Raw genomic sequence first — 144179 nt, 5'->3', positions numbered from 1 at the left:
GCAGGGCTCCATGGCTACATCCGTCTGCCTAGACAAGACTGTTGGAGAACTCAGCTCCTCTGGAGGAACAGTGCACACTGCTCCATAGAGTACACAAGAAAAAACAGGCACTTGCTAGATAAGCTTAAGACTTCTTGAGCATACCCACTTTTTTTTTTGGGGGGGGGAGGGGAAAGAAAGGGGGAGGCAGACATAGCTGGATTAAATTAAATTTGTCATAAAAATGCATTTATATATAACAGGCAGTAGCAGTCTGGCCTATAGTTCAGTTTACTACATGTTCACTATTGAAACAAAACAAAAAACCTTTCATTGTAATTTTACCAGTGCTGCATTTTTAAACATCATAAGGTGTCTGGATGTGCCTGTTTACCTGGGTGATCTTACCACACCTACCATGCACTGCTCCCCCATTCCAGCACCCTGTTCAGAGCAAATAGGCCAGACAGTACTGAGCATTCAAACAAACAAAATCAGAAAGCCGAACACAAAGTTCAGACACCAAATATAATAACAGGAAGTATTTTGGGGGGCAGCGCATGTCAGCCATCTCAGTCAAACTATTAACACTGTCAGCAACCAGTAATTTTAGACAGAATCTAAGGAAAAAAATCACAATTATGCAGGATTTACAGTAAAACTGTTGCTAATTATACCAACTCATATCACGAAGACAATTAGTGCCTGTAAATCACAGAAAACTCACAATAAAAATCAACAACTCTCCATTTTCAGTAGCATTTAAATGTTGTGCGCTACTTAAGGCACCGCCCCATATCATTACTGTAACAAATAGAAACATATCAAAATGGTTATTTGGTCACTAAGCACCATTGCTCCCGCATACTGCACATTTGGCTTTTTCTATTTTAGTTTTTTTTCTCCACTACTTTAAGCAGGCCAAAAATTCAGACTCATAAGGGAACAAAATTAACGCTGTACAGCAAAAAAGCAATTCTGACATGTTCAGAATGCCTGGTTTTGACAATTCACTGCTTTTAATATATTTTAAAATAACACATTTACACTTCATTAGCCACATGAAATAACAGACTTATCTATGTTAATTATATAAATACTGTTAATTTCTAACATCCCAAAAATGTGCTAGTATTTAAATTCTGTAAAGCAAGCTTACAAAGCAAGCAACTATGATATGCAAGGATATATAATTTCACAAAAACAACTTAAAACGAAACGCTTAACATTTAAATTCATCCAGCAGTCTAATCAAGCTAAACATTTCATCCTCACATATGCAGACACCCTCCTTTTCATTCCTTAAATCTTCTTCATAAAATTTGTCCCAGAGCATTCTAGAAACATGTAACAAAAGATTGAGCATGACAGCACTTTGAACTACAAAAATGAAGTGCAAGAAACATTATTTGCTCCAACTTCAGATATTTCTACTTAACAGACTTCACACTCTCTAGATGTCAAAAGATATATTTTGTTCTAAATACACACAGTCCTAGCTTATGTTGTAAAAATTCTGCCTATTTAGTATGATTTCTGCTTAATTGCAAGGATCCCTAAGTCTCCCTCCAGAAGCAAGATGACTTCAGAGGTTACGTAAAAATTTGGAACAGGCTAATGAAAGCCAGAGTACCACTGGTACAGTGCATTTAAAAATTACTAGTGTCATGGTTGCTACAGGAGACATTAAATTTCTGTTCTTGTCAAACACTCAGCTGCTGACCTACAAAAGATACAAAGCCCCTTTGTTACCAGCTAATCTACACTTTATCAGGCCTTTTGCATTATTTTCTAACATGAGAATTTGTGACAGGGTCATATCCTTAACAACCTACTCCGTATTTTTTTAAGTAACTTGTCATTTTGTAGCATTACATATTAACACACACATCCCAAATCCAAAATTCACACAGCAGTCAAATGCACTCTTCTGATAGCACTACTTTGCAATGTAGGATGTGGGTCACATTATTATGAAGTGCTTTTCCACGTCAGTTTTTGGTACTAAGGAAAACAAACGCAAGTCCACACAAAAATCCATGGTAGTATGCCCAGACAAAACGACTGCTGCACAGTTGTCAGTCCTTCCAATCAGCTGAGAGAATGGCACAGCCAGTTCAAAGGAACATAAATAGGGCATAATAAACCACAAAGAGTGTCTAGAAATTGCAATCTCCTTACTCCAGCCTAATTCCAGGAACCTACTCAGATCATGAATCAACTGGATCAAGTAACAGGACTTCAGAACACGCCAATCTGATAACTGCAATTTGTAAGTAAATAAACTCAATAAAAATTAAAAGTTTATGCCAACTTCAAATGTGAGGTCTATACACAGCTGTTCAATAATAAGCTGAAAGTCACCCTTCTCCTGAACTCTTTCTTAAAGTTCAACAACCAAATTTTTTTGAGTTCAGATGCTCTATTTTAGAATCTTTTGTCATTAAAAACCCAAGAACAATGAGGAACACCACATATCCGTAATTTTTTTCTGGCATTTTTTCATATTCTCTCATAATGCAAACTGAGCCATAAACCATTTATGGCAGAATGCTTTTTTAATTACAATTACGTTGCAGATACAGAGAAAAGGAAACAAACTGAACTCAGCATTTAGGAGCACCAAATTCATGTAGTTCATGTTACTGAACTACAAAGGAGTCTGTGCACAGAAATTCTGCCCATGACACCATGTTCCTCAGTTCCTTCCAGCTCTATGGAGGACATTTCACAGAAACTCCTCCCTGCTAAGATAGGAAGAAGCACCATGCACTGTAATCCTACACCATACCAGGGTTTGAAAAAATTTGGAGGGAAGAGGCACGTCCCTGGGTTGGCAAATCCACACACAATACCAAACAAACAGGCCTGGTCAGACCGTGCAGTTACTCAGAAGAAACATTCCACGCTACCAAAACGTGTGTTATGGACAATACAGGACTCGTGCCACCATTTCAGAGGGAAAAACACAGCCCCATCTGTCATAGGGCCTGAAAGTCCAGTGCAGCTGCCACTGACACATGGTTAGGAAGTACATCTGGAAACAGTCACAAAAAAGAATGCAGCATGTGAAACCCCTCAATTATTTCTATTTGGGCAAACTACTACTTAATTTCCTCTTCCTCACCTTCCAAAAAAGGTTTTAAGAGCAAGTTAAACAATGTTTGGAACTCTGAGCTTTAATTTTCAGTAGAGAAAAACTTCAAAAGTAATGAGTATAAAAAATTCAACTGGAACAGCATTGTCTGAATGTGAACTTTTCGTGCACATAACAAGCTAGTCAACTACACAAGAGTGATTCATTTACCATTACAGAATATGTTCCAATAGCAAGATCATCAGTAAGGTACTTGGCCTGTACTACACAGGTCAAAATAATTTTACTGATAGTGGTCCATTCTGACTTTTCTGTTTAAGATGTTATTAAATTCAGACTTCCTTGATCCTTTTCATACAGCCACACTGTTGCATTTTCCAGCCTAAGACTGTCTCAAAGTGAAAACTTACTTTCCCTGTACGACAGAAATACCGGATTTGAACAGGTGTAAACACTTCATGAGTGAAAGCTGCCTGTCTAGTTTTCAGTAATCCAACTTCTGTATTAAAATCAAAATTAGAGACTCCTTGACATTGTAATTTGGGTAATTCCCTTTCAAAGTTTCCTTTGGCTCCTAACTGTAGAAGCCACGTAACAGTAAAACCGAACAGAAGTCTCTTCGGATTATACACTTGTGTTAGTGACTGACTGAAGCCCGCTGAAAACCTGATTTACTGCTCTCCTCTTTTCCACGGACCCACATTTCATAAGCATGCATCCATCTGTGGGAAGTGCAAAGGAAGACAAATGTCCTTATCGTTATTTCTCAAAATTACCTGATGTATATCATATACTATTTTTAATGATAATCTTTCCCCTACCTGACACAGACTTTGGCTTAGACAGCACAACTTCTTTAGTAGTTTTTATTAAGTTGTGGACTGGCTCTTGACTAGTATAATGTATATAATATATTTTCCATGTAGAAGCAGCTGCACAAGAAAAGGGTACAGTTGAAGGTATGGTTAGCAGACACAGTATAAATCCCTTCCTCCCATCCAGACTTAGCACTGATCACTTAGACATGACTTACATAACACAGTAAGCTGTCAGACTGTACAGAACAGTGCATCTGATCTGGTGTCCTCAGCAAGTGCTGGGGATCCCCGTATAACATCACATCTTGACTGTTAGCAAATATTAAGAGGAAGTGAAGGAAGGAGGATTAAACACCTTAGAAAACACCACAGGAGAAGAAAAAAAAATAAAAAAAAAAAAAAAGGAAGTTGGGCCTGAAGGCACTTTAAAACACACCAAAAAGTGTTTAAGTCCACTGCTTCCCCACCCCCCTCCAGCCCTGCCCCAGTTTAGCCAAGATGAGTAACTGCTGAAGAAGGCATGAGTGACTAGAAGTGTGCATACAGGGAGGAGTGCAGTCCTACCAGACCAGCTTACTCCCATACCTAAACTCCTATGTAACAACTTCTTTAAAGGAGTCACAAATGACCAGAAAACAGCTGCTCAAAGAAGGGAGAATTAACATTAACTTTTTGATCTCCAAATCCTAACCTATAACACATATAAGTCTGTTACTAATAAAGCAACTGGGACACAGAATCAAGATATGACACTGTTCAGACTTCACAACAGAACAGAATAATCCACGTATGCTCACAGAAAGTAAACCCTAAAACCACACAGAAAAAAACCCACACCTATGGATGTACTCAACATATAGGCTGAATAATTGTTAAGCAGAGAAGCAGAATGAGAGGAAGACTGAGTCTAGCACAGAATTAGTCTGGAATATATAACCTTCCCACTGTCACTTCACTATCTGTGGAAGCAGAGAGTAAGTGCGTATCACACACCCCAGTATTTCAGGAGCTGAAATGATGTTTACAAAGCATCTGCAGTTTAAGTTTTACCTTGATTTAACAGCTAGTTTGAAACCCCCCTTCCCAACCTGTTTGTGTTATGTCTACTGGGATCTGTAAAATTCCTGCACTTAAAGGACATCTTCCTAAATTCCTTACTCCCATTTTACTTCATAAAGCACTGGTAGTAAGAGCTTTGCGGGAGAAGAAACTCCTCTTTTAGGATGCGGAACTTCCACACACTAGAACAAGTGGATGTGGGCTCTTTACAACAGTAAATGAACCATATTCTCAGCACTAGTATATTAGCAGCTAATATAGACCACTGCTCAGGCAGCACCAGTCTCAGCTTTTTCTCTACTTAGGTAGAAAAAAAATTTTATCCTTGAAAGTAAACGAACAAAATCACTATCACTCTTTCTCCTTCCTCTCCCCCTCTATGATTGTGTATTTAGTTCCACATTTACAAATAAAACCCACAGGTATATATTTTTAATATGAGTTTGTTTAGTAGATTCTTTTTTTTTTTAGTGGAAGAAGGGACCAGAATCATTTAAACCAAGGTTCAACAGTAGTTAGCAAAAGCTAAAACATGATGAAGAGTTACTAAATCTAGGAACTCCCATAGTAAAACTAAACTGTAATTAAATAAGAACATGAAGGAACCCAAACAAGAACCAAACCACCACAGTTCCACCAAAGTATCTCACTGGAGAGAGAAATGATCATTAGAACTACAAACGCGATGATAGGACTCTTCAAAGCTTGTTCTACTCAACTGAACAGTTCTCAACCCTTTTTCTTAACAGTATCTATTTACTTCAAATACAGAGAGATGTATTCACCTACATAACAGTGACATGTATTTCAGGGTTACAGTGATCTGAATAAAGACCCATTCATGATAAAACTTTTAACTTATTAACTACATCAGATCAGTACACCCATACTGTAACAGAAAAATCAGACCATTAATTAAGGACTGTGCATTTACTCTAGCTCTCTTTATCGGATATTTAGGTAAATAATTTTCAACAGCCAAATCAGAAATCACTTTAAATTTTCTCTAAGAGAGTAGCACACCACTTTTCTTCAGTATCTAAAGTGCCTTCTCCTCATAAGACAGGACTGTAAACTCAATTTCAGCAACTGAGCGGTGGACCTCACTGTAAGACTGAGGCCTTGGATACCAAATTTCCCACAGATATGACCTGACGGCAATGTTATGCTCTTTGTGACATTATAATACTTTATAATAAAGGGGGGGGGGGGGGGAAATGTAAATTCAGAATATACAAATCAAAGAGCTTATCCTATTCAGTAAGCCTAAAGCACTTCACTTTATACTACATACCTCATTTTTATTTTTCAGTTTACCATCCTAACCTACAAAAATAACATCTACAGCTGATTATCAGAACTTGCATTATGCACATAAGGTATCGTTTCATAAGAACATACAAGTAGTTACCCTTAGAAAACAGAAAGGAGTCCAGGCAGGAAGATTCCAGGTTTTGCATAAAGTGTCCTCATCCAATAGTCTTGAACTATTCACGAGGCCAAGCCACCTACCGAGGCAGGATGATGTGACTTAAGGGGAAAAAGAAAAAAAAAAAAAAAAAACCAGTATTTCATTACCATGTGTTTTATTCTTTTTTTATCACAACTATTAAGCAAACTTTTTAAACAATTTGTGCTAAATCCTATTAAAACAGTTAAACTGTAAGAAAAACTGAAGTTCATGAATACACAGAAATAAGAGGACCTAACAGTTTCACCTATGAACACATAAAACCATGGAAATTACCTTTCATAAATGAATACTACAGAATAGAATGCTGATCCTCTAAGTGTTAGGCTTTAGGATAAGAACTTGCATTGATACTTCTTCAGGTTACTGAACACCCATTTACTGTTGGAGTCATCTCAGTAATCACATATCAGTAGAGACAATACCATGAACTGTAAAGAAATACATCTTAGAATTACCCCTAACATTTACAGGCTACAAAAGGAGTCCGATTTTTTCTTAAATTCCCTAATTTTTCTAGTTTCAGCACACATAAAGCTCATATAAGAAGATAACTGGCAGGATATTCTATGATTGCATATAATATTCAGTGTCACATAATTTTCACCAAAACCCTGATAAAGCAGCATCTGCAGTTTGGGTAGAAAGAAACTGCATGGATTAGATCAAGGCACTGGAAATGCTAGAAAATGTGAAAAGGCTGAAGTGACAGTGAACTATGGACTCAACTACAAGATGTGGAGGGAACTGCATGTTCCATGCTCTTGAGGTCTCAACTCCATCTAAAGAAGCAAAGATTTTTAATTCCAAGAATTAAACCCCTTATATAAACTAAGAGCCTACTGTCAGGACTGTATGTAAGGTTGGTTTGTGTACAATACACACACACACACACACAGAGACCCCTGCCCCTCAACTACCACAAACCAATTACTTCACCAATTTACCACAAGAGCAAGGATCATTACTTATCCAGATAAACACAGTCTTCGTGACCAAGGATTAGGAGATCGTAAGTTATTTTACAGATCTTAACATAATACACAGTGAAAGGCAGTCTTACATTTGAATTGACGGACAAGTAAACGAACACAGTTCATCTTACATAGCAACTCATAGACTGATGCTAGCAAAGGTTTCCTCCGCTTACAGAGTCTTGGAACTGTAAAGATGCAGTAAAGCAGCAGTAAAATGCCCATGACCTAAGAACACCATATCTAACCCACAGCAATAAACACAGTAATATCTCCCTCCTCCTAGAAGCTAACTTTTTTCCCATCATAAGGGGATCCATGCTACTTGTGAATGAAAAAATAAAACCAAATACACAAATGAAGATTCACAACCTATCTGCTTTGAAACAGCAGGACTTCAGAAAGTCACTACTAAGGTTTATTAAAGCGTACTTGTTAGGTCACAGGGGGGAGGCACACATTCACTGTGTTTTCTACGCAATGAACATGAAACATTAAATGTTTTAGAATGTTAAGTCTCTTTAGTAATAAAGAATCCTGGAGAAGCTAAGAAGCATTCTAATTGTGTTGATTGTATGTTAGAAGTCCAGTCTTTTGCTAGAAGTCCAAGAAGTTACCAAATTTAATTCCTTTATTACATACTTTAAAGGACTCTTGGCAAAATTAACTGTTGAGGTTATGATTTTTCCACTATGCTTTCATTCGTCCTGACATTAGGATGAGTGTCAGGAAGAGCTACAGATGCAAGGTTACAAGGTTTAGTTTTTACAATCTGATTAAAAAAACCCAAGCAAATCCAAACTACACAAGACACACGGTAGCTGCAAATCACTATAAATTGTATGTTCAGTAGATTCTTTTTTCTGTCTTTTTCTTTGACCATCTCCCCACAGAGTTTCCTACTACCTATTTATGGGTCACTTCAGAAATCTGATATTACAGCATTTATTTCAATGTTAACGCTATTTTCCACATTGCAGTTCACTGCCTGAACTAAAGAATATTAGCCAAATCAAAAACAAAACAGAAAACTACTGCACAGGGCTCTTACCTCTGTTTCTGGAAATGAACTGTTCCAACACAGTTTGAAAAATTCCAGGCCTATCTAGGGCAGACATTATTAACTGCATCTATTAGTGAGATGAATTTACGACATGCATAGAAGAGGAAAAGCTTAGGCACTTCCAGTCTTACTCACCTACTTGCAGGCCAGACTAACATATACCTTTACCGAGTCGAATAAAACCAGCTATTAAAAACCTAACTGCAGCGAACACACAAATCGTAGCTACCACAGAGGCAGCGGTCACGAGTGCCAAAATTAAAAAGGTGCGATCCGGGGAAAGCCTCCTTCCTGCCACCCTTCCTGCAGCCACTCCTGCGAGTGCACACGTACTAATGAAGCCCAAGGGAGCCTGCCACCATTTGGCCTTTGTGGAAGGAGACTAGTTGGTACTTCCTGCAGCGGCCGCCCGCGCCTCCCCCCCTCCCCGCAGCAGCGGGCAGCAGTAACCAGAGACAACCTTGGGCTTCCCGAGCTGCGAAAAGTTACACTCCTCCCCCTTCCTCCTCCCCGGCTTACCAGAGACCCCGGCCAAGCTAATTATAACGGCGCTAACAACTTCTACCGCAGTCCCCGCTCCTAACGTCCTGCTCCCCAGCCTCCCCAGCCCCAGCCGAACTCCCCCCACACTTCTCCCCCCGCCGTCCCTCCTCCTCCGGGCCCGCCGTGCCACACTCCCCCTCCCGCCGTCCCTCCCCACCTGTCTCCGTTCCCCGTCCCCGCGCTCCGCCGGGCCTGGGCCCCCGCCCGTGCCCTGCCCCCCCCCCCCCCCGGGCAGGGCCCCCTGCTCCCTCAGGGGGCTCCCGACGCCCCCCGCCCCGCCCGGCCCCGCGGTCCCTCCCCCGCACACCGTGCCGTCTCCCCGCACGCAGGCTCGCCGGCTCCACGGCCGCCGAGGGTAGGGGCTTCCCTCCCGCCCCCGGACCCTCACGGCACCTCCCCCGGAGCCACCGCCCGGCCCGGCCCGGCCCGGCCCAACCCGACCCGGCCCGGCACCCCCACCTGGGAGCGGTGGAGCCCCCGTTCCTCCGCAGCCCGCCGTGCCCTCCTCAGCCAACCGGCCAAGCTCCCTCCGGCGGGGCTGGGACTCCGACCGGAGGAGGCGGAGGCAGCGCCACCCCCGCCGGGCCCCGGCAGCGTCCGCTCCGCCCTTCCCTCCGCCCGCGGCACCCACAGCGCCGGCGGGGGGCAGGGGGCGCTGCGTGCACCGCGCTCGCCAGCTGGCCGCCTTCCTATTGGCCAGCGGCCCTTTCAACCTGCCCAGCAACCATTTTCTCACTGGCAGGCCAGCCGCGGAGGGGGGTTGAGGTCTGACCAGCCCGGCGGCACCGCCCAATGAGAAAGCCTGGAGAGCTAGGGCGGGCGGGGCCGCGCGCCGGCTTCGCCCAATCGGAAAGCGGGTACCGCCGCGGAGGTGCTCTTGCTCCGGGAGGGGCCCCCACCCGCGCGGCGGGGGATGGGAGGTGGTGTCCGCTGGAGCGGGGCCGCTGCGGGCGGCGGGGGCCCGGCCCCCCCCCACCGTGTCCTCGCTGTGGCTATGACTCAGGGTCGGTCTCCGACCGGAGCTGCCGGATTCCAAGCAGGGTGGCCGTGGAGCGCCATCCGTGCTGCTGCCGTGTGCAGGGCGTTCGGGAGACGGCGCACGCACACGCCTGCCGGCCGGCGCTGGCCCGCCTCAAACATTGCACAATCCTCCACGCTCACCAGAGCGCCTTTTCCGTTAAAGATGAGGCAGTTTGGGCCACGTTCAAACCTCCTGTGTTTGCTTTCCACGGGTATTTGCGTAAGCGAGTTACAGCGGCACAAGTGCTTGTGTAAACGGATTTCAAAATCTGACACGAACCGGTTGTAAAGATCGATTCCGAGCCTTCGCCGGGGCCTGCCGCGGGCAGCCTGGGGGGCCCCAAAACCCTGCGTGGCTCCCTGGGACGAGCTTAGATTAACCGGTAAAACAGTGAAAACAACACGGGGGCACGTCCTTCCTGCGCCTGATGTGAGCACAGGCCAAATGCACACACAGGTTGTACGCTGTTCTGGTCAGTACCACAGGAACACTTCAGTTCTTTGCTGGAGAGAAGCTGCGACTTCGATGAAATACCACTCTGAAACCCTTCAGGTTCAACGGATTTTAACCGTTGTGTTGTGGTAGGAGAGGCTTGTGAAGGGGTAGGAGTGTGCTCGGCCCAAGGGAAGGGGCGAAATGCAGAGGCGCAGAGAGCCGCAGCCGAGCCCGCAGGATCCATAGCTGAAGGAGAGGGGCCGGCGCTGTGGGGCCTCCTTTCTGCTGCAGTGTGCCGCCCGCCGCCGGTGCCCGACCACAGCTGGGCTCCGACCGCGCTGCCGGGGTCACAAAGCGCAGAAAGGGAGCGAGTGCTGCCGTAAGAATCATTAATGAATCCTTTTCGACGGGCTGCCGGGGATGTGCCTGCGGGAAGGATGCCTCCCGGCACGGCCGAAGGGTGACACCCCTATCCCCACGGTCCATCTGCTCACCAAATGTGAGCAGGGGACCGGTGGCAGCGCTATGGGGGAAGAGTGAATCGAATATCCCTGCCCTTGTACCCCTTCCCTTCCCACTTTGTACTGTAGTGCAAGTGGAAGAGTAACTCCAAGATGTTCAGGATTCTCTCTGCTCAAGCCAAGCAGGGCCAAACGGGAGGAATGCAATAGGACCAACCCCTGCCATATGCTAGGGATTATCTCCAAGGAATACACAGGAGAGGCATACAAAGGGAACTGGTGTTGAAGGGAGAGACCGGGAATGATTATGTCTAACGCAGTATATAAAGGAGTAATTTAACCAGCAGCACCAACAAAGTATTTTAATAACTTGAGCAAAAATTAGGTTTTCTAGAGTTGACCCCCGCTGGACAAAAGCACACAATTTCCAATCAACCCCCTAGTGCTGGTACAGGGGACAATTAGTTCCTCTGCACAGCCTCAGTGGGTTAATGCAGTACCAGAGACACCCTGCTGTACTCCCCCTGTTCAGCTGATCTCACAGAAAGACACCAACACCAGTCACCCTGCTTTCCCTGCTCTTCCTTAAGTTATTAACCTGACGTGGTCAGCTGTTCTGTAACCAATTTTCTGTTTGTTTAGTAGAAATCGGGTCTTTTGCCTTCTACAGCAGGCATTTCTAGAAATGTCAGTTCTATTTCTTAGATGCTCTGACAAGAGATATGGAAAAAATTAACACTCACTTGTTTAAATACATGCATCAAAACTTTGGATTTATGGCCTAAAATTTTGAGAAGTTAATAGAAGGTATACTGGTTATTTGCAAAGGTTTTTGTCACTTTTTTGCTCGTGTCAATGGTGGGATTCGTAGAATCATAGAATTGCGTAACTGACTAGGTTGAAAAAGACCTTAAAGATCAAGTCCAACCATTGCCCCAGCACTGCCAAGGCCACCACTAAACCATATTGCTTGAGGGCCTTGTCTACATGCTGGAGGGATGGACTGCCATCCAGAGGGACCTTGACATGCTTGTGAAGTGGGCTTATGCCAGCCTTATGAAGTTCAACCACGCTAAGCACAAGGTCCTACAGCTGGGTCGGAGCAATCCCAGGCACAGCTACAGATTGGGCAGAGAAGAGATTCAGAGCAGCCCTGTGGAGAAGGACCTGGGGGTGTTGGTAAATGAGAAAATGAACATGAGCTGGCAGCGTGCGCTCGCAGCCCAGAAAGCCAACCGTATCCTGGGCTGCATCAAAAGGAGCGTGACCAGCAGGTCAAAGGAGGTGATCCTGCCCCTCTACTCTGCTCTCGTGAGATCTCACCTGGAGTATTGTGTGCAGTTCTGGTGTCCTCAACATAAAAAGGACATGGAACTGTTGGAACAAGGCCAGAGGAGGGCCACGAGGATGATCAGGGGACTGGAGCACCTCCTGTATGAAGACAGGCTGAGAAAGTTGGGGCTGTTCAGCCTGGAGAAGAGGCGGCTGCGTGGAGACCTCATAGCAGCCTTCCAGTATCTGAAGGGGGCTATAAGGATGCTGGGGCAGGACTCTTCATCAGGGACTGTAGTGACAGGACAAGGGGTAACAGGTTAAAACTTAAACAGGGGCAGTTTAGATTGGATATAAGGAGGAAGTTCTTTACTGTGAGGGTGGTGAGGCACTGGAATGGGTTGCCCAGGGAAGTTGTGAATGCTCCATCTTTGGTGGTGTTCAAGGACATGGTTTAATGGAAAGTGTCCTTGCCCATGGCAGGGGGGTTGGAACTGGATGATCTTAAGGTCCTTTCCAACCCTAACTGTTCTATGATTCTACATGGTTTCTGAACACTTCCAGGGATGGTGATTCCACCACTTCCTTTGGAAACCTGTTCCAATGCCTGAGCACCCTCTCTGTGAAGAGAACTGGAATCTAGTTCTGTTAGCAATGTTTATGTCCCATGCAACTCGCATCTTAAGCTAGAGGAGCCACATTTTGTCTCACAGGCTTAATAACTCAGAGGTTTGAGCTCGCATATAAGGTCTTCCCTGAGAAAAAACTTGCTTTAAAAGGCCCTTACTTTCTCAAATGTGGTCATGTTCCAGGAGTCTTTCATGCTTTCTCATTTTGTCTGAAACTAACCTGGAGGCAAACAGCAGACTTGACAATACGATGTTTTTTTATGATTTAAACATGGTCTTTCAGTATGACAATACTTGCCACAGCAGGCCAGCATACCATTCTCATGAGCAGCATTTTTTGCTTTTGCGGCAAATTTCACATGAACCAGAAAAAAATGAACCCCAAACCAATCAGGGTCTCTATATAACTCATCTGAAAGGGTTACTGGAAGTCTCCTACTTCCACTTACCTTCATAGCAGGCATCTATTAAAAAACACAGTTCCAGGAACACAGGAACTAATGAAGACTGCTTTCCTATGGATTTATGCCTGTGATTAATTGCCTCTGTGTCTAAGGTACGAGCTCTAATTGAAGCTGGTCTCATGCCTGGAAACTTAAGAGATGTTTCTCTCTTATCTGGATTACTGGGTATCAGTACAGAATGCAGTTTTCTTCTGATCTCCACACTTAAACAAAAAAATAAATCTAAAAATGTAGTTGCTGTGAGATCTGCCAGATTTGGTTGAAATTAGCTACTCTGAAGCTGGATGACAGAACGATCATGTGTGCCATATTTTGACAGTGAAGTCAGAAAGGGTAGTGCCTGCTGCACTAAAGCCTGGTTAGTTTTTCCACCTCTTTCTGGTGGTGAAGCTTTTGTGAACTACTAACTAATCCTACATTTACTCAAGTTTAAAAAAAGCTATGACTCAAGATGGTAATTTGAAAAAAACCAAGCCCACATTACTGGATATTTGTCAGGACACTTTTGACTTTTGTCAGAAGAATCGCAATTTACAAGAAAAAGAACTTTTTCACTATACCTTTCAAGCAAACCAAATGTTACTAGGCTTCAATTAAATAACCATTCAGACATTTTATCTTCAGTGATCTCACAGGTCAGCAAAAATAAATGCCAACATCCAGTACTTTTTATATGCAGCATATCTCTTGGTGGCAATATCTGACACTGAAAAGCAACTTTGTTGTAAGTACTGTTTTTCTCCTCTGAGTATTAAAACTCTTTTGGGGTTTGGGGGGATTGTTTTGGGGGTTTTGGGGTTTTTTTTGTTTTGTTTGTTGGGTTTCTTTTGGCAACATACCTGCTTTTCCCTTCAGAAGTCCTGCTTTGGAAACTTTCACAACCTGAGGTTAAAGTTACATTACACTGTCTTGATCTCCAAAACTTATCTGTAATTGGCACAAGAAAAATACAATATACTGCTTCTTTGTTGTAGGATTTTACTATTGCAGTATGTACTTGCCACTTCCCACACACTCTTAGGGGACTTCCAAACACAGCACACATGTGGATACCATTTCTTTTTATTTCTGTTTTTGCAAGAAGTCATGTAATCACCTGCACCTTTAATTGTTCTTCTGTAAAAAGATAACCATTGAAACTACAGAATGTTCTCCCTGCAATGGAAAGTTGCCTCTACCTTTGTATTTTCCTGCTGACAATGCTGGTTGCACATCAACACAGTAATTCTTCAGGTCATAAACCACTAATTTTGGGGGAATCTTGGTTAAGCAAAGGAGTAATTGTCTTTTAAAAAAAATCTGCCATACAATATTATGAAAACCATGTCAGATAATGAAATTTTTAGTATTTTTCACTGGTTTAAAAAACCCCTCAAATCACTGCATCTGACGTAAATCTCTTTTCTGACAATTTAAATAATTCAGCAGGATTTCATCTGTGTCAGTTCCTTGAAGAAACAGGAAAATTTATCTTAACTGTCAACTTTGCAAGAGAAACCAAAGGAGTTTAGACAGTCCTTGTGAAAGCTTATAGCTGAATAAGCCAAATTAACAAAAATACATATGTTCCTAAAATGTGTATTTCATTTCTTTGGAACTCGGTGTTTTTGTACTTTTAGTATTAGTCACATAGTGTGAAATCACACTCATTTGAGTTGATGAGGAATCAAACTTTGTTATGATCAGTCATGATTTTTTTGCATAAGGGACTATACACTGTAGGCCTGAGACTTAATCATACTTTCACTTTGAACAGAAGTCACTTTTGAAAGCATTTTTATTTGTCTTGTCCTAGATGTCAGTAAATAAGTGGATTCTTTTTTTCATTCTAGCTTTTTACACAAGTTTGTTTAGTTAGATGGGAACATGTAATTAAATTGCATAACTGTAAAGCAGTCATACACTTAAATCAATAATCTGACACACATCTGTAGTAGCTGGATAATTACAATATAAAACTATACTATCAGTCAATTTGGAATAGTGTTTTTAAAAATGCTTACTAAAGAAGTCCAGACATACCTGAGACTTCAGAAACAGACTACAGCTTCGAAAACAGGTAATTCCTGGCTTGGGTGAAGGCTCACACATGAATCCCTAACCTGCTCAAGGCTGGACCCCCTCACTGCTGCACCTCTGAGGCAGTCTGGAGTGGAGCTTTTCATCCAGAGAAAGAACTCCCTCTTCTCATTTACCAAATGTGTCCTTTAAGCAAATAAGGCTACATTCATAGACACAGGCAACATCTGCTAGATAAACTCACAGAGCTATGGAAGAGAGGGGGGATTAAAAAAAGCCAACCAGCAAACACCAAAGAAACAGGGAAGCAATAAGCAGACAAGCTTTCATGTGCACAAGCGTTAATGCAGCCTGGTTCTCACAGTTTTCGCATTTGCAGAAAGCCCAAGCTTTAGAAGCTTGATGTGTTCTGCATATTCTGGCAAAGGAGAAGGAGAAATAAACCCACAGGCACAGAAGCAGAAGGGACAAATATTCAGGGTTACCTGAAAAGGAAGCAGATTTGATGTTAGCTGTTTGCTTGAAAGTACTTTCTTTTGTGCAAGTCTGCAGCTGAGTTACGTCATTCAGACCAACAGCCTTGTTTCAGACACAGTGCCAAGTGCCCTGCAAGTTTCATGATTCTTTTCCCTAGGAGCACATAAAAGAAAAAAGGATGCTCGAAGTGGTAGCAAAATCTGACAGAAGCCTTTCCTCATTTAACAGAGGTTAGATTATTGCCCATTTATATGTAGAAATTAATTATATCACCACCAGCAAGTATCATCTCTCACCATTTGTAGCAACAGTTCACAAAATAAGTAATTTAAAATTCACCATCTTACAGACATCCTATTATTTTTGATGTCTCTCAGCATCTTAGAGGAATAGATAGAGGGGAAGTACAGTATATTAACCTTTAAGTGATGCATATGTAACTAAGACCTCTTTGGACTAGCAAAAAAACCAACAATACAAGGTAGAAAAATAAAGTTGCTTTTTCTTAAAATAAAAGAAAATCCTACTCCCTCCTCCCCCCCCCCAAAAAAAAAAAACAGCAAAAAAAAAAAAACAACCAAAAAAAAAAAAAAACCAAAAAACCCCCAACCCCACACAAAGCACACACAAAACCCCAAACCAACACAGAAGTGCAGTTACCCAGCATGAGCAGCTGAATTAGACTGAAGCATGCCAAGAAAGCTGTAGGGAGACAAGCCAATTTTACACTGACCAGTCCTTGCAAAGTCAGCCCAGTTGCAGGCACACATCAGTTCTGAACAGTGACAGTGCAAGTTTCAGCAATACAAATTATTATACCTGCTGAAGGCCCGAGCCAAGATACCAGGCATGTGAAAGCACATGAGGTTTGGCATAAGTTTTAAGAACATAATAAAACAGGATATATATTTCTGGTTAAATGCTTAACTACATAAATGCATACTTACCTAATCCTTTTCCTGTTAAACCAAGTAGTCTCTACAAATTGCCCTAACCAGGCACAGCTTCCTCAGCAAAGACACGCATCTGGCTAGATGCTTCATACAGCAAGATACAAGATACGTACTTATACACACCCCCCCACATGAATTTCCCACATAATTTAAAAGTTATAAATTAAACAAATTCCTACCTTTAACATGAGATTAGTGCATGCGAAGAAAGCAGGGGAGAGCATCTTTTTAAATAACTTAACATGCAGTTGCTCATTGAATGAAAATGGAGAGTGAGGAGGGGCAGAGACCAACACCCACAGCTGTTCAGACCTGTGCGTTTTCAACCACAGTTCAGAGCAGATTTTGGGAACTTTCCCAGAGGGACAAGATATTTAGTTATTCAACTCAATACTAATGTTTCCCTTATAAACCTTGAAACTGCCTGGCTTTCTGCTTTACCTTAAGGCATCTGCTGCCCAAATCAATGGACCTATTCACACACAGAGAAGCATCAAGAAAAATATTTTGAAGGAATTATCTGTTGCTGCAACAAACACAGCCAAATAAAAACCTGTTATTTCACTGTGTGATATGACAGTTCACATTAATATTTGTGTCCTCCTGAAGCAGGATGCATGATTGCAGCACCTTTCAGTTATGAGTGGTATCTCTATTAATTAAAACATGTAATATAGTCTTGTTTCTTTGGTCCCTGCCACACCATATGGACTGAACTGGCAAGTGCCTATATGGTATTTCATCCTTTAAGATGAAGTTATTAATCAAGCTTTAATTGAGGAAGCAACATTCAACTACTACAGCAACTGTGGATGATCTGATACAACACAAGAAACATGTTCAAATTCACTGAAGGCTCACACCAGTTGTGTGGTGTCATTCGAGTCAGTGTGCATTCAACTAGCAAGTTTCAAACATTTAGCAAAGTGATACCATTTTTTTCCCAAACCAGATGCTTCTAGTTCTTGTTGAAACTGTAAGTTCAGCAGTCTCCTTTTGTGGAGGTGACAGTGAAATGCCAGAGTCATAGTATGGTCTGAGTTGGAAGGGACCTTAAGGTCACCTAGTTCCAACCCTCCATGTTCCATTAGACCAGGTTGCTCAAAGCTCTGTCCAACCTGGCCTTGAACACTGCCAGGGATGGAGCATTTACTTCTTTGGGCAGCACATTCCAGTGTCTCACCACCCTCACAATAAAGACTTTCTTTCTTATATCCAACCTAATCTACCCCTGTTTTTAAGTCTGAACCCATTACCCCATGTCTTATCACTACAGTCCCTGATAGAGTCCCTCTCCAGCATCCCTACAGCCCCGCTTCAGATACTGGAAGGCTGCTATGAGGTCTCCACGCAGCCGTCTCTTCTCCAGGCTGATCAGCCCCAGCTTTCTCAGCCTGTCTTCATATGGGAGGTGCTCCAGTGCCCAGTCATGCTTGTGGCCCTCCTCTGGACTTGCTCCAACAGCTCCATATCTTTCTTAGGTTGAGTACCTGACCCTCCTTTGGAGATGCTCCAACAGGTTTACATCCTTCTTATGGTGGGGCCCCCAAATGTCCTTAATGCCCCCTTGCCCCCACCCTCCCCTTTTTAGGGGTTTGAGAATCGGAAGAGGATCATGTGTAGGAGGTAAGGTCACTTGCGAGAAGGAAAAGCCTGTCAGATGCAGAAAGGTACTCTCCATATTCTACAACTTGCTTGGTTCAAGACTACAGAAAACAACTAAATTACTAGCAGTTGTCTTCCCCTGTGTCAGCACAGTGAACGCTAACGCATTCCAGAAAAAAAAAGAATCTTTTTCCCCCCTTCTTGTCTACCTCACTTTTATTTTGGGGCTCTTCCCCAGTACCAGTTTGCAAAGGTAAACATTTGTCGTTCTAGAACAAAACCATACACTGTGCATGACCTATCCCTTTCCCCTGAAAATGTCTCATAAGCTTTAGCTTAATTATATACACTTTACAATGAATGTGAGTACTTGAAGAACACCATCCCATTATGTATTATCTTTCATTATTAAAATAAGTCGAGAAAACCGTTGGTAAGAGTGAAGCATATTAATTATGACAAGACATCACAACGTATCAGTTGAGATCTAAAGGCCATTAGTAATACTTTTTGTAGTAAGTAGTGCAAGAGAGCTAACCCATATGAGCAAATATCTGATGGCAGACCTCAGTGATAAAACAATTCACTTGATGACATTTACATATAAATATACATAAATAAAAACCTATGTAATTTAGGTTTATAGTTAACAAAAAGTATGGTCTGAAGTGAATTAACTGTATCTAGCTGGATCAAAGCTTTTCTAATGATACTGACGTATATGGGATGTGAAAAGCATAATTGTACAATTCTCAATTTAGTAAAGTACTACTCTATAAAACAGAATAATGAAAACAGCTCTTACATTTTAATGTAAAGTATAAAATCATGTATTTACAGTTATATACACTTACTGAACTACATTGGGTAGCTCACAGTAAAAAAAAACATCCCTTTTTGAAAACCTTTCAAAAAATACATCAACTGCAGGTATGATCAAAAGTTACTAAGTTAGCAGCTGACATAACATCTGTAGTAAAAATATATTTTAGGAAAATACCTGAAAAATCTAACCACCAATAAACACTTTAAAACGATTTTTGAAGTAAAAATTGTAGCAAAAAACAGAATAAGATAGCTAGGATAACAGGAACTATTGCATACTGCTCTTTAAGAGCCATGTATCGACTTAGAACAGAAGCAGCAGATATGGTAGGAGTTTTGTGATATAACAAAGTGGAAACTGGCAGAAAGTAGGAAACCAGTTATCCAACTTGTCTCCATTTATTACCATTTTTACTGGATGAAGTGTAAGAAAAAGATGAGAGAATCCCTCTCACTGAGCATATCCTCCATCAGAGGCTAAAACCATCGGTAGAAGGTTCCCAATTTCAAGAGCCTCGGACCAAAAACTTAAAAACACATTTACCGTATGTACTTACAGTTCAATGGACAATAGATTGGCTTATTACACTACAAGTTGCAAGTTAACTTTAAGAGTTAACACTATTTTGCAATATGAAGTGCTTTTTAATATATGTATCTATATAATATATAGATATTTGTAAAATACACGTGCAGATTTGACACAACTGTGGAAACAGCTTTCAAGTCTTTTCTTCCCATTAACAGACCTTTATCTCCTAAATATGGAGTTTCAGGATTCAACAAGGATTTCCACAATATGATCAAGCTCATTAAGATCAGATTTACAATTAGAGTTAGAAGCCGTAGTTGTTGAAGAGGAAAATGTTTCCAGCCCATCACAGTGTCCCACTTTTGTGTTGCTCATCATGCCTGTTAACATAGTATCAAGATCATAGTAAGAGTTGTCAACTTCTGAAAACAGATCTTCAACAGAATTAGGACTTTTATTCTCCAGTGTCTCAAATATTTGATCTAATGATTTTTGAAAATTTCCTTTATTTTCTTGTGGGTTCTCCATTTCCCACACATTGCTCTGCAGGTTTCTTGGAGCTTGCACTGAAGAGACTGTTGACATAGTTTCTGAATTATCTTGTGGCTGATCACCCTCAAAGTCTTTACTGAAAGTACTATAGCCTGGAACATGCTTTCCCTCAGCTTGTTCCCTAGATGAACGACAAAGGATATCTGTTGAAACAAGACGATCCAGGGATGCCTGCCCTGTACTCTGTGTGTTTATCATCTGCCAAGTCCCATCTTGAGTCATTTCCTCTTGGATCTGCCGTACCGTGTTGGCTATAAGTACCGAACGACAAAGGTTAGGTTCAACCAGCATGTGACACAGCTGAAGTTTAACCAAGGACATATCTAAAAGTGACTGCCGCTGAAGATTATATGAAGGAATAGCCTTAATACCAGCCAGAGTTCCTTCAATGTCTTCTTCACCATCAAAACATTTTCTCTTTAATCCTCGCACAAACATTGTGTCCTGTTAAAAAAAAAAAAAAAAGACTTGTACAAAGCAAACAGCTCAAGGGGGGTAAGGAGGGACTGAAAAAACAAAACATAAAAATCTTATCTTAAACAGCAAATTTTTTTAAGATAGAAACATCAGAATTGTCATACCAGGTTACAGAATGGCCAGTGTGGTACAACAGGGGTCAGGACTGGGTCCCAAAGACGGCACTCGGGAACCAGGGGTGAGCAGGTCCACAAGTCATGGCATCGGAGAGTGGCAGGAGCTCCCAGCTCCTGGCTCCCATTAAGCACCACACTTGATGGAAGTCAGGAGCCACTGCTTCGTACAGAAGCAAACATCTCAACGGCTGTATTTCACTTATTGGAGAGGCAGCTTCTCCTTGCTCCTCCTGAGTTTCTACTGGCATGCTTAACCTCTAATTTTGGAAATAAAAATACAGCCTGGCAAACCATCTTCAAAAGATTTGACCTCTCCAGAACATCAACATGCCTAACAGAGGAACATGAAAAAAAACAGCATGTGCAGCATACTTGAAAAGGTTAGCTTATTTTCTCTACAGAGAGAGTAAGATCTAGAATTGTTCCATAGAACTTGAGACATTCAACCGAGGTGCCTAAAGCAGTCCTTCTGGTTCCCTTACTCAGGTGAGTAAACTAACTGTGTAATTCCGACATTAATAGTGCAAGTGCGTAGGGATAGGCACAGCCATCCTATGGGCTTCTGTACTTCTTTCACAGTCGACTATAATAAAGCAAAAATCCTGTATTCCTGGTTTTAAGTTCACCAGCTAGAAAGTGGGGTGCATGCAGGCTTCTCATTATTTACACCTCACCTAAAAATCACTTGCTGAATTTCCCAAGGTATGACTGTGAAGCACTAGCCTCCAGGTCTTGTTCTGATCTGCGCTAATTTTGACAACACTGTCCCATGCACATACAGCAGACGATCTCTTGAAATAGAGTACATTTGGTTTTTTGTGGGGTTTTTTTTGTGGGTTTTTTTTTTTTTTTTTATGTAGTAGACCTTGCTTCTTTCAGTCTTCTAAAAATTAGGCTGAAAATTAAGCTAGGAGTTGATCTTTACATTTATTCACCTTTGTTATGTTCCTTGTAAGTATTGCCTGTTTAGAAGTCCTCTTTGGCCAGTATATGGGGATTTATTACTTTTTTTAAATGCAGTGACCCAAACAAAACAAAGCTTTCCAACTAAAAGCTGTTAAATCCAAAATACTATTGCAGTGTCTTTCTGTATAATTTTCCATTCCCTTGGTAAACCCTAACCTCTGCCTTGCTTTTCTGGTTGCTATGGTATGTTCCACATATTTTCAGAGAGCTCTTTCAGCTTTTTCAGTCACTAAAAATCCCAAGTGCAACAACATCGTTCCTTTCAAAATATATTACATACTTATCTACTCTGAAAACCTGGTGATAGCACAGCAGCTAGATAAACATTTGGTTTGACTCTGTCCAATGCTTCTTATATTGCTGTATATATCCATGGATAAACCTTTTTTTGATTTCCTGACTCTTGAAGACTCTACTAAAGGTACAAAACTCCTTAGAAATCATAATATGCAGACATTGTAATATGCAGAGACTACAATATAGACTTGGTCTTATGGTCATTTTTCATAGACTTTTCAAAACCTATCCCTGATTTACCAATACATTAAAAGCTTTGGAAGTTTCTTCTCATTTTTTCTTCTGTAACTTAACATATTTGCATTACTCCCATTAAATACAACTCAGATCTTTACTTGATAGTGCCTTTTCCAGCTAACCTCCTATTGGAGGACATCCCATTTAATTTTCCCAAAGTCATACATACAGTAATTTCTAAACACACAGACCTCCCCCCATGTAAAACTTTACCTCTAGAGACATCTTTTGGCACTACTAATTGTGTATGATTATGTCAAAAATTAAACAAGTTGTGCAGAGTTTGAAGCTTCTTTTATTATAACATATTCTTGTGAAGAATAATTAACACTTTGAATATTAAGCTGGTTCTCATACATCTACTATTTAGCTTTTAAATGCCTTTTAAGACACACCAACAGAAGAACAGAACACAGCAGAAAACTTGAAAACCTAATACATCACACACACTTGGGTGTGTACAAGCAGGGGAAAAAAGGTTTATGGATTCTGAAAGATACTCCATCCACAGGTCTCACTGGATTTTTTTGCTGTAACGCTTGCAATCAGTAACTCACAGCATAAAAACAGTTGTCACCCTGTTCCTGAGACCACACAAAATATTAGATTACAGCTTCATTTAAGAAGCAAAGTATTACATACCAGTAATTGTGTTTGATGTAGTCCTTCCTCTTCTCCCATGCTACTGAGCAAGAGTCCATACAGTAAAAGTTAGAGCACCACCTACCAAGTACCAGGAAGCAAGATGTCAGGCAAGTACAGGAGATGCAGGACAAAACAGTTTCCCATTTCCAGATCTTATACACCTCCCTTCAACTGCTCTATCTTCACAACACTTCTACAAACTTGAATAGTACTATTAAACCAAATTTACAGTGAGAGCACAGAGGTGGTTCGCCCAACAATATCCAAAAAATTTGCAATAGGAGAAGGAAACTGCTTGTGTAGTCCCAGGTTATTACCCTGACCTTCGGACTAGCCTCTCCCTTATCCCTACACCTTTGCTATTTAAAGAGCAAACAAAATCTTTAGCGATCATCTGAAAACTTTAAACACGCTCAAAAGCATACTGAAAGCAAGTCCTCATTACTTTCATCACAAAACTATGCAGTATTTACCTCTGTTGTACAAAACCATGTCTCTCTGTAGCATCTAAAGAAAAAGAGCAAGCGTGCACAAATACAAAACTGAAACACAGCAAAACCAGGGAGAATTTTCCTTTACCAGCACAGAAACTTTATGACTAAGATTTACTTTGAAAGATGACAATAATGAAAGTAATGACAGTAATTAAAATATTGTAACTATGAAGGCTGAGTTTTTAAAACACATTTAAGATAAAATAAGATTTGACATACCAACTACAACTACAAAACACATTCGACAATTCCTTTAAATACTGAAACAAAAAAAAAAAAAAAGCTGTTTCAACAGGCTACAAAAGCTTATACAATAAAATACGACAACAATTCAGATACTTTTCTAGATGTGTCTGTACAGTACAAAACAGTTCAGTGTCCACAACTGAAGTACATACCTAGAAAAGAAACAAGAGGATGCATATGGACATAGAATCGTAGAACAGTTAGGGTTGGAAAGGACCTTAAGATCATCCAGTTCCAACCCCCCTGCCATGGGCAGGGACACCTCACACTAAACCATCTCACTCAAGGTTCTGTCCAACCCGGCCTTGAACACTGCCAGGGATGGAGCATTCACAACTTCCCTGGGCAACCCATTCCAGTGCCTCACAACCGTTACAGTAAGGAACTTCTTCCTTATATCCAATCTGAACTTCCCCTGATTTAGGTTTAACCTGTTACCCCTTGTCCTATCACTGCAGTCCCTAATGAAGAGTCCCTCCCCACCATCCCTAGAGACCCCCTTCAGATACTGGAAGGCTGCTATGAGGTCTCCACACAGCCTTCTCTTCTCCAGGCTGAACAGCCCCAGCTTCCTCAGCCTATCTTCACATGGGAGGTGCTCCAGTCCCCTGATCATCTTCGTGGCCCTCCTCTGGCCTTGTTCCAACAGTTCCATGTCCTTTTTATGTTGAGGACACCAGAACTGCACACAGTACTCCAGGTGAGGTCTCACGAGAGCAGAGTAGAGGGGTAGAATCACCTCCTTTGATCTGCTGGTCACACTGCTTTTGATGCAGCCCAGGATATAGTTGGCTTTCTGGGCTGCAAGCACACACTGCCGGCTCATGTTAAGTTTCTCATTGACCAATACCCCCAAGTCCTTCTCTGCAGGGCTGCTCTGAGTCTTTTCTTTCCCCATTGTGTAGCTGTGCCTGGGATTGCTCTGATCCAGGTGTAGTGCCTTGCACTTGTTTTTGTTTTCTATTGTGGCTAGTAGTAAATTGTTTTTGAAGGGTGAGTGCTCTCAGATCTGAGGGAAGTAAACGGTTGACAAAGGACTTGGCGGGGGGGAGGTAGGCACACAAAACATGTTTTTTTCAAGAAGCTGCACACTTGTTAGAATACCACAACAACCACATCCCCCGCAAAACAAACAAATGAAAAAACCCCTCATAAAATAATAAAAACAAACCAGTCAAAATATTTTTATTTAATCCCAAAATATTCAGACTGAAATGCTGTTATGTCATGGAAACTGTATTTTAACCAACCCATAGCCTCATCCTCATTTGCAAAGAAACTCACAGCAATATCCAAGACAGGGTCATGAGGCATCTGAACCACCACTCTCTAGTAAGACACCATGATATCAAATTAATAAAAGTATTTCACTTTGATGATGGTATAAAAGTTCTGGTTATGCTTTCAGAACATCCTATACCTGAAGTGCAATCTCTTTGAGAGCCTCTACATGGTAACTGAATCCCCAAATTTCTACTTTAGGGTAGGTGACATGGGAATAAGCTTTGTTTAAAAAAAGCTCAACCCAACAACCTCCCCTCCCTCCCACAACTACAGATAAATATGATGCAGTCATGAGAAAAATAACTTAAAAATATCTTCTGATGCTATTTTGTGTATCAGACGATTTTCTTTAGCTGTTCGCCTCTCAGAATAGCAGACTGAGACAGGAGGGGACTGTTTATGGAACACACCAGTTACTGGTAAAAGAGCCATTATCACATCCACAGACTTAAAGACACAGCGAATGTTGGCAGTCCAGATCAGTATGTAGTTTATTAACACACTAAAGAAGGAAACAGTTTTCCCATGGAATTTAGTAACATGTAAGGCCTGCTGCACGTGATTCGAGGTTCTTCCCTAGAGCAATAAATAAACCATGTGGACTTCTGTTAGCATAAACGTAAAGAATATTCCCATCACAGCAATTATCTCCTCAGATTCTATTAACTGGCATGCCAGTGTACCTCAGAACCCAAGTCCACAGTTACAAAAAAAAAAAATTAACTTCATAGCCATTATAAGATGTAATTAAAACCTTGCAAATAAATGACCTACCCCAGACTTTGCTGCACGACCACCAACAAGCACTCATCTCAAGAGAATGCTAAATTTAAAGCCTAATTAATTAAAATGTGAGTACATTTCTCTATTGATTTACATATTAACATACTCAAAAAGGCATTAGCCATTGTGTAAAGCTTCTTGGTACATGCCAGCAAGACCACTGCTGGTTTAGAGTCACGATATTCAAAATCCACCGCTGAATTCAAGCAGTATCTGTCTCTGTCCAAGACGCAATAGCTAGACTAGCTGTATCATCTCCTTTCTTCCACTATTATCAGAGTGTCAAGAGCCCAAACCAAGTGTGTGAAACTTAACCACTGTTTGAAACAGCTGTACAAAAAAACCTGTCAAGGAGACAACAGCTATCCGAAGCATAATATGGTAGGGAAAAATGAGGTTTGGGAGCACAGTATTATGGAATTCATTAAAAGCTTTGCTTTTGGGATTGACAAATTCCCAGTCTGCTTTACAAAGAAGCTGCTTGAAATCTGATCCAATTCTTACTAAAGCATCAACTTAAACATTCCACATTTGCACTCAATTCAGAGTCGTGTGGTAATAGCTGCCAAAGATATACTTGAGTGCTTAATGGAAAAAGTAACTTTCCAAGAGTGGGGGAGAGAAAGCAGACAGCAAGAGCTACGTTGGCTAGTGCTGGAGGCTCACTTAAGTAAGGTGCTGTTTCTTTTTGTACAGCCATAAATACCGTGATGATAGTCAGCAAGGGAATACAAGAAGACGTTCTATCTCCTGTCTACCACTCCAATCCTCAGTCCAAAAGTGAGCCTTTATAACAACTGTGGGAAGAAGTCAAAGCTACGTGTAATAGTGAAAAGAAGATGGAAGGCCAGGTACTCCTCTTTAGGCATATGTATGTATAGTGATGTTCAGTTCTAAGTTGGGCTACAGACACAGCAGAGGGCTGACAGGGCCAAAAACGTCCGTATTCGGACCTGGACAAAAGCACCTAGAGTTCCTATAAAGCACGGGGGCTGTGTGTCTCTCTCCAGCCTCAGTATAAGGGGCTAGCAGGTACCTAAGCAGGACGCGAGGGCTTCGGGAAGGAGGAAGGGCAGGCTAGGAAGTTGGGGCACCGGCCGACGGTGCGAGGGGCAGAAACCTCGTGGAAATGGAGGCGCCCGCGGCCGTGACGGCTGAGCGAGGGGGGGAGTGGGGTGGGGTGTGGCGGGGGGGCGGTCCGCCAGAGCCGGAGGGGAGAGGCGTGACCGGCGGGCGCGGCCGAGACGGGGAGCGAGCCCGGGCTCACACCGTCTGGGGAGGGAGCGCGGCGGGGGCCGGAGCGAGACCAAGGCAGGCATGCTGGGGGAGGTCCGCAGTCACAGCGCACCAGCGGTGGGCGGGCAGCGGCACCGGACGGGCGCCCAAAAGTGGAGGGGCGGCTGGTGCGGGTGCAGCGATTTAGGCAGAGCCCGAGTAGAGAAGAGGGGTGCCCAACGCCCGAGAGAAAACAGGCTCCCGTGGCCCACCGGCCCCGGCCGCGAACGGCCCCAGGCGGCGGTTACTCATCGTCCCGCGCTCCCGGCAAACGGCCCGCCGCCATTTTGAATCGACTCCCTCCTCCGCGGGCTCCGCCGGCACCGGCTGCCCGCCCGCACGCTGAGCCCCGGGCAAGGCGGGCGGGCCCAGGGCACCGCGCCGCACCCTGCCTGGCCCAGTCTGTTCCACTCACCGCCTCGCCACTGCTGTCGCCGCCGCCTACCAGCGCAGAAACCCCCGCTCCCGCCTCACCGACCGCTCCGCGCTTCAGGGGGGAAGGCGGGGCCAACCGTGGAGACCAGCCCCGCCTCCCCCCGCCCGCCATTTTATTGTCAAAGCCCACAAAGGAACTCGTTTCCTCCCCCGTCTACCCGCTGAGGGGCGGGCCTTCCCCGGAAGCCACGCCTGCGAGGAAACGGCGGTTGCTATTGGCTGTCGCCAGACCATGCAGCCGCCGTTAGGCACTGCGATTGGCGGCGCGGTTGCCATGGCTCCCGGGATTTCCCGCCCCCAGGCCCCGCCTACGGGAGGCTGCGGGTTGCCATGGCGCCCGAGCTCTTCCCCTCGGCCGTGAGAGGCTGGCGGCAGGCGGAGGCGGGGGGCGAGGCGGAGCCGTCCCTGTTTCAAACGGCGGCCAAGGCCCCGCGGCGTGTCTGGGTTCCCGGCCACGGGCTCCGGGGCGGAACAGGTTCAGGCCTGGCCCTGCTGCAGCCCATGGGGCGCCCAGGGAGCTGCAGGCGCGACGGGAGGGCGGGGGGCGTCGTCTTCCCCGCTGGGCCTGGTTGCTTTCTGCCGTCGGGCGCCGCTTCCTTCCAGGCCGGGAGCCCCAGCTCCAGCCGCGGCAGCGTCCCCCCCCGGAGCTCCCGCCCCGCGGCGGGGGTGCCAAGCCTCATGACTCCATTAGCAAGGCTTGTGGCATTTCCTGTTTGGGCCTGGCCTCCCAGCCGCAGGTCTCGGAGCCAGAGCACGAGGAAGCCACTTCCTTGGGGCAAAGGGAAAGGCTAAGGCTTCGCACCCTTCAGGAAGCTGCTCCTCCAGCCGCCCTGCTAAACGAAAAAAACCCAATCTAACGTAACAACAAACCCAACCAAAACCAAACCGAAAAAAGCCCCAGAACACCCCCTCCACCTCCCCAAATGCTTTGGATGCTGCTGTGACCTCCAGCTCGCTGCTGCCGCACATCTGCAAGTACTTAGTCTGAGCGAGCGTTTCTCGGTCGCATTCCCGGTCTTGCAGCTACGTGCCGCTGTCTCCGAAGTAGCCAGAAAGGAGGGGGGGGCCGGGAGGTAGCCACAGGAACACGGCAGCTGCTGCAGCAGGCTCAGGCCGGGGGAGGGGGTCTGCTGCCCGCGGTGGGGCGGGGAGAGAAAGAAAATGGGGAACAGGGAGGGTAGGCAGCTTGTGTCTCTGTGCATGTGTGTGTGTGTGTGTCATCAGCTGGTCCTGGGGGTGAGGTTCAGTAGGAAAGGCTGTAAAACAGCAGGGCAGTAGCATGATATGGGAAAGCAGGGGGAGATTAACCCATAGCAAAGCGAGATCTGCTTTTTGGACAATACAGGTTATGAACTGCAGTATTTTCACCTTGGGTAGGCTCCCCTCACAGTTTCTTGCAGTGCGCTTATGGCGTCATGGTGTGAAAGTATGAGTCAAAACTTTGAAAGAACAATACCACAAAGAGAGATGTTCTCGTGCTCTATTCAGCTTGACATCGGCTTCTAGTTTCGTTGCAAAGAATACAAAGAGGTAATGCCACAACAAATCCTGCAAGAGCCTTTAGCCTTTCTGGACTTCCCTTTTCAGGCAGTGTGGGGGGTGTGCCCTGGAGGTGCTCAGCTAGAAGAATTCATTGGTATTGCTCTTTCTAGTGATAGCATCATCTATATAGTAAGGTATGTAATTACCCTTTCTTTACCTTTATATATATATGTATATGTATATATATATATATACACACAATGAGGGGGTCTTGTAATTTTTGTGTTGTGGGTTGTTGGGGTTTTTTTCTCCCAATAAATTCTCCAGTGAAACGAGAGGATCTCTGATGGCTTAAAACCTGTATCATCTACATTTCTGATTAAACCACTGAAAGAAAAATTGTGAAAGGTTCTCAGCACTCTGTGTTCTTTGAAAAGCTGCAAAACTGTCTTGTTCAAGGTATGATAAGATTTGATTATTCTCAGGAAGACAAAAGTCCCACATCTCACATGTGAGAAACAAAACTTGAAAAGTCAAAATGAAAAAATCTGGGCAGACCTATACAAAACAATGCAGCCCTAGAAAGCAAACAATCTCCAGTATGACTAAGAGTGTTATAAATAATTTAATCTAATTGTAAACACAATGTGACAAAGATCAAATTTTAGCTATGCACTAAAATTTTTCATCCTCCTACTGGTTTTGGTAAACAGTTTTAACAGCAGAGTTAAAACAGGTGAAAACCTGGTAATTTCCTAAACATATTTATATTTTGAGAAAGCTGCCTCAGTGCATGAAACTCACAACTAAGATAATCTGCAAGCAAAAGCAGAACCGATGCCTGTGTTGAAGTTCTAGAGACAAAGCATGGAGCAGAACTGAAAAGAAACGTCTGCCAGGCAACTTGATAGGGAAAACTGAAATGAAGACAATAGCTGCATACACACACACACACACACAAAAGGGAAATTACTGGTCAGAAATGGCAGGCGACTTTTAAATCAAAATGTGATTCAGAATGTGTATTCAAAGCTTCTAGACAACTGAGAGGCACTGCACCTAGTGAGACAGTGAAGAGCAACCTGCTTGCTGATGAAATGAGTAATATAGGTGATGGGGAAGAAAACGATGTAAATCAGCTCAGCAGACCTCTTGTAGGAAAATGGGTCACTAGTGGCACCGAGCCAAATCTCCAGAGCAAGTGGCAATCCCATGGGGATTCAAAAGGACTGGCAGCCTTTATAAAAGTGTGATTGTCAAAGAGGGGTGAATGGGATGTCCTAGTTGTCTGAAAACAGGAGGTAGAGGGCTAGTTTAACAGGAGCAGGCATTGCCTTGACCTCTCTGAGAGGGTCCTAGGTGCAGATCCATCCTTAGCACATGGTGGGGCTTATTTGAGCTAGAGCCTCTGCTGCACAGCTAGAGGACTGAGTCAAGTGGAACAGCTACCCTGAGCCCTTTCCCTTGGCAGGGCCATGGTTAGCTTGTGCTCAGGGTGGATGAGGGACAGATCCAGCTTCAATCTGTGAGAGCTGCATGTGCACACGGGCTCCAGCCATGCTGCCTTCACCACAGCTGAGCAGCAGCGGCTCTGCAGGCTGTGCTGGCAGCCAGCTAGGACTCTCCCCATCCCACAGCCCTCCTGTGCCAGCAGAGCCTCCTCGCCGGGAGCCCCGGCCTGCCTCTTCCTGCAGCAGTGGCTGGTACCGGGTGGTGTGACCTGCGTGCCATGCTCATTGGAAAGCAGCCAGTGCTCCCAGCCCCCTTCCTTCCCTTCTGGAGCAAGCCTGTGCTGGGCTGTGCTTGATGCCTTTGGAGCTTTGCTGCTCCTTTCTCAGAGCTGCTCAGTGCCTGCTGAGCTGGCCAGACTTTCGCACATCAGCAGTGCCGGGAAGGCTGGTTCAGAGTTGGACAGTGTTTATAAAACCACAGAAATTAATACAAACTCAATGGCCAGGAGCAGGGCTGGAACTATGCTTTTGAAAGACAAAAATAAAGAACCAGACATGACTCAGCCCTGAACTGGAAGCCATGAGCTGTTGTCAGTGCAGTGCCGTACTCTGGCTAGTGAGTCTTACTGAGAGACAAGGTGTGTTAGCTCAGCCTCTGTGCTGTACTAGCGTGACTGCGTGAGATTTGGAAGTTTTGGCTCTGATCCCGCTGGTTCAGAACAGGGACAGAGCTTGCTTGCCTCTGCCTGCCAAAGACAAGGTGGACTTGCCCTGAGTCTGTATTGTTTCTCTCTTAATTACTGTTTGATTAAAGCACTTAAGATATGTTTGTCTTTTTAATTTGGCTCCAGAGTAGGGCAGGAGGCCCACTCATAATGTACCATTTCCTCTGAGCCCAACCTGGCAAATTCTGATCACTTGTGAGATAGGCAGCATTATGAAACAGGCCTGAGTGCTTCTGCAGACAAGCACATTCCTGCAGCAGAGCTAGCCTAAAAAATCCAGGAGCAGATGGAAGAAAGGCTAAGGAGGGTAATTAAATGTGGCTGTTCCCTGAAAAGTGAGCCTGTTGTAGCAGCTCAGGTGGGCCCTGTAAGGCAGGTACCGGATACAACTTAGTTGTGTGAGGTCTGCAGTCATGGTGCACTGAATTTAAGAGAAAGTGGTTTTATATTGTTACAGCTTGTTAATGTGTGGACCACCAAAGATAGCTGGAAGTTCTGCTCAGCCTTCAGTGAGGATAAGCTTCTCCTTCACTGTTCTGAGCCTGGGAAGGCTGTTGCTCTACCTGTAGGAGGGGGTTGGATAAAGAACAGCGGGCATCTGGTGCGTGTAAAAAAAACCCAAAGCATTCATAGTAAGAGAGTGAGCATTTGTGGGCTAACTGTAGCTTGATGTTGGATGATGATGATGCTGGCATCAGATGTTAGTGGCTTACAAAATGAGAATAGCGTAGTCAGAGCACTCATTACTCCAACTAATCCACACACCAGATAATACATGTCTGAATATGGCAGCAGTTGTCTGGCTGTATTGGCTGAGCTGGGTGCTTGTGCTAGCAAAAAAACTAAGAGCAGCAGTAAACAGGTGATGGGAGGGAGGGTATGTGGCTGTTAGTACAGCAGTGGAGAAGAAAATCTGTTCTTAGGCAGAAGTCTGTCTGCTTCAGGCCCTAGGTTTTATGGCTGTGGTTATCTGATCTGTCTGGTAGAAGGCCAGAGGGATTGAAAGTGACATGAGCTAAGAAACGAGGTTTTTTTTAAGAACTTGTGCAGATTAAGAAACTCTGTGAGCTAGAACCACCAACACTGTGTTATCCAAGTCAGCTACTAACTTTATGGAACCGATAATAAATTGCTAAGAAGAGGTATTAATACGTTTTGACTCGAGGAAATAGAGTGGAAAAAGGACACAGGAAAGCTATTAGACTTGTACTAGTCCGCAAACTTTTAGCCTGCCTGGCTAAAGTGGATGTGTTAAGGACCCTTCACAGGCAGCTGTAGAAGTTGCTGACCATATTTCCACTTATGGTGGAAAGAACTGGAAAGAAAGAGTGCCCTCATATTACAATATTTATTTATGCTCCTCAACCACTGAGATGTGCAAAATAAAAATAGAAGGAGTGTTTTCAGCAAGATTTACAGTTGCCAGATAATTTGGAGTAAGTGCTCTGCATGGTGGCTGATACACAAAGCTGCAAAAGCCAAAGGGGCACAAAGCCTGCTTGAGAAATTCCAGCCATGAAACCACATAATGTGCATGTGCCCTGGCAGGCAGAGGCCAACAGCCAGTATGTGCATTTGTGTTGATAGTGGACATCTGTGGTAGGAACAAAGCCCAGATGAGAGGAAGACTTTCAAAACGGTACCGAATGAGATGCTAAACTACAATAGAAACCTCTAGTGGCAAAGTACCATGCACTGTACCAGACAGCAGGAGTCTTCAGATTATGCAGTAGCAGTCAGCAAAGAGGGATTTTAAAGTGCTGGATGTTGCTTGGGGTTTTATTTTAAGGCTTCTAAGCCCTCTTCTGGATCATCGTGGTAGTTCCGTTCATGTTTATAAGGGGCAGGATTGTTTTGTTGTTGCAAAAGTATTGCATTATTATAAAGGTTTTCTAATAACTAGAGGAACATGCCTACTTCCTTCATAACAAAGATTTTCTTTTAAGCATACATTTTGGACACTTGTATGCCATGTTGTCTGGTGCTGCTTAAAATATGTGTTCCATATCTAAGCATAAATACCATGGGGTATGACAGTTGCTATAGCAACTAAGCATCTACTGTTAAATAGCACCCACAAGCTCAAAAAACATGTGCAGCCTGTCACCACACAAGGTATTCCTTTCTTTGCAGCAAGCTGAGTACTATATTTTCATCTCAGCATAGTCTGTTTCTGATGAATGTGTTTGTGCTGTGCGTGTGAAGATCCTTTTCCCCCCACCAGCTCTACCTTTCTTTGAAAACTGCAGATACTGGAAGAACAAAATAGCCTGAAGCAGTTGCAAGCTGAAGAAGTTAATGAATAATTCCTTTTTCATATATCCTTGAACACACATTAGAGTGTGGCTTTCATATTTTTTAGGCCAGATTTGAAGCTTACACCTTTGCTGTTCTGCATCTTTTCATATTACAGTGCTTGACTCTTGAAACCAGCCTTTTGGAAGGCACTGTGCTTTTCCTATAAGCCGCGTCACTGAAAATTACAGTATCAGTGGGAAACAAATCTCTGCTGTAGTGGCAAACTGGAGAGTTATAATTCAAAAGCACAGTTAAAGCTAACAAAACTTTTAGGAGTATGTAGGTCAGTTATTTATTTTTAGGCTTGCCTTTAAGTTGTTAGGCATTTGGACCATGAAAAATAGAAGGAAAAAGTAGAAAACAAAGAACACTGAGTTTCTTATGCGGTAGTTTAATTCTGGTGGTTGTGACTTTAGTAACAGCTGTTGACAGCATTAATTGTTCTACATTTTCCAAAACAGGAATGTGATTTTCTATTGAATAAAATTAAGCATTAGTAAGATAAGTATGCTGGTTCTAGAAGTTAACTCTTTATCTGCAAGTTAAAATGACCCTCTGTGCTCCCTGGAAGAATAAGTGAAGGCTGTGATGGCTTGTTGGAGTGTTTGGATTGTTTCCAAGTTATGTTTTAGAGTCTGGTGAATTGATAGGTTAAACTGGAAAATGTATCCAGAAATTATTGCTGTCTTTGATTTGATGGTGTCTTATCTGAATTACACATTCCATAAGGAAAAAAAAGTCATAAATTATAGTAGGAACATCACAATTATAGTTTAATGAGGGTATAAAAAAGTGAGCATAATTAGGTAAACTAAGATGAAAAAAATATTAAAAATGTGGGTTTTTTACCCTATTTTTTCCTAAGAGAATGATTGCTAGTGCTTCTCTGCCTGATCTGGTTAAAGGGTTAGCCCAATTAGAAGCATGAATATGAACATACATAACAGGCTGTGAGCTGGTCTTGTTGTTGTTCTCATCCTGTACCATGATGGGAATGACAGCTTTGACTTTTGTAGCAATAAAGGAATGTTAACTCATGTCTCCTGGTGCTCTGTCAGTAGCCAGTGGTTTCCCAGCAATCATTTCAACATGTCTAATGTTAACGGAATAATAAATGTTTAATTTGCCTTACTTAATCTGGCTAACAAATAGCACTAAATGCCAATAGACTTGGGAGAAGGTCACCTGTGCTGCAGTGAGCAGTGGTGTAGGACCATGTGGAGAGTGGTTAGCTGAGACAGGGAGGCAAAGGGGGACTCCTGAAAGAATTGTTTAGAATTTGCTGGGTGTTTAGTTACCGCAGGGGCTGAATGCCTTAGATGGTATGTTTATGCAGTCCTGACACTTGCATCCTCTCCAGGGAATCAGGGACAGATCCCTGCAAGTTCCATCATCGTCTATCTTTTATTGTGTAATGCAAGGGTATTCTCTCTCTCTTTTTCCTTCCGTGATTATTCTTGCTTGCTTTCACTTCTGTGGTTTTTGGTTTTTTTTTTGGCTTCTTGTTTTTCTGTGTTTGTAGCTGCCTTTTGAAAACAGTTGCGTATTTCTGTCACAGCTGGATAGATACTATAACCCAACCTTGTGTCTGCCTCAGCAGCTGTCTGTATGGTAAGCATGAGCATAATACACGTAAATCATCTGTACGGACTGATTTACCTAGCAGCACTCTGTCTTACAAATTTATGATTACAGGCTGTGCACTTAAGAGATACAAGAGATACCGTTTTTTTTTTCTTCCATTGAGAAGTCCATCGGCAGCAGGAGACATATGGTAGAGTCTGGTGCCCTCTTGTGACTACATTAAACTCGTAGAAAAAACATCATCCCCTGACTTAAATGTGATCAAGATTGAATTACACTGGAAAGCACAAAGAAATTATCCAAAACAAAAGCTGGGAGTATAGCAAAAGGGAGTGGATCTCTCAGGGTAATTTCTGAAATGACACTTCTGCTGCATGATTCATAATAGAGGCAGAAGACTCACAACCTGTAGTTGACTGATGTGTTGAATGTTTCATTGATTCGTTGCTTTCATGAAAGCTTTTCTTCCTGCTAGTCAATTAGACATGATACTGAAGCATGGGCAAGTCAGGATGATACATTAGTATTGCTTTACATCATGGAAGAATATGTCCAAGCTACATTTCTACATAAAAATAAAAGAGATTTTTTCTCCAAATTGTGGAGGTTTGAAGTCATGATCTGAAACTATGGACCAGCTAAAACTGCTCAGATTCACATTTCATTTTCTACAGCTAGTTTCACAGCTGTAGTTTAACTTTATGTAGATTTATTTGTAATGGTATTCAGTAACTCCAGAGAGTATTTTTTCCTTGCAGAGTGTTATTTTTAATCTTGGAATTTGACCAAGAAACTGTTCTAGTATCTGAAATTGAATGCTAATAAAACAAAAAGACAAATATGTAATATAATTTCCAGCTTTCCCCCTCTCATTAGAGGGGATCATTTCTGGTCAGAAGAGGGAGTGAATCATCCTTGGATGAAGCAAGCAGAGTCCACTCAGCCTCCTATTAGGGAAAGCCCCTTGCTGAGTTGTAAAATCACACATGCCTTTGAATTCTGCTTTTGTGGATACTGAAGTTACCTGCTGACCTTTAGTTTCCCTTTCTATTATTACATTACAATCTGTCAGTGTCTGCTTCATACTGGTGTGTACAAAGGAAGTTCCACATTTGCCCTCTTTTTACTTATTTCTGATAGAAACTTCAGATTTGTGCTTCGCCTGCGTAGAATCTCCTGCCTTTTGTTGACAGACCATTCCCACAGTAATAATCAAGACAGCAAGAAGTCAGTCATACTCCTGAGTTCCCTTGTTATTTAATGTACATTTTCCTTCTATTTTGCATGTTGCTGCATCTAGTCTTGAGTTTAGTTTGAGGGTTGTGCATTTGTTATCTTCCAGACACAGCTATTACTGCAAATAGTGCAGTTAAGTGCACCATTCCACTGACAGCTATAGACTGTCTGTTTTCCTAAGCGTTATTTTAGGAAAGATTTGAATGAAAGAATTAGAGGTAGACAGGAGCCATACATGCAGCTAAATGGAAAATTACAGGATTTTTTTTATTACCTCATTAAATGTCCTTTACCCAGCATTTTGTCAAGTCACCTATAAACATCAAACATACAATAATAAAAACTACCTGTAGTGGGTAGTGTGAGCCTACTCTTCTAGACTACATTTAAGAAAGGCACCCCTACCCCCTGAAATTAATGAAATAGGTAAGCGATAGTGCTGTTGCCTCAAGCATATCAGGCTCACACTGTCAGAAAACCATTCCAGAAACCTGGTGTTAAGAAAGTGCTTCCCAGCACATGTAAATAGTGCCAGGAAGGGAGGAGCTTGAGGGGCAGTGTCTGCATGGATAGATCTCAAAGCACTAAGGATTTTAGAGTTTATTACTGGTGGCTTACTGTGTACCCAAGTTGCAACAACAAATGCTATTAGTGTTACTGACTGTAAACTCTCCTGTACCTGGAGAGGTACTATGAACCTTGTGCATACTTGGCCCTGAGCATTTCTAGTCTGAATTGCTGTTACTTTTACCTTTCGTAAGCAACAAAACACCTCCAAACACCAAAATATCCCAGTGAGGAAAAATCCCAGTGAAGTCCGCAGAGGCTTAGTGCTCATGTTAACAAAAGGAGATGCAAAGTTAAATTTTTTTGTTTGTTTGTTGTTTTTTTTTTTTTTGTGATGCCCCAGGGTAAAGGGGAAAAAAATTAAAGTGCTTTGAATCTGCCGCTGAAAACGCAGACTCATTAGAATTTGAGGTTTAGTACTTTCTGTTTGCCTCCATGCTGTTCATTGCTCCATTGCAGTAAGCTCTGAATATGCACGACACACCTGCTCACTCTTTCTAGTATCTCCTGCAAAGGCTTGTATTTTAAACCGAGAAGACAGACAGTACTCAAGAGAAGAAGTGTCCCATTTTACAGATGGGGAAGTGTGATACAGCTGGGGCATTTCTGAGTAACTTTTTGAACACTCGGATATTTGCAAACTCATTCAGAACATCTGCGGCTTTATGTTTACAAGGCTTTTCAGAACTTTGTGTATCATACAACACTCTTTTCCCACAGTATCTCTCTTCAGTTTGATTCTTCACCTCCCTCATGAAAATATTTCAAGACAGACCTTTGGACATGCAGGGGATTCTCTGTGATCATGGGCTGAAATGCGTGGGCCCTGTCACAGACTGAGGCTGAGGAACAAGATGGATCATTTCATGGCGTACCGAGAAGGCTTATTTTGAGGCTGCTCGTGTAGATGATTTTCGTATGATGTTTTGTGAATTTCTTACCATATAGCTTATCATCTCTCCTCAGCAGACTTTCCATCTGTCTGCAAGGCTGGTTTTTGATTTGTTATCTCTGAGCATTTCTTACAGGAGTAAGAGGGTTAAAACCCTAAAAGTTTTCTTCAGTGATCTGAATTGCTGATGAGACAGTGAATTTTTCTTACCAATGGCTCATAATGACAGCAACTAACATCTGTTATTAATAATAGTCTAATCTGGGGTAACAGACTTCTCTTTTTTATGGTTCACTTTCCTTTCGCTTGAAGATTGCACGATGCACCCATGCTGCATCCCTGGTGCAAATATACTGTGAGAAGCGCCCTCTCCTGTGCAAAGGTTAATTGTGCAGGGGAAAGGGGGCACAGCGGGATGAGATGGAGAGCACTGGTAGATACCACATCCCCTAGACACTAGTTGCAGAAGGCATGCTGGAAGATCCAGCTTTGGGGATGCTGCCACCTGTATGCTTGCCTGCACAGCAAAGAGGTTAAAAAAATGATTGCACCTCTCTCATGCAATACCCCCTACCCTTATTTGCTACCTTTAGCTTGTGCTGGTTTGAAAACAAGACAGGTATTCTGGCCTGTGAGACAACTTTGGCAGCATTTCATTATATAAAGGATGTTTCCTAAAAGATTATCCCCCAGTGTGACCTGTAAGATGACAGCATGCTCATAAAGAAAAGCCTTTAGATTGTGGATGTTTTTGAAAGCCTCATTCTGAATTAGGTTTCATCACTTGCTATCCAACAGAAATTTCTCTTTGGGTTGTACATGATATCAGAAAATAAATCAGATCTGCTACAGGGCCACCAACTGCAGAAGAAACTTTGTCATGCATAGAGAGTGTGAGTTCATTTGTGTCTGGTTTTGCCTGTTTTGTGTAACTATCCTCCTGAAGTAAAATTCAGTGCTGAACATGAAAGCATTTCTTAGGCAGGAATAGAGTTTCATAAGTGAGTTACCCAAAACAATTACTTAAAAAATGCAGTCTTTAGAAACAATGTAAAATTGATGAAAAAGCAAATGAAACAGATGTATTGTCTGCAAAATCTAGTTTGGCCAGCTGTAGTTCATAGGCAGAAATTATTCACTTCATGCTTCACAGTCACACTTAAAATAATCAGCAATACAGTTACCTCCCAGGTATGTTATGAATGTCTGACACATGTAAAAAGAAAATAATGTTTTATTTATTGAGTACCCCACTCTTCTTTAAATCAAATTATGGAAGTCATACCTGACAAAATGCTGAATATAAAAGAGAATGAAATTTTCAAATCTCGCCCCCTGATACTGGTGAGTGATTTACCCATCCTGAACCTTACTTGTGGAAACCTGTCTGTCTAAAGACTAAATTGAGGAGCTTGGCCTAGGCTTGGTTCTGTACTCTCTCCAAGTCATCTTATAGCTTAAGCTGAGTTGAGTAAGTCAGGGGACAGATCCAAATAGCTGTGTTGAGAACTGCAAATTATGATGTAGTAAGTGAACCTTTCCACAGCACAAAGCAGTCCCTGCATTCTCACTGGTAGTGTTCTGCAGGAGAAAAGGATGGAAAGACCCACACAATCAATCCACCCTTCAGATCTGCTCAGACCTGAGTAGTGTCCTTTGCTGCGTCTCTGGCATGTGTCCCTGTGCTGAGGCCTTTCCTTTGCCTGTAAGGCACAGTCAGATACTGTGTGACAGAACAGATCACATGCTTGAATTCATCAGATGAGAAACAGTTGGTTCATCTGATGGGATATTTTAACAGCGTGGCAATAGCATTTCTCAATGTCGTCATTCAGATGTAAAGCTGCTTTTCCATCTATCCAAAAAAATCAGGATTAGGAGTTTTCCCATGTGGATACATTGCTTGGTACCTGACCCCTAATCCCTGCAGTAATCTGTCACAGAATATTTTAGTTTAGAAAGCACCTCCGGAGATCATCTTGGATGATCCAAGTTAGATCAGGCTGCTCAGGGCTTTGTCACTTCTAAGAATTTTGTTTCAGAGTGCATCTGAACAAAGAAGCTCCAAGGATTTTCATTAAGAGAAGACGCATAATGATATAGTAATTTAGAACAGCGTATAAATTAGGCAAGGTAAAAGAATTACAGACTCTTCATCAGGCCCTTCTAATCCCTGTCCCCTGCATCTATGGCCCAGGGCTCCAATAGGGATTACTCTGAAGACACTCACTTTTTATCAGAGGAAAAACATCAGAGAGATTTCTAAATCAATCGGGGGGAATATTCAATGTGCATCATTTCAATCAGTTCAGAAGTCTGTACCTTTGGTTTCTTGTAAATTCACCGCTATTATTCATCAAAGTTTACATTTAGACTATGAAAATCCAGAGGTTAAGGCAGTTTGCATATGAGTCTCCAGAGATTAGTCACCAGCGCTCACCAGTGCTGTTACAAGCAGTGACTGCTGCTGAATTTTTTAGCAACGGAAAGTTTGATTTTCAGCAAAGTTACAGATATTCAGCACTTTGTAGATCTCTCCTTGATGCCTTAGAGAGTTTCATCTCTGGGGTGCATGTGAAAATAGAAAACCAGAATTCGTTAATTAGCATCACAGCAGAATTTCACATTTTTCCAAGAAACAATCTTAGTACGTATTATGTGAACTACTTTTGTGGACACAAGCATTTCATAGGTAGACGCCAGAGGAGCAATTAAATAATACAAAAATTAAATATGTCATAAATATAATAACTTGAGCAAATGCCATTTTAGCACAATGCTTTTTTCCAAAAGTGTGTAAGAATAAAGCATAACCTATAGAAATATCCATGACAATTTTAACATATTAACAAGTATTCTATTTACATTAACATTGGTTACTATTAATTCAATTCAGAAATTTTAACATTAATAAGAATTTTAAAATATTGCAGAAATAAAACATTACAGATAGAATGATGCTGTAAGACACTTAACAAACTCGTACTCAAATAAACATGCAATTGATTCATGATTTTAGTCTGTTTTACTTTGATGGCATGAAAATATGAAGAAGCTGTTTAGATAAATCTTGCCAGTTTTGTATCATTCCTATCTTTTAAATTCTGGTTTCAAGGCACAGGAAACTACTACCAATAATTTATTCATAGTGAAAGTGGCAGCAGCAGCAACGCAATCTGCCCCAGCATAGTGTCATGTGTGCACCAGCAGTGTGTTTGAGGGAGTTCCCTCTCTGGGGCAATGGGACTGTTCTCCGTGCTGCCAGCCCTTCCTTGTCAGTAAGGCACTTAACTCTTGTGCAGACTCCGACACAGCAAAAGTTGAATCAATACCAAAAGGGAAGCCAGAAATGAAAGATTAAGCAGAAATGAAACACAAGTTCAACAAATGCTTGGAGATGGCATAAAAAGTCCCTGACTCCACTTAGAAATGTGAAAATTTTCTATATACTTCTGTGCATTCTAGATTTAACGGCAAAAAAATTACTAATTATAAAACATCAAGCATTAGAATTGGACATTTTAAGACTTTCAGGACAGTGCAGGATCTTGACTAATAAAGTACTGTTGTTCTGTGTTACCAGGCCGCTGTTTTGCCTCTAATTCTTCCCAGAATGTGCAAGGTAGATAAAGCTGCATACTGAAGTATTAGGAATGTTTTCAAGGCTCTTGTTGAAAGACTTCCTCATTTTTAATATTTTCCACTGGTTAACCACAAACGTTAACACCAGAGTATGTGTATGAGAATCTGAACATGTACCTCCTCAAGAACTAAACATTTCAACCACAAGAATGGGCCTTACATGTTCTCCTCAGCAGGTATATTTTTTTGTCCAGCTCAGAAGATAAAACTGGTTCTGAATTCATATGAATAAGAACCAGACCCAAAATAAGCTTGTAAGATTTCAGTGTGAGTCAAGTAAATTATGTTGTTTATTCCACATGTCCTTAGCAAAGCAATGTTTTCACCAATGATACTGGTGGGCAAACCTTATTGCAGGAGGCAAGCAGAAATAAGAAGTATCTGTTCCATAGCATCCTCAAGGAGCTGATAGTCCATGTGCTGTGGCAAAACTTCCTACGAACATAGAATCATAGAATCATAGAATAGTTAGGGTTGGAAAGGACCTGAAGATCATCTAGTTCCAACCCCCCTGCCATGGGCAGGGACACCTCACACTAAACCATCCCACACAAGGCTTCATCCAACCTGGCCTTGAACAAAGCCAGGGATGGACATTAGCATATAAGTAGCGTGTTGCTGTGTGCATCCTGCAGCTGATGTTGGGAACAACATATTTGTGCCAGCAGCCAACTGCTAGCTTCCACCTTCTTGGTCTTTGCCTCTATTACAGGTTTTCTGAGTGTCAGATGAATCTGTTATTTCTTTGTGTTCTTCTCTTACCCCTCCTTCCTGTGATTCTTTTGACATTTTCCTTTTTATGCTGTCACTCTTGTAATTAATGGATGAATTTAGCCTGGATGAGTTCAATCTCCATCTTCTCAGACTCCTGTAAAAGTCTTTTCTGACATTTTCACTAACCAGCACATAGATGATTGGATCAGCAATGCTGTTTGCAGTGGCTAAACACAGAAACACTGTAAAAACTGAATAGATGTCTTCTTCAAATGGACATGAGCAATTCTGATGAAACATGAAGTATATGGATCTTATCATGAGTACCACATGGTAGGGAGCAAAGCACATCAGGAAAATGATAATGATGGCAATAGCCAGATACTTCACTTTGGCTTTTTGCCGACGAGTCAAGCTGCTGCTTGTTTTAGTACTTTGGAATATTTTATAGTTTGTGAAAATGAGGATTGTGAAAGGTATGGCAAATCCAAATAAGAATCTAGCAAAGCTGAAAGAAGCCAATTTTATGTCAAGGGGCAAAGTCTCAAAGCAGGTATTACTACCTGGATTATCTTCCATGTAAAATACTGGAACATAGATTATTGCAACCACAGCAAAGAGAAAAACCACTATTATGACCGCCTTTTTCTGTCCTCTTCTCCCCCTTGATTCCAGAGCATACACCAGTGCCACGTAACGATCCACAGAAATGCAGCACAAAAGGAGAATGCTGATGTATATGTTGCAGAAAAAGATAAATCCTGTTACTCTGCAAGCTTTTTCACCCATAGTCCACTGGTGATCATCTTGCACGTAGAGAATCCAGAGAGGCAAGGTACTTAAATACGTCAGCTCACACAATGATAAACTGAAAATGTAGATGGCAATTACTTTATTCCTTTGGATTTGTATGAACGTAAGCAGGGAAGTTAAGCAATTTGCTGGAAGGCCTATGGCAAAAACAATGCTGTAAACAGCAACCAGAAGCGTCTTGCTGTCTTTGTAGGGAATTCCTGTGCAAATGGAGCTCTTATTTGTGTCTGTGCAATTTTCCATTATTCTTTTTCCGGCTGGTGTTTCCTGAGAATCAGAAGACAAGATGGAAAGTTAGCATTTGCATCGCGTAAACGTATGTCAGTAAAGGTTACAGACCCTAAGGTGCCAACAGGGCACCAGGGGAACAAGTGGGATGCTTGTCTTGGGGAAGCATCTAAGACAGGCACTGTGGGCCACCTGCTGAGCTGCTGTGTAGAGGGGGTAAAAAAGGGTGCTTGACTTCAGGGTCAGCAGTAGTTCTCTGCCCAGACATCTCCTGGGATGTGGCATGTGAGAGCTTGACCAATGTGAGAGCTGCTGTACACCTGTATACCATGGAGGTTTTGAAGACCTGTTCTATGGTAAAGCACAGCAGGTGACTACAACTCGTACATGAGGCAGCTGGTGGCAGGGACACCGCACAGTTACACGCCATCTCAGTGGCTGTCTATGCCAGACACCTTAAGAAAAAAGCCTTCAAGAGTGGCTGAAGGTTCGCTCTTTCCCCCTCTCCCAGGCTTTGCATATGTCTCTTAACCCTGTGTTTGTCTGCATATTCTCTTTTCTGCACTGCCTATGCCTGCTGTTTGTGCTTGTTGTGTGAAGGCATGCTTCCCCCAGTGCAGCTGACAGTGGTGCAGGGCAGGAAGGAAGTGGTAGAAGAGTTTTTTTTCTGTAGACACATGGTTCCCAACGTTTCTTTCTCTTACCTCCTTCTGTTACCTCCTTCCTTCCCGCTTTGCTCCAAGTCTCCTTCCTGTGCTTAGCACCCATGAGTGAGCCTCAGGAAGGAGATGCCTGTGACTTTTTAAGCTGCCTGCATGGAGCATGCTTTTCTTTCCTTGGCTTTTGGCATACAGCCTAAGGCACAGGGCGGGGGCTGAGCTGCAGAGACCTTCATGCTTAAATGACTGTTGGCTGCCAAGCTCAAAGCCCCAGCTGACAAAGTGCAGCCATAGGTGTGAATTTACACTTGGAGAGAAAAAGCATGAGCTGAATGACTGTCCTGAAGGTCTGGCCTGTCAGCTCAGGAGCCTGGGAAGGATCCAGGAGCATGTCCCAGCCTCGTATCTGGAAGGAGGAGAGGGGGGCATCCATTTGCTCCCCTACCTCACCTTCTCCAGGGAAGAGACTTCTGGCCCTGGCCACTGCATCCAGCCCGACTTCTGAGCTTCACTTCCCTCTGCTCAGCTCCTGAGGCCTGCAAGGGGTTTCCTCGTCAAACTGAATAGCAGAAAGCAGCACTCAGCTGAAACTTCTCCCTGTACATTACTGCTCTGTGACTGAACAAACACTTTTATCTTCTCCTCAGGCCTTTAGAGTCTCCTGTTTTGGTATTTGGGTTAGACCAGAAGATTGCATGTTCCGTCTTCTTCTGTGGTGGCTGGGCCATGATGGATGTGTTCTCACATCTCTCAAATAGAGTATTCGTAACTGTTTTATCTAAACATTCATAACTGCTTTATGTAAACAGGCAGCTGTGGGCCCTCTGTTGTTGGGTTGCACCCACACTGGTGCAGGACTGGAGCAGGCTATCCTGCATCCGAGATACTCATTCCAATAAATAATAATAATAATTACACAGCTAATTAAAAAAACAACAGCAACCCACCATTTCAGGGTTCATTTTCTGCTAATATTTGTGATGAGCAGCTTTAGCGATTGGTTGAAGCATCTGCCCATTTGGGTCACATGGAGGAGGGCAGCAGCTCTAGCCACATCACTCTCTTCAGTTCTTTTGCCTTGAAATGCCACTGCCTGAAAAGTCTGTGGACTTCCGTGAGTCTGTCAGCTTAGAGCTTATAACTTCTGAGTGGATGTAAAGACCTTTCCTGGAGTCTGGTCCCTGAATGAAGCAGAAAAGGGTCCTGGGAGGTGCAGAGACTTGACTGATGGGTCTTGCTGCTCATTTGGGCCAACTGCAATAATATCTGGTCTTCCCTCAAGAGGCTCAAGTGTTTTCACTAACACTGAGGGGTAAAAAAGGAAGTGAAAACAAGGGGGAAAGCAAAAGGCTTTTTTGTTTGTTTGTTTGTTTGTTTTTTCTTTTTTCTTTTTCCTTCATTTGTCTATAAGCTGCTAATGAAAAACTGTTTCAATTTCCAATAGAAAAGTTGCAGTGATAAAAGTACCCCTATTAGGAGAAGTAGAAAAGAAAACTGAAGATACAGTTGCATGGAAAAGAGGGAGAAATCAAAAAAGGAACAGTATCTGAACAGAGCACTGAGTGAAAGTCTTTAGGTGGATTCACCTGAGATACAGGGGGACAGAAAAGAGACACAGTGAAATCCATAGCATGAGTGTGACTACATCAGTGCAACACGTTATTTAATATATTTTTCATCCTCCAATAATTTTCTGATCATCCTTCTATGCCAAGGATTATTGTTAGGGCTGAAAGTTTTGAGGGGTTTGTGTGAGTATTAGGAATAATTTTTAAAAGCTCCATGCTTATGATAGCTAAGATAAAAAAGAACCGTACTTTCACACCTTCCTTCCAGCCCCAGTGTTTGGAAAGGATAACAACCTGCATATTTTAAAGCATAAATTAACCTTCAATGAAACAGGATCTGAGTTTCTCCCAAGGGGTTTTGTGTGCTTTCCTTAGTAGCATGTAGTACTGTAAGTATTTGACATGAGTGCTAACGTGATGTCAGTCTGACCACTCAAATCTAGTACTGTAAGACATCGATTCCCAGATATGAGAGATACACCACCTACAAAATACTCATCACCAGCAATGTCACCCCTCTTATGAACCTGGGATTCATGCAGAACCTACATTACTGGCCTGTGAACTTTACGGACAATTAAACTTTCTGGACACTAGCAGTCGTGTCTGTTAACTTTAATAGAAAGTAAGAAATTTGCTGTGAAATATTTGCTCTGCTGCTCTTGAATGTATGAAAAATATTTGTGGTATCTTTGTGGATAAAAATAGATTTTGACCCATTAGCCCAGCAAGTCAGTGAATTGACTTTTTTGGTTTTGTGATTGAAATTGTTTGGTTTTCCATTAGAAATTAACAAATTAGGAGATGAAGCCACTCCTATAATCAAGTCTCAGCATACAAAGGAAAAGCAACAATGGCCTACAAAGGAAAAGCAGCAATGGCTCTTCTTAGATGACCCAGCAGACACACACAAGACAGTGGGATTTGAAGCAATGCATTTTGAAACTTGAATAATAGAATACAATAGAATACAATATATAATTTTGAAACTATTTTGTTTTGAAACACTGTAGAGAAAAAAGGGTAGATCAAAGTTACAGAACTATACTGGGGATCCACCCTGAGCACAACTCCCATCTTAAAAGATCTACTTTCATGCTAGCTTGATTGGAAAGAAACCACTGATGGGATTTGAATGTAGAGACAAATAAACATGTTACAAAGCAGATTTAATGCCTAGTCAGGAAAAACAAAAATTCCACGTGATTCCTGAGAGTGGCAAGTTTCTTGTATTTGCTAGACTTCTGCTTGAGTTTTACCCCTTTTGAATGCTCTCTGGCTGCTGCAGGAGTGGAGAAGAATCTCAAGAAACAAGAAAGACATCTAGGCAGCCCCCAGCTTAAAACAAGTTATGGAGCATTTGTAGGCTGAAATTAGCTGCTGTAAGGAAGCAGCAAGACCTTGGAATTGGTTATACAGCTTTAATATTCAACTATACTGCAGATATATGAAATCCTACATAAAAAATATTTGTTAGGAGAGAGGAGATACTCATCATCTGCCTTTCAGGAGGGGAAGTCAGCAATCATTTCTGATGAGAGGAAGGTGTTTGATTAGTCTTCTGATTCATAGAGAAGAACTCTCAGCAACTAGAGATTTTAAATACCCATGTGTGGGCATTTATGTAGATCCACACATCCACTTCCCACAATGTACAACTAAATGTACTATTTTGCTAAAATGAGCAATGAATTGTTACCAGTCAGGGTTGACAAAGGACCCGACTTAAAACAGTGGTCCTTTCATAAATTGTGTGTGTTATAGTACCTGGTGAGAGACTGCACAGGAGACAAGAATGACAGATGTATAAAAGAGAAATGTGTAAAAGAAAGGTCCTGCTGCAGAGTTTAAAACAATCTTATTCAACACATCTGAAAGTAGGTAAACTACCTGTCAGATACATTAGATAAGGGAAGTTCACAGGTGAAAAATAGACTGCAAAATCACCCTGTACCAGTGGACTTTTTTCCTTAGTCTTATGCTTCAGAGGCTGTGAGTCATGATTTTGAGACTTTTGGACATAGCAAAGTTTTTCAGTCTTCCCTGAGAGCATCAGAGAGCAGCTCTTGTAGGGCAGATTTACTCCCTGGTACCTACCAGCTTGTCTAGAAAAGGTCCTGGAGCCAGAGGAATGGCTCCATGGCCAGGAAGCTATCAGGAACCCCTGAACTGCCATCATAAATCTGGGGCTAACTATAAAGCCTGTCAAGTCTGAGGCTGAGGAAAGCACAGGGTTTGGAGCAGCAGCAGTGAAAGTGAACACCTAGGAGCAGCCCTAAGGTTGGAGACTTTTGTGCTGCTGATTCACTTCCTTTTCTTCACGATCCTTCTTCACACACACAACCAACAGGCCTTCATGCTTGATGCCTCCCTAAAGCTGTCACAGCTTGACTGGCAGCTTTGGCAGTGGGGGCTATTAACATAAGTCTTCTATTGCTTGACTGGGTCATTTGGAAACCTAACAGACTTTCTTGCTGGCTTGTGTTGGAACTACGAAGTCTTGGAAGAAGGAGATGAGGGGAGGGATTCTGATGCAGTTTCTCTGACCCATCCCAGGATGCTTCTGGAGGTCAGAGCACAGCTGAATGCCAGCAGATCTGACACCAAGGTTTGACACTGCTCTGGACTCCTGAAAGAGCAGGCTGGGGTATCAGGGAGCAGGCTGTTTTTGCAAAGCAAAGAGATCTGGCCATGCTGGCACACTGCTAGATCTGAGTGTGTCTAACTGCTAGATTTAAGGGAAAACTGACCTCAAGTGGCTAAACAAAGAAGCGCCAAGACCTATGTTCAAACCCACAGGTGTAACCCTTAAAAAGTCATCCTTTAGACTTTAGGATCAGGATCTCCCCAGCACCTACTTATGGACATGTTTCCTCCTTCTTCTTGGCCTTAGCCATCCAGGCCTTCAGACAAGAGACTCCTGCCAAACCTCTGGCACCTGCAGTTAGAAACACACTAGGAGCCACAGAATGGCCTGTACTAGAGCTGTTTTCGCCCCAGACTGTCATGACGCAAAAGCGTCTCTAAGGCAGCAGCTGTCTACCTGGGGTTGCTAAAGATTTCTGGACTGAGGCCATACATCTCTTCCCTGCCTTTGGTGAATGCCAGCACCTGGCCACGTGTGACGCTTGAACCAATGCAGGGCCTGAGTAAAGCCTTCAAGTCCATGTACGACCAGGTGAAGGATAGCCACAGCCACCCTGTATCCGAGAGAGACTTGTTCCTGCTAGGAGGAATGTCATGTCCAGAGAGGTGTGAACGTTCGGTCTCATCACCTCTCAGGTAAGCCAGATGGTCAGCGTGGGAATGGCACAGCCGTGCCTATGGCTCGTGGTAGCCCTTCAGTGACACCCAGCACCTCTGTGCTCCTGGACCCTCAGAAGCTCTGGGGACCTCAGGCGATTGCTGCCACACATGAACAGAGCAATGTCATTGTAGCAGAGCTGGGTTAAAGGTATATGTTTTAGTGATCATGCAGTTATCCTACCTCGTGATAAGTTTCTTCACTCGTTTCTAAGTTGGCTGTGGATTGTGGCTGGCCAATGGTTCTCTTTGTTTCCTTATATTGGTTTGTTTTATTAACGGTTAAGGGTTGTGTCCTGCATGTGGTTGGCCTGCTGCTGCCGAGCCCTACCCAGGCTCTGTCCTCCGTTGCTGGCTTGGTCACATCTTGCCAGCCTGTCTTCTCCTGTCTTTCCCAATATGTGGTCTCTGCATTGCCATGGTTCACTCCTGCCTTTTGCCTTCCTACTGATGCTTTCTCTCCCTCTGTCCCAAGTCAATCAGTGTTTTTCAAACCACTGCTGTCCCAGGAGATCCACAAATCATAGATTCATAGAATGCTTGGGTTGGAAGGAACCTTGAAGATCTCTCCTACAGGGGACCTACTAGTCTCGGCACTGCCTTTGTGAGTCTGTGCAGGAGCTCCTGTGATATGGAAGCTACATGGCTGCCAGTAGCATCGTCAATACTGAAGAGATTGCTGGGGAAAAGCAGAGCAAAAAGATGCCCAAAATAATTTTGTGACCTGCCAGACTTGGCCTCACTGGCATATTGTTTGTCACTGAGAAGTCTAGCTAGTTTTGCCTCAAAATTGTTTTGTCTAAAGTGAATGTGTCTCAGAAGGTGAGATCTGCGAAGACTTGTGAAAACCACAATGCACCCATGACACTTCTGCACGTGAAAGAATCCTATTTTTAACAGAGCAGTTAAAGATGGTCTCTGCAAGTGCTCTGAACTCAGACACCAGTGTTTCCTCCTTTTCCATTTACCATGAAATGGAGGTAAACTTCTTTGTTCCTTCTTGTCCTATGTTTTGTTCTCAGTTGGAGAACTAAGAGCTAAGTTTTCCTCTTTTGCCATCTAGGTCACCTCCTGTAGCTAGCTAGTGGCAGGGTTTTCCCCTCAAGATCTTAGTTACACCAGCAAAAACTGTGATGCTCAAAGATTCCTCTTTGCCCTTACATGTTTCTGACGTCTCTGTAAGCCCACTCATAAATGCTAAGTCTCATGTAGTGTCTTGGCTGAATCCTCAGCTGCAATCTCTTCCAGCTATTAGTACATCTATCTCAATGGGCATCTCATTCTTCATTCGTACTCTTAGAGTCTACCCTGGAAGACATTAATGTAAAAATCCCAGCTATCAGATATTCCACAACGAGTGTTTCTTTAGGAATATCAAAATCATGTGTTGTTTCTGATAGACCCTCTTCTGAATTTCTCAGTCCTCTCAGACCTTTCCACTGCAGTCAGCCTCTGCTTGACTGTGCAGTGATACAACCCACTTCACTTTCCACTTCAGTTTTAATACTGAACCTTCGGTGTTTATAGACTCCAGATCCACAGCAGGATATTTGTTTCTTGTAGAATGTTTTTGTCACATGCTCTGCTCCACCAGCAGCAGAAGCCAGGTCTGAACCTCAGACGTGTTTGGTAGTATCTATCTGCACTAAATACCCTGATTTAAAAATAGCCCTGATTCATGAAGGCAGATGAGATCAAAGTAGCTGTAGTCTGAGACAGACTCTGTCAAGTCTGATGTGCTCTACAGAAGGTAGCTGTAAAGATGATGGGATTTTTGTCAGTATGGTGGGATCCTTGACCACCTCCTCCTCCTCCAGTGCTCTGTTGTAGGTCCAGTGTAAGAGGGAGGGCTAAGGCAAAATAGTGTTCCTCCAGGGGTTCAGTTTAAAGCAGTGATTTTCACCCAGGGAGGCACATCTCACTCAGGAGGCAATAACATGGCAGAAAGATGTGAGAAGGTGTCTTGTCTGTCTTGCCAGACCTGTCCTAGCTCTATGTGTGAAACATGCACAGCAACCCTGGAGCCAGCAGCAGTCGGGACAGCAGCTTTTGGACAGGCAGTTGAGTCTATGCAGGGGTGGAAAAGGGTCAAAGGAGATAAAACAAATGCCAAGGTGGAGCTACACTGAACTGCTCATTGCTAATTGTAATCCATGGCACACTGAAAGCACATTAGGCTTGCACTGAGGATCAAGAAAAAGCAAGCAAAACCTGAGCTTGCGCTGAACTCAGGCCAGATGCACAGGCATTAAGTCAGAAAGCAGCCACAGAAACCTGTCGTCATGTTGTCTGGCACAGCAGTTACTGCAGCTGCCACTCCAGCCACATTCCTGCTGCACTGAGAGCAACAACTGCTAATGTGAGCAGCGGCATGACCCTCTTTGTAACTGCAGTGATACTGCTGTCCACTTCCCCACTCCCAGCTTTTCTGGTTTGAAAACCGCTGGCTTGCATGCACTTTTATAGCCTCTTGTATACAAAAGTAAAGGAGCCTGGCTGGGATGGCAAAAACATTCTGTACAGAGCTGTGAAATTTCCATTTCTGTTCCAAAGTGGGACTGAGCTTTGTCAGGGCAGCCTGAGATAGATGAAACGCTGCCTTCAGGCACTTCTAGTTTGATGGCAATGCTGTTCATGTGATCATGATGAGGCTAGAAGATCAGTGTCTCCCCAAGAGACATGGGAAATGCTGAGCTTGAAAGGCTGTCTGCAGTTTCAGGCAGAAAGCGGTACAGAGGGGGTGCTCAATTCAGACTGAGTATTTGTTTAAAGGTAGTGTCCTGTGTACAGAACTGTGGAGGAGTCCTCAGAAGAAAATTAGCCTTTGCCCATTGAGTGCTAAAGAGCAGAACTAGCGTGTCGGGTTTTTTTTTCCTCTCCTTCCCCCTCCCCATATGAGGTTGCTGGAAGTTAAGGAACTGCTGGTTTAAGGGCAGCAGCTGATATAAATGGGATTATGGGAAGAGGGGGTTAAAACCAAGCCTAGATGCTTTGGTTTTTGCCAGAGTAGCAAACTTTATGTTAAAATTTCAAGAGAAGTCAGTAGCCATCATCTGTAGCGCTTTCTATTGCAACACAAACTCAAACAAATGGGGAAGGTAACAAGGAAAAGAAAACCAACTAAGAAGACCCTATGAAAAACTAAATTGAGGAGCCAATCAAGCTTGATCAAGCCAACTGGTCAGCCTGGCTGTTCACACTTCGCTAAATCTTATTTGGCATAGGAAGCATCCTCTCCAATCTCAGAATGTCTCAAAGCAAAAATCGGCTTCTTTAAAGTCTCAAAGAAAAGAACCCAAACTAATTCATTTTGGCCACCTACCAGTGCAGTGTGATTGCTGTTACCAGCCTGTGACTTTACAGCAAGACTTGTGGTCTCCTTAAAGCTGCAGCTACTACACAAAATAACAGCTACACTAAATGCAAAGAAGTATCAGCTTTCATTTAAAAGCAAGGTCTTTGGATTACAGAGGAGAGCGTCAAGCATGGTCCCAGTATTTTGAAGTCTCAGAGGAACAAGTCGACTCCCAAAACATTTGACAAAAAAGAATAATCTTAACTTAGACTCCAAATTTCTGAGTGCCAAAGATCAGCAGTGGTGTGTAAATAAAAGACTGAGAAAAAGAAAAAATGTAGTGTATCCAATTAGTCACTATAGACCAGCAGGTAAACATCATAGTAAAATGTCTGTCTCACTTTTCCAGCAGAGTAAGGATGAGAGGAAAGGCTGGTTCTGAATTCTCCTTATGGTCTACCAAAGGAAGCCCAGCATTTGTGTTTCTAACATAGCACGTCTCATGCTTTGCAGGGATGGTTAAATCTGACCTAACAGCCACGTGTATCCTGCCAAAATCCTTTAGTCCTAATTATCATCTATCCCTAACTGGAACTAAAATAGATTTGTAAGAGAGAAACATGTTTTTTATCGGAAAGGGAATTCGTAAGGAAAACAGGTAGCAAGGATTCCATCAACTGCAATGAACTCTAATTAATACAGACCCAACATCACTTTATGTCTGTTGTATCAATCACAGGAGGTTTAGACTATGGTGAAATATCAACAGAGCCTGTACTTCTGAAGCACAAAAGCACAGCACAGAGAGGTAGTAATCAAGCAGAACAGAGCAGAATAGTGCTTAGTAGAAATAATGCCTTGCCTCAGGGACAGAAATCGCTTACCTATTTTTAATCTGGCTTTTGCAGAGGAGTCGATGAAGGGCTCCAACTCGTGCTGTACTCACAGGCTGCTCTGTAAACACTGCAGGAAGTTACTAATGATACCGAAAACAGTCATAAGCAGTGTGAGTTGAAAGAAAGTAGTCTGCTGATGACTTCATCAGGCTCCCAAAGTGTGTCACTTGTAGTTAGGTGCACAGTTATAGATAGGGGTGTGATTGGAATACCCCAGCCTTGAAAATCTTAGTCCTGCCGTCATTTGAGAAAGTGACTGGAAAAAGACATCTATGGTAACGCATATCTTTGGGGAAGATCTGCACCTGAAAATATACTGAAAGTGAAAAGAGGCAGAAGAAATTATTTACTGGTTACTCAAAGTGAAGGATAGTAAGAAAGGTGAAAAACCAAATGGTCGGAACAGGAAAATGTGGAATTACCAGGAAGACAGAAGGAAGAAATGCATTGTGATGGTGGATCTGTGTGTAAATGCAGACCAGGCACTGAGATGTTACTACCAAGCAGAGCACGCAGGGTATCAGTTTATTCAACATTTCTGCAAAGTCAAAGCTTTCAAGAAGCCTCTGAAACAGCCTGTTCTCATGCTGTCCCCTGTATTGCTTTCAGATATGAAATAGCACCCATGCTCCTGCACAGTGGGCTTGAGCAGCCATACGTGGCTGCTGCTTTTCACAAGTCAGTGGCTTGGCAACCACAGCTGCATTTTAGGAGGTGGCCCGTGAGAAGAGCAATGCTTCCTGGCCCCCTGTGCCAAACCAGACAACACAGCCTGGCTGGGGGGACTTTGGGCTGTTGCTGTTTGACTTCAGCTTCCATTTAATCTATCTTTCTTGCTGTGCCAGCAGAGGTGGGAGACATGCATAGGTATGCTTGGGCTATTTGCTGGGTGTGTGTAGCCTTGGCAAATGAGCTCTATGGCTGGCTGATGGAGGAAGCTGAGGCTGACCAGTGCAGTCAGAAGATTAGCTAAGAGAAAAGAAAGCCTGAACAAGGGGAGTGATTCCTTTCAAATTCTGTCACTTGTGCCAGGGGTGAGAAAATGTAGGTTCAGCTCTTGTAACTACCAGACTCCATTTGTGACCAGAATTTTCATCTCTTGGACTCCTGTTCCAGGTGTACTCCTTCATCATTGTGCTCATGTGCCCTGGAGGGACAGGAGACCAATAAACTTAGGCTGCCAGGCCCTGTCAAGAACAGGATGCCTGCCTTAGATGCTTATTTGCTCTTTGTACAGTGGAGATAATACCTGCTCTGGGTGCTACACATATATTCACTTGAATGTGTATGAAACGGCTAGGTATTTAAATGGATGAACAACTGTATTAAAGCCCAATAGAAGGAGGTGGTGATATGAAGGAAAGACCATTCTGGTGCCAGTTGTGCTATAAAAGGCTGAGAATGCTAAAGAAGATAAGACAGTGTTTTGAGCAGCTTTGAGAAGAATTCATTTGCAGGAGCTTCTTAATGGCAAAGAGCACTGATATGAAGGAGCTTTAGCAAGTGCCCTATCTCAGGCTTTAGGCAAAGGAGGAAGAAGATCCCAATATTATATTGCCAGTCTAGACCTTGTTTGTGAGACCTGTTCCACGCATCATGACAGATGCTATGTATGACTCTGTGAAAGTCAGTTATGAAGAGATTTGTGAAGGCAACTTGCTAATCAACTTCTACTAATTCCCCTCTGGTGAAGTGCTTGCAGCACCCCATGAAGGTCTGTCAGTGCTTGCACATTGCTGGGGGCTGAAGTAGGACAGTGAGGAAGTGGGTGGCAGTCTAAGGCAAGCAGATAACTGAATTTGCTTTTGATAACTGTATTGAGAGTGAAATATTTCTTTCGTAAAATTAAAGAAATGCTTAGTGTGTACTTTCATTCCGGGGTAAAAACGTCACTTTGGTTCAGTTCTGCTGGAGAGGGTTTCTGGGGAAGTGACTGTGAAGAGAAAATCATTCTCAGAGCCATAAGGAACTGGGAAAGAAGAGCCTGGAGGTGACTTAGTAGCCTTAATTTGCAGAGAAGAATAGGTAAAATTTCTGTCTGCACAAGCTCAGCCTGGCTGGACACAGTGCTGGACCCAGTCTGTGCACTGCTCCAAACTCATGATTTCATCATTATACTCCTCTGCATCAATATAAAACTAAAAGGAAACTGTAAACAAGGGTGGGAATAATGTTTCTGAGATGGATAGGACTTATTTCTCTGTGTAGATGGCCAATCTTCATTCAGAGATGTGGGACAGAAAAGAGGAGAGTGCTGTCCATCCTCTAGAACTGGAGCTTTCATAGAGACCAGTAGGCTCTTCTGTGGTATTTCTAATGTGCCAGACCACAGTTCCCATTTGGGTGTAGTCAGTTGTACAGTGCCAGATTATGCTGTCTGTGATGCTTACTTGCACACACATATAGGGTTTAGGATATTCAGAGAAACATGTATGCATTTGCCAACTAGATTTTATGATGCAATACTGAAAATTGTGTGATCCTCCATAGAGAAATGGAAGACAACACATCTCTGTGCCCTTGAATCTTCCAGGCAGACCTGAAAAAACGTTACTATTTAGAGTCACTGCTGCTTCATGCTTCTGTCAGTAATACGGCCCCAGTCAGCATCACCCACAATCATTGCCCTAGCAAGCTGAAGACTGATGCCAAGATTTCACATTGGAAGATGCTTTCAGAAACTTTTGACAAGATCTTCTGTCACTGGAGATGAAAACAGAGTTAGCGCTTCCGTGGGTGGCAAAAATAAACCAAACATTTCAAGTAAGTTTAGTCTGCATTAAGTAGAGATAATACAAGAAGCACAGCAATATAAATTTTGGCCTGAGTTGTATTGCACTGATGTCATGTCCAGGGAGAAAAAAAAATCAGATAAAGAACCATTTATAGCAGAAGGCAGAAACACTCTGGCCTCTGTCTAAATCCAATAGAAGTAAATGGAAATGTTTCTTTGAGCATCCATGAGTTTAGATTGGGTAATTTTGAGCATTTTTCCTTCTGCTTTTTAACTGCTGGGTTCTGTTTAGATAGTCGCCTTCAGTGTGGCACATTTAAGCAAGGTAAGCTGCGCATGAGATATATTCTCTGCACTCTTTATCATTTTCCTACTGGGGTTCAGAGGCCATCCAAAGAATAGGGGAGGAAGGAGTCCAAATTTCTTTAGCTCACTGCTGCACAACACACACCTTTTGGGGGGGATTTTCACAGCACTATGAGAGAGAAAATGCTTGTGCACCACTGGCCAGTAAACAGAAATACCTGTGGGAGACTGATGGGGTCCAATGTCTTTGAAAGACTTTCAGACTAAGTTTTTCACTCCCCTTTTTAATTTAAAAACTGTCAAGGGAAAAGCTAGTAGGATGTTTGGCATTTCTCTGTTCCACTGCACATGAAAGTACCATTAATGCTGTCTTTCTGTGGTCGTGACCAGCAAGAACCTGTGAATGGCAGAAACCTCAGATCATCTGCCTCTTCTATGTCCCTGTAGAAATGAACAAAGTCACACTCATATAACAGCTCTGCAAAAGATTACCCAAGAAGACATTTTTTTGCACAATTGTGTGTCTTTTTTTTGTAAGCAACTAAAGCCCATTTTTCTTGGAAAATTATGGGCTTTAAATTTTGCAGTGCGGGAAATGAGGAAATGAAAAGAGGTCCTTGAAAGTATGGGTTTTGGTAGGAAAAAGCCAAATATCTGGCTCCTCTCTTGTTAACCTGTCAGCACACTGAATGGGACTGAGCTGCAGACATGTCTGGGGAATACTTCATCCCTGGTGGTGTTCAAGGCTAGGCTGGACAGAGCCTTGGGTGACATGGTTTAGTGTGAGGTGTTCCTGCCCATGGCACGGGGGTTGGAACTGGATGATCTTAAGGTCCTTTCCAACCCTAACTATTCTGTGATTCTGTGATTCTATGCTGCATGTATAGGATGCTTAATGATAAAAGCAAGGCAGGAAAGTGCTAAAGAGATTGTCTAGGACAGCAGCGACCAGCAGCTAAGAAGTGTTGAGGACTGGAGTCTGCTCAGTTCTATGCTTTTCTGGCCTAGCACTATGCAAGTGTACCTGTACTGGTATGATGTACAACTGTGGCTAAGAGAGAGTCTCAGTAGCTTGTGGTTCAGACTTGGTTTATCTGTGACTGGCTGTGATGGTGTTGATTTGGGACAGGGACAAAAACCACCCATGGTGTTTTTTGCAGTTGATATCAGGATCAGTCACAGGTTAGATCCCTCAAGTCAGATAGTGTGGGATGAGCTCTGTGCTAAAACCAAAGCTCAGCTTCCTCCCAGCAACCACTTACCTGCAGAGTCTTCCCCCTACATGTGCAATGTAGTTCCACCTCACCCTGGCAATCAGGCCAGCTGGGTGGCAAAAACATTGAGCTGAGCCCAGCACAGAGCTCACAACACAGCTTTCCAGCTTCACATGCATATCCAGTTTACAGCGCACAGTCCGCAGGGAATGCAGAAACCTTCCTGTTCTGCTGCTGGAAATCAAATGCAGAAATGCAGCTGCTATGATTTTTGATGCACCGGCTTTTCTACATGTGATGCATGCTGTGCTGGGCGGGATGACACGAATTCCTTCTGGCTTGTCAGGCTGCATAGATGTGTGCATCTCACATCTGTGCTTTAAAGTCCTGCTTTCGATGTGCCTGTGTTTGTGAGTAGTGTGTAGAAATTTAGTCATCCTCAGTTTTCACTATCCGGTGGTGGTCTGTCTGCTCAGGGATGGAAACCTGTTAAATCAAATATGTGATTGATCATGCCCTCTTCAGAGAAAGGTCTCTCACCCAAAGAGAAAAGACCTATCATGTGTGACAGTCCTACCACTTCATGCACTGGGATTAATATGTGCCCTGGCAGGAACTCCCTGGCATAGTGCAGCTGTTGTTCACACAGTGCATCTGAGAGATCTTTGACTCGACTTCTGTGGGGCAACAGCATATTTGTCTTCTGTATGGTAAGAGTCTGTATGTTAAGGTGCCAGTCTGTATGCTGGGGTCCTTGGGGCAAAATGGGATACAGAGCTATGTCATATCCAACAGCCTCTCTGGAAAGCCTGCTGCCAGCTATACAACCACAGCTGAAACTGAGGGAGTGTGCTGCAGCCGCAGCGGATTTAGCTCTGTGCTTCAAACTCCATCTCTGCACATGCACAGTCCCTAAACATCCTAGCCCATCCACATCTTTCTTTTGTTCCTCCTGAACAGTCAGAATAAAAGGTGACTGAAAACTGTGAAAAGAGTTGGATGGCAGATGCCAATCACTGCCTGGCCGCCCCGGCTACCACTCTGCACCCCTGGAACCTCTCTGACGCTTATGCTACGCTTGCCCCACTCACAGCCTTTTGACAGATAGGTCTGGCTTCCTTTTTATAAATACCCCTCTTTCTTACACTAGGAAACTAACACCCACATTATTACAGAGGTTACAGTTGTTAGTGCATAGTGGAAGAAAAGGTGTGGTTCAAAGAATACCCGTTTCTGATTTTTTTTGCCAACCTCAAAAGTAGCAGCAGTGCTGGGCCAACACCTAAAGTGGTTTAACCTTAGCAAACTCATAAGGAAGAACCAATTGCACATCTATAGCATGCTCTATGCTCCTGAGCAACAAGATTTGTCCTACGGTGCAAACATACAGGAATATAAGCTGGTTTTGCACCTTCTACATGCAACGCTGTAATTTCAAGCCTCACTTCATTTTTAACTAGGGAGGCTTCTGTGAGAGAGCCAAAAGCTGATGAAATTCAGTATTTCATGCACATTAAGGGGATGATTTGCTGAGGAGGCATGACTTTTTAATATGGCTACCCAGACCTCTGTGCTACTGCATTGCTCTTTTATTTTTTTTTGGTTATTATATCTCAGATTAATACAAAAACTGTGTCAAACCATGGAAACAAAGTCATTAAATTTTTCCTCTTGTTCAAAATCCCCAATAAGGCTGAAAGACAGGGAATTGGCATGCACAGAGTGCGTGCCTTGGACAAACCTGGATTTCTGACCAACCAAATCCCACTCAAAGACCTCTGCCACATATCCAAAATATTTTTTCACTCCTGTTTTTTTCCCCTTAACCTCCATCAGTTTGCTCTGCAGCTATGCTTGGCCAAGCTGATGCAGCAGAGATTCAAGGGGCTCTGGTGTTTACATCATATGATGTCCTGCTTTAGTCAGGGAGCCTCACTGACAGGTCTTAGCAGCAGAGACTTTGACAGTCTGCTTTGGAGAGCTGCACCAAGTCCTTGGAGAGTGAGAGGTGCTAGGAAGCTTGTATGCTGCTAGGGGAAACTGCTGCTGAACTGGCAGGCGCCCTGGCACATCTGCGCTGGGACTTCATTGCTGAGGGGCACCTTAGAGAAATGCTACAGACAGGAAAGCAGGAAATGTTTTGCAAAGCAGAGATAACACTGAAAATAATACTCTGTAAATGGTTTGATTTACTGATGTGCATGAACAGGACCTGCCATATAAGCATCTCAGGAAAAGGAAATAAGTTGGAGGAGGAGGGGGAGGAAAAAGGCAGCAGGACAAGAAAACAGGTTGGCAGATTTTATCTGGGACAGGACACAATGTCCTGAGTTTTCTGTGTTGTAGAGGTCTGTGATCACACATGGACACTTAGGATGTGAGTTCTCTGATTCAAAACAAAATGCCTGTTTTTATTTAACAAGATGGGCAACTTGTGTGATCTTGAGATTCTCCTGCACTGGGAATTCCCTCTTGTATGGAGCTAGAATCATCCTGGTCATGCTAGACCTAATCTAGAGCAAACTGGACCCTGAGCCACTGATCTAACTTCAACATCTCTGTGTAATGAAGTGACTGCAGAGCAGGTGTGTGATGGTAGAGTTGTCACCCCTGTGCTCCATTTCTCAGGTTTTCTCAAAAGCCCCTTTTGCAGGAAGGTCCCAGAGGTCTGCATGACTTCACGTGGGGCGAACCCCAGCCATGATATGAACCTCAGCAAGCAAGGGGAGACACGCCTCCTGCCAGCAGGATGTGTCTCTGTAAGAGCGTCAGGGAGAACCTCTCTGCACAACGGAGTTTTTGAGTCCTTGCAGACATTCTGTGATCTACCAGACTGCACCGCAGTGGGGGAGCTCACAGAACCAGCTCTACTTCACAATTATGTATTTCTGCATTTTGCTCCACTTTCTTGTATTGCTAGCCTCTACTGGGGAAACTGAGGTTCGTATGTGGGTGATGATCTGGGTGATGATACCACTCTGCAGTGGCCAGGCCATGGAACCACCTTCTGCAGAGTTAGATGGTTACCTCTGATACCTTTCTTGAAGCATCTTCTCTGAGTCTTGAGGGATGCTGGTAGGTGTAAAAGGCCCCTTTCCAGTCTCTGCTGCTGTATTGTCACAAGCAGCTTAATATTTTGGAGAAAAGAAAGTGCCTGATGAAGGCATGACGTTCAGCCTTCAATTAAAGCGAAATATTTAGTGGGCAACTTTTTGCTTAATCTTTTTTCAAATAAATTCCCTGGTATGCTCTGAAAACTGAAGTATGGAGCTCCTTGAGGTTTCCAGGTATGTATATACACTGAAGGGAAAAAATCCAAGCTTTCCCCCATCCTTTCCTACCAGTGTTTCAGATCCTCTTACTGCAGCATAAGGATGGGACAGACAACAGAAAAATCTACTGGAAATCACCATGAAAGCACTGACTTTTGAGCTCTGGCACAATTTTCTCAGTATAAATAGATCTTCCTATAAATTGGTCTTCCTATAGACACCTGGGATTTTGGCTTATGTTCAGCAGTTTCCATTCACTTAAATAATGCATTTGCAGCCTCATTTTCCAAACACTATTTCCATGCCCTACTTGGTGCTAGGAATGTATTTTTTGAAGATACATTTTTGAAGCAACCATATGACTTGGAAAGATTCTCTAACATTAAAAAACATCCCTTCCATTGTCTTTCCTCCTGACATTAGCAGCTTTGATCATTTTGTAAACAGAGCTACCCATGGAAAGAAACATGGTGTAGCTTCACCTTCTGCTGGTGTAGTACAGGCATATTTTAACATGTGAGACTATATACGGGAAGCCGGTCTGCCCTGCAGTCTGTACTGCATGAGAGTGATAGCTTTTCTAGAGCGAGTTTGCTGAGTGGAAGCAGGTGGACCTTGGCACCACGAAGTTCTGTGTACTCCAGGTTACCCAGATGCAGGTTGTTTTTGAAGGAAACTTCAGTGCAGGCAAACCTGCAGGCTTCAACATTTTGAGAAACGCAAATATTTGATAATTCTCCCCCAGCTTTGGTAAGGTATGTGGCCAAATAATGGGAAGGAAACAGACACAACTCAGTTCTGGACTGATCCTGTGGGCTCTTTTCATTAATTTCATTTCTGCCTTGATCTTTGTGTTCACCATTTAAAAAGACATCTGTGATGTCTACTTCCTTTAAAGATATTTTGAGATGAAGTGACAAAAACATACTGTATGAGACTCAGGTCTCATATTATTACAAATAATATTACAAATTAAATATTACAAATTAAATATATTATTACAAATTAAATATAGATAGAGATACCTACATGTAATGAACATAGTGAAATTCACACAATTCTACAGAAATAAATGCCAAGACTCCTACTGCCTTGACTAGGTGGGGGGGGTTGGAACTACATGAACTCTATGGTCCTTTCCAACCTAAACCATTGTATGGATCTACAAATCTATGACTCTGTGACATTGTATAAACTACATACAGCCAGGCAGTCCCTTTGCGCAGGACTTCTTCAAAGACCAAGAAAGCAGCAGCCACAGTGTTGTTTGTCAGCCTCCTGTTACCCACCTCAGCCGATTCACACTTCATACATTTTGCTCCATATGAAAACAGCCACTTGTGCTCTCAGTTTGCTCCCCAGCAGTTTCTATTGAGTCCAGTTTGCAGTATTTTCTATTTGTACTGTTGCAGTTGGCACCTTGCTGTGTGGACCAGACCTCCTTTCTCATAACCACTGTGCAAAAGCAGCAGGAAGGGAAACCAGAACACTGTGAGCTGCAATTTAACATGGCATCTCAATAACTGCTTGAGGGCACTGCTCCAGGAGGCAAGGCTAGCCAACATCTCAGTCTGCTTCTATCCAGAGGGGAAGGTGTAACTCCCTTTGAAAAACAAACAATGTGATACATTTCTGCCACTTTAGAGAGAAAAACTGGCCCAACCAAGGCTCTAACAAATGCCAGAGATGGTACAAAGGCGGTTGGCAGCAAATTGCTTTGTTGGCTCAGCTGCCTGCGGAACTGCAGCTTGTACCAGTCTGAAGCATGTGCTTAAAATGCTTTATGAATCAAGGTCTTATTACTGGAGCAGAGTTCTGGAGTTACATCTGGCCTGCTTTAGTAAGCAGATCTCTATTAGAACAGGATCAGGCTCCCAGTAGCTGTTCCTATTAGCACATGGCAACGCAGTTTCAAAAGTGCTTTGCTTCTGTCTGCTGCTGGGTGGAAGGACAGCTGGGGATGTGTCAGGTAATTCTTTTGCTTTGAAATTTTATTAAAAATTAAAAAAAAAAATAAAAAAAAAAGGGCACGGTGCATACCAGGCCTGTTTCCTTAGAAAGCTTCTTAGCAACCCAAAGGTATAACAACAGGAGGCGGCTGACATATTATTTCTGAAAGGGACATCTGGTGTTTTCTGATTGTTCTATGGTTCTCTGATAGTGATTTGTTGTAACAAATTATGTGCCATGGTAATCTAAAATTTGGGCACTTATTCCTAGAAACAATGTTTTCTGTTAGGACACCATCTTTTATCTCCTTGTTAGAAGACGTCTTACTAGAAGCACTGCTGGTGGGACAAGAAAAGAATAAATAATCACCTTGTGATGCCAAAATCCTTTTGAAGAAAGGTGGTATTTACTCTTCAAAGTCTAATCCACTAATTTGGAATGAAGAGAAGGAACCTCTTGTAGTTAAAAACCTTATCAAGCTCAATCACAAAATCAAACGAAAACTATATTCAAATGCAACTTACTTTTTAAGGTGAGTTATTACTTCATTGAATGAGAAATTCTAAATAGTCTAAAATGAAAAATCAGATTCTATCTGCTCTTGGCCTTTTTTTTTTGTTAACCACCAGATTGCAAGTAGTCCCTACTTCCATGTCTGCTATTGAATTTCAGGTCACTTTATTATACCATAATTGAGGGGGTTTATGGTCTAACTAAAGGGAATTTCCAGATGGAAAAGTTATTACGTGCGAAGCTGGACTCTGAGCTTTGTTTTTAAGTTTTGTTTTTGGGTGGTTGTTTTTTTTTCTGAGAAGGAATAAAACCCCAAACAACAACTGTTCCCTTTTACTGGTGCTTTTTCATCTGGCTGTGTAGGTGGTATGTTGAAATAATAGCTTGATAGAGATTAAAGGAAGTATGACTGCTGCGTAACTTCTATCAGGAGGGGGAATCCCAGAGCTTTAAAAGAGCGTGCACAACTAGGCACGGGTAGTGTTATTATAGGGTTCAAAAGAAAAGCCAGCCCGAAGAAACCCCTTCTCCCAAAACCTCCTCTAGATTTCCAGTAAGTGTAAAAGTAGGCCAGGTCTTTGGCTGTAGAGGTTTCTGATGGCATTGGTGTATGGTTGCTGAGACTGAGCTCTGCGTCTCACCCTCTTTTCACCCCGTTGCTCTGCATTGAGTCTGAAGAGATCTCACTGCGTTAAAGCACATCCTGAGGAGATGCACAGACTTGCTCTGGAGATGCAAGGAACCGAGACCCTGCCAGCTGTGTTTGGTCACTTCCCATGGTATTCTCTCCCAGTTATCAGAGAGCACTGCTGAAAACTGTCTCCTTTCTTCCACGCTCAGTGTGTCTGCACTCAGCAGAAGCCAATGCGTCATTTATATACAGGGAATACACCTATCTAATACATAAGAAACACCTATTTCAACCTTCTCACCTAAAGTAAAGCAATCTTTAGTTCCTGGTATTTTTTTTCCATGTAAATTCAGGGCACAAAAAAGGCGTAACTCCCGGAAACCATTCTTAGTAGAATAACAGACACATAACACGAAATAACAAACACATAACATGAATCCCCCTTTCTATTTAGCTCACATCTAACCCGCAGTCTGTTTCCTTCCCTTAGAAATCATGATTTTTATCATCTGTGGCCCTTAGATACCTTCAGCTGAGTCTTCCCATGTGCCCAGTGCTGAGCAGCAAGGCGCCTAACACTGGTGTGGCTAAAAAAATGCGCTAAAACCATGGTCCCCCATGGAGACTCTCCCAGGAGTCTCAGCACAGCAGATCTACACTGGGGACAGCCTCCTCACATCAACAGGTCCTTCCAGAAAATGCTGCTGTACCCAAGATTTGCTTGTATCTTTTTTTTTTTTTTTTAATATTTGCTGTTATCTTTTTTGCTATTAGATGTCAATCCAGCAGCTGTAGTCCTTGACTCCCCAGCTGGTGGCAGGTACCAGTCTGTCCTCATCAGTTCCTATGAGCATCTTGGTTGCTTTGGAGAAAAGATGTGATAAAGACAGGAGGGGTGGAAGAGGGTGAGGTCTGTACTCCCACTGAAAGCAGGCTGAGTATACGGAAAATACAGTTACAACTCAAAAGGAAAGCAATTGAGGAACTGGGCTGGCCGTGGGGAACTTGGCTCTCAGCAGGAAGTCCCAGTCCCCGGTGCCAGGGCTATTTTTGTCTACTAACTGACAGCTACAGTGGGTCAAACAGAAAATCCTGACATGGGGCCCAACACACAACTGCTGCCATGCACCCTGCCACAGGTCATGCTCAAGGCCACACAGGAGCTTGGCAAGGCCAAAAAGCTGTGGTGATAGCTAGGGACTCACCAAAATGGTTTGTTTGTGCAATTAACCTGCATGCAGTCACAGGAGGCTGAGGAGTGATTTAACGTGATGAATAACAGCTAAAGCAAGTAAAAGACCAAAAAGCAGAGCGAGTCCTGAACTTCACACAGGATGGTGTTTGCTCTGGTCTTTATAGGTTGCTGTTGCAGATAGTTCACGGTTTCCTTTTCTGAGATTGCTCTGAAGAATGCACACATGGGAAGTGTGTGGACAACATAAGACATAAGACAACAAGAGTGGCTTTACTGGGGGATCAAAGGTCTGTCTAGCTCAAGATTCAGTCTCCCATGGTGGGAGTCCCTGTGGGAAAGAAGTGTAACAGAGGCAGCACACAGTATTCTTCCCCAAAACCTCTCCCTGACTCCGTGAGTCAGCAGGTCAGGGACTATTTCAGCATCGATCTTTCTACTGCTATGCATGACTGTGCAAAGAGAAAGTAATTTCCCTGCTTCTCTGCCTACATGTAGCACCATATACACACTCATAGTTGCTGTATTTCCTTACGTTATAGTGCTGTACTTGGAGCCCATGCTGTGGTCATTCATTTGTATTTGAAATCTCTCGCTTCTCCGGCTCTCACGTCAGTTATAGGATAACTTCAAGTGTTCCACAGGACACATTTTTGTTTCCTGGTACAGCATCCAATGCCTTGGAAAATTCTGAATCCATCATGTCTGGGCCAGACATGGTGGAAAGGTGGTCACAAAAGCTGGAACTCAGTTTGGCAGATAAACCATGTTGTTCTTTGAGAGATACCTATTAGCATTTGCTATACTTCCACCCTTAGGTCACAGTTTTTGCATCTGTGACTTCTATTTAATTGTATTTACCCAGTTCATCCTTTTTACCCTTTTGGAGTATTGACACTATGAGCACTTCTTCAAATGGAAACAGGAGAGACATTCTGTCATGTCTTTCAGGAATGCTAGTTAGCCAGAGAGCTCATCTTAAATATTCTCCCTACTAGAACTTGTTTATCATCCACTTGATATTACTGAGCAAAAACATCCATCAACAGCCCCATGTAATACATGTACATAATCTGACTTCTTCCTGAATACAGCCAAATAGTTAAGTACTCTCTTTTTTACATTACTATCAATTTTACTATCTCTCGAGTGATATTCCTGCACTATCACTCACACAGTTAGGCTACTTCTGTTCTTAGTAAATGTTAAAATGCTTTCTTTGCTCTGTTATAAAGTGTTTCCAGATGGTTCTAATTTCACTTACTCATTTCTCATACGTAGTTAGTTCTGTCTTTTACTAATCGTCAGCCATTTCCCTTTTTCACATTTGTAATAGATTGCTTTTCTATTCCACATTGTTTACTCAACTTGTTCACTGAACCAGGATGAGATTTTTGGCATGATCTGTTTGACCTCTTGACTTGGAAATGGTGACTTTTTGACCACCTGATAAACCTGATAACTTCACCAAAGGACTGAACTTTCATTCAGATTCTTCTACCCACATTTTTTCTACCAATGAATCTGAATAGTAACTTTCCTCGAGTTAGAGAACTTACCTTTTTAATGCTGAGTGCTTAGGGCAGTCCATGCTACAAATAATCAGGTCACAATCATGATTGTTGGTCTTCAGAGAGTAACCAGTAACGAGTTCACCATGGTGTGTTATAATGAATGATCTCACCTTGGGCATAGTACCTGATAGGTTAGAGAAGTCACCGGGATTACCTAAATGCTATTTTTCTGTTGGCTGCATACATCGTTAGCATGTGTCTCCTACTTTGAAGTCCTCCATGCATACAGAACTTTTCTTTCCACAGACTGGATGAGGGTTTAATGAATAATGAGTTTAAGGAACAACTAATTTTTTTGACTTTCTGACTTTGATGGTTTGCAGGAGATCATTCTGCAGATATTCTCTCTCTTTTACTCAGCATCTTGTAAATCTGACTTAGCAACTCACAGGCTCATAGTGATGATACAGAAACCCACCCCCAGTCTGCCCTTCATAATCAACATTTTCATTACAGTAACCAGAAAAGTTATCTCACCAGGCTTCCGTGGCATCAGTTATGTCAGATTTCTTCACACGTAACATAGCCCCTTGTTCTTCTCATTTGTTACTGACCATTTTAACACCAGTATAAATGACTACAGGTTACTGTTTTTTATTGTTCAGTCTTGCCAAGTTGCTGTTTGCATGCACAGTTGTGTGGGGCACACTTTCTCAGCATGGTCATTAGTGTTGCTGGTCTATCCTGCCCTGTATGGCTCCCTCTAAAACTGAGGAACCTACATGTGTCAGTAACTGTTTTTCCTGTTTCTGATGTTACTCCTCTTCCTCAGGAACAGGAGACAAGCAAAAGCAAAGTTGGTTGCCTCATTCCCATTGTGCTGGCAGTCTACAGCATATTCCCAAGTTGTTCTGTTTTGCCTTGGTACATCAGAATATCAGTCATACAAATATTTTCTTGTGTTAAGGCTGTTACTTCATGACTGCTCTAGCTGGAGGAGAACAAGAAAGACCTGAATGCTTATGAGAAAGCATTCAGTTTGAAGAGGTTTCAGTATCAGTTTTGCTGATCTGTCAATATTCACACAAACATCGACAAGTTCTGAAACTGACTTTAAATCTCTCATGGGTCGCATCACTGCTACAGTAATAAAAGACGAAATGTCATCTGTAGTATCTAGGTCAAGGGCAGGTGCTTGTGAGACAAGCTGTTGGAGTAGGATTGTCTTTCAAGGAGGAGGAAAGGAAGAGGGTGTGAGACAGTAACAGCAAGTGAATGTGTATTCAAGAAAGTGAGAAACATCGTGAGCCAGACAGCCACCCACTTTGAGAGCTGCTGCAAGCAGCACGGTGGTGCAGCAGCACAGTGTCCAGCAACACAGTCCCAGCTTCTGTCTCCCAGCTCCCGCACCATAGCAAGGGGGACAAATCCACCCAAAGCTTGTCCAGGTAGAGGAGATGACCTTGCTCCCAGTTGCAGAGCTTAGAATGGGCTGGAGGGACATAATGGAAATCTTGAGCCAGATGAAGGCACCTTCTGCTTAAAGGCAGAGGGCTGCCATGGCAGATGGATGCTAAGATCCCGTGACCCGTAGTATGGATGCTGCATTAGGTAGTGTAGTGCGCTGGAGGGAGCCTCCTGAGAGCAGTAAGGCATCTAAGGATGGGAAAGAGTTGTCATTTTGCCAAGTCTAGAAAGTCAGGACAAGACTTGAAGGTATTACAGTCACAGGAGGCACAAAAGGGAAAGACAGGAAGAGTGGGCAAGGGGCTTTTCTGTAGCAGTGGCATTTTGGATGGGAAGTCAGGGGAGAGGAATTTATGCTACTGAAGGTGGGGATGGTGAGAAAGATGTGGGCAGACTTTACTATGAGCAAGATGAGAAAAGCCCCAGAGTTTGGTGATGCCATACACAAAGACAGAAGTTACTGAATCTGAGTGCAGGGAGAGAAAACGAAGACTGAAGAAGAAGATTGACTTTGGCATGGAGGTGGAGGAGGGAATTAGCAGGAATGGGAATGGATCTGAAAGAGATGTTTATTGTAGAAATCTCAGTCTTTGAGCTGGTGGTGGGACACGTCAGAGTTCACAGTAACAGAGAGCTCAGACTAACAACGCAGATGAAAATATTCTTCTCAGAGAAATGGTTGCTGTGATAAGGAATAGGGACAAGTTTGCCAGGGAGGGACTGGAAATGGTGGTGGCACTTTCATTGGTAAGGGCTGCAGAGATGACTTGTGGGGCAGACACCGAGGGAGTGAAGTCCAGCTCCTGCAGCATACAGGGCTGAAGGTTCACCATGAAAGATCTGGATGAAGTCAGTTGTACTCTCTGCCAGCTTTGTTAACTTCTCCTTGGAGATGACGGCGGTGGGGAGGAGCTCAGGAGGAGCGATGGGCAGATGAGCAGGCAGTATCAGTTGTCCTGAGAGGTGAAGCACAAAGCCTCTAGTTTTCTGAAATGAGACATGGCTGCTAGAGAGCTGAGAACAACTGCCCAAAGTGGGGAAAGGCACCGAGGAGCTACGCCAGGGATTTAAGGAAAAGAACCCAGGAGTTCCCCACCAGGAGCGAGCCAGGAGGGACCTAGTGATAGCCAGGGGCATTGCAGGGTTTTCCGTCTGCCTGTTTGGCTGATGGCACTTCAGTGCCTTCGCCTGACTCAGGATATTTCCTGAGGCCATGACGAAAGTCCTCTCTCTGCATGCCTCATACCTGTTTCGTGGTGGCTTTTTGGGGAGCGCTAAAATGCAAATAAAGCTTTTTAGCTCTTCTCTGGCTGTCTGCCTACCCGGAAACAGAGTAAGCCACTGGGAAAGCACGTGTTATGGGGAAAGTGTTTGTCTGTTTGTCTGTCCCCAGGCGGGACCTCCTGGGTGGTTGGAGGTGCAGAACCCTAACTGCTACAGCCAGGGCTGTCACTACCTAGCCACCTCACCAGGGTCACAGCTCCAGGTCCGAAAGGCTACAGGAGATATGGTCTGAATGCAGCACTTTGTTTGACAGGAAATGTAACTTTAATTCTTAAATGTAAAAAAATTAATTTTTACTTCCTAAAAGTAAAAATTTTACTTCTTTACTGCTTTGCTACTTCACTTCTTTACTGCTAGTGGACAATGACCGCAGCCCCTCTCAGATGTCAGTGCTTTCTTTCCTCATGGGCGTGTATTTGGTTCCATGTGTCCAAAGGACAGAGCCTGGACCCCCACCACTGGAGGAGCATGACTTTACCCAGGAAGCCGCTGGGGAGGAAGCCTCAAGCTGGGCCAGGAGCAGCTCAGCAGAGCTGCCTGCTGCTGACACCAAGCTGCTTTCAATTTTCTACTTGGCTGTTTACTAAAGAGACCCTGCAGCGGTGGTGAGGAGCCCATGCATGCTCTCAGTGTGAGAGCACTTAGATGGTGCTCATTTATGTTTTGCCTGTGTTGTGTTAGGCTGGCTGCCGCAATAAACATCCTCAAATGCCTGCTGCTCGTGCAGAGATCTTCTTGTTCTTGCATGACTGAAGGGAGCTTGCACACTTTCATGCTGAGGACTCAGAGGTGGCACAATTCAGTCATCTGGAGGGAACATTTCAGAGCAGTCAGGGATAGCTTCTTTTTTTCCTCCCGGGTCACTCATTGTAGAACTATTTGAGTTACTCAGGGATAGGGAAAATTATCAAAGACTTTAAAAGAGGCAAATTCAGACATGCCTCGGCTGTGCAGGCTGCACATCCAACCTCTTTGCTCGCAGAAGGAATGTAACTGTTTCCATGTTGAAAAAATAACATGACTAAGATGCAGTGCATTTGAATAATAAAGCAACCCAGTCTGGGCCCCACTGAGTGTTAAAGCAAGACTCAGCTTGTAACATGTGGCTTCGAAGTACCTTGTACTTCTGATAGGTGATTTTTTTGTCTGAACCTTTCATACCAGAGGAATTCAGGAATGGCCCAGGCTAACTCTTGTAGAGTTCTGGTTCAGCAGAATGGACATCATCCTTAGGGCATGGGGCACGACTCTGTTCTCACCGAGTTGTCAGTCTGTCTCCCTGCTCCACTCATCACAGCTAGAACTCCCCTTGGCAATGCCTGACTAGATGACCTTGGTCTTGGTAACTGCTCAGTCTTGGCAGGGGAAGTGTCTGAGACACTGTGGGTACAATTAGCAAAGCCAGGAAGGCTCCTGTTAGCATTAGAGGACTAAAGTGAGATACAGAGAAAGGTTTTGTGTGCCTTTGTGGCTGTCACTTGAGACAATGGTGAAAAAACATTGGAAAGAGCATTCGGACTTCGAGGCCATTTGTTGTTCTCCCCAGGTGCATTGAAAATGATGGATAACACTCAGACGCACTGCTTGGGACATTCGCCTTTTTTATTACCCTTTGGAGAATACCAAAACACTCCGGGCAGAAACTTAAAAAGCCCCACAGAGCCATGAATGATTCTGGGAGCCCACTTTCAGCTGCCATTAAAAGGTTTACAGAGGTTCAGCATCCCTGAAGAACAGTAGCTTCATCTGTGTGATTGATGCTAGCTCTATACAAGATTTGGGCTGGTGGGGACTCCATCTCCAAGGTAGGAGACTGTTCCCCTGGCCCAGGCACAAGCTTAAAATCACAACCCTCGATCATATTCCCATGTTTTTTCCTGTGTTTTTCTATACAGAACTGGTAGGTGGTCTCGTCCCACACAAGATTTTCTAGACTTTTTTCCCCAACTCAGTCAATATGTTTTTCCTAAACCACCAGCACTACGACCACCACCAATTAACAAATAAATAAATAATCCTACATCCCAAAAGCAAATCAGTTATTGAGGGTGCTTCCTGGGTATAAAATCTCTGGAGAAGCACATTTAGGAGGCTGTGGATCAGCTACTTTGCAGTGTCATGAAAATTTCATGCTCACTTGGCAAGCAAGTTGGTGAGTCAGGCAAATGAGCTCTTATGCTGTCTCCCTGACCTGGATACAAACACACACAGTTTCAGATTACTGCTGTGGGTGTACAGCTCAGAGAGGCAGAGACCCAAGTGTGTTCAGGCCTTCAGCATCCAAGGAGACTGAGGTTCAGATATGCAACATTCTTAGGGTTTTTATGAAAATTTCAGTCCTGGTGCCCCTATAATATAGCAGGATCCTATAACATAGATGCATTCTTTGTTTCTAAATACAAGTTCAAGTCATGCACAGAGCATCCACCTGAAAGTAGCCTTATTGCTCTGCTGTGGCTCACTCCTCCTGCTCCAGGCCTTTCCTTTTACAGCCAGCAGGACTGTCCCGTGACTGTGCATGTTCCATCTGGTCTGTGTAGTATGGCTGGAGGTGTCAGATGAGTGGAAAGAGAAAATGTGTCAAGTAGTTGCTAAAGTTTTGAAGTTTAAAAAAAAGCCAAGAGTGGGGAAAATGAGGGAAAAGAAATAAGAAAAAACAACAGTAGATGCAAGTAGGCAGGTTTAGTCTCAGCAGAACCAACTAATTCAAAGTGTAAATCTGGCCATTTGAGTGTCAGCCCTGCCTATGGTCCTGACCATCACACTCCCACACTCTCCTGAAAGGCATCAGGACCAGCTCATTCACCTCACAAACCTTTTCTGCTTCCCTGCTCTGCTCCTGCAAGCCCACGGATGCTCCGGCCTTGAGCTGGAGGACTCATACCAGCTTTCACCAGACGATGTCACGCTAATCCCGCAGATGCTCTGCTGCTGGGCGCTTACCTCCCAGCCGCAAACACTGCAGTGGAAGATGCCTTTCCTCCTGCTGCATTAATGCTTTGTCAAGCTCTCCTTTTTGTACCAACCACGCGGTACAGAAGGGACCATTAAGGCTTTAAAATTTAATGAGCTCTAATAAAATTCTCCCTGTAATACACAGCCTAAGCAAAGGCTGTGCTGCAGGAAGGTCATAATTGTGTATGCCTTTGTATCTTTCCATCTTCTCTGTTTTAACTATATTTCCTCAATCACTTAAATAGCATTTCTGCAGCTTTATGTTGGGGAGTTATTGCAGATTAACTCCATAAAGGTAGGTAGGTAACTAGGTTCCACTTTGAGCCTAACTCTTCACACAGGGACATCTGCCCCACCTAACTGCAGCGTTTACATTTCTGACATGCTGATATATGCAAACCTGCCTAAATCTTGGCTTGGCTGAAATGATCATGCCTGAATCCTGCTTGATGACTTCCCAGCCCATGGAAACAATCAGGAAGTCCATCCTGTCTCCTGATTTGACTGAGAGTTCATCCTCCGAATTTACAGGGCACAAGAAGCTCTGTAAATGGCTATATCCCATAAGCTTTCCTAGCCTGCCAGTAATCTGCACTGAAAATAGATGCCACATGGTTTAAGCCCTCTCCCAGGTTGTTGGAAATGAGTGACTGAATGTCTATTTTCTATGGTTTATACAGAAGCTCCCACGTCCTGAAAAAGTGCTGTGAGCATCCAACTGACAGATCCTCTGGGGTTTGGACTCAAAGTCTCCTGATGAAACTGTTCCATATTGTATAAATAATTAAACATTCACTGGACCAAGAGAAGAAGTAGAAGATGGACTCTCCAGCCCTAAAGTCAGGGCACTCATGTGAGTGATGTGGGAAAATCACGTTATAGGTTTCTGTGCCAGTGAACAGCTAACTAGCAGAACAAACTGGACCAGCTCCAACAGGAGAGGCTGAGACCCCTCTTCCCAAAGACCATCCAGGGCCTGCTCATTTGGGCATTTCCTTGAAATAGAGGAGAAAGGAAAGAGCCACCTGCATAACCTGCGAGCGTCCTAACTGCTGATATAAGAGCAGAGATGTCTTTGTGGGAAGAACCTGAGCTACCTCACAGGAAGTCTGAAACGTGAACTGGCTCAGAAGGGTCCATCCAGGCCCATGTCTGTCTCCAGCCTTGGCTGAAGGCAGATGCTAGTGAAAGAGCAAAGTCACGGGATAAGTCTTTCGTTATAACTCCCCAGGACACTCACTGGGCCACCAGAAGTGATGTCTTTCCCAAGTGCATATAACCACATGGTCCCATCTTCTGGGTTTCCCATGGGTTATTCTTGTGCCTTAGCTCATTTCTTATGACCTTAAGCCCCTCATTTTAATTATACCCTATGGCAGAGGGCTGGACACCCAAATCTGAGCTGGGAGATCCCTGCAGTGTCTGTGTGCCTCTGAGCTGTGCTGGGTTATTGTCGTGCAGCACCGAGCATCGTGCATGTCTGAAGGCCACAGGCACCACCAGAGCATGCACTGAGTGCTGGTTTTGTGTTTTACCACCATAAGTGACTGGTCTGAAACAAAAACTCCAGGCTAAATTTAGGAGCTTCTATTTCAGATCTGAAAAATAGTGGGAGTATCTGAACTTGTCCAGGTCAGTATTGAGCTAATGAAGAATATTCCTCTGCAGACCTTTCCCAAAGGATATCCTTACATCACCTCAGTTGGTAGTGAGACTCAGCTGAAGTGAATTGAAGTGCATGGGTGTTAAAACTCACTAGTACACAGAAGACCAAGGCTGTCATGTAGCCTCCTTGTTAGGAAAGTTTTTAAGCATCTATAAATGTGTTTGCAGTTCTCCTGACTTCAAGTCAAGCCCCATGCTTAACACATTAAAAGGTGGAATGACTTTGCTTTGGAAGCCCTGGAGACTTCAGGGAGAAGTTGTTTGACCTCCTTGTGTCTCAATCCATCCAGAACATGAGAGTGAAATATAAACAGCACCTCATTAAAAAAGAAATAGATAGTGTGACTGACCTGAGCTTGCCTTGGTAAATAAATTACAAAGCCATAAAACTGCTTGAGGAGCTGCTTTGTCCCTTTGAAAGAACACCCACTTTAGACACTCTCTAAACACATCACGTTGGGGGTAACGCAGAGTAATTGCCAAGGAGCTGCTATCATTATCTACCTATCAAGCCCGATACATTCTATCATCTGGGATCATGTCTGAGCTAAGGAGAAAGCATGAACCAGTGCTGAGAGGTCCCAATAAACACCAAAAGAAAATGATTTACCCACGAGCTTTCCCAGCTGTTCTTGCCACACAAAAGCATCCCAAGCCCATAAATTTATACCTGTGTCCTACATACCCAAAGGGCTCACTTTGAAAGTTCAGCTACCCTGGGCATTTAGATGCTGATGCTCTCAGTGCTGCTTGCTGAGATGGCCTGTATTTCCTTGGTAAATAGCAGGTTTGTGAGGCTGCATGAATAAGGAACAAAACCATCAAAGACTGCTGGGAGACATGTTGGGGGAGTGATCTGGGATCTGAAAGGTTAAAATGAAGAGCCAACCAAGCAAAGTTTGGGGCTGATATGAGGCCATTTAAGCACTGGTGAGGCCTCACCTTAAATCCTTCAGTTCTGGGCCCCCCACTACAAGACATTGAGGTGCTGGAGTGGGTCCAGAAAAGGGCAACAAAGCTGGTGAAGGGTCTGGAGCACAAGTCTGATGAAGAACAGCTGAGGGAACTGGGGTTGTTTAGTCTGGAGAAGAGAAGGCTCAGGGGGACCTTATCGCTCTCTACAACTACCTGAAAGGAGGTTGTAGTGAGGTGGGGTTCAGTCCCTTGTCCCACGCAACAAGCAATAGGACAAGAGGTAACAGCCTCAAGATGTGCCAGGGGAGGTTTAGGTTGGATATTAGGAAAAATTTCTTCACACAGAGGGTGATCAGGCATTGGGGTAATGGCTGGGCTTGATGACCTTAAAGGTCTTTTCCAACCTAGTTGATTCTATGATTCTGCGATTCTATGAGATGACAGAGTTGGTCTGAAGGAAAGTCAGTGCCTCTGTTGTGGCACCAAATCTGAATGTAGATTGGAAAAGTTCATGGCTGCAATAGCGAAATATGTCTCTAGAGATGCATTTGTAGGGTGTTCACTACAGATGGTAAATGGTGCTAATACAACAGGACTCAAAATGGGGAAAGACTTCATATATTGCACTTCCAGATGAAGCACAATCCCCTACTACCACACTGCTTCAGAAGCAAACTAGATGCACAGCATCCCACCAAACATAGTAAACCTTCATCGCCTTCCCCAGTGCTGCATGGATTACCTGCCCATGACCTGAAACTCCCTTCCTGCCCATTCTGTCACCCCTGGATAGCCATTGTCTTTTTGAACACAACCTGCTATGGGTCACATGAACAGGTTATTGTGGCCTAGAATTTTAGGCTACATAGTTCACTGTCCCTGTGCTGTGTCCCATGGACAGGCAGGATGGCAATAGGAAGTTTCCTCCTGTGCGTAAATATGACTTCCCAGAAAGTCATGGTCCTATCAAAGAGAAGGTGCAAACTTGACTTTCAGTAGTCACAGAATCAGTGCTTAACTAACACGGCGAGGAAAGATATAGTTTCTTGGCATGGTCTTTCTACACTAGCTTTAAATTCTTGTGTAATTAAAAAGAAGCAAGGAAAAAACCCCAAACCACAACAAGAACCAATTCTTTATTGTTCCCCTGTGCTTAATGAAGTCCTAAAGACTAGAGAACTGTACAGACAAGACTCCTGAGCATGGCAGACCAGAGCTTATGGGCTGTATCCAATCTGTTGCTGGCACTGCTCACAGCCAACTGTTGTAGCATGCGACTGCAAGAGATCTGTAAGTGATTCAGGTCACTTATTATCCAGGACCGCAAGGCTTTGCTACAGTGAGTGGAAAAGAACAACATGTGGCACCTACATTAGGTACCCAAGTGCCCTTTATCTCGAGCAGGAGGTGTGATTTTGTGTGTCTTGTCAGGTGCTCTCCCTTCTGCTTAACTGTGAAAACCTCCATCGCCACCAGACATAGGATGAGGATGGAGTCTTGTCTTTTTTCTTTTTAAAGAGCTAAGCAGCTTTATTGTGCCTCTGAATGAGATGAGTTTGAGATGCATTTGAAAAGCAGCTAAGTGATAATCTCTGGTAGGCAGGATTGTTTGAAGAGTATCATATTCATTGTTTAATTTTGTTATTTGACATTGCATATTGTTCATCCTGCGGTGGACGTTAAAAGAAGTGCAGCAAAAGCACAGCATTCCAGAGAGAGAAGGTGAGTTATGTTTACATTATACAAATATTCTATTACATGCATCAAAAAAGCTGTTTTTCGGGATGAGCTAAAGCGTTTGCTGGCCTCCTGTAATGGCTACTTATCTCAGGCCAGACCCTGTAGGCTCACTCTCAGCAGGGTTTCTTGATGCTATCTGTAGTGGCAACATACCTGCAAAGGTTTTAGGGATACAAACCTCCTTGGCTAAGCCACCCTAGCAACCCTTAGAGTTACCCTAGCACACATTGTCTTCCAGCTAGGTCTTTTGAGCAATATGGATGACTCTACGGACAGATTTCCCCAGGCTTATGCATGCTGAGCTGTATGTAATTAATGGGACAACTTGGAGAGTAAGAGGTTATTCACTGTAAGGACTCGGGATTGGGCGTGACTTGGAAACACTGCATACAGTTAAGATCTGCACACTCCAGCGAGATAGTTAATGTAGTTAATGCAGTTAAAATCAATGGGCTGTGCTAATTTACCTCAGCTGAAGACCTTGGTGTCTGCATTTCACATGTCTTTTCAGTACTTCCTTTAAGCTCTATTAATTCTAATGTTTAATTGCAAACAAACTGACTGATGGATCAGTTAAAGAAAAATCAGCTGTAAAGGGTCAAGGATTTAACCTGTCCTGTCTCTATCAACCCCCCACAGACCTCTCAGACCAGTTATTTGCATATAATCTAATTTGAGTTGTTCATCACATAGGTAAGCTTTCTTTTTCTTATAATGAGAGATGTGACTTCAGGGCACTATTAAATTCTAATTAAAAATCAGTCAGAAGCACCCTTCTCTTCATGTTTGTGCCTGCAGCAACACTTCCACTGTGGTATCAAAAGCTCAGTTCATTACTTCTTAATTAATTTTGCCTTGAGAAGCTCTAAGTTCTCAGAGAACCAGTTGGATTTTCAGAGTGTTGTCTACATAACATTGGCTTGTATGCAACAGCCACAGCCAAATGACATCCCGATCAGGAATTCTTACCCATGTAATCCAATTTCATACAATGGCTGCAGCCTTCCAGCTTTGGGGAATCTGAAAGACCCTTGAAGCTCACAACACAGAGGACATCCTGCCTGGAGCTACTGATCTGGTAGGGATTTTCTCATCTCCCTATTCCCAGTGTGCATATTTTGCAGTTGAAAAGATTGGCATATAGACTGTTTGGGTTGGGGTTTTTTCGGTGAAGAAGATCATGATGAATAAAAAACTAAACTTGCTCCTGAACCTGTGGAAATCTTGTTTGGGAGTCCTTGAGTTGGCCAAGATTTTTTTGCTCCACCAGGCTCTTGAAGATGTGCACGTTTGTTTTCAAGATAAGAATCCTGCAATCATGATCTCCTACTGCAAATGATTCATTTCCCCTCTTGGCCCAGCTGCGTGTGCACGTGGCTGAGGGTGGTGAGCCCGGAGCTGACCAGTGCCCTGGAACAAAGAAAGGGAAAGAAGGGGAAGGGGAGGAGGAGAATAATCAACCCAGTCTCCAGGGGTGCCTTTTTCACTAGGGCACTTTCACCTGAACAGTTTTGTGATGAACAGAGGCATAAAAGGGCTCAGGGTGGCTTGAACATCTGAGCACTCCCCAAATTCTGTAAGACAGGTTTGACAGAAGAATGTGAACCAAACTTGCAAATGTCCCTCTGCGGTGGGCTGAGAGGAACATCTGTAGCTGCTGTCTAAACCTTGAGAGACCTGGATTGTATGAACTTTCTCTGGAAACCTTTGTATTAAGCCTTATTTTCACAAGCAAACCTTGTAACTATCAAAGGCAATAGTTCAAATCTACCTTCATGTGTATCCAAGTCTTCTTGCTGCAAGGCACAGAGTTAGGTGGGTGTGACTGAGGGAGCTGTGGGTGAAAAAGAGTAGAAAGAGGGAATGGGGAAGGCTTAAAATGAGGTTTTGAGGCAATGTCAGCTTTCAGATTTCCTTTTGGAGAAAGTGCACAGAGAAAAGGGAAAAAATAAACATAGAAAGGAAAGAAACCTTGGTGACAAGTTGGGCACAAGGCATTTTGAACCCTGGGGAAATTCCTCTCCTTTCCCCAGGGTATGCTGTCCTTTTCTTCAGCAACACTTTAGATAAAGCTTGCCTCTCCTTTTCTCAGACGCTGATTTGGGGGCAGAACAGCAGTTGGATATTTTGCTCCTCCTCCTCTCTGTTGGGGATGGTGAAGGAGATGAGCAAGAAAACAGACCAGGCATATTAAGGGGGCCACGTATGAATTATCCGTTCAGCTTTCTCTTCTCGGAGTCTGTTCCCACTGGAGCCAGCAGAAGCAGATCTCAGGGCTGAGGTCCTGAGCCTCATGCTTGCCCCTTTCTTGTTCCTAGAGCTTTAGCAATAGATGGATGGATGGATAGCTCCATAAGGCTCAGCTGGTCACATTTATGTCATGGAGGCCAGGAGAAGTTGAAATTTCAGTCCTTGGTTTGGTCCATTATTTCTAGGATTTGATGTTCCTGCCATGTTCCAGCATCAGCACTGAATGCTAAGTGGCTCCCAGCTGAGATGTCTGCTTGCTGTCCTCAGCAGAGCCAAAATCTCAACCTTCTTGATGATAAGTCACTGTGTACTCTCCAGTTGTTACCAGCGCTATGTTGCACCATCATTGTCCTGTCAGTGCTAGAAAGAAGAAGCTGGAATCCTGCCCCTTTTTGATTTTTGAGGTTCAATGATTTTACCAACATTTTATTATTGAAAGGCAGCAGACCTGACTATGAAGACTTGGTTGTCTTCATTCTGATGTCAAGGACCACAGCGGCTGTGGAGCTTCGATAGAATATGGGGGGGAAGAAGGGTTGTGTTCTTACCTGAGGTGTAGGAACTAAGCTGGCCTGGCTTTCCATGGAGGAAAAAAAAAAGCACAAGACTGTGCCATGGCCATAGTGGAATGAAGATGGCAGATCGGGGGGAAATGGGGAAGCCCTTGCCCACTCCATGTGGCAGGATAGGATGATTTTTTCCTGATATGCTCTAGGATCTCTACAAGTAATAAGATTATAAGGGGGTGCCCAGAAAGGGCTGAGGCAGAGTGTGAAGAGCCAATGGGCTATGTAGCAAAAGAATGTGAGTAGGCAGCCTAGGAGGGGAATCTGCCTTATTCTTGGTATGCATGCATAGGCTGACTTACTGCTTCCATGCCTTCCCAGACTATTTCCCCTCTGCACTGAGTGCTCATATAAGGGGAAATATACTATGCTCAGGGAACCTTGGAAGATGATAGCCAAAATTTTGGGTGGGGAGGTGAGCAAGGCTGCAAGCTAGTTTTAGCAGGAATCCCCTATATATTTGAACCTCCCCCCTCATCTTTTTCTGCCAATAACCCTGGCAACAGGGCTCTAGCTGCAGTCTGTGCAAGACCTCCTGGCAGGGAAAGCAAGTCACTTGTGAAAGACTTCCTAAGGGAAATGCTTACACTGACTGAGGTTTAGCATACTGGAAAATATACGAAAAAAGAAGAATTCTTGTGTAGGACAGAGGATGGCCTGGATATGATAAAAGAGCTTGTCAGGCTCTCAGAGCCTTTCTGTTTACTTTCACTATATTGCACCAAGTGAGGGTATATTGGCATCTTTTCAGCCCATACCTCACTTGCATCTGGGCAGAAACCAATCAAAGAGGCTGAGCTCAGCTGCAGAGCTAAAAGCACGCGTGAACATCCTCCCTCACCTCCTGCTTCCCTTCGAGTCCCCCTCCTTCTCCTTTCACCTCCCTGCCACTCTTGCACCAGCTGGCACCAGGCAGAGCATGACCCTTAGAGTACGTGCCTCTGACCATCCTGCCTCCAAGCTGTTTCAATGCTGAGCACTCAGTGCCCTGGGATTACTGGGAGTAAGTTTCCAAGGAATTCATTTGTCATTGCTTGTGAAATAAACGGAGTCTGATAAGAATCTGCATTCTGCTTCCATAAAAACCTATAGATGCTGTATCTGGTGTTTAAGTAGTTTCTCACAAGAACATACAAGTCACTCATTCTTTTCCATAAAAGCCGGAAAAGACTGCCTGGATCAGCTGTTGCAGTTAATGGTTGGGAGGGAGGCCTCTGCACTTTCATTATCAGCAGTCACCATGAAGTGTTGGACAGGGAGGGCTCAGCAGCACAGCAGGAAAAGGGTTTCATATCTGGAAATAATCTTGCAGAAGTCTCTCCTAGGGCTGAAATTCTTGGCAGGAGCCTTTCATCCAAATCCCCTGAGACAGCAAGGCAATGGGCTCTCGTCCTTTGGTAAAGCCTGGCATGTTTTACATGGTTTTGAAAAGTAAAGGTGTTTCGTGGGTTTTTTACTTTTTTTGGTTTGTTTGTTTGTTTGTTTTTTAACTACATATAACAGGAACCATAGGCGGAATACATCTAGTCCCTTTTTATGGTGAACATAAACCAACATATTCCACAAGTGGCATCCTCAATATTCGTCATAGGAACAGGTTTAGCTTACATCTCCAGAACACCTGAAGACCAGATCTTTAGATGTCTAATTGCTGCTGAAATCAGTGTGAATTAACTACTTCAGTATCTTTTCAAATCAAGACTGTACTGCCTTGCATGCATTAATTCTTGTATCCTCATGAAATCTCTATGAAGCAGGAATGTATTTCAAGGGCTGGGGTACAGGGACAGCATAACATGTGGTGACACTTTCTGAAGAGCCTGGAGTAAATCACAGCAGTTTGAAAACCTCATGCCTGCAATTTGTCCAAACTCTGGGAGAGAGTCTGGGGGTACATTCACATCTCCAGCCTCCACACCTGGAATTCACAGGGCCAAGCAGGCACCAGCTACAGCTCATTAGCTCCAGTAGTCTTTTATTTTTTCTATTATTACATATGCTTTTTCCATTATAGAAACATCAGGCATCAGGGAGGGTGGGGGAGACTTCTGTGCTTCAAATAGGTCTTTACAAAAAGGGCTAAGAAAAATCCCACAGAACACCCAAGACAACACTGTTCCTGTAATATTAATAATGCACCCCAAATGGAAAACATTCTTGTTGTGAAACTCTCAGGTTGCTGTTTTGTTTGCTCCTTGTTAAGAGTTAATAAACAAAAGTGTTTGGGTTAATTTTGTCATGTGTACTGTGAGTTGCTAAGTAACATGGCTCCACTCTGCCTGAAGTCTGTGCAGTGAGACAACTGAGAGAGGCATTAAAGTGTTATAAAATAAATGGGATGGATCACATTGTAGAGTACCAGACCCTGGCTCAGCATCTGGAGTGTGGATTTTATTTTCCCTTTCTTTGTTTTATGTGTAGAAAAACCAAAGATACAGATTCCACCTGACATACAAAGGGCAAAGAGCAGGTTATGCTTTTGGCTGGTGAAAGCTGTGCAGATCTCACTGGGAGATGATGCCCACAGATCTCTGCCTCTTGCATGGGCTGGGGATGATGTGCAGCAGGAGGGCAGACACCAAAGGGCCAGGGAGGACAGTGAGAAAATTGCCTTGGTTGTCACAAGCTCTGGGAGGTTTATGGACAAGATTTTGGATCAGCAGCAGAAGGAGGGCTTGATGTCTGTATATGGTGGATTATCACAGCAGAGGTGGCACAACACACGTTGTGTATGTCTGTGGTGTTAGAGGGGCTACAGTCCTGCTAGATTTCAAAGAAAAGTTTCTCTGGGGTGGCTTTTAGTTCCTATCAGTGCCAGGCAGGTCAGGTTGGACAGCTGCTGGAGCAGGGCTGGGAGAAGGGAGAAGCTGGATTAAATAGTGGTGATGAGAGATGCTCGGAGCAGAAACCTGTCTGTCTTTGAGGGATGGAGTAACGCCATGATTTTGCTGCACCTTTCAGACAAATGGGCTTTTCTTTAAAATGGTGACTATCACTGTCATACGAATGCAAATTGAGAGTTATTTTCTGCAGACAAGTACAAAAAGAGGCACCATGTATAAGTTCTACTTTCATACTCGAAGCAACCAGCAGAGAGAAAGACACTATTTTAACAGCAGTAGAGATGGAGCATGTTTATGGGCTGGGAGTTACCAGGGAACTCTTAAAGGTTTTATCAGACATCCTTTGTTTATTTTGCAGGCATTGTTCAGCTTTTGAAGAAATCCTATTTTGGAAATGAGAATTTCAGTCTTTCAAAGGGGTGTTAGCAGTGTAGCTTGGCACTGTCTCAGTCTTTTCCTAGGACAGGTTGGTCTCAAGAAAGAGGTATTTGGTTTGGGCTGAGAATCCTGAAGGGAGAATCACATACATGTTGCTTCAGGCTATTTCTGTTCCAGGACTGGAGATGCAGTTTGAATAATGCAAAGCATTCTAGGAAAGTCTTACATTGGTCCATATGTATGGTGAGACATGAGCTTTTAGGATATGTCACAGCTTTCAGAATTATTATTTTCTTGCAAAGACTAGTGTTTTCAGGATACAGTTTTCCAAATGTGAAGTTTCCTCTTGAATTCTGCATATCAAGCAGGGGTTAGGGGAGAGGGGAGTGAAATGAAACCCAGAAATACCAGCCAGTCAAAGCAGATGCTAGAGGAATATGAGCAGTGCAAGTTTCAAACTTTGAGGTCTTCCCAGATTTTTCAGGGCTAAACTAATACCAATTACCTCTTCCAGAACATACCTAAAGCTATTTCCTTTCAGTAGCCAGCCAGACATTCTCCAAGAGTCTGCAGACAAAAGGAGAGCTCCTACTACCATTTGGGATTGTGGATAAAAGCACCGGGTTGGCACTTCCCAAGATCCTACCAATAATGCTTTAAATGATACATGGAGTTCATTTATGGCTTTTGCAAGCAGTGGTTGGGCAGGATGCATTTCATACAGCTTATGTGTAAAACACTTATAGATCATGCATATGCAGTCTATTTTATTTTGCCTGCAGTGCCTGATATAGTACTGTCTGACAATGAATCATACAGATCCAAACAGTTCAGTGTGCTGCAGATTTAAACATGTAAGTTCCATTGTCCCCAGTCCAAGGGGCTGGTGTAACATCGAGTTAAAATAACAGGTCTGCTACTAACAAAGCTGGCAGAGTCTGTATTCAGCACAACTGCTTGACAAAACACATCCACAAAACACATGTGAGGCAGAGGTTCTCATCTGCTGACATAGGCAGCTAAACCCAGCCATGCCGGAGCTGCGAACACACTTCTCAGTCTCACTGGAGACCCTGTAGAAATAGCGAGATGATTAAGACAAGATAGAACGATGCAACTAATACAACAATACAACTTACGCAAATCTGGTACTGATGCTGCTTCTTAGAAATGCTTTTGTGTGCATTCCTGCTGGTGGAAGCCAGGGTAAATCACTGGCACTATGTTAACTGGTCTCCTTATCTGTATGAAATTTGCTATGCCACATGGATGCCTGCTCCAGGGAATATGTAGACACCTTCAGCTCTCAGAAGGAAGAGAGACGGGGGACACCTATTTTGAACAGGAGTGTCTTGGGAAAGTAGGAACCACAGCGGGTTGAGGCAGTGGGGTGTCAGGGCATGAACAACAGTCCTGCCAACTGCCAGCAGGAGGAGGAAGTGTGAGTGACAAAGTGCAGAGCAGCCAAAGGGTTATTTGAGTGCTGTTTAGTCAGCCAAAGGTGTAAGGTGGATTATAGATACTTGTGATTGCACATTGTGTGAGTATTTTAACATGAATTATATTCTGACTTGGAATGGAATATTTGGTGCCATAAGTCTGCAAGGCTGAAATCCCCCAGACAGACCATAGCTATGCAACTGATGAGTATTTGCTGGACCAGCCAGCAAGGAACCAGAAAAAAAGCATCAGTGAGAACTGAGGCCCAGATTCATTTCACCTGGATGTAAGGACTTTACTAGGTGTCCAAGCACTGTGGCTTCCACCAGAGAGAGGTATTGGGAGACACCTAATCCCTATCTGAGCGGTCCTTTGATGATGTCTGTCTCCTTCTGGGTTGCCTTTTAATGCTTGGCATTGCAGGGAATGGATCCAGGACTGAGCAGAACATGAGACTGCACATGGAAGGTGCCTCTCTTCCTTTCGGAACACAGTCTTTCCCCTGGCAGTTGTCTTCTGCCCATTGTGACTCTCACTGCACCCTAACCTTGCTTTTTGCTGGAACTCCTTGACAACCAGTCTCCCTCCCAAAATGTACACCCAGGAAAGCTTTCGAAATTCTGACATTTCAAATTTAGTTTTTGCTTCTGCAGCCATTGCAGAGGGAGTCAGTAGCTGCTATGTCCCTCTGATCATTCTCTTCCCGAGAAAGATAAGCAATCTGCTGGCACTGCTGGTCTGCTTGCCCACCCTGTCCTCATCCTTGTTTCTCACTGCAGATGACCTCACCCATCTGGTGCAGACAGATCAATAGGCACAAGCCCATTTAACTCGGAACTGGAACAGTACTTTAAGTGACATGTAGGCCTCTCATGGGTCCTTGTGAGACCAACTGAATTTCGGTTCATTGAGAGGTAAGTTTCTTTCTGAGCAAGCAAGAGAGAATTGAATGGGGCTGTGCTCTGCTACATGACACTGAGGTTGATATGGCAACAAAGGTTCTAAAGTGATGAAACGCAAATTATATTCTCCTGCTATATAAATAGCTGTGTCAAGTTGTTATGGAAACTGTCAAGTAAACTAGGTTAAGAAGGGCTACTTTTTTTGCTCTCTTTTGCCAGGGCTTTCTGACACAATTTGTACCAGCACAGTAAAAGAAAGAGGATCTACAGAAAACTGTGTGATCAGAAAGTCTACAGATGAGGTGGGAAGGCATTACAGACTCTGTCCTCTTGAGAGGTTGGGACTTTGAAGTGCTGTACTTGCTCCGTTCCCACAATATATGAGTTGGAAGCCATGACCTGGTCTCACCAGAATCTGCTCCAGGAAACCTGGGGCCTGGTGCTCTCTGAAGACACTGTTCTGTGGGTAGATTTTTGATTCTGAAGGCCTGGAGCAAACATTTAGGTGGGTGAACAGCAGATGGAACTGCAGTCACAGCTGTGCGTACAGTAAAGCACTTTTTGGGCATGCAGGTGGAAGAAGCTTCCATCAAGATTAAAAGTGTAAGTTCAGTGGGTTTTGAAACCGAGGTACCAGCTGTGAACTGGAGGGGCACCATGTGTCCTTTGATGGGAATATAAAAAAGGTGAAAATCAAAGCAAAAATGTTGAATTACATTTTGGGCACCAATCTTTTTTCTTAAAGATATTCCAGGAGTAGATAGATCCAAACCATCCAAACCCTCTCTGAAGGATCCCTCTGTTCTTCAGGTGAGAGGTTGCTTTGACATCTTGTTTTCAACCCCAGCCCCTTTTGTCAGCTGCACAGAGGCATCATTTAAATTAAACTTTCCTTGTGAGATCCCCACTGTGTTGTATTGTCAGATGGGTGATTTCGAGATAATGCACTTGTTCTTCGTTCATTTTAGGTCCTTAGGAATTTTCCAGTAATGAAATGCAGCTTGATCTCTTTGAAAGACACCAGGCAGGTAAATTAGCCACTCACCCTATTAAAGCTGTCCTGCTATTGTCACTGCATCTGTCCAAGAACATAATTCAAGCAATATAACTGTTTATGGTATGCACAGCCTTCTTATCTTTGTTTCCACTGATACAGTTATCTGGCACCTATCCCTCTCAACACAATCAAGATTAGAGTCAGAGGGAATGAGGCTGTTGAAAGGTTTTCCTTTCATATTCCCAAAGAGATGATAGCAAAGAGAATTTTGAAAGAGTATGACTGTGTTGATGTACAGTGGGCATTCAATCCCTATAAAAGCTGTCTATTATACGTTTGATTCACCTTGCTAGAGTTTAGCAGTTAGCATGCAGAGTTATGCCACAAGGGGTTAGTGGAATGTACTTTGTTCCTGTGTATAAATAACTAGCTTTTATTAACGTGCATTCAAAAGTATGCAGAAGTGAACAGGATGTTAAGTCTGAGAAATGCTTTTCCTCTGGAACTGTGCAAAAAAGAAATAAAAATTAAAAAAAAATTTCACACATACAGAGGAAAGAAAGGAAAACACAGAGAACAGGCTTGGTGCCAGCATTACAGAAAGGGGCAAAAAAAGGACAAGAAAAGTTCCCCTTTCTCTCCGGGGGCAAATTTTTGTCTTTATCCTTTCAGTGTAGAAAAACTGACATTCGTTTGGCAAAAGAATAATATATAAACACGGTGGGGAAAGGCTGCAGCTCAGGGGTCAAATGGTAAAAACCATGCCCTGCAAATCATTTTCAAAAGCTGGATAGGTGGCAGCATCATCATGCTGGGATGGAGCTCCCATGGAGAAGGACCTGATGCAGCTCCAGGCCAGGACAGTACTGCATGGTGGTTCAGTGGAGGGACAGAACTCCTGCCAGCTACTTGGTGCTTGCTTGTGAAGCAAGAGGTATCGCTCATGTCACACTTTGTGACTGTGGCAGGCAGGGGAAACTACAGTCAGGGGCAAGGAAGACACTCGTGTGGTCCTGATGAGGAGTGCAAGCATAGTGGTCAGTCCTTCTGCTTCCCAGGTGTCCTTCTGTCTTGGGCATTTCAATTGTAAACCCCTCAGACAGAACAATAGAATGATAGAATGGTTTGGTTTGGAAAGGGCCTTAAAGATCATCCAGTTCCAACCCCCTGCCACAGGCAGGGACGCCTTCCACTAGACCACGTTGCTCAAAGCCCTGTCCATCCTGGCCTTGAAAACTTTCAGGGATGGAGCAGTTTTCCCTGTGGGCCTGGCACAACTGGAATATGATTCTGCAGTGATCTCTCAGTCCTGAATTATATAAAAATATTAATAAGTAATGAAAAGTGATAAGGAAGAGGATCAGATGCTGTGGGGATGTGCAAAAGTAAAAAGACCTGAGATTAGCAAATGTTTCTATCAAGTGGTAAACTTTTCAGAAGGAAGGAGTAGAGTATAAACCAGGAGAATGTATCAAGTACACAACCAAGAGAAGGATAGGGTCCTGGTAACTGAATCCCCCCCAAGAAGTTGTTCAGGCAAACAAAGGAAGAGAGCAACATTTAGTCATGTGCAAGGTGTTTTGACGTGCATTTTATATGACAGAATTGAGGATCTAAACAAATCCATGGAGGAAGTATCACCCTCTTCATTTGCTGGAAAATGCAATGTCTGGCTTCCTCAGATGGCTACAACCCTGGTAGAGAGCAGGGGAATGAACTCTTCCATCTGCACCACATCTGAGAGGTTTATGGGATTAAGTTTTCACTAATAGGTTAGAACTTAAAAAGGGGAAGTTGAGATTGGATATAAGGAGGAAGTTCTTTACTTTGAGGGTGGTGAAGCACTGGGATGGGTTGCCCAGGGAAGTTGTGAGTGCTCCATCCCTGGCAGTGTTCAAGGCCAGGCTGCATGAAGCCTTGTGTGGGATGGTTTAGTGTGAGGTGTCCCTGCCCATGGCAGGGGGGTTGGAACTAGATGATCTTAAGGTCCTTTCCAACCCTAACTATTCTATGAGTCTATGATTCTATTCTATGGTTCCCTCGGCAAGAACTTCAGAGGCTGGCGGCTGTCCTCCCATCTCTTCAAGCACGGTTCTTTCGCCCCACTGCTGGCTTATGCACAACAGGCTTATGGCACAGGAGAGAGCTATAGCAAAGGGCCTACAAGAAATAGTGTACCAATTTTTCTTGCCTTCTGCTGAATTGGTAAAGGATCTAGGACTATACTGTATCCAATCCTTTTTTTGACGGCAGGAATGTCTAACTAACCTAATTTACAACTTCATATTCATCTATCTGACTTTTCTAAGACGAGTTCCGAGTGGGATTGTGGGTGTAGGTGATACATAGCATGAATAACACTGCTTTTTTAACATTTATAGTAGGATTTCAGAATGGGAACTGGCAGAAAGGTGCTGGACAGTCTTATGCTCCTGCAGCCTGGTGAACCAAGATAGATAGACCGATATGATGATCTGCTTTCAGCTGTAAGCCATGCTGATTATAAAGAAGTACCTGCAGAATTATGCCCGAAAGATGGGCACATAGAAACTGTGTACCATGGTTACAAGTTTCTGTTTTGAAGAAGTCTAGCAGCCTGAGACTTTCTCCATAAAAATGGGGAAGACTCTTGGTGACACACCTTCAAATGAGGACAATTAAGTGCCAAGCAGAAGCAGAACTACTGAATTGAACCAAACTTTTATGTTTCTTGTGTTTTTTCTGGGTCATTTTAAGGGAGATCTCAGTGGAAGAGGAACAGTTCCTCAGAAGTCATGTAAGTCTTAAGCAGCCCCTGGGAAAAAGAAACAAACAAACACCTCCTGTGTCTCAGGGCACTGTGCAGTGATTTTCCAGTCCTTTCCAATTGCTTCACATTGCGTGGGCTGAGCAGTGATTGGGAGCTCTTACATTTTAATGCCAAGTTTCAGAAAGATCTTTCTCGATGTCTACTCCACCTTTGTTTCCTCTTTTCTTTGTGGTTTGGGTCCACCCAGGCTCAGAAGCCAAAGAAAAGTGGATGGGCTGATTCACTAGACTTTGCACTTGAACAGCTTCAGACATTTTTCATTCATTCCAATTCTCCTTGGAGGCATTCATAGCATTTTTTGCCCCCCTTTTTTTTTCCACAGCCTTACATGTATATACATCGCACTATCAGATAGGGTGCTAATAAGCATTAAAGGAGTGTGCTTGTTCACGTCTTCGAGGTGATGTAAGACAGAAGTGTAGCCCTCAGCTCTGTAGTTCTGCAGCAGCTCAGAGACTGCCCACGGCAACATCTCTCCTGCTCCCTGAGCTCTATCTGTCTCTCAATTTCATTTTCTTTCTGGTATCATTGTTTCTCCCAGAGATCAGGATGCCTGTCCCAGTTTCCTTTTATTCTCACTCAGCCACATCATTTTAACACTTTATTTCTGAACTGAAGCTATTACCAAATATGTTCCCAAGTATGCTTTGTGGTCATCCCTAGAAATACAGTCTACTCTCTCACAAACCTAGGAAAAGTTGGCTCCAGAGAGCAGACTCATGATCCTTGCTGTTTTCTGGCCTGGTGGGAGCTAAGAATTCCTCCTCAAGTCCTCCCAGAAGATACAGTACCTTCAGAAATCTCCTCCCCTCTTTTCTTTTTCCCCAACAGTGGAAATGCTTTACATACTTTGCAGATGTGTAAGGCTGTTACGTAAAGCATCACATGAAGGCAAGGGCTCTTGCAAATAATAAAACTGCAGGCTAGTTGAAACTGGTCCCCTTACTTCATTTTCCTTAACAAAATGTAAATCTACACCCACACAAACTATGTGTGCTTGGAGCAAAACAGTATTCCACATTCTGCGGTGGGGAGGGAGCCAGACTTGTTGAGGGGCAGCTACCTTGCCACGCTTCTTCTCCACTGAGCTCGTGCTTCATTTCCACACCAGATTTGATCAGCCAAGGCATCTGCACGGTGCTGGCAGAGCCACTGAGGTAAGGAAGTGGCTTTGCCCATCTGTAAGTTACTGGGCAGTCTTCCTTGAGGATCTGCCCACCCCCATGGGCTTTGCAGATGTGGGCTGGAAAGTGCTCAGCCTGTTTTCCTTCAAGCAGTTGTTCATGTCTCCAGGAAAACTGCCCGACAGATGCACTAGTGCTGAAATAGACATGAGTGCAACGAACAGGCCAATGCTCATCCTGAGCCTTCTCCATTTCAACAGCCCAGGTCTGCCCTCCTACTTCCACTGGAGTTGTCCCAGTTTCACACTAGCTTGCTTTTTCACCACCCTTGGGTCTGGTTTAAATACGGAATAATGATAATAAGCCTACTTTCCACCACCTCCTCCAAAAAAATAAAAGATGTAGCAATCTAGGAGCAACACCTCATGGGCACCTCAAAATCACTGCCATGAAATCATTGCCAAGGAAGTGACAGGGCAACCTGCAGGAGGAGACATTTCTCAATATGATATCCTAGGAAACTGTGTAACATTACTAGCTTCAATCAAATTAATTGTCTATTATTCAATTAAAAATAAGGAAGTAAAGAGACAAAACCTTATTTAATTTCTTTCTGTCATCAGCCTATGTAATCTGCAGTTTAATGAACCTGATGGGCTGTCTTCACATGAATAAAGAATTTTTCCTCGGGCCACCTACTCCAGTCATCACTGGGGGATGGGGAAATCTCAGCTCCATTAACGAAGAAGTCCAAAGGTGCTGCTCTGCAGATGGGACAGGACAATTCCCCATTGCTATTAAAGTGCCTTAACTGGAAAGGGCACATTTGGGCTTGCAGAGGGACAACATACCCCATTTTCTAAGAGCAATGACTTCCTTTTCTCACATATATTTTGTGACAATTCATTTCCCCTTCTCTTCCCAGAGGTGACCTGTTTTATATGCAGTTGTTTCGCAATTTGCTGTCAGGTTCCAGGAATGTGTGGAGAAAGACGTGCTTGTGAAGAAATCCTTTCACTGAGCACTGATGCATTGGCTCAAACCTGGTCTCCGGGAAAACTGCACCGAAACCCTTGTACTCTGCAGAAAGCCTGGAAGAGGAGCACAGGATGCCTGCAAGATGCTTCTCCGCTTCTCCCAACTCTGGCCACCAGCTCAGGGCCAGGATTAGTGGCCCTGAAATTGTGCTCCTAGAGACAATTACAAAACCTTATCTGCATTGTTTTGCCCCATGTAATCACCAGCCAGGCTCCTTTCTCCAGCAGAGTTAAACAACGTAGTTTGAACTGCTTCTCCATGTTTCCTGCACCTACACACAATGTTTGTGGTCCAGTTGGAGAAGACAAAGTTCAACAAATGGTCAGTTAAATTGACTTCAAAAAGTACAGCCAGTGGGAACAGGAATGATAAGGAAAGGCTTTAGTGGAGATGGTACACCAGGGAATCCCAGATAATTCAGATGCTGGTGGAGCTGGAGATGACTGCTACAATTATATCTACCCTACTGCAGTGCAGAAATAGGTGACCAAGGGTCACCTGTTCCAAAAGTCTCTTCCATTTCGTCCTGACTTCTGAGTCTCACCCCTTTTTCTGTGTCTTTAATGAATGTGCACACACACGTTTCATTACATACTTGGTGTGCATGCCATTTCCCCATGCTTGTAACACCCTGTCAGTCATGTGGGCCATCCTTCAGCAGACGTTGTAGTTTGTGGAGACTGTTGGGCCAAGAAAATGATCCCAAATCGTTCACGATGCTAAAGTGAAGCTCCAGCATTAACAGACTCCCTGGGATGACAGCCCCAGCCTACATGGGAATCCATGCTCTCTTCTGCCTTCATTAGCCTTATATAATGTTGCTCAGCTGCAGCTAGTGTGACACTGGCTCCTTTGTGTGACTCTAAGGCTTCTGTGCACCAGCCAAAATGCAATGATAAACCAATCAGGATAACAAGCTGCTGACTGTTCACACACTGCTTCCGAAAGCAAGATTATATACTATTGCATGCATTATTGTCTGTTTGTGGCTGGGCTAAGTCAGAGACAAGGTGGGCTCATCCTAGGGCAGATTTCCTGATCTGCTGGTTCTACAGCACTGGATACTGAGCTCTGTAGGCAGTCAATGGACAAACTCCACTTGCTGGCCAGCAACTTTATACTGGTGGATGGTGGGAGCCAGTTACTGCAGTACTTGTGTCTCCTTACTGACGTTGCCTGGTGCAAGCAGTGAGAACCACCATTTTTGGTGGGATATTGTGGAAAGGGGAAGAAGGAGCTGTGTTGTGACTCAGAGACTCCCTTTTTCCAAGCAAGATGCTCTCATGAGATTTGAAAGTTTCTTTCCCTTGGCAGAAATTTCCTCCACCGCTGTGGAAGCAGAAGGGTGGGTGCAGGAGCCTGGGAAGCACTTCCGCTTGGACATTCAGGATGAACCTAGCCTGACACAGTTAGAGCTATAGGAAGGGCTGGGCTTTTTTTGCCTCTCACACAAAAATAAAACGGAAAGAAGGAAAAAAAAAACCCTATAAAAGAACAACACAAAAAAGGAGGTGTGAAGGGGTTGCCTGTGAGTCCAGGCTCTGAGAAGAGAGGTCAGATGATGCCCCATTAAGCAACTGGATATTAAGAGAACAGATGATAAACTGTCCAGTGTTCCTTTAAGTCAGCGTCTGGCTTTGCCCAACTAGCTCTCTGGCACTTGAAGCACTGTGCAAATAGAGATAACGTGACATGACATCCTGTTGGGGAGTTCGCTAACTGGTCAAGGAGCAATCAGGATGAGTGTATTTTGGCATTGGAAACACCACCACCGAAGGTGGCCTGCACTGTGGGTAGGAGGCATCTCTGGTGTCCAGGGTGTGGGGTTTGTAGTGGCTGCTGTTGGCACGGACAAGTCCCAACTTGCACCTTGACTTTCCCAGGTGCTTGATGGATGGCTGAGGGGAGGCTCAGGCATGTCACCGTGCTTGGGATCACTGCAGAAGGTGAAGGGGCATTTTTGGGTGCAGAGCAGCTCCACTTTCAGACTCCTGCTGTCCATGGGAAAAACCCCTTTCCTGCAGCTTGTTGTGGATGGTGGTGGCAGTTACTGGGTCTACAGGCTCATCTGCACATCTGCCACCATGCACAGCATCTCTTTTCTAAAGCAGGAGGGTCCTGATTCAGTAACTAGACTATTTCTAATGGAAATAGTTTTTTTTATCACAAGCTCAGCTCTTTTGGTCTTTTTTTGGCAGGTGCTCTGACGTGTAACTGGTGTGTTCCTCTCTGCAGTGGTCAACGGAAGCTCTGATTTTAAGTCATATATCTGAGAAACCATTTCCCCACTTTTTAGCCAAAAGGGAAGGCTGGTTAAAGCTATCAGTCAAGAACTGCAGCTCCAAACGTCTCACACCTTGCGTAACTCCAGTTACTATACCTGGCTCCAACATCAGCCTTTGGCCAAGCCTAACCCCTGAATTGCAGCACCCCAAGCAGCAGAGCAGAGCAAGATTTAGGCTGTGTAATGCCAGGCAATTTTTGCTTGTTTACAGTTGGTGTGATTGTGACTGCCTCCTCTAGCAATCACCCAACTACTGTAATTTTAGTCTAAAACATGTGACTCCTGTTATCTTCTCTGAATTAAAACATGTACTGCAAAATACAACATTTTTCTGTATGGCCTGAAAAGCATATTCTTGACTGGGTATGACTTGACATCTTTCTGGATAACATGACTACTTGTCTCTCAATTTGCCCAATGGAAAATGTATATTACTAGTAGGCCAGCATGACATATCAGATTCTGCTCCCTGAGTAGAGCATACTATAACGCCATTTTTGCATCCCACATTGTGTTTCATTAAGCAGTTACAATTTTGACAGTAGCAGTGCACAGAATGCATTTCATATGCTACCTAAAAAAAAACTTCTTTTTTTTTTTTTCTAATTTGCTGAAAAAATATTATGGTATATCTATGACATAATGTTTCTGGAGTGAAAAGAGCAGCAGCATCAGGCATGTAGTCTGTGATCTTTGTTTTGGGTGCTGATCATAATCGTACACTCTGATCAAGATGCAGTGACAGGAACTTCATCCAGTGTTGCTAAAGAACCATCCTATTTTATGTATTTTTGTGTAATTTAAAGAATTTATACACAACTCTAAAAATACTTGCTTATCTATCTAACACATAGTTGGACTCGATGATTGTTGTTGGTCCCTTTCAATTGAATTATTCTATTCTACAAAACCTATTTGCTATTTCAGTAGGTTATTCTCATTGAAGATGACACATCCTCATTGAAGATGACACATTTTTACAGATGGCTTGTAAAAGTCCTAAGCATCTCTTTCAAGAAAGAGAGGAAAATGTGGACCTAGGGTTATAGTTTACTCAAAAACATATGAAAAATCATTTTGTCTGTAGAGGTGGATGTGCAATTTAGAACAGGGCAGAGCAGAGACCATTTCTCTTAAAGGACGTTGTCAAATACAACAGGTTGCGTTAGCTTTATTTTCTTGAGCTGGTCTCATGGCCTATTTTGTTTACTCAAGGAAGGAGGGGTATAAAGTGTCATCACACCCCTTGGTATGGACAGCAGTAGGATAAGCTGTGGCAGCAGGGAAGTGACATCTATTTGCCACCTACTTTTATAACGTTGCTTTCTGTGTTTCAATCTGCTCAGCTGGAACTGTGTATAACCAAGCAAATGCTACTTCCTACCATCATCAGGGACAAAATCAGGAGCCAGGGAGCCATGCTGTGCTTCAAGTGATTCCCAGACTTTTGTTCTCAACACTGCTCTCTAGACCCTGCTGTCATTCATGACTGCCTATACCCCCACCCTGAAATGGCTTCTCTATGTCATCTGTCTCTATGCATTTGGCCTGAAGGCACCCAAGTGGGATCTCATTTGCCTGTTCTGTGTGTTCATCAAGCAGTTCATTCCTCGTGCTACTACTTCTCACAAATACCTCCTGCTTTTAAGCAGCATTTAGACACTCATCACTATAACAGAACAGATCAAAGATATGTTTAAAATGTAGTGTTACATTAATATATGACTGATAGGGATGGTGTGTAGTGTGCAGGGGTACCATGCATATGACAAGGCTTTGAAGACCCTGAAACACCAGACCCTGTCTGCCCACACTGCAGATGAGCCCAGATGCTCCCTCTCACTGGGCACCAGAACAGCACCTCTTGGCAGCACTGCACTCATTTTGCCTCGTGTCAGGCCAGCAAAGCATGATAAGAGATAATTAGGATTAAATTGCAACCTTTTATCTTGGTAAATGACAGTTACTTCCTCGTAGGCTACCTGCATTGACAATGAATGTTCAGGACAAGCTGAACAAATCTGTTTACTTTGATCCTGAGTGAAAACCTGGGAGAAGCTTCCCAGTCCTTGGGCAAGGCAGGATGGCAGACTCCAGCAGCATTGACTCCGCAGCCCCCGGGAGCCTCCAGTGAGGAGTTTTGCTGGAAATAGATGCACACCCCGGCTATCTCCCTCGGTCGGGCCGTGCAGCAGCAGAGGGCAGTAGCTCAACGCGATGCTTCCTCCACTGCAGGCCACTTCTCATCGCATCTTTTCCTACAGGGTTTTGCAGCCCCCAGGTAGCTGTGCACGCTGTTAATGTTAATCACGCCTTTTCAGTAAATCTGAATGTCCTCTGCAGGAAAAGGGGAGTGTTTGCCTTTATCCCCAGCCGCAGGCAGCAATGAGTGCCTGTTGCTGACTCAGTGCCGCAGATGACTTGGTGCCTCCCCATCACCCTGGGGAAGTGGAGGTGGCACAGGGGAATTAAGGCACTATGTGTGATGTGTAGGGAGGAGCAAGCACCCTGGGAACTGAGACTGAAGAGTCAGAGAGTGGCTTTTGTAGCTCATTAGGATCTCCTTTGCGAGGGATTTGGATCCCACGCAAGAGGCCAGCAGGCTGTCTGTGCAGTGCAAGTAAAGCTTTCAGCAAAACCTGCGTGGTGGCCGTAAGTCCTTGGCCAGTGCTGGCTTCTGCAGAGTACTGAATGTCAGCCACTGGGAATAAAACAAATTCCTATCCTATTCAAGTGTAGCTTCTGGTCTAATACAGACCTTGCCTCAGCAGCATAAAAATTCCCTGTTCACAGTCCTCTTCCTTGTGGATAAAGTTATCCTGAAGCCAAAGACTCTTAGGACACAGCCTCATCTAGAAAAACAGGCAGAGGCACAAAAATGTGATTCCTTCTAACAGTCCCAAAAGCCTCTTCAGAAGCTTCAGAAACCCCAGCAAAGAGAAAGGAAATAAATCATGGAAACCTGTGATGAACCCCACCCTGAAAATACCAGTGTACACGCTGTTGGGGCAGAGAGTAATAAAAGCAATGCACATGCAGCAACATGGCAGGAGGGTGCTCACAGCCACATTTTACACAATCCAGTGCAGGTATGCGAGTTATTGCCTAGTGCCCTCTTTCCTCTCTGAGACACGAAGAGCTGCACAAACACGTTGAGGGAGCTGCAGGTTGTATCTCTGCCTGCTTTGGCAAGCTCAGCTTGGCCATTAGCTGGGTGAAAGCTCTGCCTCACAGCAGGTCCCAGGAGCTTCATCTGGCCCAGGCAGTGCCTGGTCTGTGCGTGCTGACATGTAGGATTTTTTCCCGGTGCAGTTCCATGAGCTGTAGCTCAACCCTACCCCTCTTTGGTTCCTGAAAGGCCACAGTGCAGGGAGGCTGCTGGCTGCCATTTTGTGCAGGAGAGCCATGAAGAGGGACAGGATCCTCCAGCATGACGCAGATCAGCAGGAGCAGCATGTTTCCCTTGTCTCTGCAGTGCCTAGTTGTCCTCCAGACCCGTGCAGACCCCTGGGAGGGCTGGCACACGTTAAACCCCCTGTTTCCCACAGGTCTGGAGAAATCACGGGCAGTGCTTGCTGCAAAGAGTCTGGCTTTTCTGTGTCTGCAGACGTCTTTACTGTGTGCCCTGCGCCTGGTCTGCATGCTGAACCTATAACCTTGCACCAGACCTTGGTCTTTCCTGCCCACTGCCATCCCAGGGAGCAAACACAACAGGAAGGAGAAGGCCAGCACGCTGGAGCGCTTCCTTCTCACTGCCACAGGGGAACACCCGGCACCAGCCCCATGCCAATGACAAGCTTCCTGCTCTGCAATCCCCTCTGCAGGCCAGTGCATACACTTTGCATCCAGACTTTCAACTGCAGTTTGCTTGCACCACATACAGAAACCCAGCATTTATTTCTAACCTAAATGGAGTCATCCAGGGTAGGGTTTTGTACAAAGACCCTCAGAGCATTCAGGATGGATCAGGTTTTTAAAGATGTTAGCACACTATAAATCAATACATTCCCTGCCTACTTTCTTCTCTTCTGTTGAAAGAGAAGGCCCACCCAGCATCTTGAGGTTCCAGACAGTTTAAGTACCATCAGGATTAGTTAAAGGACTTTCTTCACAATGTCTGTATCACCAGAAGCAAATGGGTTCCCGTCAGCCTGGTTGTCTCAAGGTATTTCTTTGTCCACTTCTTGGGCTCTGGCAGGAACAGTACTTGGCTCTGGACACTTAACCCGGAACCTACTGAAATCAACAGAATGATTTAGGATCACCCCAGGCAACCTTTTCCTCCCTTAAAGGAGCACTTCACAGCTCTGCCCTGTCTTAGAGAGCCAGTAGGGTAAAGTGATGTGACTAAGGGCATGAAGCAGCTCGGTTGCAGAGACTCTAGTTCTCTTGTGCCTTGTACAATGGGAGTACTGACGTGCATAAAAATATCCCAGACAGATCATCACCGCTGATGCCACATGAGTACTTCAGAGCCTCACGGGGCTGAAGGAGAGACAGAAGTCTTGTGCAGACAAGGATGAAGAATCAAAGCATGATGTAAGAATGAGGCAGGAACAGATCACTTGCTGGATGGCCTGAAGCTCCTAGAGCTTAGACCTGTCTCTTGATCTCTGGTCAGATGGCTGGAGACTTGAACCTCCCTGACACTGAGGCAGCCCATGACACAGACCTGCAGCAAAGCCATCTTGATTGACAGTCTTATGGTGATGAGTTCAAGGACAGTCTTGGGACAGAAAACCAGCAGTCCCAGCTGCCACCAGTGTTTATCAGAGCCGGAGAACGTACTGATCATGAAGATTTAAGAGGAGGATTTGGAATTAACCGGCTGCTAATAATCCCCAGGCACTACCTGTTGCTTGCTCTGTAGGTGGCAGCACAAGGAAAACAATCGTGAACTCAGTGCAAGTACATAGGTCTGTCATTACCAGGGTCAAGGGAGGGAGTTCTTTCACCTGAGACTTGAACCACTTTCAATTTTTAACAGCAATGGGTTAGGAAAACAAGAAAGAAGCCACGGCGGCAAACAACCAGTAAAAGTAACTTGCAAAGAAAGAGCAGTCCTATGTCACGTAGAGATAGCCTTCATCTCATAAAAACCTCTGATGGTTACCACATAACTGCGGATCAAGAGAAGAAAGCCACCTGAATAGATTTATTAAGAGTCTGCGTTCATTTGGGCACAATCCTGACCTTTATTCTGTGTTTAAGTAGCAAACAGGGACTCGTGTTGATCCCCAAATGTTTTTGCGAAAGGGGCTGGTATGGCAAAATTTATCAAAACACACAACATGTTCTAAAGTGCTTGGAATTTCCATTTGAAAAATGTGGGTAACTAATAGTTCCCAATCAACTCCTCCGTGTATCTGCCCTGAAATCATTTGGTTGCATTATGATAAAGCTTGGCTTTGCAATTTAAAGCCATAAATACACCCTCCTGTATTTCTATACAGAGGTTTTGTTTTCCCTTCCACAGGGCGCATTTGAGAGGGAGCCTGGAGGGACCTTCGTCTTGTGAACTCCCAGAGCTGCTATTTCTGAGCACCGATTTCCTACTTGGGATGTAGATCTTGACCTCCATGCCCTCAGCTGACTGGTTTGCATAAACAAAGAGCATCGCAAAGAAGTCAAAGCCGGATGTACCTACAGCAAATAAATCTCTTCCTTTCTGACAAACAGAGAATGAATTGACCTCTTGCACGTCATGTCTGGTTGTCTGACCAAGACTGTCAGTCACAACTTTCCCTCTGGAAGCCTTCGATGAGACAAGGGATAAAAGGGACATAAAAGTGACATCAAGTAAGACTAAAACAATGAATGACAGGATTTCCTCTACCATCTCCATTACTCGATTCCTACAAGTTTTCCAATCATGGCTGCTCAAGTTCCAGACAGTGTCTGTGTGCATTTGTTTCACCCACGGTGAACTAACACACCACTGCCTGTCACTCCCTCCCTGTGTCCCAGCCCCAGTTTTGCATCCATTTTCTGGAAACAGTCCAGTGAACAAGTTCACCAGTGTGAACGTTTGGGCTGGAGTGAATTTTAAAGCAAACATCTGGGATCTCTGCAAACAGGGAATCCACCACACTTCTGGGCTGAGAACATTTGTAGTTGAGAACCGTGCGCTTTCTATGCTTAGGCCATGAGATTCCTGGAGATGCCCTGTAATCCACACATCCAATCAAGTCCTCGCATTTCTCCTCAGATTTCAGATGGTGAATCCGAGGGGCACAACGCTAGGAGTCATACCATGAATTACGGCAGGAATTATTGTATCGTGAGTCACAGGAAATTAATCTGTGAGTACTGGACATTGCTCCTGAATAATTTGGCCATGCCCAGACTAGGGGGTATGTGAACTGCAAGGCAGAGCTTGTCTCCTCTCCAGCCTTGTGGAGGGAGTCCTTCCCCAAGGTGTTGGGAGGGGTAATTGTGCATGGTCAGTCCTTGTCCTGGCACTAATCTGGGGCTCAGCAGGAGAGCACTTGTCATTCCCCTGTTGACTTTGTTAGCAACCATGTGGCTGCATCTGTTAATTGGGTGATTTAGAGTCAGTTGTTTGCTCAGCCTTAGGAACAATGTGACATGCAACAAAATGTCACAGACAATTCGACCCCAGTAACATTTTCAGCCTTAGTCACACATAGCCATATTTTCTGGCATACACCAGCTGGCCTTCTTGGCCTGATAAGGCTCTGGCTCAGTAACCTCTTGTAAGATTTACGTGTATATATGAATGAGTATCAATCACAAAGCTGTTAGGCATATCTCCAGTTTGCAGGATCAATATGAAGGGCAGCCTGTAATGACAAGCACCCTCGTATGGGTCATGAAACTGTGGTGTGAGGTGTTAGAGTACAAGTACTGCCCCTTGGGTAATAGCCAAAGTCTTGGGACCCTCTCCCAGCCTTCTAGTTACCTGTGAGTTGTGGCAGGATAACCTCCCCATGGACACACCACTGGACTAACCAATCCCTGCCGAAGCCTCCTTCCAGACTGCCCAGGGAATGGGGAAACTGAGGCAGCAACTGCTGCAGAAAGACTGTGTCAACAAGGTGTGTCCAGGACCCTTCCACATCCCTTTCATACTGAGATGGTCCAAGACATGCAGAGACATCGGAGCAGTGGAGCTGGGCTTCTGGGTATATGCTTAGCTCTGTTCCCACATCTGGGCTGACCTACTGTACTGGGGTAAATCCAGGCTAATTTGGGCTCCACTAGTTCATGTGGGAATGCTGCCTGGAATGCACATCTGTATAGTTTTTGTCTTTTTTTAGGCCCTGTCAGATTCCAGGCTTGTGAAGAAACAGCATGTTGGACAGGAAAGCTCTGCCCCATCGATCAAAGCAAAGAGAGGGTCAGCATGCTGCTGGGAGACACTAAATTGTCTCCATTTTTCAGTGCAGCCTGGAAACAGGGGCTTTTTTTCTCCAGCCCCAGAGGTTAAACTGGGAATCCCACTTGAGTCTCTGAGGCTCACATCTGAGAACCTCTGCTCTTACCTCTGGAAAGGATGTGCCTTTCTGTGGAAAAAAAATAAGAATAAAGAAAAAAGATTCTGATTCAAATTATAAGGCAGTAGGGTAAGTTAATTCCTGGTGGCCCAGCGGCTCTATATCCAAAAGTAATGTAGCCCATGCATTTATTTCCACCCTTCCTATTCTCTGTGCCCTGCAAAGGCTAATATCTTTCCTTTGGAAATATCATGTCTAGAGCAAACCAAAACTGTAGTCCCTGCAGTGCTTGACATGTTTCTGCAGGAAATTTGGAAAGGAGAAGCATGCAGGTTGTTGTTGAGCTGGTCACAGACCGTTTCTCCATTTCCAATCTGGATGCATGAGGCTGAGCCCTGCATAGGGGCTGAGAGGAGATCTGGCTCCTGGTTGGGTGAAGATGACCCACAGGCTGCAGTCAGTTCCCTGGAAAGGCCCTGGGTGCATCCTTTGGACTTTGCATGTGCTTCCCTACATGCAAACGTCCCACTCCTGCCCTACAGTCTGCTTGGAATCACTGAAAGGGGGGGAGGAGACAAGAGCGGAAAGAGAAAACCATAAAAGAATGATGAAGTCTCCACCCTAATTCCAGCTCAGCTACAGCAGCCTTCTGTTTTAGTGGATCTGGAATCTAAGAATTCCTCTCTGTCTCAGAGATTACTGGTGCAATACAGCACCCCACAGGCTGGAGGAAAGAAAGTCCTATGCCTCCATTCAATCAGATCAGTGCTCCATGAAGACTTTCTTTGGCAGCCATGAGCACTGGGTGACGATGCTGAAGGCTTCAGAGGGTAGGTGAGCATCTCACTCATTTGTTGGCTGGTTTTGATGTTGTTTTAAGACCATCGCGGTCTCCTCTGCTGCCCCAGTGGCCAACTCCCAGTGCTGGCCTCAGGTTTACTCTGTCAGAAAGACTTGCTTGCAGTGTACACCCTCAGGCATTACCTATTCATCGACACAACAGGGCTGTGGGAAGGGAAGTGCCGTTAGGCCTTAAAGAAAATAAATTAATGTAGAGTGACTGACAGGCAGATGAAGGCTCAGGACCCCAGAGGAGCTGAGATAAAAATCAAAGGGAGGTGAGGAACAAGGCTGTGTGACTTTCCAGGGGTGGTACTGGTAGGACGCGATTCCCTACAGCCTGGTGGTCCATGGAGGATGCACCACTCCCCAGGCCACCAGCTATCCATGGCATGAAGTGCTCAGAAAAGAGCCACGAGAAGAGCAGTGGGCTGACGTGCAGGAGGGGCCAGCCATTCTCCCACACATCTTAGGATGCAGCTCAGCTAGTATCATATCATGCTGGGCTAGAAATCGCATTTGCTTGCGGAGTTCCCAAGATAAAGAAGCATATAATATCTCAGTGATTTTCCATCCATCCATTCGGTCTCATACACTCAGCATTTACTATCATCAACTTTATTGTCTCTTCCAATGCAAACAGCCCCATAGTGCAGCTTTTATCTTAATTTCCTTATCTCCAGGCTTCCAGGCTGGGGGAGCCCTCTGGAAAAAGTGAGATTTTTCTCAAAGAGAAACATGATTGCAGGCAGTTCACTTCAGATAGGCCCTACTACTTCTCACTCTTGTAGTGGGGAGGCAACCCTCTCAGGAGCCCATTTATTTAAGTGGAACATTACAATAGCTGGGAAAAAAGCCTATCCTGATGCTGAAAATGTGGGAGATTCACATTACTCCATCCAGCAGAAACCAGGAGAGCCACGTGGCCCAGCAAAACAGACCTTTCATTGCCTGGTGTTTATTCTGAGCAGGGCTTTCTGATAGGAGCTTTCCCTGATGAGATGCTCCTTTCCTGATGGTGTTTCATACACCAGCAACTGGAACATGAGAAGACACCTCACATGTTTTCAGATCAAAGTAGACTACAGGGCACTTGGGGCCAGGAAATGTTTCTGGAAGATGCAGTGAAATGGAGCAGAAGCTCCTCCAGACCGTCGCTTGTGGCACTGAGGATTTAGTGAATGACAGCACTCAGTCCATGCTCAGAGCAAGGCTTGCTGGTCATGACGCTCAGAGCAGTGTAGAGATTGCGCTGCTCTACATGCTGGAAATTGTACCGAGCACTCCATCCACTTAGCTCATTTCCTTTAAAAGGATTCAGAGAAGCTGAAAGAAGCCTTGACTTGAAAGAGGAAGTGTGGATTGAAATCCTAAATGCTTTCAATACTCTAAGTCCACGTGTGAAGCATGATTTAAACTGAGATATGTGTTGCCTAACCCAAATGATTGTAGTGACAGTTACATTAACCTCTCTGGCACCAGGGAGATCACATCCCACTAATACCAGCTCTAAACAACAAAATACACGCCAGTTGAAAAGTTAACACGCAAATGGCATTAACTCTGTTTTCTATCCAGTCTGTGCCAAGATACTCTCTTCTTACAAAGACTTGATCCAGCTCAACTTAGAAAAAGAAAAAAAAGAAAAGAAAAAATCAGTTCTCTGAACCCTAGCACTTGGCAAGCTGCGCCCTGGCGAGTGCACTTCTCTAAGCAGGACACATCTTGTTCACTGGAAAAGCTTAAAACCCAACACCTCAGGGTGCGTTATTGCAAGAACTTTTCATCACGAGGGAGCAGTTTCCTGAAATCACATGGTGAAAAGAGTGTGGAAAGGTATGGGGCTTTTCTTCAGTTCTACTCCAGTGAAACTACTTTCTGCAGAAATAAGATTACTTGCTTGCAGGTTACACTTTAACTCGGCAACCCTCTTGTTCTGTGGGCATGCAGCATCATGAAAAACAGCTGAAATTTGGCCTGTCTCAAGGTCAGTGGAACTCAGGCACCTGGTATCCTATTGGAGGGAACATGTTGACCAGCTCCCACATTTGGAAAGGCCATGATTAAGCAGAGCTTGCAGGCTGATTACATCCTCAAGGTTTAGAGCACAGCATGACCTCTAGAATCAGATAACACAGAAGCAGAGCTGCCATAATATAATGCCAAGAGTAGGGACTGTATATATGTATATATTACATATATAAATATGTCATTTCCAGTGATTCACTCTTCCCACAGATTCTTGTCTGTGCCATGTTTCTATTAGTGTTATAAGCAATTTGTGGGTGAGATGGTGTTTTACCAAGGACAATATCTGTGATTCAACACTTTCTTCCACTCTGCTAGTTAGAAAGCACGTGAAAGAGACACTTTTTGCAGTTCTTCCACATGCTGAAAGGTGCGATTCCTGAATTCTCACTTCCCTGACCCAAACATTTTTGCTCTGCCTAGAAGCTCTAGCTGAAATTGAGGTTGTGGCTGTGCTGGGTGGCATTCACAAATGTGCCCCAGATGACACCCTGGCGAGAGCAGGGACCAAGCTAAGGCATATTTGCAAACCCTTCTTCTCTCTCTAACACACACTCCACACACCACTTTTTTTTTCTTTTTGAGAAAACATCCCTGTTTCTTGTTCCCCACACTCCCAAATGAGAAATACCGAAATTGCCTGAGTGTGCAGCTCCGAATGAAGCTGTTGCTCTGAGCAAGTACAGACAGAGCGATTGCCATAGCAACAGAAGTTACGTGTGAAATCCCTGCGAACTGGTCCTTCTCCTCTCCCACCCATTCAGATCCCTTTTCAGATTTGTCTCATTTGGTTTTTTTTCCCCAAGGTGCCAGTATCAGTTCACTCCTTGAGTTGAACACCTAGTGAGATGCTTTGAAAACAGCCCATTGGGTTACGATAGCATGCCACCAACTACAGTAGTGGCGGGACAACTTTGTGGAGCATCATATTGGAAAAATGCATCCTGCTGAGTCTCAGGAAAGTCTTAATAGGCCAAACTGAAAGAGAGCAGATAGTGGGAGGGTTGCTGCCTGCATTTAGGACCTCAAGGGCATATCCCAGATTTGTTCCTGATCAAATCTTCACTGAACTATTTACTTTTTGAGGTGCTAAGTTAACAGACGTGCATCAAAACAAATTAAAGCCATTTAACATCAAGCTGCTAATGGCTAGAACCACACGAAATAATGCAGGTTATTAACCCCATAATAAGGAGCTCATTAAAATGTGAATTACCAATTACTTTACTTAGGAGTTCCATTAGGAGAAACACAAGCAACACCAAAACCACTGAATATTTGCCAGCTGCTGGGTGCAACACACTGTGAAGACCGATGGCCAGAGAGATGTGTCCAGCTGGTGTAGACTGGCAGAATTGCCGAGGGCTGCAACACAACCAAACTGTCTTAAACCAAAATAGGATCAAGATCAAATGTCTCATAGACTCAAATCAAGGCTTGAGGAGGAGTATTTTATATAGTTAGTGCTAGAAGTTTCATTGATCTTCAGGGTTATGGATGCCAATGGTACCACTCATACTTGAGTTTGGATTGATATTTTAATTTCTCTTGTCAAGCAATGCTTCCTTCAGGTCAAAAGGAGCATACCTAAGCACCCTCTGGACGTGACAATCAGCCCAAAACTTACCAAAGCTTGACTTTGACAAGAAGGACATTTAATTGGACAGCCAAAAGCAGCGTGACCTTGAACACTGTCATCCTCAAACTGCTTTGGAGTTTTATTACTCAAGTCTGTGCTCTGCATTTTACTATTTCACACAGCTCTGGGGTTTTAACTTATTCTTTCCAGGTATTAGCATTTCTATACTATCTGGAGGGAGCTGGCAGCCTTTTAGAGCTTGCTTTGCTTTATATATGTAAAAATGTGTTTTCCCCACCATACTGAAAATGGTACGCACAGAGACCTTTAAGCTTTATTTTGTTGCTGCATAAAAGCAACACAGTAATGTGCTCGTGTTGAAACCACCAGTTTCCAAATGGCATCCTTTTTGCTTCCCCGCTCACACTTCAGATGATTTCAGATATCACCAGCGAATCTGAAAAGCAGCAAGTGCACTGCCTGGCAGACAAGCTGAGGGTATTGAAAGATAGAGACAGAAATGTGTGTCAGCTCTGTTTCAGTAGCACACTTAACTCTCACAAACCCCAGACTTGAGCTGAATGGTCCAAAACAGGCTTTTAAAGATATCAAGAATGGGCTAAAGATTTAAAGCTTTCTGACTTACAAAAAATGCCAGAAAAAATGTCCAACTTTTTTCCTGCTGAAGGCAAGGAAAGTCCCAAAGTGGCAGGCATTTCTCCAGATGGGAGAAGGAAGAAGTAAGATGCTCCAGGAAAGCCTACGGTGATGCCTGGGTACATGAGGCAGGGTTTATGACAGACACAGTTCCCTGAACCTCTCTGAAATCATCCAAAAGGGTAATTTTTTTTCCTCAGGAAAGGGGCCAGTGTTGCCCCTGTGGACAACAGCTGTGATAAACCCCTTTTGCTGCACAGCTGAAGCTCAGGGATCACACCACCCAGGGACAACCATTACAGTCAACCTAAATGGAAGCCTTTCCACAACGACGGAACACTCAGGAGGAGGTACATTTAGTTGAGTAAATCACCTTCCACTTTGACAACACCTGTCTTTATCCATGCTTCAGCTTAATCACCTGACATTTGCTTTATGTTCAGTCCTTCTGGTTTTATACAGATAGCCAGTTACTATCCGTGTTTCCTGTTAAATTAATAAATATATTAAGGAAGAGCTCGGATGAGCATGTTTGCTCTAGTACAGGCTGTGGCTGGCTCTGGAGCCAAAGAGCGGTGATGGATATCTGTAAGGTGCCAGAGCATACGAGCAGCTCCCATGAAGCTAAGCTGCGCTTTCCCATCAGATCTATAGCAAATCTCTGCAGTGCCAAGTTTGGTGGCATGTCAGGATATAGCCCACTGTGGGTTTATACTGCACTGGCTAGTGGTGGGGTGAGCTCAGCTGGGAAAGCGCAAAGTGGCTTTTGCCGTACTGGAATGCCAGTCCTGCATCTGGCACACATTTGGGAAAGCTCCATTCAAGCCTCTGCTTAAGCCAGCTTGCAGTCCCCATTGAGAGCCCTGCTCACGATGCTTGGTTTCATTCATGGTACCAGCAGCCACCCCAAAGACACCAGGGCAAAATGGCACCATGATGGGGGAGAACACATAGGAGTTAGCTGCTCCATCCCAAAAGATCGTTATTCTCTGACAGCCCTCCATCCCCCATCCCATGGGAACATCAGAGTGTGGAAGTAAGAAAACATAGAAGGGACCACCAGCACACGGTTACTGCAGGCACGTACAAAGCCCTACCAAAACACTGCTTACATGGGGGCATGAGAGCAGTGTGTACGTGTACTTCTTTTTGATATATGTAGACTGGCACTTCAAATGGAAGAATTATGTGAGCGTATCAGTAATATCTTTATGCAGCCCAAGGTGAACACTTGGAAATTACTTAATAGGCAAAACTGTGCTTTGAACAGGCAGCAAATCAAGGTCATCTCATTCAACAAAATCACAAAGAACAGCAGAAGTGTTAAATCAGTATGGTCATATATTTACAGTGAATAATTTAAGCAGCACCAGAGCTGAAGCCAAAAAGATTTGCTTCAATGCTTTGAATTTAGCTGTTTTCAGAACTACTTAACATGGTAAATTATGTTCTTCTATCCCACAGGTTCTTACAGAAACCTGCTTCTTACTATCATGACTTTGTAAAGGATATTTGCCTCAAAAATTGGGTGGGAACTGGTCCTGTTCTCTCGTCTTCCCCAAAATGCTAACTTTTACCCATACACCTTACTGAGGACAGAAACTGAGATGAAACAGGTGACTTTACTAGCATTGTTCAAGGAAAGACTAAAAAGACATTAAGTATATTTTAAACTAGAACTGTTCTGTAATCTTAGCTGGTATAGACTGACATGTTTCCAATAGTATAATGGACCTATTCCAATTTATATCAACTGGGCACAGCATAAGATGTTGAAACCAACTGGAAAATCTCATCTGATACTTAAAACCAATATATGGGAACAGCAGAGACTCTAGGAAGACACTCCATTTAGGATATTCTGAAGACAAGATATAGCCTACTGTAGTGTCAAAGAAGGTGTATTAACTTGTATCTATGTCCTATGGACAGCAAAATTATAATTTAAATGTTATTCGTATTGCTTCACATCTTACTGGACATCCATTGTCATGGCCTTTCGGGGCAAATGAGTAGAAAGCAAATGTTGCATTGACACCTGAGTGTGTTGGGAAAACAAATTTAAAATGAACCAACAGAAATACTCGCCGTGACAGGACTTGCTTTTTGCAACTCAAATGCTTTTGCTTGTAAAGGATATGTAAAAAGTGTACAGAACCATATAGCTACCGAACTTGAAGAAGCTAGTAATCAGTGACCATAGAGGTCATGCTTGACAAATAGACTGGTAGCTGTGAACTGCTCCATCTTCCTGTGGGAGTGAGGTTATCAGTGAGTTCACCACAACCATATTCAGCAAAGTAACCTCAAGAGGACATCAATATAACTTGGAGAACTACTCAGCTGGGATCTGTCTCACATTTGGGTTACATGAGAGATTAATCTGCAAGCTTGTCAATGCTCAAATGCACAAACGGTGCTGTTTGTAGAACAGACACTACGAAAGGATGACACAGACAAACACAGGAAAAGCGCCTGTTTTCTCACTTTTCCTTGGCAGCAGGTTTAAGAGCACAGTGCACATTTTGTAGTGATTCAGCATTTGTCTGCCTAAAACCAAAAATGTTTCCCTTATTATCCTTTTACTTTAAAGAAGCTGTGGTGATGAAAGCCTTATTGTAAAGATTAGTATCATCTATAAAGGCAAAGTGAAACTGTGATTTTTGTTATAAAATATGAGCCTGTTATTGCTACAGGGCTTATGAAAGAGGATTAAGTTAGTCCCTGTGAAAAATTCAGATGGGGTATAGTGTTAAAAGGTATTTTGTCATTGGAAGTAATCTTGAGGCAGTTCAAAGTTTGGCATGGCTGCTCCAGCTTGACTAAAAATCTCATGCTTTATCAATATAGTCAGCATTTCTAGACATTGAGTCCATCACAGACTTGCTCTGAAACCCACAGATTTCAGGGTGCTCTGTGTCAGGTCATTTACAACTGTTAAGAACTGAAACAGAAAGTGGCACATATTGGACATAAATTGAAACTGGCACATCAATTCTGCCAAGAACTCCTGGTTTGCAAGCACTGATACCCCCCCTTCCATCCCATTTATTAAAATAAATTCATGGAGGAATGAATAAGAAACACTGAAACTGAAATTTTAAACTTTCCTTCCTTACTAGCTGGCAAAAGGAGATGGAGGACCATTAGTCTCAGAGATGTCTTCAACTCAATCCCTGCAGAAGGCAGATACCTAATCAGGTACTTCAGGCTTCCGCTTCTGGACTTGAGAGCTGTATATGACCTTGTGGGTGGAAGGACCTAGATCACTGTTTCCTTGTAACTGTATAAATTCCAGGGCAGTTATCAACCTGACCTCAATGGGTGCAGGGGCAGTTATGTGTGAACTCCTTTGTGCCCTGACAGCTTTTTTTCTTACCAGATTGTCACTTTGTGATAAGTTCTTCAACTTAAAATGGTAATCACCCTGCCTAGTTGGCAGCACCTGCAACTCTTCACGCTCTTAGACAGTAGAAAAACCACATGAAGAATTGCTTAGTGGAGTTGTCTCTCCAGTGGCTGTGGTGCCTAACACAGATTAAGCTCCTGACTTTTAAGCATCTGAGACTGTATGAGATGACTGCAAGCCTGGATGTGGCCCTGAATGTCCTCAGACGCTTTGGAGAACAAGCCAAACCAACCCAACCAGGCAGCAGAACCTGCTCTCCGCCTTCACAGCAAGAACTCAGGCCCATACAAATGCTGCACTCTTAGCTTTAGACAGGTAAAATCCATTAAAGTTAAAACCCATATCATATGCACCATGTACAGCAAAATTACTGGTTTATACCATTTTGTTTTGATTTCCTCAGGAAAACCAGGACAATTAAAGGCAGGAAGGAAGATCATAAATTTGGAAGAAGACAAGGGGATAATCTCTCACCTGAATAGGAAGTTTTAAATAGTCTATCACTGACTCACCATGATTTGGAAAACAGTATATGTACACTTTTACTCTTGCTTGCAAAGTGTAGAATAGACATTATTCTTTTAATTGAAATAGACTTGTGTGGTAATCTGTGCCCAAACTGATCAAATATCTGTATTAGTTTTAATTATACATGTTATCTTTCATGGTGTAGACATGTAGTGAATAATAGCTAGTTCTGTGAGCCATTCCATGAAAATGAAGAGTTAGACTTCAGTCTTTCTGTCACAATAAACTCTCCATCACAAAACCTGGCCCCTTTGTAAACCACTCAGGCTCTAACACATCGCCCACATGTAGACAGATATATATGACAGAAAGACAGACCCATGTAATATTTAGTCAGTTGTGCTCCGTAACAGTGTTATTCTGTAATAGTCTTCTTTTGTTTATGAGAACTTGGTGGGACAGCTAAAATTAACATAAATAATGATAATGTATATATCCTCAATCAAGATGAGGAGTTTAACTGTGCAGGAGGTAGTGCATCTTAAATCTCTCAATGTGCCCCCATTATTTAATAGATAAAATGGAGGAAGTGTGAAGAAAGGTAGTATTATCCTTATCTCCTGATAGGGAACTGTGGGCATAAGGGTAGGAGGATTAAGTAACTTGGGTTCTGGAAGCTTGGGACAGAACTAGGAACTGACCCTCAGCTACTTGTCCCACTGTTTCAACCGTGAGTCTGCACTTCCTTTCATTTAGTAACACCAAAGTGGCATGCAATTTGAAGATTAGATAATGTAACATTTACTTCAAAAATATGATATCAACTTTGTGTCCTTGATGCTAGTCCCAAATCCAATTGTTCACGTATCTGCTTAGTCCCTTCATGATTGTTTCTCCAAAACAATACTTATGTAAGCACCACGTTGTCCAGTCAGAATAGCAGTCCTGGAGCCTTGAGATGCCCCTTAAAAACTGTTTTCAACAGCTCATAGCTACTGTACACAGATGGCTCTTCCCTTATTTTCGTGCTCAAAATGCAGCTAACTTGGACAGCCTTTGAGCAATATGGTGCCTCACTATGGCTTCTGTGCCACTAAAACATACTCCCCAAACCTGCATGGTAACCAGAGATCAGCAGATCCCAATATTTTGATAGGCAGAGCCCCATAAAACATCAAGTTAGAAACTTGGCAGCCCACAGACACCCATGGATTCAGTGGCTGCTTCACCCTGTATCTAAGCAGCAATCAACATGAGTCAAGTGGTGGGAGTCAATTTCTCATTCCCTTCCTTCAGAGCTTCCGTTAGTGCTGCTACAGTCACTGCTATGGCACTTGAGTGATGCTGTATGATTATAATATGCTGTCACCCTCCCAAACATGTAGGTGGATTTCATATCGCTTACATATAGTGAAAGCCTTCCCACCAAGAAGAGTTGACAGGAATTCCTTAGCCTACTGTGAGCAACACTGCCTGAGCAGAGAGGTGAAGAGCTGCTACTTCTGGTGAAGATCAGATAAGAATGAGGAGTGTCTCTACTGGGTGCAAAGTCAAGAGCAGGAGGCCTGCTGCAGATACATTCTGCCTTAGGCTCCTGAAAGCCCCATGTTAATAAAGACTTGGAGGTGACGTGTGAAAACAAAGAAAAATGCACTTTTTGAGGTTTCTGGATCATAGCTTGCACTGTGAATCCCAGGCAGAAGTCAGTGGGCAGCTAACCCAGAGAAATGGGAGCATGGTGGAACAAGTGGTCCAGCACTTTTCAGGGTAACCACTGCAATTATCAATAGGTCCTCTAATATTTTGCCAGATTGGGTGGTGCTGTCCACAAAGGAAACAGAGACATTGAGAGGTGATGGACACCTCTCAGGTGTAGCATTAGGACTAAATGTCCTAGGACTAAACCAGGACTAAAGTGTAGCATTAGTCTCCTGTCTATGGCGAAAGTCTAGCTGAGGTTGTGAGGTAACAGGAGTTAAGCCCTTGAGGTATGGCAGTGTAGCTTTCTCCAAGTTTCCACATGGGAGAACCATGGTACTTCCACAGTAATATCAAGAAGGAGCTGAGACTGATCTCCTCTCTGGCCCATGTCGACTAGTCTCCAAGAAAGGGGAACAAGCAACACCATTACAAAGAACACCTGCATTCCTCGTGCTGGGTCTGGGCTTCTCCATGTGATAATTCATGTCCTTTTCTTTACCTACAGTGCATTTGCCTTGGCCATCCCTGGCTGTATACACCCGAAGTGACCTAACCGCACGCAGCTGGGATTTTCCACCTCTTCAGCAGCAACTTTCCTTCCCCTTACCATAACCCTTTCTTTCCAGTATTCAAACTTTGTTAGTTTTTCTTCCATTTTCACATCTATTGGCCCAAGTAATGCTGCTGAAAATTTGTCTGTAAACATGCCTTGAACTCAGAGGCAGCCAACTGGTGACTCCATGTAGGAGGAGAACAAAACACAGGACTGGAATGTATAGTGGTTTTAAACCCTATTCTTCTGGGGACCTTTCCAAGGAAATCCTGCTGGAGATCTTGTCAAGTCATCAGATCATTACCCCTTTTCTCAGTTTGAGTGTGGCCCTGCGTGTGTAGCTCCATCACTGCTAACTGGCGAGTCCTGGTTCTCCCTCCCACTCAGCAGCATTCTTTCATGGTAAGGTTTGTCTCCATATCAGACTGTACCTTGCTGCCTCCCTTTTTTCCAGGTGATGTATGTGTTTATTTCCTTTGATCTTCCTAGTAAATAGATAATTCCTTCCACCCTCTTGTCTATACCAGTTGATCTATAACATTATCTGTTTGCATGCACTTTTTTCAGTAGGCCGTGCCTCAACTGGTACTCCTATTAGCACTTCAAAAGTGGATTGATCTGGGTTTTTAAATGAATTATCAGTTGTAGTTTTCTATCAACATTTGCATCCCGAAGTCTGTTCTGGATTACTGCTCTCCACAGCCTCTGGTTTACTGCTTTGACCTCCCCCCTGTGAGCATTGTTACCCTGTGGATGTTTCTGCACTTAGAATTGTTCAGTTTCTTTCTATTCCCATTGTGTGACACTCTTCATTTACTGAAATCCCTTTAGGATGGTGCTTCTAATAAATGATTTGCAATTCACACTCCAGCTGGGTGTTATCTTTGAATTTGATTGATGCATTTTTATCCTCCTCCCTCAGTGCTACTGCAGACGAATATAATGTCCAAAACAGCAGGAGGCCCTGAGGAGCCCAACATGACAATATTTACAAGCATACTCAACTTTCTATACTAACGGCTGATTTTAATCTTTCATTGTTACTCTCTGCATACACCCTACATCTTTCTAGCTCTGCTTTGGGCCCAGTCCAGCCACTGTTAGAGTCAACTGTGTCTGCACAGAATCTCTTAGGGATGGACCAGAATCCACAGGAATATTACGTCTGAAGAAACTGAATACAATTACTGAAATCAAGGAGGCCTCTACAGGAGAGCTCTCTACAACCAGTTGTCTATAAGTAAAACCCTTATGGGCAAATTTACTGAGTGACTCAAGGGACGGTATCCCCCTTTTCTTCCCATCAGCATGTCCCACTATGGTTTATACTCCAGCCCACATAATGGATAAGCAGATTCTTATTCTTTACTCTCCTCACACCACCCACCCCCCCCACCCCCCCCCCCCCCCGTGGTTTTCCTCCTCTCATCGACACTGTGAGTATAATCTGGCTGTAGAGTCTGTACCACTTGGATGCACTGCTTCTCTTAATGTAACCTGTCGTTGTGTGCAACACGTTTCTGTTTTGCTCTTCCTGCAGATCGTCTACTTTCTGATTATCAGAGACCAAGTTTCACCTGGAAAGGATGTTAAGTTAATTGATCTGCAATTCCCCTTTTGGAAAAGAAGTGGGGTGTTTTCCCTCTGCCAGTTATCAGGGATTCCTCAGTTCTCCAGGAGCTCTTGAATATAATGGATAATGGGCCTAAGAGTTTTGCAGATAATTCCTTTAATACCCTTGGGTATGTACCATCTGGCCCTCTGCTGATTTGAACACATTGTGCTCTTAACGTTTCTTTGCTGTTTCTTAATGATTTTTCTAACTTTTAGCTCTCAGCTTCTTGTCTTTCCTTGGATTTCGCCTTGCACACAATGGTTTTAAAGGAAATTTAGAAAACTGAAGTAGGTAATGATATTTTTAGCTCACTGCATCCATTGTAGAAATGAACTCACTTTTAAAATTCACCTTTCATCAAGAATCATTGTATCTTTAAAAGTCTGAGCTGCAACTATTATGTTTTACCCTATCCAAGCAAGCCTGCATCTACAGATAATTTTCTGCTATTTGAAAGGTCCCATTCAAGAGAATTTTCTTTTAGTCTGAGACCCTATGTCCAAGTCGTGCCTACTTGATACTGGTAGGGAATTTTCCCTTCTTCCTATCATATACTGTTTTTTCTCCGTTGAAGCACATCTATGTGACCCTGCCTACATCCTTCAGATACTTGTAGACTCATGTCTGCTATTTTCTTATCTCTTTGCCAGCTTATATCTAAGCATCACTTAATCTTCATAAATCAAACCCACACCAAACGATCTGATCATGTCTCTGCTCTTCTTTGAGGCCTCTGATTTTACTGTGTTTGGCATTGGGATGCCAAGAAATGAACAGCAACCTTCCAGCTGTGTTGAAGCCAGGCTGGTTAGTGTGATGCCCACTGAGAATGGCATGGGTCTTTTGCAGTGCAAGGTGATTGCCAAAAGTTACATGTCCTCCTGTATCACTTCCCAGCCTTTCCCTACATGGCTGCTTCGGAGTATCTTTGGGGATATTTTTTCCTGAGTGCTGGTAGCCTATATTATTCCAGTTTCATTATGTCATTCCTGGCTAATCTCTGTAGGTGCCACAGGGTAATTTTTCTGTTCAATAACATTCAAAACTCCTCCCATTTTAGCATCAACACCATCTTGCTGCACCGTGCATTTCCCCTGCTTATTTATATATGACTTGCTTTCATTTTTCTCCAGACTTTTCTTCTTATGCTCCCACATTCTTCCCAGAATACTTTTACTTTAAAATGACTTCTATAGAATTTTCTTTTCCTAAAAAAATATAAATAAAAAATAAATTACTCTCCCTTCTACCTATGTCAGATACGACGAGTTTATACTGGGCCACCTCTAATACATAGTCTCCTTAAAATAGCTACAGACAATGACGGGTCTACCCACATGCTGAAAGATGTAGTAAAATGTAAGTAAGTAAAATTCATTACCTGGAACAGCAAATAGGCTGCACATTTACCAGGGCATGATCCTGGGATTGTTTTGGTTTGGATGCGAATTGTTCCCAATGCAGCAAGGATGGAGGGGGACATCCCTCTACTTCTTGCTTTTAGCTGACATTAGATGAGAAATATCCTGTCTTATCTCAGGTCAGACTTGCCAAAATGACCTATGCTGGAGCTGCTTTTCACTTCTGACTTCCGGCAGTTCCTGCACGGGTAGGGGGACAGGAGCAGATCAGTTCAGCCTCCTGAACCCTTCCACCTTTGATGGCATTAATACAGGTAGCTAAGGCTGTTCTCAGGTCCAGGCTTGCCTCCTTTGTTTTCATGGAACACACCCAGCATAGCCATAGGGTGCTCTGGAGGGATACACAAGCCCCTCATAGCTCTTCATCCCCAACACTCAGGGTCCTGGCAGAGACATGGGGAGCCACAAGGCCCTTAGCTCAACACGAGTGAGGAGACCCTTGGGCAGAGGACACCACAAGTGGCCTGCAGGCCTCTCTAGAGGCTTCTGTCTCTGCCACGTGGACTTATTGTCTTCAAGCCCACTAGTTGTGGTTGTCTTCCCTTCACCTGTACTTTAGGAAATTGTCAGGCCATGGTCTCCAGCATGCCATTCCTTTGGCACGTCCAGCAAGGTGGTGTCTGGATATGGACTAGTCCATGCCTGTCAAAATGCTGGATGGGAGGCAAAGCAGGGTAGGACACTGGATAGCTTCACTGAGCCTTCAGGCTCCGGAGAAGAAATGACCCTTTTTTTTATCTCCTGAAAAATGAAAGATTTGCAGAAACAATATACAAAGGGCTGCATTAAAATCTCTGTTTGCAGGAGATTGTGAAGATTTCAGTGATACTGTATTCCTCTGCAGGAGAAGGGATTAAGAGCGTTACAAGACAGGTTTGCAAGCCCTGGAGAGAGTAAGTATCCAGCAGAGATCTTTTGCAATCCCCTTCCCTTCCTCTTCTGGGTCTTACCTTGGTTTCTGGTAATACTTAGAACAAAACCACCAGCTCTTTCTCATTTTAATGTGTTCACTATTTTGCCCCAAACGAAACATCAAAGGTCTGGCTCAAGCACTTGCAAGTAAAAATAGCTCTAAAGCCAATATATTTAAGGCCCTTGAATCATATCTCTGAAATAATTCATCCTAAGCCCATGAGAGGGGAATGGTGTTGTTTGTTAAAGGAATGTGCATTGTGCTGATAGCAGGCAGTACTGACATGTAAAGATGTCATGTAAAGACTGAGTGATACTGCAAAACGAAAGGAAGGTGAGAAAAGGGGCATGATGACTGCATTGCACTGTGCTGTGGAAGAGGAGCAAAATCTATTTAAGATAAAAGCCAGTTTCAAGCTGCCTTTATTTTCTCTTCCAATCTGATCCTTATCTTCACTTCTTAGAAATTTAGATTTGAACATGTCTTTCTTGGTACACAAGAGCGGTAAATCTCGGTACATCCATGGTACATGAGAGCATGACCCTCTCTCTCCCATATATTGTTGCAATTTGTTTATTACCACCCAGGACTCATTTATTCTCTGTGATTTGCCCTTTTTGTAAGTAAGATAAATCAAGGCTATGAAAGCATCAAACACACCCTGTGTAGTCCCTTTGTATCAGCCTTTTGTCTCTATTACTCTGTAGCTGAACAAAACACTACGCTTTCTACTCTGTCACTACTAACTTCTGCTTTAAATTCCTTTTGTTCACAAGTAAATAACGTTTTCTCTTTCCACCTTCTAGTAACAAGGTAGATGCACCTTTGCAGCCATTATTCCACAGTGTTTACATCTGCACTTTCTCCCTGAAACTTGCTCAGAGAAAGCTTGAGCCATTGCAATACCATTACCAGGTGGGATTTTTTCCGAATAGATCACTGTAAATCTTGCCTTCCTCTGATCTGATGTTTTTCATCACCATTTTCCAGAAGGAGTTTCCCAAAAGCAGCATTTCTAGTTGGTCTTTCTCAGATACGATGGAGGGGTGCCTCAGGGTGTTCCACAGATTCCTGCCTGACAGACAATTTATGAAATCTCTAGAATTTTAAAGGAGGCACTCTTTATTAGGATGGCACTTAGGATAAGTTGGAAAGTGCTCTTGCTTTTAAGCACAGATACACACCCTTCAAAGGCTGCTACATATAGAAACCAACTGAAGTGAGTATGTATGTCCTTATGGCTCACCAGTGAGGAACATGAGCATGGCCATATGGAGCAGATGCAGGTTTCAAACCACTGTCTGTTAGCAGTGTAGTCTAGTTTCTTGTTAGCTTAGCTAGAGAAGAAGAGAATAATGGATCAAAATTGGCCAAATACAAAGGGACAAATGCTGGAGGGTGTGAAAAAAAAAGACCGATGCCTTACAGCCCTCAAGGCTGCTCTAATAACATGAGGGCTTGCTGCGTTTATTTAAGCAGGATGAACAAGATAAAAAAAGCTTGTTGGTGTTGGATGCTGAAGCAGTGTTTAAGACATCCCTGACTCAGCTCGCAAGCTGGGACTCGTTTTGCAAGTTCAGTCCTTGTTCAGATAGGATCAGGGAATGTCTCTGGGCTGGATTGTGAAGGAAGCAGTCTTGCCAAATATGCTCTGCCCACAGCACTGTCCAGACCCGTCAGATGATATTTCTTCTAATTTTACTAATGTATGCTTGGCCCCGATTCCACGCTACCTGAGGCTACAGCTGTAATAAAAACACAGCACACATTCTGTGGGTGGGTGCATGCAGCTGGTGGGGGTTGAGGCACGTGAAAATGAAAAACACAACCTTTTCTTAATTGTAGCATAGAAATCAAGAAACAATATTCTTCTGATTCCCTGCCTTCTCCCTCTGTCTGTGGCACACCCTCACCCATAGCCCATGTACCCACTTTGTGGGTTACACTGGAGGGGGTGTTGGTGTCTAGTCCCTACCTGAGAATGAAACCATCAGGCTACCATCCTGCCATAGTCATGCAGGACATCTGCTCCTGGGATGGAGTAAAAAAGCCCTGGGCACACACTTGTCTTTCACCCATGAGCTGCTTCTCTGTGGGAGGTGGGTGGTATTGCAGCTGTAGGCAGTGTGAAAATTTCACTGAGCAGCTCATGGGTTTAGAAAAGTTGGGCTTCTTTGGGCTATAAGACTTCCTGAATATGCAGCGTGTAACAACATCACCACTGTGTCTGCAGAAAAGAAATTAAAACTGAGGCCCGAGAGAAGGCATGGGATTGATGGAGAAAAACAAAGCGCGTATTAGCATCCATGGGATTGTTAATGAGAAGACACGGGGAACATATTGTCTTTAACAAAGAAACAGTGCTGAGCCTGGGACGGGACCTCTGGTTGTTTCTGGGCCAGATGTGCTGCTTTGCTGAGGGTGTTTGCCCTGGGGCACATACCTCCAGCAACCAGTACACCCACACCCTGAAAGGGAAGGGGCAAAGAGGAGCTCCTGGATGCAGTCCTTGTTTCTGCCCTCAGGATTTAAACGCAGGTGTCAGAATTGTACTCCATCAAAGGACCAGGACATGTTGAGGTACAAATATCATGCTTACCACTGAAACCAGACAGCCACGGCAGCTCTTGACCTCCCTGCCATATCACCCCACTAACACGTACTCCTGATACCACTTGTTAAGGGCCACCTTGTTCTCTGACAGCTTTTCCCACTGGAATTTCTTGCAGAACAAATAAACATGGGTTAGACAAACCCATGGGTAGTGCTGAGAAGGCAATTTATGGGCTGGGAAATTTGGGATTTTTATGGACCTTAGAAATTTCAAGCTTCTGACATTAGACCAAATTCTTGTTTCCAAGTTTAGAGTGAGCATTGCAGATATCAGGAGCATTTTCAGCCTAAAACTTTACATTCATCACACACAGCACAGTCTAGTCATGCTGATTTTCAAGAACAGCACTTTATTTACTGGCAGCAGTTTTTACTGGCTGATGTTTAGCAACTCCACCTGCTGATGCCCAACTCTGCAGGATGAAGTGCAAGTAAAGATGATGTAAGAAATTGAAAATGGTCAGTTTCTTCTTCCATTTCGTCTTCTGACTGGGTTCATTAGCTTGGTCTATTAATGATTGGTTTTTCACTGGTCTGTGCTGTCTTTTGTCTTAGATGCCTTAAAAACACTTGCCCAAGCAATGTACTGTCATGTCAGAAGGAGTTTTTTTTCCTCATTCTCTCCAGGGGAACCTCCACCCCTCTCCAGGCAAAACACATGAGATGCTAAAGCTTAAAATTTATGGAGCCTGATTTAAAAGCCAGGACGTCTCCTGGTCTCAAGCGAAGGGAAATGACCCTTGGCTCATTTTGCAGTCACTCCTTTTCAGAGAAGGAAGTGCTAATAAGCACTCACTTGAGGCACAACATCTTAGGACAAACAAACGCCAAAAAGCAGCCGCATAATTGCCGTGACTGGGAATAAAGGGAAGCCAAGGAGAACACGTGAGAAGCTTCCCTTTGAGCAGTGACACATCAGCAGTCACGCTAATGTCTGAGGTGGGAGCTACCGAACATCCAGTGCTGCCCCTGGGGCACTGCTTCCCTCCCAGAGCAGCTCAGCAGGAGCGCGTGTCAGGAGCTGGGTGGTGGGGACAGGACTATAGCTGCAACATGGGAGAGGAGACAGAAAGGAGAGGCACAACTGGGAAACAGAAATGCATACAACAAGCTGCAGATATTGGTAAGAGTTAGACATGGAGAGAGCACGTCACACAGCCTGCAGACACATGAGTGCCCGAGCTGCTTGAGAACAGCTCTGGAACCTGGTCACAATCACCCAGGGGAAACATCAGGTGAGAGTTCAAAGCGCAGCATCCTCAAGCTCTCGGGACTCCTCCTGAAGGTGTCTCTGGGTACTCATTTCAGCTGCACCCAGCACCTTCCCCTTGTGAAGAGCCTTCCCACAGCCTCCCTGGTGGGGACCTATCCCCTTGGCTGTGCCACCTCTGTGTGCTGGGTCCCCCTCCACACACACCAAAACTGACCATGCTCCAGGCCCTACGGGACACCACACACACAGAACACCGGATCCAACGCATGAGATAGCTGGAAGTCAAAAGGGGCCATTAGTTTGTCTTACCTGGCTTGGCAATCACAGACCATCAGATTTCACCTGAATACTGGGTCCGGTGACTTTGTTAGGCAAAATATCGTGGTCTTCTTAAGACTATAGGTTCTCAATCAAAAGTCTGGGAATGGGTCTTGCTGTTGTCTAATGCCTCGTCAGTGGCAGAGAAAGGGCTTGGGTGAACTGTGCCTCCATGGTACCAGCAGGCAACAAGCAATCCACTACTGTAAAAGAAGGCAAAAAGAATCCAAGTTCTCGCTCTCAGATCTGACGAAAAAACCAGTTTTAAACCTCAAACACAGTAATCACTTTGACCCTCAGGAAGTTAGAGTCAAGAGTCAAAAGAGGATGTAGCAACAATGCCATGTACAACTGTTACACCACTTTTCTTGTTGCACTTCCACTTATTGCTCAAGCACAGTCTACGACCCTTTTGGTTAGGATTTGTGAATGTTATGCTAAATCAAAAGTCAGAGTCATAGTTTATAATGTTCTTGTTAGTAACTGTTAATAGTTCACAGACAACATGTAAAAAGAATAGAAGTAATTTCTTAATGAAGGACTTGATGCATACAAAACTTGTACATGCCATTCAAATACTATAAAAAACTTGCAAGAAAATAAATTACCAGGCAGTAAATCTGGGAGTTCTCAACAACAACTTCTTTTGTGTTCCTCATTTATATGGCCTCTTCTGCTGTTGAATATTGTGAAGTCTCAGAAGGGGGTTTGTTGTCGTGTATGTATATAAACACATATTCTCACCATCTTTCAGAGATGGTGCCCCTCTGCAGAGTCTTTAGAAGAGTGGGGGAATGGCAGCACCTTAGCTTTTCCCAACAAGCAATTAGTTCATCAATATAGGTGATTATCCTGCTGTATTTAGCATTGCTGTGGCCTCACTTCAAGTACTATGTGCATTTCTGGGCACCATAATTTAAGAAGGATGCTAAAGTACTCAAATGCATCCAGAGAGGGGAGGCAGGAGGGCTAGAAGGACTACCCTATGAGGAGTGGCTAAGGGTTTGTCTAGTTTGGAGAAAAGGAGGCTGAGGGGTGACCTCATTGCTCTCTACAGCTTCCTGAGGAGGGGAAATGGAGCAGGCGGTGCTGATCTCCCTGGTATCCAGTTTTAGCACACATGGAAATCATAGAATCATAGAATAGTTAGGGTTCGAAAGGACCTTAAGACCATCTAGTTCCAACCCCACTGGCATGGGCAGGGACATCTCCCACTAAACCATGTCACCCAAAACCTTGTCCAACCTGGCCTTGAACACCACCAGGGATGGAGCATTCACAACTTCCCTGGGCAACCCATTCCAGTGCCTCACCACCCTCACAGTAAAGAACTTCTTCCTTATATCCAATCTAAACTTCCCCTGTTTAAGTTTTAACCCATTACCCCTTGTCCTGTCACTACAGTCCCTAATGAAGAGTCCCTCCCCACCATCCCTATAGGCCCCCTTCAGAAGGCTGAGGTCTCCACGCAGCCTTCTCTTCTCCAGGCTGAACAGCCCCAACTTCCTCAGCCTGTCTTCATACAGGAGGTGCTCCAGTGCCCTGATCATCCTCGTGGCCCTCCTCTGGACTTGTTCCAACAGTTCCATGTCCTTTTTATGTTGAGGACACCAGAACTGCACACAATACTCCAGGTGAGGTCTCACAAGAGCAGAGCAGAGGGGCAGGATCACCTCCTTCGACCTGCTGGTCACGCTCCTTTTGATGCAGCCCAGGATATAGTTGGCTTTCTGGGTTGCAAGCACACACTGCGGCTCATGTTAAGTTTCCCATAGATCAACACCCCCAGGTCCAACCAAATGATTCAAAACTGCACCAGACTTGACATTAGGAAACTTTTCCTTTACCAAGAGGGTAGTCAAACACTGAACAGGCTTCTCAGACAGGTGCTAGAAGCCCCAGGCTTGTCAGTGTTTAAGAGGTATTTTGACAATGACCTTAATAACATGCTTTAACTTTTGGTCATCCCTGAAGTGGTCAGGCAGTTGGACTAGATGACTCTTGTAGGTACCTTCCAATTGGAATGGAATGGAATAGAAGCAGAACAAAACAGAACAGACTAAACTTGACTAGAGTAGACTAGAATGTTCCCTTTGCCAGACACCATGATCCTTAGCAGTCATCTTCTGTCAAAGGCTCCTGATTGCCCTTTGCACATGCCACAAAGTCCAAACCACCTGGGGGACAGGCTGATCAAACTGAGCCCACAAGAGTGAACTGCTAAACCACAATCTTCTCTCTCGCTCTCTCTGCACTGGTTTGGTGAGCGTGACTGAGTGCAATCTGCCAGCTCAACCACCTACACTAATGCTCTGTCCTGGGGAAATGACACCTGAGCATTTCCAGTAAGCGCTGCATCCTTTCACTGGCTGCTTCTGGGAACTCTCAGCTGAATCACCCAACTCTCTGCAGATGTACATGCATTTCCTATTTCTTCTCTCTGCCTCTAGAGAAATGAATCTGTGTGCACCCTCTGGCATGAGCCAGACAGAAGTGTGTATTCAGGGACACTTCAGTTTGCAGGTTGGTCCCTTTTGCTGTTATATTGGGAACTGGAAGCATCCTGAGCCTTTAGAGGGAGGTGGAAAATGAACAAAAAATATACTCTTAGAATACATCTACTTCTGTAGGAGCCACAGGCTTGTATTGTTGTCATATTCTGAAAACAGAGCCACGTATATGATAACCACATTGAGGACAATTGCAACTGGCCTTCTTCTCCATAATGTCCAGAAAGAGGGTAAATTCCCTCTGAATTCAGAGAGAATGGTACTCCCTATGCAGTCTTGTCCTGTCATACATACTCATTTCATTGAGGAGTTTTCCCAGTAGCTGGGTCAAAGCACATCATGCAGCAAAACATCCTTTCTTGCGAAAACCAAAGTGGGAAGGTGAAGATGTCAGTGGACTCCTTACTGTGAGACTGGGTTTGTCAGGCTTCACGTTGATCTTATTGCACCTTCACTAGCAAGAGTGAAAAGCCTCTCTGGTTCCCCTCTGTCAGATCTCTTTCAGGTGGAATTACCCACCCGCAGTGATGAAGTCACTTCTCAGCCTGCTGTCTGACAAGCAAAAAGCATTCAGGTCCTCAATCCACAAAGCTATTTTTCCAGCTGCATCCTCACTTTGCTAATTGTCCTTTATACCTCCAGTGTCTTCATATCCTCTTGCTGCTCTAGCACAAGCCATTCTTGTAACAAATGCAAGATTGTTTTCCTGATTGCATGTCACTCTGCCTTCCATCGCTCTGTGAAAGAACCAGATTTTTCTTGTCACCTGACTGCATACAGAGGATCTCTTCATTTCTTTGGCACCGCTTTCCAAAGCAGTACGTATACCCAGGGTTTGCTTGAGATGGAGAGATTACAGCTGTGCCAGGCTTTCCAGATAGCGTTTGTCAGAGCATATGTAGTTTAAGTAGACAGAAATGTAAAGAGCAGGCTGATTATCCCTACCCATCGCTAGCCAAGTCCTGCACACGCTCCCCAATAAAATTCCCAAATGAGGTCAGGACATTAAACTCATTATCATCATAGAGTTCCCCCCAGACTGAAGGGTGTCCAGACAGATGACAAACACTCTAAGTAATATGGATCACCAAAATCTGCTGCTGCAACACAGCTGCTTTGGACTGGAACACAGCAGCTATCTTAAGCCAGAAGCGTTACACAACCATTGCCTTGAAAGGAGGAAATCAACAAAACTTCTCTGCTTTAAATCACAGCAGAAAATTAAGTAAATTAGAATTGGGCTTGGCCAATGATAGTCAGACTCCAGTATCTGGGAATGGGGGTTCTAGTGGCCACATGCCACCAAGAAATGAAAAGTAGCTTTCTATCTGAGAGGATGGAGGCCAGCAATGCCATGGCCCCTACCAGCAGTGAATTAGTCCTAGGCTGACCCAGCCTCACAGCACTTCCTGCAACATCTGGATTTTCTTTGGATGTCTCTGCCAAGTTGCATCTTGTTCCAAGCCTGCTGAGCTCATGTGACCTGAAAACAGACAGCTTTTTTTTTCTTTTCTGAGAGCTGGCAGCATCAAAGGCAAGAACCGTGGTGAGAGCCTGGTTGTCCATTTGTCTGCAGTCACCTGGCCATCTGCAGAGACCGGGCATAGACCACCAGGGATGGTCCAGACTCCACTTGCGTTAGCAGCCCCACCATGGTGTGGCAATGACAAGGTTGCATGGGGACGGCCAGCTCCTGCCTCCATCCCTGACAGCTTTGCCTGGGGTGGCTGCACATGTAGAGCAGTCTGCCTTCAAGCAAGCTCCAACAGGAGCTGCTCGCAGGGAGGGATTTGCCCTCTGTTACACAAGCTGACAGTGCAGGAGGGTGAGTCATGGCAGCTGAGCAAACAGGGCTCCCCCAGGACAGATGCACCTCTGTGTCTCCCTGGCTGTTCCCTATGGCCACTTGGGCCAAGGCTGTCCATGGGCACTAATTCCCTCTGAATATCTATTGTGCAAAATCCCACCAAAGCAGAGTACTTTTCTATGGATCCACTTAAAATCTTGGTGCCCTCCACAAACCACGGGGCATCTGCATTTTCACAACACGACAGACTTAGTTTGCAAAAAAATGATCCTCTCTCAGGATCTTCCTGCAGGACACACTAATGCATAAGGACATGAGCGAACACTGCAGTCCCCAGCGGCACCCACGGTGGTGGATCACAACGGCTGGTGGAGACAGCCGGGGTGTCCATGCCGGAGGTGGCATGGTGGGCGACACTCATCACAGATGTTTCCTCATCAGTGCAGCCTGCTTGGGCTGAGCTGCGTTCTTGGAGGAGAAAGCAAAGCCCTGGTGTAGTGTTTTTGTGCACATGGAGGGTGTGCCGTGGAGCCAGAGTGTCTGGGACAGCAGCGGTCAGAGGAAGCTGCTGCGGCTGCTCGCAGAGGAGGAAGTCGGCATCCAAAGGCTGGAGGCAGGGAGAGCACTGGCTTTTCCTGGAGAGGAGGGGAGGTGTCGGGGGAGCCAGAGAAGGGAGCCCAGCCTAAGAAAAGAGCGCGGAAGGAAGAGGCTCAGAAAGTGCGTCGCTGATGCAGGCATGGAGGAGAAGGCTGGTAAAGGAGCTTGTCCCTACAGAGACAAGGACACAGATTTTGTGAGATGTGGAGAAAGGGCTGAAGTTTTGAGCTGGAGGGAGTGAAAGGAGCAGGGACAGGTAGGGCAGACACAGTCAGGGGAGGTGGAGAACTGCTTCCAAGTAGAAAATAAGCCACAAAACGGTGGCTGGAACTAAAGGGTAAAACCCAAGTGGACTAGGAGAGAGGGAAAATGTCACTAGCAACTGAGAATCATAAGGCCATAAAGGCCAGAGCTGAGAGGCATTCTGGGGCAGCCAAGGTGAATAAAAAGCTAAATTTTGCCCTCGGGTATCTGTAGCAAACACGCAATCGGTCTTGTCTTGTGTACCCATGGCTTCATTTCACCATCATTTTTGTTTTGCTCATCTAAAACCCTTAAGCTTTACCTGGCACCATTTAATTCTGATGAAAGGGAGCACAAGAGCAGGGAAGGGGTATATATATTTTGCTGGAAAATCCCCACTTGCCTGTACAGAAGCAGAGAGAAGACCAGAGTCGTGCAGTTAGGAGCAGGCTAGGAACTTTCAGCAGTATGTGGGGCATGTCACCAACATATGCTGTAGGCATCTCCTTCCCTGCATGGAGAAGCCAAGCCAGAAAATACTGGGGTACACAGCCCCAAAAGCAATGGCACATGGGGCAATGCTAGGGCAGGATTTCCAGGAAGCTGCAGCAGGAGGTCTGCTATGTTGCAGCCACACAAGACAGCTCGCCAAAAAGGCATGAGATAATGGTGCTTTCTGGGTATGGGTTTTACCAGTTAGTTCTCCTAAACCAGATCCAAGTGCTTCCTGACCAGCCCAGAGCAGCCCAGGACTAAAAACTATGCCTGTTGTTTTGTCCTAACACCTATATCCCTATGAATGTACCCTAGAGACGTCCTAATCAGCTACTGATTGAGCAAACTTCTTACCCAGGGGCAGTGCAGTTTTTAGCAACAGTGCAGATGGCAGCACCCAGGATCTTTGTTCTGCATGGCAGACCCTTGGCTTATCCTGCCCAGTCCTTGCCGCTCGCTGCCATAGAGGGGTCTGCAGAAGTCAACTGATGCTAAAGCTTAGCTCTGTCAGGACCCGTCTGCAGAAACCCTGCATTTGGCTCAAAGTGGCTGGAGTTGAGAAAAGAGATATGTAAGTGAAGAAGTATGACTTTTTGATGTGGTTCATAAATTGTGAGCTGCAGGCTGAGTTTCTCATGTTGATATCTGATGTGTACCCAGAGAGGTTTTGAAACAAGTTTGAAACAAGTAGCTCCAAGAACAGCCATAAAGGCCAAGCTGAACTGCCCAGGGCTCTATGACTTGTGACTGGAGACTCCGGTGTCTAATAAAACATAAGAAGTGGCTGTGGCCAGGCCATTACAACATCTGTAGACACCCTTTGTGCCTGCTGTGGTTGAGGTCACTTCGCAGCTTTTCCCTGCAAGCTAATGAGGTTTCCCTCTCCTTAAAGCAGAGGCAAGTATTCACAAAAGTGTTAGGGCTGTAGCATATGTGAGAGCTCCCCCCTTCTGCCAAATGTTTGTTGCAAGTGGCCAAAATGATCAAAAGTTGACCTGGAGGGAAAAAGAATGATACAAACACGCTTGCAAATCCTGACTAGAGAAGCTGCGTGAAATTAAGCTACAAAATTGTAACGTTTCTTAATTAAGTAGAGTTTTACTAAGGAGTGGCACGTATTGTGGCTATCGCGTGAAGAATTTAGATGTATTAAATATTTCTAAAATTATATGGCACTCTGTTGTGTGTTATTATATGTCTATTTGGGGTTTTTGCTTGTAACAGCCCTCACAATTAAGTCTGTATAATTCTTGCTAAACCATCCTGCAAGCTTGGAATTGTGGTCTGTGCTTCAGCAAAGAGAAGAGCTGAGGTCCGTGAAGAACAGCTTGCCAAGCTGGAAAACGTATAGCACCTGCATTCTCCAATCACACATGGAAGAACAGATACTGTTTTTCACAACAGCATTTTTCCTAAGAGTGTCTGCAATACCTCTTCTCAATACCAGCATCTGTGAGAGGAGGTGTCAATGTCCCAGGCACCACAGCATTTATAATAGCATAGAGCTGGCAAAGGAAAGTATCCAAAAATGGCTTCCTACAAACAAGATCTGAATTCACCATGTCTGCTTCTGATGAGCAACACCGTAGGCAGTTCTGGATGTCTGCTTGATTTTTAAATGTGACTTCGAGACTGTTAATATTAATTACAAGAACCAAGAGCTTTGCAGGTTCTGCTGATTTGGGTGGAAAACCAAAGTATATCCTGTCTCATTTCATGATTCAGCCTTGTAATTGGTGGTTTCAGTTCTGATGGCAAAAATCACCATGGTAGTAGATGCAGGAATAGTAATACACTGTTCAGATTCCCAGCCTGATCTTTACTGTCTGAGTTGCAAACTTGAAACCTGTATAAAATAAAAGCTGTACCATCTTTCTTAGCAGAGCACAATATACAATTGGCCTACAACGTATATTCCTTCCTTTAGAAAGGGCGAAGTCTTTTGCTAGAACTTTCCATTAAACATGGAAAATTTAGCTTAAATGGATTAAATATTTGTCACAGAAAAAAATCTTGGCACATATATATGAATTTATATGTATATATGTACACATACATGTGTGTGTGTATATATACATGCAAACATATATACATACATAAAACCACACATATATATTTTCATGACTTGGCCATTTCCAACTGTAAGAGCCTTCTGTTAGTGCTGGGTGCAGGTGTTTGCCTGCTAAAAATAGTATATGCATGGTGTTCAGGCAACAGTTCTTATCAGCCCTGCCTGCCAGTGGCTGGCTGCATCCCCCAAGTATTACCAATCTTTTACAACCTGCCTGAATAGCTGAAAATTAAGACCTTAAGAAAAATCAAGCTGGCCAGAGTGGTCTTAGGCACTTTTGTCCCTGCTTTCAGTCTGAAAACAGCTTTCTATGAAGCAGGGAGGAAAATCCCAAGGAGAACCTAGTATAGGATAAGGAATGCACTCAATACAGAGATCCAAAGGGAAATAAAGGTGTGGCTTCTGTTTCATCTTTCAGCATGAGATAAGAGCGTTGCCATGAAATACCTCAAATAGAGACATTATCACAACCTGAGCCATGTTTTCTTTTACAGCAGCCTTTGTTCAGGGAACCTGACAGTATGGTCTAGAAATCAGAGGTGATGCTAGGTATATACCAGAAGGGAATTTTTATATCTATAGAGTCAATGCACAGGACCAGCTGTGATGGGCATCTATAGATTTAAACAATATCATCAGATTTTGCACAGGTGCAATAGAGAACCATAAAAATGAGCAGCAAACTGCCCAAAAGCCTGTTCTATTTTACTCAAGGAAGACTGCATGGTCATTTGATGAGTAAGCACATTCCTGGGGAAAAGGCCTATTCATGCAGAGGTTTGGAGCCAGGATGGATTGAAGTACAGGGTGATGTAACCCCACCAGCTCGGATCTGGAAGCTGCACTGGGCCAGCACATTCATTTCTGCGTTTGACCCCACTGCAGCAAACTTGGTTCCATCTGCACCCACTGTCACCAGTTGTGCCCTACCAGTGAGGGAACTTATTCACTGGAACAAACTGGGGAACAAATTGTTAGCATCTGCCTCTTTGGTCTGGCTGAAAGCATAGTTGTAACCTCAACAGGGGCTCAGCTCAGGGGTCACTGGATGAAATACTATGACCTGTGACATGCAGAAGGTCAGTCTAGGTGACCTAACTGTCCCCTTTGGCCTTATGCTCTATGAATACTCCTGCAAGACCAACTGCCTTAATCCCTTACCAAAGAGATGGGGGGATACTGATCTTCTCTCGTAAGACTTTCCATCTCTATTACGGTGCACACTCTTAAGCAGCTCACGTTCACCCATATGGTCAAGCACATACTTTGCATTTGTCTTCTGCTCTAGTGTTAATGATCCTGCCAGATGCATTCACATATGACTGCAGGAAATTCACCCAGCATGTGCAGTCATTTCGGAATAGTGCATACAGTAAGAGATACTGGCTTTCAGGGGGTGAGTGTGGGGAGCTCATATTGACTCATTCCAGCAAATTTAAGAGAACAAAAGACAAATAGGTGAATTCTTTTCTTTCTGGTAAAGTTTCTTGCTACCAACACAAGTGTTTCTTCAAACAAAGGATTTTACCCCTCCTCAGATGTCCTCAGACACTGAATTTGTAATATCTGATAACACACATTTCCATAGCAACAAACAGTGATGACCCAAACACAGGATTATGTGACTTCACTCAGAGTCGAGCAGAATATTAACAAGGATACTGATAGCTAATACTTTCCACTTCTGTGGCACCTCCCTGCAGAGGATTTCAAGGAGCTTTATGCGTATCATCCCCAATTTGAGGATGGAGAAATGAAAAGAAGAAGTTAGTGACGTATTCTGAGATCAAGAGAAGAGGCTGGGCTCAGAGTGTCCAGGAAGGAAGAAGAGTTGCAAAGACCAGGTCTCCTGGACTGTAAGCAGCACATAGAATCTTAGAATCATAGAATCAGTTAGATTGGAAAAGACTTTTAAGATCATCGAGTTCAAGCATTACCCCACGACTGCCAAGAACACCACTATAGCATGGAGCTGATAAGGTCCTGCTCTCCTCATCCCTGAGAGCCTCTTTTTTGGGATAACATGTCCACCTGGCTGCTTCCCAGCTCCTCTCTCTGTTTTCTCAGAGGGTTCACTGGGTTAAAATGGGTTTTGTACATCCAGCTGCTCCCTGTAAGCCTGCAGTGGGCTGGCATTATCCCTCCCTAGCAATCCCCAGGCTGCTGGACCTGTTGTGACTGGGCCCAAAGGCATGGAGGTTTCAGTCATTCAAAGTGATTTATTTCAGGTGATGTGAAGGCAGTTTACAAATACAGGGTGCCTGGCCTCAGACCTGAAAAACATGAAATGCAGATCCAGCAGATTAAACTTCAGCAAAGGGATATTAAAAAAGCAACCATGTGAACAAGCACCATGCAATGCTCTAGTTGACTTGAGGGAAGGGGGAGAGATCCCAGTGTCTGAACTTACGCAACACATCATGGAAAACAACTTGTATCTCACTGATGGCAAGTTGAAAAGACTGTTGCATCTTCAGAAACTCAAGGTGTCTTTTAATTTCAAAAGAAATTTAATGAAAATGATAAAAGGAAGCGCATCCCTATCTCTCCTCCCTCAGATAATTGGTGTAAATACCAGCTTCTTTTCATGCATCAAACCTTTTATCTGTAATTAGAATTGGCTTCATTCAGATCCACTGGTATCCCATGAAAAGAGATTTCTGATGCTGTAATAAAATGCCATGTTATTATTTATTTATTGTTATAATACATGTCAGAACAACTTCCAGAGATTTGTCTGGCTTTAGAAATGAAGCACTGAAAGGCTGCTCTAAACTGAAGCCCAAGAAGCGATCCTTTTCCATGTTTCTGCGATACTGTTTTATCATGGCTGTCTGTTCCCTATGTTCAAACAGAGGGAATTCATGCAATGAAACACTTGGGCATTCATTTACCTTCAAATACTGTAGGAAGTAACTTTAGAAACCAGAAGAAGCTAACCACATGCGTAAACCACATTTGGAATAACCTGATTTTTTTATGTTTGGTTCTGAGTTTCAGAAAACCCATAAAACTTTAAAAAAGAAGATAAAAAAATATTTTTTTTCCAGCCGCAACAATCTGTTTCACCTGGGACTACTTGAAGACTTTTTTTACAGGAAAGCAAAGGGATAGTCTGGAGGGAAAGGGGACCAGAGTTGCACAGGTTTTTGGACGTGTGTGTAGGATAGGGAATTAGGGACTGGATGCTACCTGCATGCCGCAGCCTAGTGAGTAGGTTGCCCACCTACTGCATGGTAATCCCCTTTTGCTGCATCAGGAGGGCCACATAAAAATAGGTTCTTCCCTCCTTCCCTCTGGGTGAGTGCCCCAAGCACCTATTTTGCAGAGTGCTGATTGCATGAAACCTGTTTTTTAGGGTCCCTCTCAGAAGGCTGTTGCTTGCAGAGGGGCTGTTGCAAATCCATGTGATGTGACCTCGACCCAAAAGCAAATAAGCAATTTCTTATGTTATTAATGCTGAGCCAGATAGAATGGGAGGAGGGCTTCTTTTCAGACCTGCAGATCTGACACATACTACAACAGTGCAAGAGAAAAGCATCTTATACTCAGTCTGCACCTTCTCAACAGAAATAAGCCTCACGTCACCTTTTCTTCCTCCCATTTGAGATAAGTTTGGGGTTTAAAAAAGCCAGAAGTATTTCATAACTCTCAGGGCCTTTTAGAAGGAACTAATTATATTCCATGACAAAAGATCTGACTGGGTTTAGGGTGGAATTTCTGAGCTGCAGACTTTGCTGAGGATTTGAGGCAACCCTGTATCCAGTTGCCATCCCGGTTCAGGAAATACTGCCTATGTGTAACAAAAAAAGGTGGAGTGTAAAGCAACCGATTGTTAAAGTGCTAAGTGAGCTCATAAATTGACATCCACTATGAAAGAAAATACGTGTACATTACTGCACAGTTACTGCACATCTCTGCTGGAGAACAGCTGCAAAATCCCTGAACAGCTACTGGAGCCACGGTCTCCACTGCCCAAGTCCAAGAGATTTTAGCTGTGGCTCACATACCCCCCAGGGAGTCAAACTAGGCTTTGAAAAAATACCCCCAACCAAACCCACATTAAACCAGCCTTACCTTGGACTTGCTGCATGTGACATGAACAGTCACCCTGTCAAAGGAGAATTGCGTTGGTTTGTAGCTCCAGACCACATTTTCCTTCTAAAGAAGAGGCATTTGTTATTTTTGAATGACATGGAGTGTTGATAGAATTTGAGGAACATTTTGATACTGATAGGAAGCAAATTTATTTTTTACCCCTGTGGCTGGAACGAGCAAGCAGTGTTGTGTTCAACACAGGTCATATCACATTTCTACCCACATGTTAAAATGTCTCCAGACCTTCAAGTGAATTTAGGGACAGAGGAATTTTGCTCTGCAATTTTTTTTCCTGTGAGCATCATGGTACTTATCACCTGCCATACTCTCTACTAGTGCCAATAGAAAAAAAAATGAAGGGAATGGGAATTTTGTGTTGGTCAATGAGCTACCTAAAAACCATGAAAAAAACACCCTAGGGACAAAGAGCATCTTCCAAATAAACTAAACCCAGCAGTCAGAAGTGACTTGGAAACCAAAGTGCACAAGGTGGATGCCTAAAGCAAGCTGCACTGCATCCTACTGAAGTCCAGAGGGATCATCCTACCCTAAGCTGATTATAATAGCCTTGCTAACTTGCCTCACCACCAGTAGACCTGCTATAAGCAAGAGGCCTGTCTGGAACCTCAAGCGCATCTCTGGCTCTTCTGATACATCTAGATATGCGGACCAAAGAAGACGTCTTGATTCCTGGACATCCCCTTGGACTTCATTCGGGGCCCACAGTAGTCCCCAGTGCGTTCGGACCTGTTGGAAGACCTGTTGCTCATTGTTTTCTTCAAATAAAAAGCAGGATATGACGGGCTGATTTTTGCCCTGAATTCTGTGGATAGGATGACTCACAGACTGTGATATTTCAGGGGGAAAAAAAAGCAGCCAGTGCTCTTGCTGGGAGAAGGAAAGTCTTTCCTATAAGGAAGCTGATGCAATTAGACCTTGCTGTTAGGGAACCTGCACTTGGCTGCAGCAGCAGGCAGTCACTTCTCCTCACCACGTCACTGCAGACATTTCTCCAGTTAAGTCTGTGAAGAAACACTGCAGGGGAAGTGACTTTGATGTTTCCTGCAGGCAAGTATATATAGACCAGCCAGTGCCTCATGCTTTATGTGCATGGCAAGGTCAGGGTGGATATTGCACTCAAACACGCAAGAGTTGTAATACAATGGACCTGTGTGTGATGGAGGGAGTGACCAAGGATGCTTCCTTCCCCACCCTGCCCCAGCAGTGGCATGCACAAATATTGCTTCTTCTCCTTCCCTAGACTGTGGTCACATCTAACTCCAGGCAGCACCCTGCCAGGGTTCGGCTTTAGACTGACTAACATGCACCAGGCCTAATTTTCACCTCTGTGTGATATAGATTATTCCTTGTTACTACTTTTCTGTGAGATGGAAGAGAAAATATCATTGGAAACCCCAGACCACTTAGACCTTCTGAAAACAAAGTGTCTAATTTCTTTACAAGTTACCTAAACCCTTAATAAAAGCTTGGAGGGAGGGGACTGTGAAAAGAGGATGAGAACTAAATGAAAAGAAAGACTAAGCCAAAGAAAATTCAAAATGTTGTAAACTTGTTCGACCTTCTTATCATCTTCTTCAGCCCCCTGCATCCTTCCTCTACACCGCACCCTTACATAGCACGTGTTTTTATTTGCCTGGGCCAAAGCCCTTAGTAAATTCCACCTGTTTTCATGAATAGCATTGATTTCTCCAAAACTCTATTTGTGGGTTTGCATAGAACCCCCACCCATCTCTAATACTTCAATCAGCAGAAAGCTATAGATACATTTCTCTTTCCAAAAGTAGAGTATTAAAGGCTTTTTTTGTCAAATCCTCCTGAATTTTTGAGCCCTAAGGCTCAGACATGGGCTGAGGTGTAACATCTCTATTGCTCAGCAGGGAGGCTTGTCCCCGAGGTAACTCGCACTGGTTAAGTTTGTTTGCCATAGAAGTAAACACCGCTATAGTAACCTGCCCTGTGCAGAATGGCCCATGCCAGCAGATCTAATAATTCACTGCATTCACAGAAGTAACTGCAGGGCGGATGCACACAAACTGCCTTTCAGTGACTCACTTTTGAGCAGCACATTGCTCAGTGCACGCTATTTTTCAAAGCTCATCCCACTGTCTCCAGTTCTTGCTTACATTCTGTCCCGAACAGTCCCAGCTGCTCTTCCCCCAGCTGCCCATCTGAATGGTTTCTCTCTTGCTTGTCTTTCCCATTATTTCCTCACACCGTCTGCAGTGAATCCAGTTTCATTCTTCTTGGAGTCTTTTCTCTAAGAAAAGACTTGGAGAAAAGTACTTTCCTTACCTTGTGGTCACAGTCAGTCTTGATGGATTCCATTTTGTACCAGAACTCTTCTTCAGACCTGCTTTGCCTCTTTACCTCCTCTTGTCATTTCACTGCCTATTCCAGCCTCCTTGATTAAGCAGCCACCATCTCCTCAGCCTCTAGAAAGAGCATCTTTGCCCAGCCAGGACAGATGTCCTCCAACTCCCTCTGCCAAGGGCTTCCTGCCTCTCTACCAGTGCAACATCAGTCCTCTCCTCACACAGCTCCTGGAAATCCTTGCTGCAGGGTATTGAAGAGCTCAGGCATTTTTGTTAAAGTCAGTTCCAGAACACAACAGAAGAAATTATTGAGGGCTACATGGGTTCAAGCTCTGGCCTAGGACAGAGTGCCATAGAATCCCAGAGGCTAGCAATATTCCAGCAACATGCACATCTGACATATTTTTATCTTTTTACAAGCACCACGAGCAGTAGACCAAAGCCAAGGCTTCTGGACAAGATGGATCTGATGACTGAATTGGTAGAACCCTTTTGTTTGCACAGACTTCTCCACATCTCCCCTTCCAGAATGAGCTCTCAATCCCCAGCAGTCAAGTCAGTTGCTCACCTCCTTTATGCTACCTGTATCAAGCTGATAAGAGAAGGGATAGGCAAAGCAAGTTCAACCAGTTTGAAAGGTTCATCTGCCATATGTCTCAACATCAGCTTGCCCAGACCTCTCCTTGGTGGTCTTCCTCTGCTGTTCCAAGCACAGGGCTTGTCCTGTCCATGCTGCTGTTCCTGTCCTGTGCTCTCCTGGTTTTGGAGGTTGGTGGCATTTCCCGTCCTGCTGGCCTTTACATCTGCTACAAATTCCTGCAGCAGCAACTCAGGAAGACTCCTCCTGGTTTTGGAACAACCTTTGGTGTCTTCTAGGCATCTCTAGAGAAGGTAAGACCTGGAGAAAGCTGCAGGGTCTATGAGCATACCCACTAGTAGGCACTTTCCTTTTATTGATTATCTGTCCTACACAGCCAAGCTTTTAAGTCATCCCTATACACATCTATAAACCCAGTCCTCAAGCATTCCAATTAGGAGCCACGGAGAGGCAACCAACTCCTTCCCTATCTTGTGCACACAAAAAGCATTACTGTGTTAGGACCTGACCTCATAAATAAAGTGTATGTCAGAAGTTTTCCTTGAATCAGACACAGTAAACAAATGCATTCAGCCCTGTTTGAGCGAGAAGACTTATGTGCCAATCAGTGCCACAGGAAATCATGTTTATACCTGCACAGAAATTGCTCAAGAACGCTATGTCCTTTTGAAACTATTACCTGTCCCCTCCCTCTATCCACCAACCCCTCCACAGTCAAGGCCTGGGAGAGCCAAGGCTATTTGGCTACAGGGTTGAAACTACACAAGTGCAGCATGTCTGCATGACACGGGTCTGTTTGTTCAGTGGCTCTGAGCACTCTTCTCATTCCTCCTCCTTTCTGGTTGTTCTTTGCTCCTCTCTTTTCCTGGGTCCGGATTGCAATGGGAGCTCCTTTTTCCTCCAAAAGTCTGGAGAAATGCCTAGGAGCAGAAAATGACCTTTTAGAGTGAACAGGGAGCAGGCGGCAGGGCTGCAATCCTCTTCCATCCAGCACCCATTTGGCAGCACAGCTGAGCTGGTGACAGATGACAATTTGCTCTTGGCTTTGGTCCCTAGTAAATTATGACAGGAGCAAGGAGGGAAGTGAGGAGATGGCCGGAGATGCGATCCGTTGGTGTAAACCAGAGCAAGCAGTGACTCAGAGGCAGCCTGCAGACCCAGGATGTCTGCTGGTGCATAGCGAGCCAAGGAGCCCAAGCCCTGCCTGCCATGGAAATCAGAGCCACGGCACAGGTCTTGTCCTGGAAAACATCTTCTTCCAAAGTGTCCCGAAATCTCTTCACCCAAAGTGCATGTTGCAGAAGGGCTTTGCTGCACCTGGGTCATGACATATAAACCTGGAAAGGGTCCAAAGCAGGATAGCAGTGAAGATAAACACGAGAGAAGCACTTTAACTCTTCACAGACATGATCTCCAAGGTACAGTCCTGTGCATCCTCTATACAAAAGTGGAAAGGAGGCTGATTTTCTGGGGTCTGTCACCTTTGGAGAACAAGTGTGGACCCACCTCTGTGATCCCCCATCCTCTGTTTTTGACTTTTTCTTCCTGCTGTGATCAGCGATCATGAGGGGGTGTATAGAAAGGGTTGAGGAAAACACCAAGTGCAGCAGTTGTTCCCTGCGCTGATACTTACAAAGTATCAGCACAGAAATCCTGTCCAAACCATGCATGTTTTTGTGTGCTAAACTCTGCCGCCTGAGGGAAGACCATAGCTGGATCCAATTTAAAAGCTCAGAACATCACTGGCCACTAACAATGGCTGGGAAGAGGTGAAGATGCATGTGACTGGCTAAAATTACAGAATCTGTCTTCTCTCTCTCTCTTAGTTAGGAAAGTCAGCAGCCTCAAATAGGTTTGTTTGTTTTCGGTCGTTTTTTTTCTCCTGATCTGAATTGCAGCTATCCGTGGTGGAGCACAGGGGGTACTGAGCATCATTATTTCTCCTCTGTGTCTGAGGGATTGCCAAAAACCCACTTTGCCACAAACATTTTCAGAGCAGGGGCATCACAAATCAGGACCTCTTCACACCAGGGAGTGACATGTCCATATGCACAGAAGAGCTGGAACCAAGCTGAACCCTCGGCAAGGCTGTGTCCCTGTGATGTGTCCCTGGGAAGAGGACACTTTACTCAAGAGGAAGAGGTGATCAAATACTGAAAAGTCCATGAAAACAAAGTGGATGCTTTCATTATTATTTGGAAGAAAGCAGTGATGATAATCTCTTCCTCTGTTCACATCATGGCAGAGATCAAATGTACAGCACCGATTTATCACTTGCACAGAAAGAGAGGCTGGTGTGAAGTGAGAGGATGTCACCTTTCCCTGGAACACCTGTGGGAACAGCAGGAACTACCACACAGCTCTTTTAGTTGAAGCTGCTTCATATTCCAGCTGCTGAAGCCTTGCTGTGTTTAGTAGACCCACTTGCAAAACCTGGAGCTATCACTCCTTGGGTAATTAAGTTGATCACATAGAAATGTGTATAAATAACACACCTGAGTAAATGGAAAACACAGCATGCAGGAAGGCTGTGCTGTATCTCTCATGGAGACTTTTGAAACAGAAGCTGTTTGTCAGATAGGGTAATAGGTATGGCACACCACTGCACATATCCCCTTTACTGAACTCAGAACTGAATCAGAAAATCATGGCTTGATAGAGGGATAAAAAGATCTTCCTGATCATTTATGCAGGTAACGGTATTTCACAGTTCCTGCTGGTGCCCTCGTAATTTCTAGCTGATGGAAAGCAAGCCTTTCAAAAATCATCTGGTGTTGATTTACAGAATTCACGTGTTAGGAAGTCTGTTGTATCCCTTATCAACCTCCTACAATGATACACTGACTTCTTTGATCAAGAAAAAAACAGTACCTGACTTATAAGCAGGTTTTGTGTACATGGACCTTCTGGCCATCCTTTACTCTCTAGCTATTTAATATTTAAAAATGGGGTTAGGCATAGAAATGTAAATGGAAGTAAGAGTAATCAGTTCTGTTGAAATCTGGAAGATTTGTTAGATCAAGCGGAAAAGCTGTTCAGGTAACCTGCCAGACCATTCTGAGGATAAAGTAATCTGCAATTTTTACGAACATAGAACAGCTTCTCATTTTGTTATTCTGTTGTAGCATGGATCATGCTGTAAGAAGATCTTCATACAATATCCTGCAAAATGGAAACATTAAAAATCAAAAACAATCAGGTCAATAGAATGAACTAAAATCAAGCAACTGTAACCTATGTCCGTTTGGGGTTTTTCCCCCAAAGTTTTCTCTTACAGTGATTCTGAAATTTCAGGTTTTCAACCCCACTCAGAATAAAGGCAAACTCTGGAAACCTTCCAGGGGCCCAATACCAACATTCAGTAGGACCATCGAAGATTTCTGTTGCTGACCCAACTTATATTACCAGGACACAGAGTGTAACTGTATCAGATACGGAGCTCCTGTCAATATATACACATCTACATTTGGGGTCTCTGCCAATACAGCCATTCCAGCACAGCCTCTGAAAGAGAAGCTCGCCCTCCATCGCTGCTTATCCAGTCCGTTCCTGTTTAACTTCGTATCTGTACACTGGCTCAGAAATGTGCGTTTACCTAAACTAAAATTTGAGCTTTGAAGCTCACTTGGCTTGTGAAATTTGGTCTTATCCACTTTTATTTTGTTTGATTTTTATATACATATATATACATACACATATGTATGTGTGTATTCACACATACAGAGAAACATACAATGTCAGAGACTAAATATAGGCCTTTTCTAATGTTTGCCAGGTGTTTTTCAGGTCCAACACTGAGTGTTTGTTGTTTGATTGTTGGTTTGTTGGGTATTTTTCTCTCTAAAGTACTAAGTGGATAAATATTGCCATTTAAAAAACAAACTTCCTCAAAATTGTCCTTTCTCTTCTGAAAGATCGCCTTGTTCTTTAGGTGATTTATGACACCAGTCTGTAACTACATGTGTATTGTTCAGAGTGTTCAGCAAACAAGACATGAGTGTTTGAAATACTTCAAGGCAGTAAGACACACAAAATATGTTCTAGTCCTAGTATGGATACTTGACATTCAGTGTCTTCTTTCCCATTGATGCACCTCATGTTGTCATTGCCTCTTCATATCAACATAAATGAGCATTGGCAGGACAGCTAAAGCAAGGCATTTGCTGTGCAGAGACAACAATCAGTCTAAGCTAGATATGTCCTCCACTTTTTAAAGTGTTACACCATTTGCCAGATGGACCAAGACTGTTAGATGTTTTTTGAGTGAATGCGTACTTGATGCCCAGCCAAAATTTCTACCAAATCTTTGCAGGCCTCCAATGCTAGGGATGGCAGTGAAGGAACATGGGCTAGGCAAAATGCAAGAGTGTGATGAATATTGGGAGACTAGTGTATCATGACCATGTAAGCCACTGTTTGGTGGCAAGGTTGGGCCAGTTCTTTCTGTGGCCAGTTAAATTCCGGGGTTCCCACCCAACTGAGAGTCCCACAGACCTTCCATCCGAGGGAACCAGCATTTATTTTTCAAGGAGATGCGACTAGAAAATCTTCAGGAAGAAGAGCAAATAAAATTGCCTTAAAAGACATGAAATGTGAGAGCATTATGGGAATCCTAAAGACCACAGCCTGAGTGTGGCTGGGCAAGAGGGGAGAGCAAACCCACCCTACTGCAAGATCAGCTGCGTTAGGAAGAATGTCAGCCAGGTGGGGAGGAGAAGAAAGATAGGGAGGAGTAAAAAGGAGAGCTGGTAACACAGTTAAAGAACCGAGGAATAATTAAGGCTGAGATGCACTTCTGGAGACCCCTCAGTCCAGCCCAAAGTAGGGCTAATCAGATCAGCTTGCTCAGGGACATGTGCAGTCCAGCCCTGAACACCTCACAGGATGGAAAATCCCACAACCCCTCTTGGTTACTTGTGCTATATTTGACCACTGTCATGGTAAAATTTTTTTTTGGCCTTAAATCTAATTGGAATTTTCCGTGTTCCAACTTGTGACATTAGAGGGCACATCCCTGCTTGCTCCTTTTGTTTATGAATATGTCTAATCCCTCTGGGCCCTGCTGGCACTTCTTGCCTCCACAGCCTCCTGAAGCAACAAACTCCCAAAGCTGACTACCAGCTGTGCAAGAAAGGTTCTGGCTCAAAAGTTGATCCTGGTGGTCTAAACCAGGAATATCCTTGGGGTGGTAGGAGGGATAATTCTCTATTCATACACCTTCATCATCTGTTAAGGCTCATTTTTCCATCATAACCTATTTTCTAAGCTGGGGGCTCTGGGACTAACAGTTCCACAAGCATTTGATTTGCCTGAAGAATATTTTAGAGCTTATTAATTTCGTCAGTGACTGATCTGCATAAATTTGTTCAGCCAGCACTACAATAGCTCTTTCTGGCCAAGTCTGAATGAAGTGCACATCTAATATATATCTCACACACATTATATATGCATTATCTACGTGTACATGTACCCACACATACATTCATCACCTTCATACACCTTTTCATGTCAGGTATGCGAATTATTTTGTTGATAAGAAACAAAGTTCCCTCCCTGTGCAAGGATTAAGAAAACCTGTGTTCCTTTCCTGGCTCTCTGTGGGATCACATGTGATCTGGCCAAGTCATTTCATGTCTCTGTGCCTCTGCCTCCCATCTGGAGAACAGGGGCAGCACTTCAGAAGAAACAGCATGGCTCATTCTCATCAGAGCTGCATCCTGGAAATGCTGAGCGAGAAGATCGGGGATGTGTCACTATCAGCAGAACAATGACAATTCTGACATTCCTAATGCCATGGCAAAATGAATATTCAAAATAGCAGGGCTTTTGTTAGAGATCCTGATTAATCAGTGATTAATATCACTGTCATTTCCCGTAAGCTCAGAATAACCTGTGCTATGCTCTTATCTGAAGAAAAGGGGAAGAGAGAGGGGAAAAGATAGTGTCTGAACGTACCAGTACGTGGACTTTAATTGCGTCTATAAACAAAGGCAGGAGACTCATTTATGAAAAAAACACCAGTTCCCAAACGTTCCTTATTCCTGTGACATTTACACTGCTCAGGCTCATGTACTTAACACTCAGCTCCAGTAACCCTCCCTGATTCTCAAGTGGTGGTGGTGTAAAGTGTCACATCCACCAAACTCTGAGATGACAATTACACACTGCAGCTATTTTCATCTTTCTCTTGAGAACACACCATGTCCCTTGACTGATCCAGCTTGGCAAAACTCTCATCTAAGCCACAGAGCACATGGAATATCTACGTTGTACCTTGTCATAATATCTGTCACTGCTTAAGCTGTTCCAACACGAATGCATTTTTGAAGGACACAAATATTTTAGTGCAAAACTAAATTCTTCAGCAGTGTTTGGAATGTTTCTGTTTCATTGGAACATCTGAAGCTAGCTTTACCATCAAAGTGAACATACCACATAATTGCACCCAAGCAGCGGGCCACGGTACATTTCCAGCATATCTTCTGCCCCCACTGTGTGGCCAGACAGAATTTTGCCTCAGATTCTTGTTATGCACACATATCGTGCATATTTTCTTACTTAAGAGAGCTTAGCTGTATGACATTGTTCTACAATGAATCACATCTCAATGATTTAACTACAAAAGCCTACTTAGAAACTAGATGCAACATAGACCCTAAAGGACAAATCCTATACTTTCATCAAGGCAAATCACAGAAAATACTTAATTATAGAAAACATGGGCAAAAGCACTAGCAACATTTATTCAGAAGAATCCAGATTTGACAGACAGACACATCCACTTCAACCAAGAAGCTAAGAAAAGAATCTAGTCGAGTATCTGAAATAATCAGATGGAAGAGCTGGGGGTGTGGGGGGTGTGTGTGTGTGTGCAAATTTTGTTCCTATCTAAGGTCTGTAAATGAGGTTGCATATGAAGATGTGTATTTCTAAGAGGACACTTAAGCAAAGATAAGCGGTTAAGTACTCACAGCTTTGTTTGTGTCAATGTTATCTGTAGATAATCTTTTTCCATAACACTCTGAGTGACTTTTTAATGTATAGATAATACATTCTTTAAATGTAGCCCATATACATGCACTGTGAATGCCTATACCACTAATAATGCAAATAAAAACATTATCTCTTGCAGGATTCTTCTGTCCGATTTCATTTGATGAAGCCTCTTTAACCATGCTGAATTGAGTATTTCAGCGCCACTGCGATAGCCTGCCCTGCCTGCTGAGAAAGGTGGTGGCTCTGTTTTGGTAGCAAGGGGGGGAAGTTTCTTGCCATCAGTCTCACACTTGGAATTCTTAAAAAGGGCAGAGACAGAGGCTACAGGAGGAAAAACTAAATTTTAAACAGATGCAGACTGCTTCCCTGTTTAAAGCAGTCAGATCCTTCTAAGTTCTCTGGGTCAGGAAGGTTCTGGGGTTTGAGGGAAATTCTTATGTCCTGATTGTTCATGTTTTCCTTTACGAGGACTCCCTATCAGCAATAGCCAAAGTTAAACTCCCCATTTTCACTCCCAGTCCACTCTTTTTTCATCTTCCTCCACCACTTTTGACAAACTCTCCATGTACCCTGCCCTTAGTGCTCTATTGACCATGTTTCCTTCCACTTTTATACAGTTCCAATTCCGTGACTTGTTTTTCTGTAAACTCATCCATCCCTGCTCCAGGTTTTTGCCAAATCATTCTTGTTTTCCTCGTCTATCATGAAAAATGCTGCCAGAACCACCTTGTCCTTAACTCCCTTCTGGCCACTTCCTTTCAAAGGGTGACATGAAATGGATTGGGAAGGGAGGAGGGAGGACAGGATCATTGCCCACAGGATTCAATGGCAGCAGGATGGGGTGTGCTCACACTGACACTGGGGAGTGGGGGAAACAGCATGTTTCAGAGGTCATGATACAGCCCTGAAGACATTTCAGTCCATTGCTGGTGAGTGCACACCGCTTGTAGCAGAAACAAGGTCTGGCAGTTCTCTTCTGTACCAAGGTTCTGCTGTTCCAAATATCTCACCTGCAAGTGATTAAAGGTGTTGCTGTGCTTGCCTCATCTCAGCTGCCTCTCCTGCCTGCATCCAAGTATTAGTCCATAGCACTGGCTATTTTCTCCATACTTGATGTAGTTGAATGGCTTTTGCTAACATGGGGCAAACAAATATAGTTGAATGGCTTTTGCTAACATGGAGCAAACAAATATATATCTCTTATTCACAAATAATCTCCAATATTGTAGTGACAAAACCAACAGCAGATTTTTTTCCCTTAATTTAACTTTATTGATTCTAGCATCTGAAAACTTAAACAATATCTGCAGTAAGCAGATATTACTTTTTATATATAGATATAAAAAGGAAACTTTTCATATATATATGAAGATGTATATATATGCATAGATGTATTCTAGTTCAAGTAATTTAGAGACAAAGTGTAGAAGAAAGGAAATGTACACTGCAGTGATGGGAAATTGAGAAAAGGGAGAAATGTGGGCACTTACCAAGGTCACACAGGAAGTCTGTTGCAGTATATGGACTGCACAATACTCATGCACCAGCTCAGGCCTTTACCAAACAACTATCCAGCTTTTTAAAATATTCATTGGAAAAAATCAGGCTTGTTCAATAATCCACAAATAAGGCAGAACAAACAAAAAGTCATTACCCTAGTGTAGCATGTCAGGCTTAGAAAAAGTGAGAAATCTTATTCTTTAAGCATAACAGCAGACTCAGTCTAGTGGAGTTAAACTGGCAATGTTTGCAATCCAGGATTTATAAGTCAGTGCTTTATCAGATTTCCAGAGACATATAATGTCTCTTTCTGCTGCCAATAAAACCAGATGCAGAAGTATCTTTGCGTGTTTATTTAGCACAAGGTTGTTAATGCCTGGGAGTAGCATACACTGGGGTGTGGTTTCCATGTCTTGCACACAGAAATCAGTGCTAAGAGACCAGAATTAAAACAGACCAAAGCAGAAGTGCAACGGACTGACCTTGGAGCCAGCAAAGTGGGGAAAAGGTTATGAAAACCTAAACACAGCAGCTGGGTCAAGGCTGATTTTTACCTCTTGGAATTCAAAGGTGCTTTACACAAAGCATTAATATAAGTAAGTTCTTTGCTTCCCGTTTCCTTAAGGAAACAAATTTTCAGGCTGCAGGCAGTCCTTTTCATCTCATCTTGAAGGGAAGAGAGAAAATCCCGGGTTGGTGTTTTCAGTGAAGACCTTTTTGCATAACTTTATTAAGACAAAACAAGATGTCATTATAGATTAAAGTAAGGACTTCAGTGAAGCAGGAGATTGAACAAACCTCTAAATGCCCTAATCCTTATTTCCTAACAGACTGGAGGCGCAGTTTTCTCATCTAGCTCACCATGGCTCAGCTTTGAGTCTGTGCATCACTCGTGGCAAGCTGGTCTGGCACCTGCAGCCTTAACTTTGGGAAAAAGAGGGATGTTTCTCCAAGATTACTTTGGTGGGAAAAAAATGGTCTCAGTGTTGCCTCCTCTCCCACCCTCTCATCAAAAAAAGGCAATGCACACTGAGTTTTCCTGTAGCACACAAGAGCATACAGGAGCAAAACACCCACAATAGGAGGGTTAGCATGCTGTCCCTTTTACAGCACTTAACATTTTGCTCTGCTTCAGCCTTAGGAAGGCAGCCACATGCCCAGCTAAGTCTTTGGCTGGGATAAACAGTGTGATTGATCCTGACCACAACTACATACCAGTTACAGCTTTGCTGAGGACTCAGATTGGGGTTAAAGCAAAAGTGAGAGTAGAAGGTCCTACTCCAGAGCAGGGTGAAGGCAGAAGAGC

General features: G+C 43.8%; 3 protein-coding genes across 7 annotated transcripts in view; all 3 read right to left on the bottom strand.

Moving 5' to 3' along the window:
- Window positions 1-8973, bottom strand: part of LOC136017110 (SERTA domain-containing protein 2-like) — a 13900-nt gene extending 4927 nt beyond the window's left edge. The window contains 4 exon segments of the mRNA XM_065685115.1: window positions 2892-3016; window positions 6365-6483; window positions 7488-7586; window positions 8450-8973. Of these exon segments, the coding sequence (XP_065541187.1) occupies window positions 2892-3016; window positions 6365-6483; window positions 7488-7586; window positions 8450-8528 (422 nt within the window). The 5' untranslated portion in view covers window positions 8529-8973.
- A 9565-nt stretch (window positions 8974-18538) lies between these two features.
- Window positions 18539-27606, bottom strand: CDCA4 (cell division cycle associated 4). Its single transcript, XM_065685036.1, is given in 5 exon segments — window positions 18539-20693; window positions 20831-20937; window positions 20940-21099; window positions 22985-23065; window positions 27485-27606. Coding segments are annotated over 4 exon segments (1062 nt in total). The 5' UTR covers window positions 23024-23065; window positions 27485-27606; the 3' UTR covers window positions 18539-19937.
- Window positions 27607-38955: 11349 nt separating this feature from the next.
- Window positions 38956-119866, bottom strand: GPR132 (G protein-coupled receptor 132). 5 transcript variants are annotated; one of them, XM_065685413.1, is made up of 4 exons: window positions 119617-119866; window positions 52846-53173; window positions 44743-45100; window positions 38956-43175 (listed from the first exon to the last, which is right to left on the bottom strand). In XM_065685413.1, exons 3-4 carry the CDS (start codon window positions 44755-44757, stop codon window positions 42057-42059), a joined length of 1134 nt encoding a protein of 377 aa, XP_065541485.1. In that variant the 5' UTR covers window positions 44758-45100; window positions 52846-53173; window positions 119617-119866; the 3' UTR covers window positions 38956-42056. The 5 variants fall into 5 exon arrangements, with proteins under 5 accessions (XP_065541485.1, XP_065541486.1, XP_065541487.1 ...); XM_065685414.1 differs by lacking the exon at window positions 119617-119866 and adding an exon at window positions 53280-53306; XM_065685415.1 differs by lacking the exon at window positions 44743-45100.
- Between the last annotated feature and the right edge of the window lie 24313 nt (window positions 119867-144179).

The sequence above is a fragment of the Lathamus discolor genome, chromosome 6, assembly GCF_037157495.1.
Source record: "Lathamus discolor isolate bLatDis1 chromosome 6, bLatDis1.hap1, whole genome shotgun sequence".
In the NCBI taxonomy this organism is placed as follows: Eukaryota; Metazoa; Chordata; class Aves; order Psittaciformes; family Psittacidae; genus Lathamus; species Lathamus discolor.
This window is presented reverse-complemented; position numbering and strand designations above follow the sequence as displayed.

Coding starts and splice junctions, on each gene's coding strand:
- GPR132 (XM_065685412.1), bottom strand. CDS start 43,421: ATGCCACATCCCAGGAGATGTCTGGGCAGAGAACTACTGCTGACCCTG. Junction 43,176..43,328: donor TCTACACAGCAGCTCAGCAG/GTGGCCCACAGT, acceptor TCTGATTCTCAG/GAAACACCAGCCGGAAAAAG.